This window comes from Rhinoderma darwinii, chromosome 2 (genome assembly GCF_050947455.1).
Source record: "Rhinoderma darwinii isolate aRhiDar2 chromosome 2, aRhiDar2.hap1, whole genome shotgun sequence".
Classification (NCBI taxonomy): domain Eukaryota; kingdom Metazoa; phylum Chordata; class Amphibia; order Anura; family Rhinodermatidae; genus Rhinoderma; species Rhinoderma darwinii.
Window position 1 is genome coordinate 78,279,953 of NC_134688.1, and position 130,971 is coordinate 78,410,923.

At 44.8% G+C, this 130,971-nt stretch overlaps 1 long non-coding RNA gene across 1 annotated transcript; it reads left to right on the top strand.

Moving 5' to 3' along the window:
• The first annotated feature begins 19,320 nt into the window (after positions 1–19,320).
• On the top strand, positions 19,321–113,331 carry LOC142740653 (uncharacterized). Its single transcript, XR_012880842.1, has 3 exons — positions 19,321–19,419; positions 20,728–20,847; positions 113,244–113,331. It is a non-coding gene; the product is annotated as an uncharacterized LOC142740653 (long non-coding RNA).
• The last annotated feature ends 17,640 nt before the right edge of the window (positions 113,332–130,971 follow it).

Sequence of the window (130,971 nt, forward strand, 5' to 3'; positions counted from 1 at the left end):
AAACATCCAAACGGAGTGTCAAATTCGAGATGAGCGCACCGAACTTCACCGGGTTCGGCCAAACTCGTTTTGACCGAAACCGGTAAAAAATGTTCGGGTACGCGACGTCAGGAGACAGTCACTGTCCACGGTGCTGAAAGCGTTAAACTGGTTCAGCACCATGGACAGTGACTTCCGCTCCGAAAATCCATGAACCTGTAAAAAAAAAAAGACGTTCTGACTTACCGATAACTCCGGTCCGACCTCCCGTGATGTCAGTTCAGTCAAAGTGACAGCTGCAGCCAATCACAGGCCAAGCACAGGCTGCAGCCAATCACAGGCCAAGCACAGGCTGCAGCCAATCACAGGCTGCAGCGGTCTCATGGACTGCGGCGTCATCCTGGGAGGTGGGGCCGGATGACAAGAGAGGGACGCGTCACCAAGGCAACGGCCGGGAGCCCGGACTGGGGGAAGCAGGAAGTTCTTGGTAAGTATGAAAGTCTTTTTTTATTCACAGGATGGTGTATATTGTGTTCGGCATTCACTGTCGCGGGTGCTGAAAGAGTTACTGCCGATCAGTTAGCTCTTTCAGCACCTTGGACAGTGACGGGCGTCGACTAGCCTCATCAATATGATGGCGGCTGCGCGAAAATCACGCAGCCGCGCATCATACACGGATGACACACGGAGCTGCCAAGTGCCTTTTGCGCGCGCAAAACGCAGCGTTTTTTGCGCGCGCAAAACGCACACGCTCGTGTAAATGAGGCCTTAACGCATTAATCAAAGGCTATAATGGCATCTGTTTAACAGATAAGTCATGAGCTTCTCATGACATATAGTTTAATGGATGTCTGTGACGAATGCCATACGGTGGCACCTGGCAGCCGTAGACTGCCATGTTAAAAAATAAAAGTTTACGTTTAATGTATACTTTCTTTTCTTTTTATACTGGACTCCACAAGAAGTCCATTACGCTATTACATACACTTTTTTTTAAAATTCATCCCTGAATTTTACTGAGATATAAAGATAGACAATCATAGCGTATCAGTAAAATACAGTCCTGGCCAAAAGTTTTGAGACTGATTTTGTTTTTCACAAAGTTTGCTGCTTCAGTTTTTATAGTAGCAATTTCCATTACCTCTAAATTGTTATGAAGATTGATCAGATTAATTGCAAAGTGATTCCTTTCCATGAAAATTAGCATAATCACAAAAAACATTTCCACTGCATTTCAGCCCGGCCATGAAATAATCTACTAACATTTCAGTAATCTTCTCGCTAGCTCAGGAGAAAGTGTTAGCAGGGACAAGTCAGCTGATATCACTCTGTCATGCTGATTAAATTCTAATAGCCGACTGGTTGCTTTAAAAGGGGGCTGCTGCTTGAAATCATTGTCTTCTTCTGTTAACCATGGTTACCTCCAAGAAAACACGTGTAGTTGTCATTGCTTTGCATCAAAAGGGCTTTTAATGCAAGGACATTGCTGCTTGACCATTTATTGGATCATCAAGAACTTCAAGGAGAAAGGTTTACTTGCTGTGAAGAAGGCTTTTGGGCACCTAAGAAAGTTCAGCAGGGGCCAGGAATGTCTCCTAAAGTGGATTTGGCTATGGGGATAAGTTCAACACCAGTGCAGAGCTTGCTCAGTAATGGCAGCACGCACATGGCAATGCAACTGCACGCACAGAGAGGCAAAGGCTTTTGGAGGCGGGCCTGGTGTCAAGAAGGGCAGCAAAGAAGCCACTCCTCTCCAAAAAAAACATCAAGGACAGACTGACGTTCTGCAGGAAGTACAGGGATTGGAATGCTGAGGACTGGGGTAAAGTTAATTTTTCTGATGAAATCCCATTCAGACCGGGATATCTGGAAGAATGATCGTCCGGGCAAGAAAAGGTGAGTGCTACCATGTGTCCTGTGTCATGCCAACAGTAAAGCATCCTGAGACCATTCATGTGTGGGTTGCTTTTCATCCAAGGGTGTGGGCTCACTCACAATTTTACCTAAGAACATTTCCATGAATAAAGAATGATATCTAAATATCCTCCAAGAGCAACTTCTCCCAACGATCCAGGAGCAATGTGGTGATGAATAATGCTTTTTCCAGCGTCATGGAGAACCATATCACAAGGCAAAAGTGATAACTAAGTGGCTCGGTGACCCACACATTGAAATTTTGGGTCCATAGCCAGGAAGCTCCCCAGATCTCAATCCTATTGAGAACCTGTGGTCAATCCTCAAAAAACAGGTGGACCAACAAAAACACAGAAATTGTGATAAACTCCAAACACACATTAGGCAAGAATGGGTTGCCATCAGTCAAGATTTGGCTCAGAAGCGGATATCCAGCATGCCAGGGCGAATTGCAGAAGTCTTGAAAAAGAAGGGTCTACACTGTATATATTGAGTCTTTGCATGAACTTGATGTATTTGTCAAAAAAAGTTTAAAACTTATGAAATGCTTATAATTGTACTTCAGTATACCATAGAAACATCTGACTAAAAGAGCTAAAAACATGGAAGCAGCAATTAAAATAAAAAGTGCCCACTGCTCAAAATGCCATTCTTTAGTTGCTAGAGTTGTCAATCTCCTGCCTACCTAAAAATGAATGGGATCTCCTAGGCCAGAAGATTTAACCTTGCTCTGGCCAGCGGTCCAATATATTACAGTATCAAGATGCTAGCAGGTAAGGCGGCAAACTAAGATAGGCATTTGTGACTGGGTTGAAAATTGTTCCCACTGTTAGGGCCTGTTCACATCGGCGTTGTCTTTCTGTTGAGGGGTTCCGTCTGAGGTTTCTATCAGGGGAACCCCTCAACGGAAAAGGCAAACTGAAATCTTAGCTTCCGTTTGAATCACCATTGATCTCAATGGTGATGGAAACTTTGCTAATGGTTTCCGTTTGTCACCGTTGTGAAAGGGTTCCGTTGTTTTGACAGAATCAAAAGCGCAGTCGACTATTAGCAAAGTTTCCATCACCATTGAGATCAATGGTGATGCAAACGGAAGCTAACGTTTCAGTTTGCCTTTCCGTTCAGGGGTTCCCCCGACCAGTGGCAGATCCTCATATGGGCGGTTTGGGCGCCCAAACCGCACATAAGTTAAAAAAAACAATCCAGGTCTGCTGCCTGTCGCGGTCATCGGTTCCACCTGCTGATGAGGAGGAGGTGGGGGGCATGTGCAGGGGGAATCAATTTCGGCCAGGGAACAGGGGGCGGGCTGCACAGCACATCAGCGGTACAGAGCAGACTGTCAGAGAGAGTGATGGGCAGGTGCTGGAGTATCTCTCCCTGACAGTTAGCTCCTCTGTGCTGCTGTGCACTGTCCCGTCTGTCTACACCTCCAGCAGCTGTCTGATAACGGCAAGACTGCAAGTAGGAGGTGAAGGACCTGTGGTGACATCACAGTCACATGATTAAGGTCCTGGAGGCTGTACACAAGCACAGCACAAGCACCGCAGAGGAAGAGACTCTGGTAAGTGTGGTATGTGTATATAGGGAACATAGTGTAAGTCTATATAGTGTGTGTGTGTGTGTGTGTGTGTGTGTGTGTGTGTGTATAGTGTAAGTCTATATAGTGTGTCCTGTGTATATAGCGTGTGTATAGTGTAAGTCTATATATTGTGTGTATAGTGTTAGTCTATATAGTGTGTGTGTGTATAGTGTAAGTCTATATAGTGTGTCCTGTGTATATAGCGTGTGTATAGTGTAAGTCTATATATTGTGTGTATAGTGTTAGTCTATATAGTGTGTGTGTGTGTGTATATAGGGAACATAGTGTAAGTCTATATAGTGTGTCCTGTGTGTGTGTGTGTGTGTGTTTGTATAGTGTAAGTCTATATAGTGTGTCCTGTGTATATAGTGTGTGTATAGTGTAAGTCTATATATTGTGTGTATAGTGTTAGTCTATATAGTGTGTGTGTGTGTGTGTATAATGTAAATCTATATAGTGTGTGCTGTGTATATAATGTAAGTCTATATAGTGTGTATAGGGTTTATAGTGCATTAAATGTAAGTCTATATAGTGTATATAATGTATATAATGTAAGTGTGTGTGTATATTGCATATAATATGTGTATAGTGTGTATATATTGTATAATGTATAAATAGTGTGTGCTGTGTAAGTCTATATAGTGTGTTTGTATAGTATATATAGTGTAAGTCTATATAGTGTCTGTGTATATAGTGTAAGTCTATATAGTGTGTGTAGTCTATATAGTGTGTATATAGTGTAAGTCTATATGGTGTGTGAGTGTATATAGTGTAAGTCTATATGGTGTGTGAGTGTATATAATGTAAGTCTATATAGTGTGTGTAGTGTATATAGTGTAAGTCTATATAGTGTGTGCTGTGTGTATAGAGTTTATAGTGTGTGTATAATGTAAGTCTATATAGTGTAAGTGTGTGTGTGGTGTGTGTATATAGTGTGTGGTTTGAATATATAGTGTGTGGTGTTAGTGTGATTTGTATATAGGGTGTTTAGTTTCAAAAATTTTGTGTGTGAAATTATTTCCCACCCATAGAGCGCTCTGCAATCAGTCAGATGCTCAGAACCCCCCCTGCAGTATAATCTCCCCCATAGATCCCTCAGTAGTTATTATACTGCAAGGGGGGGGGTCATCGCGTCTGACTGACTGCTAAGAGTCCTATGGGGGGATAACGCCTTCCCCCCCAGAGCCATAAGAGTCAGACGTTCAGACGCTCCCATAGAGCACTCAGCAGTCAGTCAGACGCACTGGGGAGGGGTGTCTGACTGCTTAAAGGGTAACTAAACTTTTTTTTTTAAATTGACATGTCATAGTGACATGTCAAAAGTTCTGATCGGTGAGGGTCCGGGCACTGAAACCCCACAAAATCGCTAAAACAAAGTGGCAGAAGCACTCAGTAAACCAAAGGTTGACTCTTGTAAAAATTAACATTAAGATGAAGAAATCCAGTCTGGCAGACAGGTTATCCTGGCATTAACATGGTTGCCACATTGCCAGTATTCGAGGCCACCTTCACACGGCAGGATTTTGCATCAGTGTTTTCAAGCCAAAACCAGCAGGGGATCCAAAACATGGAAGAGGTGTAGATGTTTCCTTTTTATGTTTTGTCTGTGTAGGATTCACTCCTAGTTTTGGCCTCCAAATACTGATGCAAATTACTGCCGTGTGAAAGCAGCGCCAAATGAATTGTGATGTGACCAGAGCACGATAAGCTGCTTATCTTCATTCTACCGGCCTGATCTGAATTAAAGAGAAACCTTAGTGCCTTTATATAGTTATAAGGGGTCTGTTTTCATGTGATCTAGAATCAGTAGTACAACTAGCCCAAAAATAAAATCTGCATATTTGTAGGTATCATAGTGTAATTCTATAGTCGTTGTATTCTTCTCCTAATGAAACACTGCCACCTTGTGGCCAAATAATGAACATATTCATTACAGATTAATTAAAAAGAGGCTCTGTCACCAGATTATCAAATAGCTATCTCCTATTGAACGTGGTCAGCGCTGCAATGTAGATAACAGCAACGTTTTTTGTTTTTTTAAAAACGATCTTTTTTGCCCAAGTTATGAGCAATTTTATATTTATGCAAATTAGCTTTCCAATGGACAACTGGGCGTGTTTTCTCGTTTTACCAACTGGGCGTGTATTGTGTTTTTACCAACTGGGCTTGTATTGTGTTTTTACCAACTGGGCGTGTATTGTGTTTTTACCAACTGGGCATTGTGAATAGAAGTGTATGACTCTGACGAATCAGCGTCATGCACTTCTCATCGTTCCCACCCAGCTTCTTTCACTGCAGACACACAGCATGACGTCACCCACAGGTCCTTCAACCTTGGCGTTGGACAGAGAAGATACATGGGCTCCAGCCGTCCGAGGGGGTAATATGCTCGTCTCTAGGGAGCTTACTATGCCTACCTGACATGGTGATGCTGCTGCAGATTCAAATGTACCCTCTGACGCCTGGAGCTGATGTGTCTTCTCTCTTCCGACGCCAAGGTTGATGGACCTGTGGGTGACGTCATCATTCCCAGCCAGCTTCTTTCACTGCAGACACACAGCGTGACGTCACCCACAGGTGATTCGTCAGCATCATACACTTCTATTCACAACGCCCAGTTGGTAAAAACACAATACAAGCCCAGTTGGTAAAACGAGAAAACACGCCCAGTTGTCCATTGGAAAGCTCATTTGCATAAATAAAAATTGCTCATAACTTGGGCAAAAATGATCGTTTTTAAAAAAACAACAACTTTGCTGTTATCTACATTGCAGCGCCGACCACATTCATTAGGAGATAGGGATTTGATAATCTGGTGACAGAACCTCTTTAAAGTGTAAGGCCCTGTTCACATCAGCGTTGGCTTTCCGTTCAGGGGTTCCGTCGGAGGTTCCGTCGGGTGAACCCCTCAACGGAAAGCCAAACGGAAACCTTAGCTTCCGTTTGCATCACCATTGATCTCAATGGTGATGGAAACATTGCTAATGGTTTCCGTTTGTTACCATTCCGGAAGGTTTACGTTTTTTAGACGGAATCAATAGCACAGTCGACTACGCTATTGCTTCTGGCAAAACGACAGGTCCGGTGCACAACAGAGACAAACAGAAATCATGGCACCGAATCCGTCACCATTGAAATCAATGGTGATGGAAACGGAAACTCAGCTTGTGTCTGTTCAGGGTCCCGTTCTGACGGAAAGCAACGACGGAACGTCAGAACGGGACCCCAACGCAGATGTGAACAGAGCCTAGCTAAACCTTCAACAAACTTCTGAAGTTTTGAGCGGTTGGGGTCTGAGCACTGAGACCCCCACTGATCGCTAGAACGATCACTATGACATGTCAGAAGTTTGTTGAAGGTTTAGTTACACTTTAATTAATCTGTGATGAATATGTTTATTATGTGCAAAACGATATTAATAAACTGTTAACATGGTGAGGAGAGGAAAGTGTTTACTTGTCTATTGTTGAGTGCTACATGTACTATTACAGCACACCATTAGCTTCCGTACTTTATTTCCTTTGAATAATTTATTGTTTACACTTTTATTGCTACACAATTTTTGGTACTTAAGGTTGTAATTTCCGTTTACTAATTACTTTATATGGACAGGATACAACCGGGTTTGGAACACTAGTTTGAGGGAGAAACATATTAAAAAAAAATGTTTCAAGAACACAATGAAATTGTTAATTGGAATGTGAAAAAATATATAGCAACAGTAGCGCAGCAGTCTAAGGGTATGTTCACACAACCTATTTTCGGCCGTTTTACGGGCCATAAACGCCTTAAAAATTGGAATGCCTCCAAATATCTGCCCATTGATTTCAATGGGAAAAACGCAGTTCTGTTCCGATGGGCCGTTTTTTTTACATGGCCATTTTGAAAAACGCCCGCGTAAAAAAACGGCCGCGAAAAAGCAGTGCAGGTCACTTCTTGGGACGTTTTTGGAGCCGTTTTTCATCGAGGGTATGTTCACACGCAAACTCAAAAACGTCTGAAAATATGGAGCTGTTTTCAAGGGAAAACAGCTCCTGATTTTCAGACGTTTTTTAAGCCACTCGTGTTTTTTACGGTCGTTTTTGGAGCTGTTTTCAAGAGTCTAAGAAAAATGGCTCCAAAAACGTCCCAAGAAGTGACCTGCACTTCTTTTTCGCGGCCATTTTTTTACGCGCCCGTTTTTCAAAACGGGCTCGTAAAAAAATGGCCCGTCGGAGCAGAATGCCGTTTTCCCATTGAAATCAATGGGCAGATGTTTGGAGGCGTTCTGCTTCCGATTTTTCAGCCGTTTTTCTGGGATTTACGGCCCAAAAACGGACGAAAATAGGCCGTGTGAACATACCCTAAGGGTATGTGCACACGTTGACTAAAAAACGTCTGAAATTACGGAGCTGTTTTTGAAGCTGAAAATGAAGCTTCTTTTATTAGGCTATGTTCACACGGAGTATTTTGCCGAGTTTTTTTACGCGGAAACCGCGTCGCAAAACTCGGCAAAAACGGCCCGAGAACGCCTCCCATTGATTTCAATGGGAGGCGTCGGCGTCTTTTTCCCGCGAGTAGTAAAACTGCCTCGCGGGAAAACGAAGCGACATGCCCTATCTTCGGGCGCTTCCGCCTCTGACCTCCCATTGACTTCAATGGGAGGCAGAGAAAGCGTATTTCGCGCTGTTTTATGCCCGCGGCGCTCAATGGCCGCAGGCGAAAAACGCCGCGAAAATCGCCGCGAAAATCGGCGTGCAGGGAGAGGAAAATCTGCCTCAAAGTTCCAAATTTTTTTGGCAGATATTTCTCCCCCAAAATACTCTGTGTGAACATAGCCTTAATTTGGAGCTTCTTTTGAGGCTTCTTTTCAGGCTGCTTTTGAGGCGTTTCTTGAGGTGTGTTTCATAGTGTTCAATGGAAAATCAGCTCCAAAAAACGCCTCAAGAAGTGACATGCTAAGGCTGGGTTCACACGACCTATTTTCAGACGTAAACGAGGCGTATTATGCCTCGTTTTACGTCTGAAAATAGGGCTACAATACGTCGGCAAACATCTGCCCATTCATTTGAATGGGTTTGCCGACGTACTGTGCCGACGACCTGTCATTTACGCGTCGTCGTTTGACAGCTGTCAAACGACGACGCGTAAATTGACTGCCTCGGCAAAGAAGTGCAGGACACTTCTTTGCAACGTAATTTGAGCCGTTCTTCATTGCATTCAATGAAGAGCAGCTCAAGATTTACGAGCGTCAAAGACGCCTCGCATAATGCGAGGAGCTTTTACATCTGAAACGACGCAGCTGTTTTCTCCTGAAAACAGTCTGTCTTTTCAGACGTAAAAGCAAGCTAGCGTGTGCACATACCCTACTTCTTTTTACGGAGCGTCTTTTTACGCTCCGTTTTTTTAAAACAGCGGCGTAAAAAGACACCCTGTATGAACTAAATGCTGTTTTTCCCATTGATTTCAATGGGCAGATGTTTGTAGGCGTTCAGCTTCCGTTTTTCAGGCATTTTTCGAGGTGTAAACGCCCCAAAATACGCTTGAAAACACTGCGTGTGAACATACCCTTAGGCCGGATTCACACGAGTGTGTGCGTTTTGCGCGCGCAAATAACGCAGTGTTTTGCGCACGCAAAAGGCACTTGACAGCTCCGTGTGTCATCACCATATGATGCGCGGCTGCGTGATTTTCACGCAGCCGCCATCATTATGACACTCTGTTTGTATGTTTGTAAACAGAAAAGCCTTTAGAGTGCTTTTATCTGGGCCAAATCCTCGTTTTTAATCATTGCCTTGTGTAAACCCTAATTAGCTGACAAAAAATCAAGCTTGTTCGTTGGCCGATTGCATCTTTTATGTGGGCCGAAAAATTTTAGCTGGTCGGCAGCACATCTTCCTATGTAAACAGGGATGTGCTGCTGACCAGATGCAAAAATGGATGGGGACAAACAATAGCATTAGCAATCGCTCGTTTAACCGACAGAGAATATCTGCCCGTCTAAGAGGACGAAGGCTTTATGCATATGAGTGCAAGTATTTTGGGCCCATCATGGTGCACAATGACAGAACCGTATTATGGGCCAGTAAGTTCTGTGTGAAGTGCCATTTCATTGATTGAGTTTTTTCCTCTAGAAGCACTAAAATTATTCCCATATCTGACATCCATTGGAGCGTGCCGCGATAAAGGAAATCTACATATACCACCTATTTTGATACGGTAGTATACAGTGAAGGAAATAAGTATTTGATCCCTTTCTGATTTTGTAAGTTTGCCCACTGTCAAAGTCATGAACAGTCTAGAATTTTTAGGCTAGGTTAATTTTACCAGTGAGAGATAGATTATATATAAAAAAAAAAAACCTGAAAATCACATTGTCAAAATTATATATATTTATTTGCATTGTGCACAGAGAAATAAGTATTTGATCCCCTACCAACCATTAAGAGTTCAGCCTCCTCCAGACCAGTTACACGCTCCAAATCAACTTGGTGCCTGCATTAAAGACAGCTGTCTTACATGGTCACCTGTATAAAAGACTCCTGTCCACAGACTCAATTAATCAGTCTGACTCTAACCTCTACAACATGGGCAAGACCAAAGAGCTTTCTAAGGATGTCAGGGACAAGATCATAGACCTGCACAAGGCTGGAATGGGCTACAAAACCATAAGTAAGACGCTGGGTGAGAAGGAGACAACTGTTGGTGCAATAGTAAGAAAATGGAAGACATACAAAATGACTGTCAATCGACATCAATCTGGGGCTCCATGCAAAATCTCACCTCGTGGGGTATCCTTGATCCTGAGGAAGGTGAGAGCTCAGCCGAAAACTACACGGGGGGAACTTGTTAATGATCTCAAGGCAGCTGGGACCACAGTCACCAAGAAAACCATTGGTAACACATTACGCCGTAATGGATTAAAATCCTGCAGTGCCCGCAAGGTCCCCCTGCTCAAGAAGGCACATGTACAGGCCCGTCTGAAGTTTGCAAATTAACATCTGGATGATTCTGAGAGTGATTGAAAGAAGGTGCTGTGGTCAGATGAGACTAAAATTGAGCTCTTTGGCATTAACTCAACTCGCCGTGTTTGGAGGAAGAGAAATGCTGCCTATGACCCAAAGAACACCGTCCCCACTGTCAAGCATGGAGGTGGAAACATTATGTTTTGGGGGTGTTTCTCTGCTAAGGGCACAGGACTACTTCACCGCATCAATGGGAGAATGGATGGAGCCATGTACCGTCAAATCCTGAGTGACAACCTCCTTCCCTCCACCAGGACATTAACAATGGCTCATGGCTGGGTCTTCCAGCACGACAATGACCCGAAACATACAGCCAAGGCAACAAAGGAGTGGCTCAAAAAGAAGCAGATTAAGGTCATGGAGTGGCCTAGCCAGTCTCCAGACCTTAATCCCATCAAAAACTTATGGAGGGAGCTGAAGATCCGAGTTGCCAAGCGACAGCCTTGAAATCTTAATGATTTACAGATGATCTGCAAAGATGAGTGGGCCAAAATTCCATCTAACGTGTGCAACCCTCATCATCAACTACAAAAAACATCTGACTGCTGTGCTTGCCAACAAGGGTTTTGCCACCAAGTATTAAGTCTTGTTTGCCAAAGGGATCAAATACTTATTTCTCTGTGCACAATGCAAATAAATATATATAATTTTGACTATGTGATTTTCTGTTTTGTTTTTTTAGATAATCTATCTCTCACTGGTAAAATTAACCTAGCCTAAAAATTCTAGGCTGTTCATGTCTTTGACAGTGGGCAAACTTACAAAATCAGCAAGGGATCAAATACTTATTTCCTTCACTGTACATGGCCGCATTCAAATACATTAACATCTTATTCAGGCTCCATGTGCTATGGACCCCAAAGACGGTTGTGTGTGTCAGGCCTAATAGTTATAGCATAGGGCTGAGGCTGGCTTAGCGTGCAATATAGTAGGTGGAGTAGCAGCTCTCTGATGAGCCAGAAGTTCACAGTTTAGGGATCGATACCTTGGTGTAATGATATACGAGAATTGACCAAAGTGGAGAATCGATGGGTTCTAAACATGACAAAATGGTAATATCAGGGTGAAGTATGGCCTCGTGCACACTTCCATCACCGTTTTCACGGCCGTTTTTGACAGATCCGTGTGCTTGTTTTAGCGGCCGTGTGATTTCCGTGTGCACTCCGTGTTTCCGTTTCCAAGCGCCGAGCATGGTACTGTCCAGGGTGCTGAAAGAGCAGGGTTGTTCAGCGCTAGTCACTGTACAGGGTGCTGAAAGTGTTAATGGGCTACAATGATCGGCGGTAACTCTTTAAGCACCCTGGACAGTGCTGAAGAATGACCATGCTCGGCTCTCGCAAAATACAATTTTAATGAAATAAAAAAATCAGTTCATACTTACCCAGAACTCCCTGCACTTTCCTCCTGTCTGGCCTCCTGGGATGACGTTTCATCCCATGTCACCGCTGCAGCCAATCACAGGCTGTAGTGGTGGTCACGCAAGTCTGGATGACGTCAGAAGGCCGGACTCCAGGGATGATGCTTCATCCCATGTGACCGCCTCTGCAGCCAATCACAGGCTGCAGCTGCCACATGGACTGCCGCGTCATACAGAAAGGTCGGACTGGAGGAAGAAGAGGGACTCGTCACCAAGACAACGACCAGGGTACGTATGAACTGCTTTTTATTTTATTTTTATCAGCAGCCTCTTCTCTCTATCAGTGATGGATAGAGAGAAGTGGCTGCCGATTAGTATAATATATCTGTAATGTACTTCTGCCCACCCGGCCGATGATAGGCAATGGCTCCGTCACACACGGACGGCACACGGATGCCTTCCGTGTGCCTTCAGTTTTTTTGACGGCCCCATTGACTTACATGGGCCTCACGGTCACGGAATCTCGGACCAAAGTAGGACATGCTCTACTTTTGATCGGAACGGAGCAACGGGACCATCAAAAAAACTGAAGTGTGCATGGCCCCATTGAAATGAATGGGTCAGGGTGCTAGCCGTCTGAAAAACGGCTAGCACCCTGAAGAAAAACACTGAAGTGGGCATGAAGCCTAAGGCTATGTTCACACGGGGTCTCTTGCCGAGTTTTTTGACGCGGAAACCGCGTCGCAAAACTCGGTAGAAACGGCCCGAGAACGCCTCCCATTGATTTCAATGGGAGGCGTCGGCGTCTTTTTCCCGCGAGCAGTAAAACTGCCTCGCGGGAAAAAGAAGCGACATGCCCTATCTTCGGGCGCTTCCGCGTCCGACCTCCCATTGACTTCAATGGGAGGCAGGAGAAAGCGTGTTTTATGCCCGCGGCGCTCAATGGCCGCGGGCGAAAAACGGCGCGATAATTGCTATTCACACGGAGTATTTTGGGGGAGGAATATCTGCCTCAAAATTCCGTTTGGAGCTCCCCCAAAATACTCCGTGTGAACATAGCCTTACTGAGCACTGTGTCTGTGAATGCGCCTGATCTAATTTAGCTACTGATCTTGTGCTCTTCCCAATATCTATGAATAGAAAATCCAAAGTGAATGATTGTTCCTTGTGACTAGGAGTTGGTCTACTTGGCACATTGGTTATGATAGCTCATTCTTTTTTTGTTTTTTTGTTATTTTTTGTTTTTTGGAAATGCACATCTAGAATTGCAGAATTGTTAAAGGGGGACTATATTTTTTATACTCCTTTGTCCTTTCATCAAGGGATTGCATAAATTTAAATGAATAAACCTTGTACGAGTTGCTTTTACGAGCTGTTAACTGGTCAATCGCATGTAAAATTGTTTTGACAGGGCTGTTTTATGAAGCTTTACGTCAAGTATATATCTATTTCAGATTTGTTTTTTTTTATATGTATTTTCTTATAGCAGTGCTGTATCAAGCTTCAATACACACTAAAAGCGCTTTTTGGGGGGGGGATAGAGACTTAGTTAGAAATGGGTATTTCCTAATCAAGCAATTTTTGGATCGTCTACTCTAGTGGTTGACAGCTGGAGTATTTCCTAGGCAAACTCTTGGGTGGCTGGTGACAGTGCCGCTCAGATGTCATGGCCAGCTGAGGCTTTAGCTGCATCTAAGTTGAGACCAGCTATGAATCTCCAGAACCGTGTTGTACAGGTCAGTCAAATTTTAACCCCTTTCCGACATTTGTCATATGGATACGTCATGGAAAGCTAGTGCTTCCCACATTTTGCCGTTTCCATACGACAAATGCATGGCACTGGCTCAGAAGCTGAGTCGGTGCCATCATCATCGGATGTCAGCGGTGTATTACATTAAATTAGCTTTGATCCCTGCCATTAACCCCTTAAATGCAACGGTCAAAATCGATCATTGAATTTAAGTTGTTTGCAGCTCATCGTCACCCCAGCAATGAAATTTCAGGGGTTACGGTGGCTGCAATGGCAACCGGAGGCCTAATACTGGCCTCCCGATCTGCCTAGCATGGAACCCTTCCAGGCCCCGAAAGGCTTCCGTAGCTGACGGCAAGATGGTGCCGGCTCAGGAGCTGAGCCGGCGTCATCAGTGGTGGATGTCAGCCCTCATTTATGGAAAAGACCTGTGGGTGAAAATGCTCACTACACCCCTTAATAAATGCCTTGAGGGGTGCAGTTTCCAAAATGGGGTCACTTCTCAAGGGTTTCTTTTATTATTTCACATCAGAGCCTCTGCAATGGTGAACCAATACTTTGTAAATCACCAAATTAGGCCTCAGTTTCTCATGGTACTCTGTCACTCCTGAGCCCTGTCAAATGTCCAGGCAAAAGATTAGGGCCACATATAGGGTCTTTCTAAAACCGGGAAACACAGCATAATAATTAGAGAGCTGAAAAGGGAATGTTTTTATTTTCACTGCACAATTCTAATAAAATCTATGAAACACCTGTGGGGGTCAAAATGCTCACTACACCCCTAGATGAATTCCTCAAGGGGTGTAGTTTCCTAAATGGAGTCACTTTTTGGGCGTTGTCATTGTTTTGTCCCCTTAGGGGCTTTGCAAATGCGACATGGCCTCCGCAAACCATAAATGTGATCTCCAAAAGCCAAATGGTGCTCTTTCCCTTCTAAACCCTGCCGTGTGTCCAAATAGCCGTTTATGACCACACGTGGGAAATTGTTTTACTCGGGAGAAATTGCTTTACAAATTTTGTGGTGCTTTTTCCCGTTTAGTCCTTGTGGAAATGAAAAAAAATTTGCTAAACCTATATTTTCTTTGAAAAAAATGTAGATTTTTATTTTCACGGCCTACTTCCAATAATTTCTGCAAAAAACCTGTGCGGTCAAAATGCTCGCTATGCCTCTAGATAATTTCCTCAATGGGTGTAGTTTCCAAAATGGGGTCACTTGTGGTGGTTTCCACTGTTTTGTCCCGTCAGGGGGTTTGCAAATGCGACATGGCCTCCGCAAACCATTCCTGCTAAATTTGAGCACCAAAAGCCAAATAGCGCTTTCCCTTCTAAGCCCTGCCGTGTCTCCAAACAGCCATTTCTGACCACATGTGGGATATTGTTTTACTCGGGAGAAATTGCTTTACAAATGTTCTGGTGCTTTCTCCCCTTTAGTCCTTGTGGAAATGAAAAAAAAATTGCTAAACTTACATTTTTTCAAAAAAATTTAGATTTTAATGTGGGGTCAATATGCTCACTATACCCCTAGATAATTTCCTTGAGGTCTGTAGTTTCTCAAATGGGTTCACTTTTGTGGGATTTCCACTGTTTTGGTGCCGCGAGAGCCCTTCAAACCTGACATGGTGCCTAAAATATATTCTAATAAAAAGAAGGCCCCAAAATCTTCAAAGTGCTCCTTTGCTCCTCTGGTAAACTTTCTGTGTTCCAAAAATAATGGATTAAGAATGAATTTCTGCAAAAATAAATGAAATTTGTACATTTCACTTCTACTTTGCTTTAATTCCTGTGAAATGTCTAAAGGGTTAAGAAACTTTCTAAATGCTGTTTTGAATACTTTGAGGGGTGAAGTTTTTAAAATGGGGTGACTTATTGGGGGTTTCTAATATATAAGGCCCTCAAAGCCACTTCACAACTGAACTGGTCCCTGTAAAAATAGCCTTTTGACATTTTCTTGAAAATGTGAGAAATTGCTGCTAAATTTCTAAGCCTTGTAACATCCTAGAAAAATAAAAGAATGTCTACAAAAATGATGTCAACATAAAGTAGACGTAAGGGGGATGTTAATTAGCAACAATTTTGTGTGGTATAACTGCCTGTTTTACAAGCAAATACATTTAAATTTAGAAAAATGCTAACTTTTAAATTTTTTCGCTACATTTAGTTGTTTTTTTTATACTTAAATACTGAATGTATCGAGAAAATTTTGCCAGTAACATAAAGTCCAATGTGTCACGAGAAAACAATCTCAGAATCGCTTGGATAGGTAAAAGCATTCCGAAGTTATTAACACATAAAGTCAAAACATGTCAGATTTTAAAAATGAGGCTCTGTCAGGAAGGTCAAAAGTGGCCAAAGGGCGAAGGGGCTAAGGGAGACGGCTATGTTGACAGTGGCCCCAACAGAGTCCTCTGGGACTATAAGGCTGGGTTCCCACGAGCATGTTCGGTCCGTAAAGGACGGAACATATTTCGGCCGCAAGTCCCGAACCGAACACACTGCAGGTAGCTGGGCTCCTAGCATCATAGTTATGTACGACGTTAGGAGTCCCTGCCTCGCTGCGGGGTAACTGTCCCGTACTGTAATCATGTTTTCAGTACGTGACAGTAGTTCCACGGAGAGACAGGGACTCCTAGTGTCGTACATAAGTATGATGCTAGGAGCCCGGCTCCCTGAAGTGGGTTCAGTCCGGGACTTGCGGCCGAAATACGTTCCGTCCTTTACGGAACGAAATTGCTCGTGTGAATCCATCCTAAGGGTGGATGGAACTGATTTTAAGTCACAAAAATTTCTGCAACAAAATCTGCTGCGTGTGACTGCACCCTAAGGGTAGAAACACACACAGCGTATACACTGCGGTGTTTCCGCAACAGATTTCATTGCGGAAAATCCACAGCGTAGTACAGTAGCATCAGTGTGTATGAGATCTGAACAAATCTCCTCCGCACACAGCGGAAAAAAATCTGCCAAAAAACTGTTCATAAATTGACCTGCGGTGCGTTTTTTTTAATCTGCTGCATGTCAATTTACGCTGCAGAATCGCTTCCTCTTCAGAGCCAAAGAGCCAAATGTTGTTAACACTGCAACTCCGCCGCAAAAGAGAAAAAAATATATATTTTCTTTAGTTAAAATTAATTTAAAAAAAGCTGATACTTACCCCCGGCCATAGTCCTAGCGACGCGATCATCTGTTCTGAGCACAATCCAGCCTCCTGGGATGATGTTTCATCCCATGTGACAGCTGCAGCCAATCAAAGACTGCAGCAGTCACATGGACTACAGCGTCATCCCAGGAGGTCGGGCTGCGCACAGAAGAGAGGGCCATGACAACAATTTGGTGCGTTTTTTTCCCCAGCAGTTTCCAGCTCGGATACACTGTGTACTTTTATGCAGCGTATCCGCCCTGTGTCTTCCTACCCTAACATTAATGGCTTATCCTTAGGATAATCCACCCAAACACTTTACATAGGCAGAGCAGCTCGCCACATTCATGTGAACTAGAAAAGCTGTAGTGGAAGGCACAGCCACTCATTCAGACGAGCCGCTGTGTGAGTAAAAACAATGAAGGGAATGTGGCGCTCGCAGAGCCGCTGCGGCCCTTCATTGTGCTGATTGGCGGCCTACCAAAGATTGAGCCCCTACCGATTAAACACCATCAATGCTATAGTCCTGGAGAATCCCTTTTAAACCACATTCACATGCATTGTAATATATTTCTGGATTTCACATTAAAAATCCACAGTTAATCAGCTGAATATCCATATATGAATATGCATGTAGCCAAATAAAGCTACGTAAGGGTAAGTTCACACTGTTTTTTTTACACGTTTTTTGACACGGAAACCGCGTCGGAAAACGCGCCAAAAGACGACCGAAAATGCCTCCCATTGATTTCAATGGGAGGCGGAGGTGTTTTTTTCCCGCGAGTGGAACAACCGTCTCGCGGGAAAAAGAAGCGACATGCCCTATCTTCGGGCGTTTACGTCTCTGACCTCCCATTGACAGAAATGGGAGACAGAGATAGCTCAATGGCGAAAATCGGCGTGCAGGCAGAGCAAAATCCAAACGGAATTTTGAGGCAGATTTTCTGCTTGCAAAAAACTCTGTGTGAACCCAGCCTTACTGTGTCAACCATAGAATTTCCAGAGTTAAAATTTAAGTCTATGATTATTTCACGTCAATTGGTTGGGGCCTCATTTATCCCAAAAATTAAAAAGCTGGTCTTTATGCACGTTGCAACCAATGACAGTGCACCTTAATTTTTTCCCAAAATGAAAGCTACATTTTGGTTGTTATGGGCAAAGGGGGCAGTTTTTCTATTAAACAGCTTTGGTAAAGAGGTCGCAATGCGTAGTCCCCAATGTTCAGTCATTGGTGCACACTAAACTGGATCCGGGTTCCTACCCATTTGGCAACCATCCACAAGTAAGAAATGACACTCACCAAATGTATCGTCATTTTAAAACTAGTCTTAGGGTAAGTGCACACAGGGCAAATACGCTGCGTAAAAGGACACAGCGTATCCATCCTGGAAACTGCCGGGTATTCTACTTGAAAAACTGCACCGAACCCAAAATGTTTATACTTACCACTTTGGCGATGTCATAGTGACGTGTCTCTCTGCTCTGACTATAGCCTCGCCCCTTGGGAGGAGGCTGTAGCCCATGTGACCGTTGTAGCCTTTGATTGGCTGCAGCAGTCACATGGGATGAAACGTCATCCCTGGAGGCCGGGCTGCACTCAGAGCAGATGATTATGTCGCTATGACAATGGCCGATGGTAAGTATGAACCTTTTTATTTTCAACCCAAAAAAACTTTTTTCCTGATTTGTGATGGAATCGCAGGTTTTCCGCTGCAAAAATCGCAATATTTGCCTATTTGTTGCAGGTTCTACCTCCACATTGAAAGAAACGCACTGAAGGTCAATTTATTACAGTTTCTCAGCAGTTTTTCAGTTTCAAATGACATGTCCTATTTCTTTTTTCCAGTCCGGGTTCCGGCTAACGCACGGACCGTGGAAACCACAGTCGTGTGTATTGGCCCATAGAATATAATGTGCCTTATACTACCCTCAATTGCAGCTCAGCAATTGCGGATAGAATGGGGCCTAAGGATGATTCTTCTATACAACATCCACCCAAATACAGAAGAGCAACCAGTGTACAATAAATCCATTCAGGCCGCAGATAGCAGAAATATAATAAAAATGGGTTATGTTACAGAACATGTGACTTGTGCTATAAATACCCTGGTCCATTTTGCTGTAAGGGTTTGATAAAGATCGTTTCGGTTTATGGGTGGAATTGCTGTGAACAAAAGGTCTTGAAATCTTCTGCCTTCTGCAAATTATCCCGTAAAAATAGATTAGGATTAAAGTTCAGGATTAGCGGCATGATAAGGACCTGAAATAGCATATGGCTGTGAGAAGAAATACTGTAGATGCGTGCCTGGGAGGAAGATTCACAGACAGTTGTGGCTTTTAGAAAAACAATCCGTATATATGATCATGATCGCTCATTTTCTGCATGTTCTACATTCCTGTAGAAATGTCCCCGCTAGTAACTGCCTGTAGAAGGAGAATGCTTACAATCTGGTTGTAAGAGGAAGAAAAACACCGCAGTCTGGAAAACTATTTTTCTTATCCTTTATATAGCGCCGGCATATTACGTAACATTTTCAGTATATCCTGTTTACATTTGCTGTGTATTTCAATATTTTCTATTGTTCCCTGTTATTAGTCATTTCAGGCTGGGGAGAATCTGACTAATGTTATTCTATGGGATTACTGACAGGAAGTCCAGAAAAATCCTTGCCAGTTCTCAGAACCTCCCGAAAAATATATGTACGTTTATGCAAATCATATTAAAAATGAATGTCTTCTTTATTAGATTTTTTTTTTTCACTAGTTAGATTTAAGTACCGTATATAGAACAGAAATAATAGGGCAGATTTATTAAAACTAGTGCAATGGAAAAGTACAGTAGTTGCCCACGGCAACCAATTAGTTTGCTGCTTTCAAGGTCCTCTGAAAAATGAAGGGTGACACCTGATTGGTTGCTAAGGGTAACTACACCACTTTTACTTGCGCTAGTTTTAATAAAACTCCCCATTGTGTATGTTCTGTTTTTTAATTGGTGTAGCTATTACTTTTTTTTTAAAGAAAAACTTCCCTGGGAGCGGCCATACTGGTGAGAGACACTTCCTTCCTGTATTGTCTGTATAGAACAGGGTGTGCGCGCTTTATTGGCAGCTGAAATGAATTAGAGTCAATTAACATAGAAATGACATACATTATTGTTATATATATTGTGTTATAATATAAATGTTACTCGATAGAACTAAAGATACATTATGCTGACGATGACAGTCAAGCAAAACATATTTTAGTATCCAAGGAATGTGAGCTAAGTAAAACTGGGCAGAGGGCGGTCATGATGGGTCTGGGCCTGCAAGGGGTCAACTAGAGGGGTATTGTGATTATAGATTGGTGGGTGGGTTTAAGTTAGGAATGTTGCTAGGGGGCTGGGAGTATTGGAGGTGGAGTTAGGGGATATATAGGGTGGTAGGTAGGGAAGACATTTTATGGCTTTAAAAATTTTTTGTGGAGAAGGTGTGTGTAGCCAGTATCAGTGTAGCTATCAGTTTCATGTCGGTTGCCGAGTGCGGAGGTCGGTGGCACCGCGTCGGGAGAGGCTTCCTTCAGTGGCGGTTCAGCGGCCTGGAAGCATCATCTTTTATCCCCATCGTGGAGGGCTCACCTAGAAAGCCGTCCCGGAGCTCATCCAAGGGACCAGAGGCAGGCCAATAGGATGCGTCTGCTGGGGTGAGTGTTACCTGCGCTCCTGCATTGCTATCTGCTGGACAGGAGGCGGGAGACAGTATTACACCCTGTGGTGTGGGTGATCGAGCGCCACCGTCTGAAAAAAGTCAGTACTGCAGCAGTGGTGACAGGCCAGCGCCAGCTGCTGGTCAGGATATGTATTACAGCAGTGGTGGCAGACCAGCGCCAATTGCTGTTTAGAATTTGAATTACAATAGTGCGCCCCCTCGGGGTTTCCTGATGAATGCTGGTGATTTTTCTCTGCCAACGCCACCTGGAGGTGACGCTGACCCAATTGCTGCCGTTTCGGCTGTTCATTTGCCGTTACAGGTGTCGGCAGGCACGGATGGCGGATCGGAGGCGACCGATGCAGGATCATCGGTCAGGAGACGGCGTCGGTGGATTCGGAATGGACGGCCCCGTTTGTGTCCAGCGGCAGGCAGCCTCTTGGTGAGTCACAGCAATTTTTGCACCACACACGTAGATTATATGTCTCATGGGGTTTTTAGTCAGTCGGATCATGCTAATTTAGGTAGTGGTTCCGTGGGGGTCCCTCACTTACACGTGGGGTCCTGGGTACATTTTTGGACAGGTTATATCAGCTTTTAGTGTCAGTAGACAGTTCTCAAGGGTCACAGCTGGGGGGTCCCGTGGGGGTGTGGTCATCACAGAGACAGTTAGCGGCAGGATTTCAAAATGAGAGCGCTGGGGGGGTCATTGCTTGTCTCCCTCTTTTTCTAATACGTTAGAGTGCAGACTGAAAATGTGGATGGGGTTAGCCAGCCGTTGCCGGTGTCCGATGATACTAAATGTAGTATGTATATTTGTTTTGAAGGACCTTTAGGGGCACATTTGAAACCTGAGGCGAGAGAGAAAATTTGGAAGCGCGGGAACTTAGACATCTTTACGTTGTTACCGTTGAAACGTTTTCGCGTGGAGCATTGGGAAAAAGGAAAGGAGCGTCGTAAGGAAGAGAATGAGGAGAGGCGAAGATATCGATTAATTCTGTGTACTTTTGAGAATTGGCTTCAAGCTTTTTCCATTATGGCGAGCGTAGTGGGTGAAAAATATCCGGACCATTGCTCCGGTTTATTTTGTTATTTGGATTCCATTTGGGAGACTTACAGGACTTATGGGGAACTGCTTGGAAATATGATGAGCAGTTTAGAAAGCGGATGGCGGTACGGGCATCGTTGCTTTGGGATCATAAGGACATAGGCCTATGGATGTGCCCTATAACTACTCCCAAGGGAGCTGGCAAGGGGGGCAGGGTGGAAGTGTCTGGTTTGAGTGATCCATTTCAGGCATCACCCGGCGGATCTAGATCAGCGGTTTTGTCCGGGGCTAATAAAAAGGGGTCTGTTGGCTCTATAACGAGAGCACCTGTACGTGGGGAACAAATTGTATCAATTGACACGAGTGTGCTGGTTGTGGGGGCAATAATCCCCCCGTTTTCCAGTGTTTGAAACGTGCGCGAGCTTGTACAGCAGGGTCTGGGCCATAATGCCTTGGCTAAAGAGGTAACTCGACAGTGACAATGCTACACTGGTAGCGCAGGTTTTCGGGGACGGTTTTCATTTTCGGTTTTCCTCGGTTGTAGGGAGGTTTATGGTGAGCAACTTGCGTTCAGTGCGGGAAGATCCCGCAGTGGTGAAAGAAAAGTTGGGGAAGGCGGTTCAGCTGTTGAAAGGCGTTTTTGTCAATTGGATTGGGTATGCCATTCTGATTATGAGCGGATTTTATTTAGACTTTCGTTTCCTTGGGCCTTGGGGCCTTGGGCTGCTGTTTTTCCAGTGGGGCAGTTAGTCAGTCCCTCCAGACGAGTACAGGGTGGTATTCAGTTGAGAGATGTAGTTGTCTGTGAAGGAGTTTCTAGGAATTATGCTATACCATTCAAAGTCAGATAAAAAGGTAAGGGATTTGAAATTTGTTTGAGAAATATTGGACTGGGTTCACACGACCTATTTTCAGGCATAAACGAGGCGTATTATGCCTAGTTTTACGTCTGAAAATACGGCTACAATACGTCGGCAAACATCTACCCATTCATGTGAATGGGTTTGCCGACGTACTGTGCCGACGACCTGTCATTTACGCGTCGTCGTTTGACAGCTGTCAAACGACGATGCGTAAATTGACTGCCTCGGCAAAGAAGTGCAGGACACTTCTTTGCAACGTAATTTGAGCCGTTCTTCATTGCATTCAATGAAGAGCAGCTCAAGATTACCGGCGTCAAAGACGCCTCGCATAATGCGAGGAGGAGCTTTTACGTCTGAAACGACGCAGCTGTTTTCTCCTGAAAACAGTCTGTCTTTTCAGACGTAAAAGACCGTTCTCGTGTGCACATACCCTTAGGGATGGGATGTCGTGTCCAGTGGTTTGTTTCTTGAATTCTATGGAGGTGCGTCCTCACGGTTTTCCTCTTTTCTGGTGCATTCAGATGGTCCAGCCTTGTCCAGATTTCAATTTATTGCTGCTTTGAAGAAATGTTTTCCGGGGTTAGGCCTTTCACATCTGGACTACAGCTCCCATTCTTTTCGCATTGGAGCTGCTAACAAAACTGCTTGTTTCGGTCTGGGCGTTGCATCAGTTAAGAGGATGGGTCGTTGGGATTCAGGTAGTTTCCGGTCATATGTTCGGCCGCACTTCTTGGAGTGTTAATGGATTAGTCAGAGGGGGGTGTATGTCTCGGGCAGTTGTTTAATGGTTTTTCTCTTGCTTCCTTTCTCTTTATTTACAAGTTCAGCTAAATGTCTGATCTGGATTATTGCCCATTCTTATATTTATTGGGAAAAGATGCGGGCCCTCGTGCGTCCAGATGGCAGGTATTGGTTTTGAACAGGGATGCAGTGGATTTGCTTTGGTTGGGTGTGCGTGGGCTGATATTGGATCAGGTAAGGCCTTTGTTCCAGGTTGCAGTTCAGTCTTGGGGTCCCCATTTGGTATTTTAGTTGTGCACGCTGGGGGGCATGATATTGGGAGTTATCCTATGTGGAACAACATTGGAAATATTATTTATTATGTTTTTTGGATGCCCATTCTGATTTATCAATCATTTGGTCTGGAATCATTCAGAGAGTAAAATGGATGGCTGCGCTGTCTGCATCGGCACTGAATAGGACCAGGAAAAGAAAATTAACGAAATGGTGGTTAAGTTTGTCCGGTTAGTTGTTCTTGGAGACTAATGGGTCCTATATTGGTAAGCATGGTAAGGATGTGGTTCACTTGACGGAAGTGGGACTTGATGTATTCCATTTTGGCTCAAGGAGGGCCTGGAGCTTGTTTTTCAGGTGTGGCGGCATATGAAAACTTAAGGAGTCAAGTTTTCAAGTTTATTGTACTTACTTGTTTTTATTGTTTACTTATGTTATGTAGTTAAACTGCTCTGTATTTCATATGTATAGTGCCCTGGAAGATTTATAAAATAAAATCCCCACCCTACAGTGCCCATTGAACTGAGCAATGCTTGTAAACATTGCAGTGGCGCCCAAGTACAAGGCCAGGCTCCACGAGCGGATTGGGATCTTAAAGAGGCGCTGGAAAAAAAATGTAAAAGTGGCCCCGTGTTGAGGGCGGGTCCAAGTTGGCAGCAGGCGGGGTAACCCCAGTTCTCGCAATCAATGGTGGTCCCAGTGGTGGGACCCCATCGATCAGACAATTATCAACTATGCTGTTGATAGATGATTATCGATGATTGTGGGATACCCCTTTGATAATAGGATTTACCTAAAATAGCCAGGTGGGACTCCTCTGAGGAATTACTGAGCCAGTTGGCAGCAGCCAGCCAGTATGGTGCTCGGCAGAGGGAGGCACAGACAAGGTCGGAGCGCACCACTGTATTAGGTGGTCCTTGCTTACTACAGTGGTGCATTCCTGCTCTGCCTCTCTTGTTTTCAAGAATTAAAATGTATTTATTATATTCATTCTCCTCAGTTCCATGTCTCAGTAGTCTTTACTATTGGGAACTTTCCTGCAAATGAGAGGTGCAATCTAACCGTGTCCCATTTAGGAGTACCGTTCTGCAGCGGCTTCAGTGACTGTGAAATATATGGGACGAAAATCAGTAATAATCGGTTTGATCAGATTTTATTCCGTTTTTTCGTAGGCAAGATGAAAAAAACCGCATACACGGTAATACAAATTATGTGTAATTCTTTTTTTTTTTCCATAAAAAAGGCATTTAGTTAGGGACTTGAAGATGCCATTGTTTGATCGTGGTGTTTTGTGCCAGTGTAAAACTGACAGGCATCTTATTAGGGCATTTATAGAAAAAAGATGTGGTTATTCAAAACCATACCTAAACATACCCAAAATTGCAATATAATATAGCACGGTGCCATTCCTGATAAAGAATATTGAAAAAGAAAAAGAAAAAAATGATCCAGGAATATAACTAGGCACTCTTGGGTTGGATAAAATTTAACAAAATATTTTATTTATGAATCCAGATAATACCGGCAGTATAAATTTATACAACAACAATTTAAAACATTTTTCTCCTGGCCAGGAAAAGAGACATATAATAGCACCTCTATGCTTCTATAATATCACCTCATAAGTATGTATGTAAACATCATATATGCACGGAACAAATTTGAAAAGATAACAATTTTCAAAGCAAAAACGCTGGGTTATGTTCACACTTGCGATTTTCAACCATATATGCTGTTTTTGTCACAAAGTGGCCAGAGTTCCTATGTAGAGTGATTGGTAATGATGTTTTGAAGACATTCTTTTTATAAGAAGTATAAATCTCAAAATAGGAAGACAGTCCCATATGTTAAGGGGATATAATTTGCAGCATATCTTTTTCCCTCCTAGGCGGATCCTGATTTTTATAAATCTTATGGTGATAGAGAGTCCTTTCACAGACCTGTTAAGGTCAATATGTAGCATATAAATCTTATGGTGATAGGTGGTCTTTTCACAGACCTTTAGGGTCAATATGTAGCCCTTAATCTTGAGCCTTAGAGGTTTTTACCTTGAATAGCCAGCGAATGCCAGGAATCCTTGCATGAAAGCAGTCGGTCCAATAGATGGAAGGTCAAGATCTTCACAAAAGGCAAAATTCACCTGTATGGCCATACATTTCATTCAAGCCTCCAAATCTCCATCATCATATCAGTTGAGAATTTTCTCCTCGGTCTCCACGGGCATTCGCCACTGCACTCCGAGAGACACGGGCCCGGCAAGGCCGGATCACACGCTGGCAGCCAGGTAAGTTTAAAATTCTATCGTATGTCTCCTTCCACGTGGTATCTCCAACACTGGACAGGAATTCACAGTGCAGAGTGTAGACGTCACTACCCGCCCTGTCTGATTGAGACAGCTGACGCGTTTCATCCAATACAGGATTTCTTCAGAGCCGTTTGACAGATACTGCCAAACCTGATACCTTTATAGTATCCCAAAGTTCATTCATTGGTTCCATGGTTGTACAGATAATATTCCATGGGAATAATCCAAAAAGCATTATAGGAATCATATGTAGATCTTTCATAAAGTGCCATGATCAATTTCAATAGAAAATAGAGGTATTTTTTTGGTCAAGTAAACAGTACATTTGTCCATTAGTTTATATATATATATAGAGAATGTATTTAGTGCTCTCATAGGGAAGGCAATTAATATTGCATCCCCATACAGTTTTAACAATAATATCAATTGAGTATGAATCCTCCATAAAAATATCGATATTACCTAGGTCTAATTATCAATATTAATTTATCCAAGAACATAATTAGCCAAAATTGCTATTATTTAAACCTTGTGGCGGAATTATGGAGAAATAAGTTTTTTAAGATAAAATCCCTTGCTACGCAGTTTATGTAATTATGCTATATCATAAGTTATATACAAAAAGAAAAGTGATCAGCTAAATTGATCAGTATTTCAAAACTGAACAAATAATTTGTTCATTTTGCAGCTATCTTTATATATATATATATGGAATTCATAATGTATTTCAGGGGAAGCAGGGAGAGAGGGCCCATACCCGTTAAGGCATCAGGACCTGAGTCCCCACTTAAACCCAGAAAATGTTCAAAAACAATGATCCATCAAATATAGTGGCAGGATCCTATAGGGACACTTTTACCACTAGATCTCGTGATCGTTTTGTTAGATATATATAGCTGTTACTCATGAGAGGAGCCACCAAGGAACCCTAGGGGGGGCAGGGAGAGGGATCATATGCCCAAGGGATGCCCGGAGGGCACTAGGTCCCTAGTCCCCACCACCCACAGCGGACCTATAAGCAACCCCTCCCACTGCAAAGGATTGCAAGGGGTGGATAGTATATTATTTTATTACATTCACCCAATTGATTAAATATTTTATATTGAGAGAACACCATTCACATTCATTCTACAAAGAACAGATCCCATTATGTAAACGAAATGGGACATCCAGACCAGAGGCACACTGTTGACATTAATGTCCGATTCCAAGGAAGAGTTTTTTATATATAAAGTCACCTACGAGCTTCAAATTCGATTTTAATATGGAGCTCTCAGAAGAATACATATATATATATTTATATTGTTTGCTAATGCTATGTAGCTCGGAAAATACAGAAAATCGAAGGGGGAGCACCGTACCACAAAGATAAGACCGCTCAACATACTTGTACCAAGATCCAAAAGGAGCAACTGGAGACCACTGCGGACGCTGGTAAAGCAGCCATCCCAGTGGAAGTCCATTCGCTCCCAATAGATAGAGTCTCAGAGGAACATATTAAATTTTATTTCATTATTAAGTCCCCTAGGATTCAAAGTTCCCAATGTATAAATCCACATGGTTTCTTTTTGAAGAAGTATTCTGTTAAGATCACCTCCCCTTCTATCTTGAAATAGTTGGTAGATCCCCATGAATTTTAGGCCAGTCGGTGATTGAGCATGATATGTTTTAAAATGTGCAGCTAGGGGATTTGTTATTTCACCTTTAATAATGTCCCGGACATGTTCATTGATACGAATGTGTAACTCTCGCTTCGTTTTACCAATGTATTGTTTCCCACATGGGCAGACAATGGAGTAGACGACCATAGTCGAACGACAGTTAATGAAATTAAGGACTTTAAATTCCCTTCTGTGTTCACTATCGAAAAAGGTGTCTGATTTTGACACATACTTACAACATTTGCAAGAGCCGCACATGAACATTCCTTTTGGACGTTTTTGTAGCCAGTTCTCATTTCCTGGGGTCCTTCTCTTAAACTCCGAGCTCACCAACATATCCCTCAATGTGGGGGCCTTTTTTGGGACCATACTCGGTACATTCCCTACTATTGACTTGATTTTTTTATCCAAAGTCAAGTATGGCCAATTTTTTATCATCAAGTTTCGAAGTATATCCCAATGGGACCCATATCTCGAAATGAATCTAACTCTGTTGTCACTGTCGTCTTTTTTACCTCTCTTGAGGATTTCCTCTCTATTTTGTCTGGATGCCCTATTATATCCTTTCTTAATCAATTTTTTGGAGTATCCCCTATTTTCAAAACGAGAAGACAGATCTTGTGCTTCACTTTTGAAATCCCCAAAATCAGTACAATTGCGACGAATTCGAAGAAATTCACTTATCGGGATCCCCTTAATTTGAGATGGAAAATGATGGCTACTTGCTGCCAATAGGGTATTACCTGATGTTGGTTTTCGATATGTGGTCGTTTTTAGTCTATTTCCCTCCCTGTGGATATTAAGATCAAGGAAACTTATTCCATCAAGCGCGGCCGCCGGAGGAAGAGGGTGCTCGAGGAGTAAGATCACCTCCCGTGTTGGTGCACACGATTCTACTGGTAGCTTTGAGATGCCTCCTGAGTCACTGGTTAGAGGCAGACACGCCGGGGTTAGAAATGATTGTGTCACGGCTGAAACAGTTATTGGTTCTTGAGAGGGTGGAGGTGGAAAGGCGGAAGGAAACGGGAACCAAGAAGCTATTTGATAAGTGGCAAGTATTTATAGAAACGCAATGTACAACAGCCGAAATAGCGGAAATTGTTAGGCCTTTCCAGTACACAAAGTGGTACTGCACGCAGCTCTTGGCAGGCGGTTTAGGGAGGATGCAACTGTGAGCCAGCTGGGGGAGAAAGGATGAGTGGAAACTCATTGATGATCTAGGTGGTGTTGGAGTTGGGGGAGTCATGTTTGTTTGGTCCATCTGAAGATCGACAATTATGCCATGTTTCTATGTTGGTGTGTTTATATGTTATGTTGAATCTAAATCAAAAGTTAATCCCATGACAGTTGAGTGCTGCGCACTCATGATGTAACTCTTACGTGAAATGTTTGTAAGAAAATGTGAAAACTGACAATAAAAAGGATATTTAAAAAAAAAAAAAGATCAAGGAAACTAATATGGTCTTCACTATAAGTGAAGGTCAGGAGAATATTTAGCTTATTGACATTTAGATCTCTAATAAAACTTTCCAACAAATCCAATGATCCCCTCCAACATAAGAGAACATCATCCATTATCTAAGCCAAGCGGAAGCACATTTTCTAAAGAGGGGGTATTAGGGCACTTAGACTAGAGCGCCGTAAAAATTAAGTGCTGTAGCGTAAGGCACTTCAACCCTTTAGTAACCAGCCGGTTTTGGCCTTAAAAATGTCCCTCCAAAGTTAAGGGCCTTTTACACTTGCCAATATTCAACCGATGCAGCGAGTGCCGATCAACGAGACATCGTTGATTGTCGCTCGTTTGCGCCTGTCACACGGAGCTATGCATGGGGACAAGCGGTCGTTACTCCGATCGCTCGTCCCCATACATTATTATCATGTCAGCAGTGCGTCTCCCAGGGAGATGTGCTGCCGACAGCGATAATATTTTACTTTTTTGAAATACGATCAGCAGATGATCGAGTGTTTGCTCATTCATCTGCTGACAGCTGCCCTGTTTACACAGGACAATTATCGGCAATGAGCGTTCTATGAACGCTTGTCTGCCCGATAATCGGCCAGTGTAAAAGAGCCTTTACTCTCCTGCCCGATCTGACATAGAGCGTGGAGAGTCAGTAACTGCATGCTGGGCGATACGGTTGCCAAAGCAACCGTACGATGCCCTGTAAGTTAAAATAGGACCCGTGCACGATACTCGCGGGGCGTTGTAAGGTTGCCTCAGTAACTGCTCTGCCCAGCGTGCATTTACGGCTCTCCACGCCAGATGTCGGCAATTTAACCCCTTCCCTCTTTGGCCACTTTTGACCTTCCTGACAGAGCTTCATTTTTTAAATCTGACATGTTTCACTTTATGTGGTAATAACTTCGGAATGCTTTTACCTATCCAAGTGATTCTGAGATTGTTTTCTCGTGACACATTGGACTTTATGTTACTGGCAAAATTTGCTCGATACATTCAGTATTTCTTTTTGGAAAACACCAAAATTTTGCGAAAAATTGCATTTTTCTAAATTTAAATGTATCTGCTTGTAAGACAGGCAGTTATACCACACAAAATTGTTGCTAATTAACATCCCCCATATATCTACTTTAGATTGGCATCGTTTTCTTGAACATCCTTTTAATTTTCTAGAACGTTACAAGGTTTAGAACTTTAGCAGCAATTTCTCACATTTTCAAGAAAATTTCAAAAGGTTATTTTTACAGGGGCCTGTTCAGTTGTGAAGTGGCTTTGAGAGCCTTATATAGTAGGAACCACCAATAAGTCACCCCATTTTAAAAACTTCACCCCTCAAAGTATTCAAAACAGCATTTAGAACGTGTTTTTTTAACCCTTTGGAGGTTTCACTGGAATTAAAGCAAATTAGAGGTGACATTTTTACCAGATTTACCAGAGAAATGCAACTCAATATTTATTGCCCTAATTCTGCAGTTTTAGGAAATATCCCACATATGGCCCTAGTGGACTGAAGTACCGGGCTCAGAAACAAAGGAGCACCTAGTGGATTTTGGGGCCTTCTTTTTATTAGAATATATTTTAGGCACCATGTCAGGTTTGAAGGGCTCTTGCGGTGCCAAAACAGTGGAAATTCCCCAAAAGTGACCCCATTTGCCCATTTGAGAAACTACACCCCTCAAGGAAATTATCTAAAAGGTATAGTGGGCATTCTGACCCCACAGGTTTATTGCAGAAATTATTGGAAGTAGGCCGTGAAAATTAAATTCAAAATTTTTTCAAAGAAAATGTTGGTTTAGCAAATTTTTTCTCATTTCCACAAGGACTAAAGGGGAAAAAGCAATTGTTCCCGAGTAAAACAATACCCCACATGTGGTAATAAACGGCTGTTTGGACACACGGCAGGGCTTAGAAGGGAAAGTGCGCCATTTGGCTTTTGGAGCTCAAATTTAGCAGGAATGGTTTGCGGAGGCCATGTCATAATTGTAATGCCCCTGAGGGACCAAAACAGTGAAAACGCTCAGAAAGTGATGCCAATTAGGAAACTACACCCCTTGAGGAATTCCACCAGTGTTGTAGTGAGCATTTTGACCCCACAGGTGTTTCATACAATTTATTAGAATTGGGCAGTGAAAATAAAAACAATCCCTTTTCTTCAATAAGACGTAGCTTTAGCTCAAAAATTTTCATTTTCTCAACAAGTAAAAAAAGAACCCTCACATTTGTAAAGCTATTTCTCCTGAATACGGCAATACCCCATTTGTGGTCATAAACTGCTGTTTGGGCAAAAAAGTAGGGCTCAGAAGGGAATGAGAGGCATTTGGCTTTTGCAAAGCCCCTGTGGGAACAAAACAGTGAATAACACCGAGAAGTGTAACCCATTTTGGAAACTACACCCTCAAGGTATTCACCTAGGGGTGTAGTGAGCATGTTAGCGCCGCAAGTGTTTTGCAGAAATTAGTGTGCACTCGATGTTGCAGAGTGAAAATGTTTTTTTTTTCCATGGATTTTTCTATGTGGTACGAAACTTGTGCCACCATAACAAGACAGCTCTCTAATTATTATGCTGGGTTTCCCGGTTTTACCCTACATGTAGCCCTAATCTTTTGCCTAGACATTTCACAGGGCTCAGAAGTGAAAGAGTACCATGCGAAATTGAGGCCTAATTTGGCAATTTACAAAGTATTGGTTCACAATAGCAGAGGCTCTGATGTGAAATAACAAAAGAAACCCCTGAGAAGTGACCCCATTTTTGGAAACGACACCCCTCAAGGCATTTATTAAGAGGTGTAGTGAGCATTTTCACCCCACAGGTCTTTTCCATAAATGATTGCGCTGCGTATGGTGCAAAGTAAAAATTTGAATTTTTTCCTACATATGCCATTTTAGTGGCAAATATGTTGTGCCCAGCTTGTGCCACTGGAGACACACACCCCAAAAATTGTTAAAAGGGTTCTCCCGGGTCTAGTCAGGTGGTATAATAATGGGGTAAAAAAAAACATTAAAATAATCCATAGATGTGTGTTACGCTGTGAAGCAATCCTTCATGTAAAGGCCGGTGTCGCACTGATAAATGTCCTTCCTTATCCCCCTTTTGATCCACACTCCGCACCTTTGCAGTTTAGGGAATTTTGCTGGGAAGTTTTGTCCTTGTATAATACGTACACCGTCGCTTCCAGCAGATATGATTGGGCCCTAACCTTCCTGGTTCCCTACTTTTATGGCCGTGATAATTCGCCTCTTGAAACGAATTAGCAAGAATTATGAAGAAATGTTTCCCTCGGACCAGTTTCATATTCTTTCTTTCCTGGCTTATTGGAGACTTAACTAATTTTATTTTTTCGAAGACGTAGTGGTATAAGGGCTGTTTTTTTTGCGGGACGAGCTGTAATTTTTATTGGTACCATTTTGGGGTACATGCGAAATTTTGATCACTTTTTATCCTATTTTTTGGGAGGCCAGGTGATCAAAAAACTGCAATTCTGGTATAGGTTTTTTTTATACAGCGATCACCATGCGTTATAAATTACATGTTAAGTTTATTCTGCGGGTCTGTCCGATTCCAGCGATACCAAATTTATAGCACTTTTTTACAACTTTTTGAACAATAAAATTACTTTTGTAAAAAGAATGTATTTTTTCTGTCGCCAAGTTGAACCATACCGTTTTAATTTTATCGTTGACGGAGCTGTATGAGGGCTTGTTTTTTGCGAGACGAGCTATAGTTTTTATAGGTACCATTTTTGGATACGTGCGACTTTTTGATCTCTTTTTATTCCAATATTTGTAGGGCAAAGTGACCAAAAAGCAGAAATTCTGGTGTAGTTTTTTACAGGTTTTTTTTACGCCGTTTACCGAGTGGAATAAATAACAAAACATTTTTTATAGCTCAGGCCGTTATGGTCGCGGCAATACCAAATATGTATGGTTTATTTATTTTTTCAATAATAAAGGACTTGATAAGGGAAAAGGGCGATTGTATTTTATTTTATTACTTGAAACTTTTATTATATGTTTTTTAAAAAAAAAATAACTTTTTTGTAGACTTTTTTAGACTTTTTTTTTAATACTTTTATTGCATTTTTTTTAAGTCCCACTAGGGGACTTGAAGGTCCAGCTGTCTGATTTTTTTTTTCTAATACATTGCACTACCTATGTAGTGCAATGTATTAGATCTGTCAGTCATTCACTGACAGCAAGCCGATTAGGCTACGTCTCCCGGCGGGGCCTAATCGGCTTTCGTAATGGCAGAGCAGGAGGCCATTGTTAGGCCTCCTGTTGCCATAGCAGCAGTCGGCAGCCCTGATTGCATGGCAGGGCTACCGATCTGTTGGCAACCTCTATAAGATGCAGCGATCGCTGCATCTAAGGGGTTAGTGGCAGGTTTCGGAGCTAGCTCCGGTTCCTGCCGTTACAGCTGGATGTCAGCTTTAGTAACATAGTGGGGTAAATGGGACTTATTAATTTCATTGCTGGGGTGCCGATGATCTGCAAACACCTTAAATGCAGCGATTGATTTTGACCGCTGCATTTAAGGGGTTAATGGCGGGGATCTAAGCTAATTTCGGTCCCCGCCATTACAACAGGGTGTCAGCTGTAACACACTGCTGACATCTGGCTATGATGGCACCGACTCAGCTTCTGAGCCGATGCCATCCATTTGTCGGCTTTCCATGACTTATCCATACCACAAATGTCGGGAGGGGGTTAAAGAGGCTCTGTCACCACACTATCTCCTAGATAATGTGATCGGCGCTGTAATGTAGATAACAGCAGTGGTTTTTATTTTGTAAAACGATCATTTTTGACCAAGTTATGAGCAATTTTAGATTTATGCTAATTCGTTTCTTAATAGACAACTGGGTGTGTTTTTACTTTTTACCAACTGGGTGTTGTACAGAGAAGTGTATGACGCTGACCAATCAGTGACGAATCAGCGTCATACACTTCTCATTGTTCCAGCCCATTGTTAGTGTGATTGTGCAGTGAAAGAAGCTGGGCTGGAACAATGGGAAGTGTATGATTCTGATTGGTCACTGATTGGTCAGAGTCATACACTCCTCTGTACAACGGCACTTATAATCTGGTGACAGAGCCTCTTTAATGACAAAGCAATTTTTTTCATTGTCGCATTCAAAGCGCCATAACATTTTTATATTGCCGTTAACATAGCTGTATGAGAGCTTATTTTTTCGGGATGAGTTGTATTTTTTAATGGAACCATTTTGACTTACATATAGTTTATTGATTACCTTGTATTAACTTTTGGGATAGGAGAGAAAAAAAAGCATTTACACAATAATTTTTTGCATTTTAAAACTACAACGTTCACAGTACGGCGCAAATAAAATGTTACCTTTATTTTATTGTTTGATACGATTACGGCGATATCAAATATGCATTGTGTTTTTTCATGATTTACTACTTTTGCACAATAAAAACACTTAGGCCTCATGCACACGACCGTAGTGTTTTTCTGGTCCGCAAATTCCAGGACCGTGTTCCGTGAAATGTCCTCCGCAGTTCATCCATATGTAATCCGCAGTTCATCCGTATGTAATCCGCAAAATGCGGATAAAAAAAAAAAGCCTAGGTAAAACAGGATGACGACAGAACTCATTCCCGGTCGTCGCCTAGCAACACTTCCGCAAATCCGCACACTGCGGTTGACACACGGAGGTGTACCCGCATTTTCCATGGGCACATTGACTTCTATGGGCATGTCCGCATCGAATTTGCGGCCCGTAATAAGACATGTCCTGAGTTTGTGCGGCACGGATTTGCGGACATGCGGGGACCCGTGAAAACACGGATAGTGTGTATGGGCCCATAGAAATGAATGGGTCCGCAATTCTCCCGTGGATTTTCGGGGGAATTGCGGACGCAAAAACACGTTCGTGTGCATGGGGCCTTAATGAAAAATAATTTGTTTTTGCATTGTGTTCAAAGAGCCATAACTTTAATTTTTTTGCCGATGTAACCGTATGCAGTCTTGATAATTGCGGGATGGGATGTGATTTGATTAGTATCATTTTGGGGTAAATTGGACTTATTTATTAACTTTTATCACATTTTTTTCTGGAAGGGGGATGGAAAAAAAGCTATTTTAACGGACACATGTGTAATCGTTGGTGTCCGACTGTTGGGACACCCAGCGACAAGGAGAATCGGGGAACAAAATTCCCCTGAAGTGCTCGATCAGAATGCAGCGCTGGTGCGCATGAATGACATGTTCTCTATTCATTTCTATAGAGCTGCCGGAGACAGCTGTCTCAGAAGTCCCAAAGAAATCAATGGAGTGCTGGTCCATTCTCATGGAGCAGTTAGGGGGAATTTCGGTCCCCCCGTTCTACTCATCGCTGGGTGTCCCAACGGTCAGACCTCCAGTGATCACACATGTATCCCCTATCCCAGGCTGACATGATTCCTGTACTAGGGTCCGATAATCAGCCCCTAGGCTACATAAGTTATATCAGCCACTGGTACGGAAATCATGTTAGGCCATACATAAGTACTCAGCCTCTAGTCCAGGGACTGATTACTTCTGTGTTGGCTGACATGATTTCTGTACTAGGGAGACTCGTCACTTATGTAACCTTAGGGGTGGGGCTGATTGATATCAGCCCCTACTACAGAGATCATGTCAGCCAAAAAAAAGGCATATGGACAGATACACTCACAAATTGTCAAACTCACACACAGGGGCGTAGCTAAAGGCTCATGGGCCCGGGTGCAAGAATTCAGCTTGGGCTCCCCAACACCACCAACATCAGACCCCTGCACGCGCCTATGCCCAGACGCCTTGCCCAACAGCCCCCATAGTATAATGCCCCACACAGTATAATGCTCCCATAGCTGCCCCCACACAGTATAACGCCCCATAACGTATAATGCCCCCCATAACAGCCCCATACCGTATAATGCTCCCTATATCAGCCCCCACAGTATAATGCCCCACATAGCTGCCCCCATACATTATAGTGCCCCCATATCAGCCCCCATACAGTATAATGCCCCAATATCAGCTCCCCATACAGTATAATGCCCCCATATCAGCTCCCCATACAGTATAATCCCCCCATACAGTATAATTCCCCCATATCAGCCCCCATGCAGTATAATGCCCCCCATATCAGCCCCCCATACAGTATAATTTTCCCATTTCAGCCCCCATGCAGTATAATGCCCCCCATCTTATCAGCCCCATGCCATATCCGCCCCCCCCCCCCCCGCAATATCAGCCCCCCCATAGAATATAATGCCCCCATATGTGCATAATAGAAAAATAACATAATTACTTACCTATAATCGTTCCCACACCGGGTGGACGATCCTTCGCCTCCTCTGGTGTGTGCTATGAGTGACTCGGCGCAGACAATGTCGCTACATCCCGCCTGCCTGCGTCGAGCCGCTCAGGGCACAGTGAATGCTGGAGCAAGGAGAAGTCAGCTCCTTGCTCCAGCATTGAATGGGACCGGGACCTCGGTGAGTGACTCGTGATCCCCCGGAGGTCTTCACACGAATCCCCAGGGGGTCGCGACCCACAGTGTGTAATGTATTGTGTTGTATTGTGCAGTTTGCGGTGGAGAGAGGAGGGGGGGCTGTAATTTAACGCCCCCCCCTCTCCACCGCAAACAGCACAATACATTACAAGGCAACACAATACATTACAAGCCAACACAATACATTACAACACAACACAATACATTACAAGCCAAGATAATACAACACAATACATTACAACACAGACTCTGCAGCTCACCTGGAATCCTCCGCACCGGCTCTTCCACTGCACTGGCTGAAAGACGTGTCACGTGACAACACGGTCACATGGTACACTAAGTGTACCATGTGACCGTAACCAGGAAGTGCCGGCTTCACGGCACAGAAGATTTATTTAACAAGCATGTGGTATGGCAACGGGGACCCGTGAGCCCCCCAGGCTTAGGGGCCTGGTCGCAACTGCGACCCCTATAGCTACGCCACTGCTCACACAAGTTACATTTCTGAATGTGACTGGCTGATGGCTGCTCTCTTTAAATGTACGTCGGCTCAGCTCAGGATCAGGAAGACAATGACAGCGCCACCACCGCGCGCCAACAGATGCTCGGAGAGGGGGAGACGGAGACAAGTACTGAGTGTGACGGCAGCGCAAGCTCCGCACAGAACGTCCTGACGCTGGCCTGACGAGAAATCATATACTTAAAATAAATGTAACTGCAAAGGAGGAGGCGGGATGGGCAGCCAGGCAGCCCACTATATATTATAAACGAGCGGCCCACCGGGAATCTTTTCTCTGTAATTACAATGGCCAATCCGCCCCTGCCACTCTCCCTTATAGTGTGTGCAATGTATGCACAACCCGCACTTTGCACAGAGCTGCTTTTTGCTGTAGCCGTCTCACATATGTCTATGGGTGTCTCTGACATTGCAATGTTTACATGCAGGACTCACTTCAGTGGGCAGAGCATGGAGGGAAGGCAATTTTTTTTAAAAAACAACATGTAATTGAAAAGCCCTTTTGTTCTTCATGGATAAGCCAAAGCCAGAAGTGGATCCAAATGGTAGGAAAGCTATAAAGAAAAGACTCCCTAAAACCAAAAACTGCATCAAAACTCTGTGTGTGATCCAGGCGTGTTGTTGTTGATGATTTTTTTTTTTTTAGATCTCCTCTGTTTGGTATTGGGTAATAAAATGACCTCTTTCAATCTGTTGGGAAGACTTGGTGGAATAATTTGATTAAAATTTTGATAATACCGCACATTTAATATTTCCATTGAAATGACATCACTAAATGATATGAACCATTTCCAAGAGTTTCCGTATTTGGGTCCAAAGAAAAATGCACACACTGTAATTGTTGTTACAATCTGCTTGATTTTCCTACTGCAAATTTTTTTTTGTCCAATTATCAGTACATTTTTATCTCTGTACCTGCAGCACTGTAAATACTGAGTGAATGTATGAAATGTACCTTGGTTTACACTTATAAATGTGTGGGGGAATTTTTTTATGATTCAGATAAATGGAATAGAAAAAAACAGCAGGTAAAGCAGAATAAAAAAAAAAAAGCAAAAAGACCAGGCTTTATAAGGCTTATAACAGTATAACACTGCAAGGGAGCCCTCTATAGGCCAGACAAAAAAACTTCACTTCTCTCATACTGTACTACGGTAGCACAGTCTTTCTATTTCTAAGGGCCTCATGCACACATCCTTGTTCTTTTATACAGCCACAAAAAAAACGATACGCAAAAAACGGACTGCATACGGATAGCTTCCGTGTCCGGTCCATTTTTCTAGCGGACCATTGACTAGAATGGGCGAGACAGATCTGCATAAACTGACAGGGATAGGACCTGTCCTGAGTTTTGCGGATCGGACACACGAATCCGTAAAAAAAAAACGGATGTGTGTCTGACCCTATAGAAATGAATGGGTGCTATCCGTTAAAAAACAACAACAGATAGTACACTGAAAAAATTAACTGATGTGTGCATGAGCCCTAAAACTCGGTTCACTCTGTGAACTGGGCCTTATTGTTAGGGCTTATTCAGACGAACGTGTAATACGTCCGTGCAACGCACGTGATTTTCACGCGCCTCGCACGGACCTATGTTACTCTATGGGGCCGTGCAGACTGTCAGTGAGTTTCATGCAGCGTGTGTCCGTGTGTTCGCTGCGTAAAACTCACCACATGTCCTATATTTGTGCATTGTTCGCGCATCACGCACCCATTGAAGTCAATGGGTGCGTGAAAATCACGCCCAGCACTTCCGCAGCAGTATAAACTATGAATGAAAACAGAAAAGCACCACGTGCTACAAACATACAAACAGAGTGTCATAATGATGGCGGCTGCAGGAAAATCACGCAGCCACGCATCATACGCTGCTGACACACGGAGCTGTTATGGACCTTTTGCATGCGCAAAATGGCACGTTTTTTGCGCGCGCAAAAAGCACACGCTTGTGTAAATCCGGCCTTAGGGTAGGAACACACTAGGCATGAACGCTGCGGATTTTATGCAACACATTTTATTGTGGAAAATCCGCAGCGTATTACAGTCGCAGCAGAGTGGATGAGATTTGAACAAATTTTATCCACACGCTGCAAAAAAAATTGACCTGCAGTGTGGCTTTTTAAGCCGCAGCATGTCAATGTATTCTGTGGGATCGCTGCTCCTCTGTTGCGGAAATGCTGCGGTTCTGCCGAAAAAATCACAAGTGAGAAAAAAAAAGGTACTTTTTTAAATTGATAAAAAAGTTTAGACTTACCCCGGCCGTAGTCCTGGTGACGCGATCCTCTATTCTTAGCGCAGCTCGGCCTCCTGTCATGACGTTTCATCTCATGTGACTGCTGCAGTGGTCACATGGTCTACAGCATCATCCCAGGAGGCGGGGCTACGTTCAGAAGAGAGAGACGCGTCACCTAAACTACAGCCGGGGCAAGTCTAAACTTTTTTTTCCCTGCAGGATTCCCGCAGCGGACATGCCTTACGAAACCTGCGCCACTATTTGGTACGGTTTTGCTGGCAGAATTCCCTGCGGCTGCCGGGGCGGGTAAGCTGTGTAGTTTTACTCAGCATATCCGCCTAGTGTGTCCCTTATGATGTCGCTCCTGGAGCTGCTGCCGCTCTCTAAATAGGCAATTGGTCCAGTAGAATTTGGAATTATTTTTTTTTGTTAACCAGCTTAAAAAAATACAAAACTTTTGTGTTAGGGCCTGTTCACATCACCGTTCGCTTCCGTTCCGGGGTTCCGTCTGAGGTTTCCGTCGGGTGAACCCCGCAACGGAAAGTGAAAGTGACAGCACAGCTTCCGTTTCCGTCACCATTAGCGCAGTCGACTACGCTATTGATTCCGTCCGAAAACCAGCCGGAATGGTGACGAACGGAAACCATTAGCGATGTTTCCGTCACCATTAGCGGGAGTTTCCTTGTGTGCGCGATCGGTCGCGCGGGCGGGCGGTTCGACGGCCCCCATGACGAGAGGGGGGGCCCGCAGCTCACGACATTCTGTGGTGAAAAAAACGGGCCCCATTGCAGGGGCCCATTTTTTTCTAGCAAAGGCAAGTCGCGGCAGTTGCCGGGCCCCCCTTTCAATTAGATTTGGCCGGGCCCCTCACACCAGTACCCCTAATACCCCCCTGATGGCGGCCCTGTTTGTAGTGATCGGCATCGACACGATTTGATCATGAAGCTGCCGATCGTTACTATGGCAACTGGTGGCCTATTAATGGCATCCTGGTCTGCAGCGTGCGATAGCCTATTGGGCCCCGCCCAGAGATGGGACCTGATAGGCTTGCTGTCAGTGAATGACTGACAGATCTAATGCATTACACTATGTGGGTAGTGCAATGCATTAGAGTAAAGATCAGAAGTGCAGGCCCAAAAGTCCCCTAGTGGGACAAAAAAAAGTTGAATAAAAGTGTAAGAGTAAAAGTTTCAAGTTAATAAAAACAAACACTGCCTTTTTTCCTATAATAAGTATTGTATTATAGGAAAAAAATGAACACTTTAAAAAAGGTACACATATTTGGTATCGCCGCATCTGTTACAACCCAAACTTTAAAACTATAAGATTATTTTTCCCGCACGGTGAACACCGCAAAAAAAAAAAAAAGCCAGAATTGCTATTTTTTTATCACCACCCCTCACTAAAAACTGGTCCCGCAAAAAACAAGCCCTTACACAGCTTTTTTTTTAATGAAAAATAAAAAAGTTATGGCTCTCAGAATATGGTGACACAAAAAATAAATAAAAGTTTTAAAAAAAGTGATTTTATTGTGCAAACGCTGCAAAATTTAAAAAAACGATATACTTTTTGTATTACCATAATCGCATCGACCCACAGAATAAAGTAAAATGGTAATTTATAGCCCGTGGTGAACGCCGTAAAAAAAAAGAATAAAAAACATTGTCAGAATTGATGGTTTTTGGTCACCATGCTTGCCAAAAAAATTGAATAAAAAGTGATCAAAAAATCACGTATACCCCAAAATGGTACCAATGAAAACTACAGATTGTCCCGCAACAAATAAGCCCTCACACATTCTGGCTCTCAGAATATAGCGACACAAAATTTGCAGAGCGTTCCATAAGTGGATAAGATTGGGCGCTATTTATCAGTGCGACACTGGCCACATATCTGTGGATTATTATTTATTTACCCCATTATTATACCCTCTTATTATGCCCTGATGTACTCATATGCCGCATCAGCAATACCCCAAACAGAACTACTACCAAGCTAAATCTGTGCTCCAAAAGCCAAATTGCGCTCCGTCCTTTCTGAACCCTACAGCATGCCCAAACTGCAGTTTACGTCCACATATATGGCATCACGATATCCGGGAGAATCCGCTTAAAATTTTATGAGGTATTTGTCTTCGGTGGCACAAACTGGGCACAACATTTTGTGCACTAAAATGGCACATCAGCGGGCAATTGCAATTTTCACTTTGCAGCACCTGCTGCACATTAATTTCTCATGAAAAAACACCTGTGGGATCCAAATGCTCACTACACCCCTTAAAATACCTTAAGGGGTGTAGTTTCCAAAATAGGGGTCACTAATTGGGGGTTTGTTTTACTATTTAACATCAGAGTGCTTCAATTGTGGGCCAATGGTGTGAAAATCACCCAAATAGACCTCAAATGTACATGCTGCTCTTCACTTCTAAGCCCTGTCATATGTCCTGGCAAATGATAAATGCCTTGAGGGGTGTAGTTTCTAAAATGGGGTCACTTCTTGGGGGCTAACCCTTTACTCTGGTACCATAGTGTTTTGCAAATGCAACATGGCACACAAAAACCAAGCCAGCAAAATCTGCCTAATAGCGCTCCTGCCTTTCTGAGCCCTGCCGTGTGTCCAAACTGCAGTTTATAACCCCATATGGGGTATTGCCGTAATCGGGAGAAATTAATTTTCAAATTTTGGGGTGCTTTTTCTCCTTTATTCCTTTTAAAAATTGAAAATTTCCACGTTTTATCAGAAGAAAAGTAATTTTCAATTTCACAGCATAATTCCACTAAATTCAGCAAAAAAATGTGGGGTCGAAATGCTCACTATACACCTCGATAAATTCCTTCAGGGGTGTAGATTCCCAAATGGGGTCACTTTTGGATGGTTTTTACTGATTGGTCCCACCGTCCCACAGGGGCTTTGCAAATGTGACATGGCGCCGCAAACCATTCCAGCAAATTTTGAGCTCCTAAAGCCAAATGGTGCTTCCCTTCTAAGCCATGCAGTGGGTCCAAACAGCAGTTTATCACCACATATGGGGCATTTGCCGTGCTCAGAAGAGTTTTGTTTATAAATGTTGGGGTACTTTTTTCTCCTTTATTTATTGTGAAAATGGAAAAATCTAAACTAAAACTACATTTTATTAGAAAAAACATAGATTTCCATTTTCATAGCCTAATTCCACTAAATTCAGCAAAAATCCTGTGGGCTCAAAATGTTCACTATACCCCTCAATAAGTTCCTTCAGCGGTGTAGTTTCCCAAATGGGATCATTTTTGGGAGGTTTCTACTGGTTTGGCCCCGCAGGGGCTTTGCAAATGCAACATGGCACTCGAAAACCATTCCAGAAAAGCTTGAGCTCCAAAAGCCAAATAGTGCTTCTTCCCTTCTGCCCTGCCGTGTGTCCAAACAACAGTTTATTACCACATATGGAGTATTGCCGTAATCGGGAGAAATTGATTTTCAAATGTTTGGGTGTTTTTTGTCCTTTATGCCTTGTAAATATTGAAGATTTCAATTTCAAGATTTTAATTTTTACATCCTAATTCCACTAAATTCAGCAAAAAAAACCCAGCTGGGTTAAAATGCGCACTATATCCGTTGATTAATTCCTTAAGGAGTGTAGATTGCCAAATGGTGTCTTTTTTTTTGCGAGGGGGGGTTCCACTGTTTTGACACCACTAGACCTCTTCAAACCTGACATGGTGTCTAAAATATATTCTAATAAAATGATGGCCCCAAAATCCACGAGGTGCTCCTTTGCTTCTGAGGCCGGTGCTTCAGTCCATTATCACTCTAGGGCCACAGGTGGGATATTTCTAAAAACTGCAGAATCTGGGCAATAAATATGGAGTTGCGTTTCTCTGGTAAAACCTTCTGTGTTACAGAAAAAAAATAATTAATACAGATTTTCTTCAAAAAAAAATAAATTTGTAAATGACACCTCCACTTTGCTTTAAGTCCTGTGGAACACCAAAAGGGTTAAGAAACTTTCTAAGTAATTCGAGGGGTAAAGTCTTTAAAATGTGGTGTTTTATAGGGGGTTTCTAATATATAAGGCCCTCAAAGCCACTTCAGAACTAAACTGATCCCTGAAAAAATAGCCTTTTGAAATTTTCTTGAAAATGTGAGAAATTGCTGCTAAAGTTCTAATCCTTGTAATGTCCTGGAAAAATAAAAGAATGTTCAGAAAACAATGCCAACATAATGTTATTTAGTAACTATTTTGTGTGGTATTACTATCTGTTTTACAAGTAGATACATTTAAATCTAGAAAAATGCTAATTTTTGTACACATTCTCAAAATTTTTGTATTTTTCCACAAATAAACACTGAATGTATCGACCAAATTTTAACACTAACTTAAAGAGGCTCTGTCACCAGATTTTGCAACCCCTATCTGCTATTGCAGCAGATAGGCGCTGCAATGTAGATTACAGTAACGTTTTTATTTTTAAAAAACGAGCATTTTTGGCCAAGTTATGACCATTTTTGTAGTTATGCAAATGAGGCTTGCAAAAGTCCAAGTGGGTGTGTTTAAAAGTAAAAGTCCAAGTGGGCGTGTATTAGGTGCGTACATCAGGGCGTTTTTAATACTTTTACTAGCTGGGCGCTCTGAAGAGAAGTAACATCCTCTTCTCTTCAGAACGCCCAGCTTCTGACAGTGCAGATCTGTGACGTCACTCACAGGTCCTGCATCGTGACGGCCACATTGGCACCAGAGGCTACAGTTGATTCTGCAGCAGCATCAGCGTTTGCAGGTAAGTCGATCTTACCTGCAAACGCTGATGCTGCTGCAGAATCAACTGTAGCCTCTGGTGCCGATGTGGCCGTCACGATGCAGGACCTGTGAGTGACGTCACAGATCTGCACTGTCAGAAGCTGGGCGTTCTGAAGAGAAGAGGATGTTACTTCTCTTCAGAGCGCCCAGCTAGTAAAAGTATTAAAAACGCCCCGATGTACGCACCTAATACACGCCCACTTGGACTTTTACTTTTAAACACACCCACTTGGACTTTTGCAAGCCTCATTTGCATAACTACAAAAATGGTCATAACTTGGCCAAAAATGCTCGTTTTTTAAAAATAAAAACGTTACTGTAATCTACATTGCAGCGCCTATCTGCTGCAATAGCAGATAGGGGTTGCAAAATCTGGTGACAGAGCCTCTTTAAAGTACAATGTGTCACGAGAAAACAATCAGAATCGCTTGAAAAAATAAAAGCATTCCAAAGTTATTATCACATAAAGTGACATGTCAGATTTGAAAAAAATTACCTGCTCCATTAGGTGAAAACAGGCTATGTTCTTAAGGGGGTTAATCCCTACTGTATCAGAGGACCCAGGGTGTGCCAAGAAAACATTCCCCACACCATTACTCCCCCTCAATCAGTCTGAACTGTTAACACCTGACAGGAAGGGTTCATAGATTTGTGCTGCTTGTGCCAAACTCTGACCCTCCAAGCAGCATGGTGCAACAGAAACCTGGATTTATCTGACCAAGCGATGTTTTTCCACTGCTCAGTGATGCAATTTTTGCACTCTTTTTCCCACTGGAGTCTTGTCTTTCTGTTTCCCTTAGACAGCAATGGCACTTGAACTGGTCATCAGCTGTTATAGCTTATCAGTGTTAAGGAATGAGAAGTTGTGGCTTCGGACACTTTAGTTGGAGCACCTGCTTAACTATTCATCACCTATTTGTCAGAACGATTCTTGACATCCTCTTCCGACTCAGTTTACAGGATCCCTTTCGCTGGTTGTTTCCTCGATCTCTCCATCAGGGCCGGCCTTAGGAGTGTGCGACCTGTGCCTTCGCACAAGGCGCATCACTAAAGCAGGTGGAAGAGGGCACTGCGCTGGCTCCCTTCCCCTGCTTGTTTCAGAAGCTCAGCAGTCGCCTCTCCGCCCGGGTGCTTTTTCACTTAGTGGTTGTCGCTACCGCTGTAGCAGCCATAGCGGCTGCTAGCGGCGACACCGAGCATGAGGGCGATGGCGCCGCTAGCAGCCGCCGCGGCTGCTACAGCGGTAGCGACGGCACTATAGCAGATCAGCGAGGTATCTCCCTGCTCTGCTATCTACTAGCGCCATTGTAGCTCCCTTCAGGGAGCTACAGTGGCACTATCTACAGGAAGTTGCGGGGGGGGTTGCTATCTACAAGTGGGCTGTGTGGCACTACCTACAAGGGGGCTGTGGGCTGTGTGGCACTACCAACAAGGGGGCTGTGGGCTGTGTGGCACTCCCTACCAGGGGGCTGTGTGGCGCTCCCTACCAGGGGGCTGTGTGGTGCTCCCTACCAGGGGGCTGTGTGTCGCTCCCTACCAGGGGGCTGTGTGGCGCTACCTACAAGGGGCTGTGTGGTGCTACCTACTGCGGGCATCTGTGAGTGGTGGGCTGATGGTCATTTTACTGTGAGTGGTGGGCTGATGGTCATTTTACTGTGAGTGGGGGGCTGATGGTCATTTTACTGTGAGTAAGGGGCTGATGGTCTTCAAGTGGTTTCCGCCTCTGACCTCCAATTGAAATTAATAGGAGGCAAAAAATACTTGCGGCGCTCGTTTGGTGCTTTTTTGCCTGCGTCTTTTGCATTAGCTTCAACGGCTTAAGAAAAAACACACAAAAAAAGGTCAAATAACGTTGTCAGTTCCTGAAGGAATTTTGAGGCAGATTTTTTATGCCTTACAAAAAACGTGTCTAAATATACCCTACGAGTGTAGTGCTTTTTTTTTTTTTTTTAGCAGTTTTCTGTCTTTCTTGAAAAATTTTTGGTAGGGGTGCCCTGAGAAAATTTTATTTTTCCAGTGCTGCCTCGTGGCCGAAAAGGTTGGGAAACTCTGTACTAGGCTACAGGATCACGCCGGCCTACGCAAGGATCCCGTCGAGGAGCAGCTCAGTTTGTCGTGGGAACGGGGCCTAGGTGAGTAAAATTTTTGTTTTTGTTTGGGGGCACTGTCTACAAGGGGGAGGTGGGGGGGCTGTATGGCACGATCTATAAGGAGGAGGTGGTGGGTTATGGCACTGTCTACAGGGAGGCTGTATGGCAAAATCTATACTGTTTGGGGGCCACTAAGCGGACATTATACTGTGTAGGGGTACTACAGGTGGCATAATACTGTGGGCACAATTAGAGGACAAAATACTGTGTCCTTGAAGGGGTTGTAATATATTATATTACTAAATATGTCACAAAGCGGGTTAGTGGACCCACTAGGTCGTACTGCCATAGCGGGGAGGCAGCTGGCCAAACAACAGGAAACCCCAGCAATACAATGTCCGGCACAAGGGTACCTGGATAGTCCAGACGGTGGCCGCAGCTCTGGCACTGATGGAGATGGTTGAAGCAGATAATGCCAAACGTGGCGGATGACACAGGTGCCGCAGGTTGCGCCAGACGTGGCGGATTCCTCCGGACGTGGCAGATGACACAGGACGTGGCAAATTCCTCTGGACGTGGCAGATGACACAGGACGTGGCGGATTCCTCAGGACGTGGCGGAATGCTCTGGACATGGCAGATGACACAGGACGTGGCACAACTCGATACTAAAGGCACAGCACGGGAAACAGGAACAGGGAACAAGGCACGGGTAACAACCTGAGTGGGAAACACTAAAGGACCATTTACAAGACAGACTGGGAAAACTAACAACGCTCAGGCAAGGATCGGAACGCCTGGGGCCTTCTTATAGACCAGGAAATCGTGGCAGTTGATGATGATTATGATTTCCTTTGTGCGTGCGCTGGCCCTTTAAGGCCGGGCACGAGCGTGCGCGCGCACCCTACGGGACACAGCAGACCGAAGCGGAGGTGAGCGCTGGCGTCTCCTAGGAAGGAGATAGGGACCAGCGCTCACGGATCTATGTCTGCGGTCGTCGGGAGGTGAGTAAACCCGACGGCCCGCGGCCATGGACGCTACAGTATCCCCCCTCTTACGCCCCCTCTTCTTGGGGCCAGAGCGAGAGAGGAATTTCTTAATAAGCGCAGGGGCACTGAGGTTCTCTTCTGGCTCCCAGGACCTCTCCTCAGGACCAAACCCTCTCCAGTCCACCAAATAGAAAGTTCTTCCTCCTACCCTCTTGCAATCCAGGATCTCCCTCACCTCGAATATATCAGAAGAACCGCTGGGAGCAACTGTAGAACTAGAAGTCTTGCTGTAGCGGTTCAGGACCACTGGCTTCAGGAGGGACACATGAAAGGAGTTGGGGATTCTGAGGGTAGGAGGCAGCCGCAGCTTATGGGAGACAGGGTTTATCTGTTGCAGAATCTCGAAAGGACCAAGGAACCTGGGAGCAAACTTGTATGTGGGTACCTTGAAGCGAATGTTCCGAGAGGACAGCCAGACTTTAGTCCATGAAAGATACTGAGGCGGCTCTCTTCTCCTAGTATCTGCTTTTCGCTTCATGCGATCGACTGCCAGTAAAATAGAGGATCGGGTCTGTTGCCAGATTTGCAAAAAGTCCCCATAAGCAGAGTCAGCAGCGGGTACTTGAGATGTGGTCGACACTGGGAGAGGGACTCTACGATGTTGACTGTACACAATGTGAAATGGAGTGGAAGTGGTGGATTCACTTGTGTGGTTGTTGTATGAGAACTCGGCCCATGGAAGAAGCTGTACCCAGTTATCGTGCTGTGAAGAGATGAAGTGGCGGAGATAATTCTCCATGATCCGGTTGATCCTCTCAACTTGCCCATTGGACTGGGGGTGATAAGCTGAGGAAAAGTCCAATCTCACATCCAGGAGTTTACAGAGGGCTCTACAGAACTTTGAAGTAAACTGAACCCCCCGGTCGGACACAATGTGTAGAGGCAAGCAATGCAAGCGAAAGATGTGTAGAATGAAGGGACTTGTCAGTCGAGGAGCAGAAGGTAGGCCGGTCAGCGGGATAAAATGTGCCATCTTAGAGAACCGGTCCACCACCACCCAGACGGTGTTGCATCCTGTGAGTGGGGAAGGTCTGTGACAAAGTCCATCGCAATGTGCTGTCAGGGGGCATTGGGTACAGGCAGAGGTTGAAGCAGGCCGGCAGGCTTGGAGTGAGTAACTTTGAAAGGAGGCACACACCGTCCAAGAAGAGACAAAGTCCAGAACATCTTTAAGTAGCGTGGGCCACCAGAAGTGACGAGCAACCAGGTCTCTGGTTTTACGGACACCGGCGTGCCCAGCCAGTTTAGAACTGTGTCCCCAGCAGAGAATTCTTATCCTGTCTGCCAACCGAACAAAAGTCCTCCCAGGAGGGATGTCTTTAACCTGCAGAGGATTAGCAGTGACAATGCAGGATGGGCCTATGGAAGTCTGAAGGGACTCCACCGTGTCTTCCGTCTCAAACGATCTGGACAGGGCATCGGCCCTCACATTCTTGTCTGCAGGACGGTAGTGGAGCCCCAACTGAAAACGGTTGAAGAACAGCGACCACCTGGCTTGACGGGGATTCAGTCGTTGTGCAGACTGAAGGTAGGTAAGGTTTTTGTGGTCGGTGAAGATCAGGATGGGGTGAGCTGCGCCCTCTAGAAGATGTCTCCACTCCTCCAGAGCCAATTTGATGGCCAGCAGCTCCCGATCTCCAATAGAGTAATTGCGCTCAGCAGAAGAAAAAAGTCTTGAGTAGTAGCCACATACCACTGCCTTTCATTTGGAGCTCCTCTGGAACAGAAGTGCACCTTGTCAGGATGATGGAGGAACGAAGCTGAAGTGAAGGCTTTCTTGAGGCTAATAAATGCGGACTCTGCCTCTGGAGTCCACACCTTGGCATTCACACCCTTCTTGGTAAGGGTAGAGAGGGGAGCCGTCAGAGAAGAGAAGTTAGGAATAAACTGCCGGTAGAAATTGGCGAATCCCAGGAACCGCTGTATGGCCCTTAAGCCTTGAGGACGTGGCCACTCCAGGACAGCTTTCACTTTCTCAGGATCCATCTTGAGGCCTTGATCCGAAATTATGTAGCCCAGGAAGGGCAGAGAACTCTTCTCAAAGACGCACTTCTCCAGCTTAGCATATAAATGATTCTCCCTTAATCGTAGTAGAACCTGACGGACATGTCTCCGATGAGTCGTCGGATCTGGAGAGAAAATCAAAATGTCAGAGATAAACAACAACACAGACATAGAGGAGATCTCAGAAGATATCATTAACCCCTTAAGGACGCAGCCTAGTTTTGGCCTTAAGGCTCAGAGCCCATTTTTCAAATCTGACATATTTCACTTTATGTAGTAATAACGTCGGAATGCTTAAACCTACCCAAGCGATTCTGAGATTGTTTTCTCGTGACACATTGGGCTTCATGTTCGTGGTAAAATTTGGTCGATATATTCAGTGTTTATTGGTGAAAAATTGCAAAATTTAGAGAAAATTTTGAAAAAAATTGCATTTTTCAGAATTTAAATGCATCTGCTTGTAAAACAGACGGTTATACCACCCCAAATAGTTACTAGTTCACATTTCCCATATGTCTACTTTAGATTGGCATCATATTTTTGAACATTCTTTTATTTTTCTTGGACGTTACAAGGCGTAGAACATAAACAGCAATTTCTCATATTTTTAAGAAAATTTCAAAAGCCTTTTTTTTAAGGTACCTCTTGAGTTCTGAAGTGGCTTTGTGGGGCCTATGTATTAGAAACCCTGATAAAACACCCCATTTTAAAAACTAGACCCCTCAAAGTATTCAAAACAGCATTTAGAAAGTTTTTTAACCCTTCAGGCATTTCACAGGAAATAAAGCAAAGTGGAGGTGAAATTTGCAAATTTCATTTTTCTTGCTGAATTTCAATTTTATTAATTTTTTTATCTGTAACACAGAAGGTTTTACCAGAGAAACACTACTAAATATGTATTGTCCAGATACTAAACCCCTCAAGGAATTCATTTAGGATTGTTGTTACCATTTTGACCGCACAGTTTTTTCACAGCACGTATTTGAATTGGGCTCTGAAATGAAAAAAATTTCATTTTTTCCAATAAAATGTCATTTGTGATCAAAATTTCTTATTTTCACAGGGAACAAAATACCCCATTTTGTTGCCCAATTTGTCCTTAGTGTGGCAAAACCCCATTTGTGGTGATAAACTGCCGTTTGGGCCCATGGGAGGGCTCAGAAGGAAAGGAGCGCTATATGTTTGTTGGAGTCCAGATTTTGTTGGATTGGTTTTCGGGTGCCATGTCGCATTTGCAGAGCCTCAGAGGTATCAAAGCAATGGAAACCCACCAAAAGTGACCCCATTTTGGAAACTACACCCCTCAAGGAATTCATTTATGGTTGTTGTTAGCATTTTGACCACACAGTTTTTTCACAGCACCTATTTCAATTGGGCTGTGACATTAAAAAAATGACATTTTTTCCAATAAGATATAATTTTTTACCAAAATTTCTTATTTTCACAGGGAACAAAATACTCAATTTTGTTGCCCAATTTCTCCTGAGTGCATCAATACCCCATTTGTGGCAATAAACTGCCGTTTGGGCCCATGGGAGGCCTCAGAAGGGAAGGAGCGCTGTGTGTTCTTTGGAGTACAGATTTTGCTGGTTTGGTTTTCGGGTGCCATGTCGCATTTGCAGAGCCCCAGAGGTATCAAAGCAATGGAAACCCACCAGAAGTGACCCCATTTTGGAAACTACACCCCTCAAGGAATTCATTTATGGGTAATGTGACCATTTAGACTCCATAGTTTCTTCACAGAACTTATTTGAATTGGGCTGGGAATTAAAAAAATATATATTTTTTCCAATAATATTTCATTTTAGCTCAAAAATTCTTATTTTCACAAGAAATAAAATACTCCATTTTGTTGCCCAATTTGTCCTGAGTGCGGCAATACCCCATTTGTGGTGATAAACTGCCGTTTGGGCCCATGGGAGGGCTCAGAAGGAAAGGAGCGCTGTGTGTTCTTTGGAGTACAGATTTTGCTGGATTGATTTTCGGGTGCCATGTCGCATTTGCAGAGCCCCAGAGGTATCAAAGCAATAGAAACCCACCACAAATGACCCCATTTTGGAAACTACACCCCTCAAGGAATTCATTTATGGGTGTTGTGACCATTTTGACCCCATAGTTTTTTCACAGAACTTATTTGAATTGGGCTGGGAATGAAAACAAAATTATTTTTTTCAAATAATATGTAGTTTTGGCTGAAAATTTCTTATTTTCACAAGAAACAAAATACCCCATTCTGTTGCGCAATTTGTTCTGAGTGCCGCAATACCCCATTTGTTGTGATAAACTGCCGTTTGGGCCCATGGGAGGGCTCAGAAGGAAAGGACCACCATTTGGCCTACTGGGGATTTTCTAGTGCGAAGTCATGTATGCAGAAGCCCCTGAGGTACCAGTACAGTTGAAACCCGCAAGAAGTGACCCCGTTTTAAAAACTACACCCTTAAGGCATTCATCTAGAGGTGTAGTGAGCATTTTGACCGGAGACCTACACCCCATAAACTGTAATGTGGGTTCTCCCGGGTATGGCAATACCCTACATGTGGATGTTATCAGCTGCCTGGGCACACAGCAGGGCCCAGAGGGGAAAGACGAGGGGGGATAAGCTTTGTGGAGTGCATCAGGGTAAGTAAAATTGGGGTAAATTATAAACCAAGGGATGTATGAGAAATTTTAAAACACTTTCATACAGAGCTCTGGTTATTCGGGACACGTGTCACATTGATATATTGTGTCATCCATTATCGCCCTCTTATAGCAGACTTTGCACCTCTTTTGACTTTTTCCCCTCTTGCCAGTTTGGGGAACTTCTCCAGGAAAGTGTTGCCCTGGTACGATGCGTGTGGGCTCGCTTCCAGAAGTACTGGGTGCCCCTCCCCCTTCTTGGTCCTAAAGATTAGGTTCTTGATAATCACCTCTTGAAATTCCAGGAAAGTTCCCGTCTGGCCTGCACATCGACGTAGCATGTACGCATTGTACAATGCCATCTGTATGATGTGCCCGGCCAGCTTCTTATACCACACCGCATGGCGCTGTAGGGCTTCAGGGCTTGATCTTACAAGTCCATCCCTCCCATGTACCTATTGTAGTCCAGGATGCAGTCTGGTTTGGGGGTGGCCTTTCCTTCATATATCCTAAACCTGTAGGTATACCCGGATGCACTCTCACAGCTTATACATCTTCACGCCATACCTTGCCCTCTTACCCGGCAGGTACTCGCGGAATTGAACCCTCCCTTTAAAATGCACCAGGGACTCATCAATAGAAATACACTTCTCGGGGGTGTATGCTTGGGAAAACCGGGCACTGGAACGGTCTAATAGGGGTCTCCGTTTATACCAACGGTCAAAACTGGGGTCATCTCGGGGTGGGCACGGCTCATTATCAGTATAATGTAAGAAGCGAAGTATTGCCTCATTTATTTATTTTTTTAGGTTCCAGTTCAGTTCTGAAGTTTCTTTGAGGGGCCCATATATTAGAAACCCCTATCAAATACCCCATTTTAGAAACTAGACCCCTCAAAGTATTCACAACAGCATGTAGAAAGTTTATGAACCCTTTAGGTGTTTCACAAAAATTTAGAGCAAAGTAGAGGTGAAATTTACATTTTTTTTTTGTCAGAAAATCCTCTTTATACCATTTTTTTTATAACACAAAAGGTTTTATCAGAGAAACGCAACTTAATACTTATTACCCAGATTCTGCAGCTTTGAGAAATATCCCACATGTGGCCCTAGTGCGGTAATGGACTGAAGCACCGGCCTCCGAAGCAAAGGAGCACCTAGTGGATTTTGAAGCCTCTTTTTTATTAGGCACCATGTCCGGTTTGAAGAGGTCTTGTGGTGCCAAAACATTGGGAACCCCCCAAAAGTGACCCCAATTTGGAAACTAGACCCCTTGAGGAATTCATTGTAGTTTTCTTGGGGTGCATGCGGCTTTTTGATCAGTTTTTATTCTATTTTTAGGTGGCGTGGTGACTAAAAAACAGCAATTGTACTATTTATTTTTTTTTCGTTTTTTTTTACGGCGTTCACCGTGCGCTATAAATGACATATTCACTTTATTCTGCGGGGCGATACGATTACGGCGATACCAGATGTTTATAGGTTTTTTTTTATGTCTTATGGCGTTTGCACAATAAAATACGTTTTGTAAACAATCATTCACTTTTTGTGTTACCTTATTCTAAGAGCCAGAACTTTTTTATTTTTCAATCAATAAAGCCGTGCGAGGACTTATTTTTTGCGTAACGAACTGTAGTTTCGATCAGTACCATTTTTAGGTACATGCGACTTTTTGATCTCTTTTTATTCCATTTTTTGGGAGGTGAAGTGACCAAAGAATTGTGATTGTGGTTCGGTTTATTATTATTTTATTTTACGGCGTTCACCGTGCGGGATAAATAATGAAATAATTTTGTAGTTCAGGCCGTTACGGACGCGGCGATACCAATTATGTATAGTTTATTTATTTGTTTATATATTTTTTTATTAATAATAAAGGACTGATAAGGGAAAAGGGGGGATTTTTACTTTTATTACTTATAAATCTTTTATTTTCTTATTTTTACACATCTTTTTTTAACTTTTTTTTTACTTTATTACTTTGTCCCACTAGGGGACTTGAGGGCAGGAGGCCCTGATCGCTATTCTAATACACTGCACTGCATGCGTAGTGCAGTGTATTAGAACTGTCAGCTACTCACTGACAGCAAGCATAGTGGGTCCTGACGTTGTCAGGACCCACTAGGCTTCCGTCTATGGCATAGCCGGACGCCATTGTTTGGTGTCCGGTTGCCATAGTCACCATCGCCAGCCGCTATCGTGTAGCAGGCCGGCGATGGCAGCTTAACCCCTAAAAAGCCGCGATCTCTATAGAACGCGGCTTTTAAGGGGTTAATCAGCGGGGACACAGCGATCGGTCCCCGCTGTAGGAGCTGTGACAGCTGCTGTACGAGACAGCAGCGTCACAGCTCCTGTATGTGTCGGGAGGACGGCCGAAACGGCCGTTACTCCCGAGACGTACTATTACGGCATGGAGCGCGAACGATACAGCTGCCATGACGTAATAGTACGTCAAGGAGCGGGAAGGGGTTAACAAACTCCTGAAACACTGCGGGAGTGTTACACAGTCCGAAGGGCATCACTAGGTATTCGTAGTGCCCGTCCCGGGTGTTAAATGCCGTCTTCCATTCATCACCCTGGCGAATCCAGACTAGATTATAAGCCCCCCGCAGGTCTAGCTTAGAAATTTTTTGGGCTCCTCGTATGCGATCAAACAGCTCAGATATTAGTGGCAACAGGTATTTGTTCTTGACCGTGATCTGGTTGAGACCACGGTAGTCAATGCAGGCTCAAAGGGATCCGTCCTTCTTAACGAAGAAGAATCCAGCCCCAGCCGGGGAGGAAGACTCTCGTATGAAACCCCTCTCCAGATTCTCCTTGATATAGGCTGACACGGATAGAGACTCAGGCAAGGAGAGAGGATATGGTCGGCCACGGGGGAGAGAGGCATTAGGAACCAGTTCAATGGGGCAGTCATAAGTCTGATGTGGAGGCAGCGTCTCAGACTCCCTTTTGCTGAAAACATCTGCATGCTGAGCAAACTGGGGAGACAGAAACTTGATGCGTCCTCTCGCCGGATACTAGGGTCACAGGAATGGTCAACTTGGAACAGAAGGCTTTATTAGCTACCGTTCTATCTAGGGTAGTCTCTCCAATCAATCCCAGGCAATGGGGTCTCTCTGGCCTCGGGCCATTCTAATGTGGATTCACACTTAAACTTGCTCACCTAATTTTTTGCTGCACTCCGGGGTCTTGTGTTTAATTTCCATACGGGGAAGCTCCAATCTTGAAAGGGCAGGTGTCTCTGATAAAATGGGCATTAGTGTAGATCTATGTTAACTGTAACAGTCAGTGGCATAACTACCGCTGTAGCAGCCATAGCGGCTGCTACGGGGACCGCAACATGGGGCCTGGAGGCTCTGATAGCAGCTGCTATGGCTGCTACAGCGGTAGCGACACCACACTCAATATTGTCTGCGTGCTTCGGACGCAGAAACTATTTAGCTCTATGACAGATCAGGGAGGTAACACATACTTCCCAACCGCCCGGATTTAGCAGGACAGACCAGGAATCCGGGCGGTGTCCCGCTGTCCCGGGCGGCCGGGAGTATGTCCCACTGTCAACTGTATCTGTCAACAGATACAGTTGAACCGAATTCTGAAGCAGGGAACCATCAGTTCCCTGCTTCAGAATTAGTTCGGAGCAGAGGGGGCTCTGTGCTCAGGGAAGCCCTTGACTTCACTGTCCATATATGGACAGTGATGTCAGTGGCTACTCCTTGACTGGAATCCCCATTGCCGATGATCTGGCTGGGAATTCCTCTTGTAGAGGAAACCCCTGAGGTCACTGTCCATATGTGGACATTGACATCAGGGGCTCCTCCTGGAGCGGAATCCCCGGCCATAGTCGGCAACGGGGATTCCACCAGGGAGTAGCCACTGATGTCACCTTCCATATATAGACAGTGACATCAGGGCTTCCCTCTAGGATCGGAAACCCTGGCCTATGCTCTGGCTGGGGACTCCGCTCCTAGAGGGAGTCCCAATCAGTGGCACTAGCTACAGGAGGGGGGGCGCTATATTCAAGGGTGTATGACACTATCTACATAGACACTGTGGCACTATATTGGGGAACTATCTACATGGGCACTTTCTACATGGGCACTGTGTCACTATCTACAAACGCATTGGCACTAGGGGCATCTAAGGGGGCATTATACTGTATAAGGGCAGCTAGGGGACATTATACCCTATGGGGGCATTATGCTGTATGGGGGCAGCTATGGGAGCATTATGCTGTATGGGGCAGCTTTGAGGGCATTAAGCTCTATGGGGCATTATACTATATTGGGCAGCTATGGGGGCATTATGCTGTATGGGGGAATTTATTTAGGCATTGCACTGCATGGGGGCATCTGTGTGGCCATTATACTGTATGGGGGTATCTGTGTGGGCATTATGCTGTATGGGGGTATCTATGGGTAGTATACTGTATGGTGGCAGCTATCAGGGCATTATACTGTATGGTGGCTGCTATGGGGACATTATACTGTATGATAGCAGCTAGTGGGCATTATACTGTGTGGGAAGGCACTATGGGAACATGATACTGTGTGGGCTGAACCGGGTGTGTATGGGCGGGGATTGGGTGGGATTTGAGGCATGGCTTAAAAGAAAAAATGTCCACTGCGCACCGCATTGGTTGTCCCTTTTTGTGATACTTGAAAGTATAGCACTGTCCGCAGGGAGGGCTGTAGCACTGTATGGGGAGGCTGTATAGCCCTGTCTACTGGGGGCGCTGTATAGCACTCTATAGTGGGGGCTGTATGGTACTGTCTACGTGGGGGCTGTATAGCACTGTCTAGAGGAGGCTGTATAGCACTGTCTACAGGGGGGGCTGTATAGCACTGTCTACAGGGGGCTGGATGGCACTGTCTACAGGGGGGCTGTATAGCACTGTCTAGAGGAGGCTGTATAGCACTGTCTACAGGGCGGGCTGTATATCACTGTCTACAGGGGGCTGGATGGCACTGTCTACAGGGGGGCTGCATGGCACTGTCTACAGGGGGGGCTGTATGGTACTGTCTACAGGGAGGGCTGTATGGCACTGTCTACAGGGGGGCTGTATGGCACTGTCTACAGGGGGGGCTGTATGGCACTGTCTACAGGAGGGGCTGTATGGCACTGTCTATACGAGGGCTGTATGGCACTGTCTATGGGGGGGCTGTATGGCGCAGTCCACAGAGGGGGCTGTATGGAACTGTCTACATGGGGGCTGTGTGTGTCACCCATAGGGAGGGGGGCCCAGTCAAAAGTTTCCTATGGGGCCCGGTGTTTCCTAGTTACGCCCCTGGAACAATTCTCAACTTTAAAAAGAACTTCTCAAATAGGTCATATATTGTATATTACGATCTTGTAAGTCAATGATACGATATAGCATGTGTATGGAATAAACGGTATCTGTGCAATGGAAGGTATCAACTTCGTCACTGTATCCTGGCTTTTTCCATAGGGTCTGTTGCTATTGAACTTTAGCGGTCTCCTGGAATATTACTATAAGGCTTTGTTCACATTGGTGTCGTGGCTTTGATTTATAATGGAAGTCACGTTGCAGTGCCGAATTTGTACGACAGATACTACCCACACCCGAGAGACCCTTTTGATTTATAATGGGGTCTGTCGGGTTCCGTCATGGTTTCCGTAATTTTGATAAGAAGAATAGTTGTTGCATGCATGGAGCCCCCAAATAAATTTGAATAGAGCCTTAGTATGTGGCGTTCCTGCTCATTAGGTTGTCTAAGATGGAAAAGATGGTTGATGTTCCTGCTTCTGCAAAGTCCACAGACTGGGATACCCTTGCACTTTCTTGTTGTGCCAACTAGGACACCGGGTTTTTCTGGCATTCCTGTGCCTGCGTACTGTCCCATAAGGTAGACTGCTTCTGGAGACCATTTGATATAATAAACTTGTTCAATAATTTGTGTTGGTAGTAGCTAAAGGCGTTTGATAGCTTTCTGACTCCTTCTTCAGTAGGAAGATGTGGGTTTATTTTTTATTTTTTATATGCACTTGATGTTAGCATATATAAAAAAAACTAATGCTGTCATGTTATGTTACTCTTTTGGCATACTTTGGACATGTTTGGTGTAAACAATGGGCACGTTTTCTGACATTTCCCAAACATAGGAAAAAATGATAAGTTAACATAGCCTCACATGGATTTAGGTTAATTAAAAAAAAAATTATCTTCCTTGTTTCTTCTGACAACCATTTTCATATGGAGCCATTGTCCAGAGTTAGGGCAAGGGCATAAGTACTATAGAGGCAAAAAAATAGATAAAACCCGGCGCTCAAATTTGCTATCAAAGAATTTTTATAATTAGTTTATTCAGTTTTGACAATGCACAAATATAAAGTTTCAATTAATAGATGACCTTTGTCAAACATTCGTATTTCGTATTTCAAATTGGGATAATATTGCGCTGTTGTCTGCCACCAGCCGCGGACGTTGCAGACAATAGCGTGAGATTGTCCCAATTTGAAATAAGCAATCCAAATGTTTGACAAATGTTGATCGAAACGTTATATTTGTGGATTCTCAAAATGGAATAAACTAATTATAAAAATTATTTGATCGCAAATTTGAGTGCCGGGTTTTATCTATTTTTATGTATACGGGGTTGAGTACTACCCGAGCACCATTAGTCCGAGTGCCGTGTCTCCATTATAAAAAAATTAAATAAAAATACTATAGAGGCAAACCATGCAACTACTTAGGCCCCTGGAGAGTGGGGGCCCAGCCCATATTGGCTGCATTGCTTATTTTAATGGGTGGGCAAGAGTCCCCTCTTCCCAGGTCCTACAAGGTTAGTTAACAAGAGTATGGAAAGGAGATGGGCAGACAAGCACCATGCCCATCTGACCCACAAGGTGGTGTGGTACTGTTAACCAGCACCAGAAGATGGCTTCATTTTTTATCTTTGCTATAGGACCCCCTCACCTCGATGTATACTAAGATGGAATTTGTCAACCTCTAAGACAGTTTTCTGAAAAGGCCCCATAATGAACATTTGCGTAAAAAGTTGACGTTTGGTTATTTTATGTCGCCACTTTTGCTAAACGGGACATGGCTTACCAAAAGGGGCCACAGACCAACAAATTTATTATAATTTACTGTCGCTAGATTATAGCGAAAATCTTTGCTAGCTCCTAGCTGGTGTAAATTTCACAATGTGAAGCATAGCAAAGTAGAGGCCAGTGCCAGGGCTTTTACCTTGCTTCCCCATCATACTACCTCCAATCATTTCCCATTGGACAATATTATATAAAAAAAACAATATATATATACTCATCTCACCAGTCCGCTTCTCCCCGTGGGTCCCTTCAGCATGCAGCGGCTCATACAATGTACTGAGCCGGGCAGTGTCAGGACATTGTATGTGATGCAGCACTTAGGATGAAAAGTTCTACATCACATATAAGGCCCTGAGGCATCTGTATGAGATGGGCCATGCTAGGGAAGCCTGAGGGAACCCAGAGGTGAGAAGAGGAGCTGTGAGGTGAGCATAGATATTTTTTATTTTATGTCCGATTGGAAAGGGATGGCGCACAGCCAGCCGAAAAATGTGACACATTTATAAAAATGTTCGCCTCTTAATCTTAAGACTGGCTAACTGGTATAAAACGCCTGTCTTAATCTTCCCCTAAGCACCTGAAATGCCCTTACATTGCCAAATATAGAATTCGGTCCTTAGAGTAAATCTCAGAGACTGCGACTGTGTTATCTTATATAGACCTAGCTCATAGAAGCGCCTCGGAACTGCATACACTGATACACCTTTGCAAATAAATACAGCCACGTCTTGAGCCGCAGTTGAGTATAATACAATGCAAATTAATAGGATTTTATAAAACTCCAATTTAATACAGTGGACAAAAGCAACAACAACATATCCTATGTGGTGCAGACATTTTCAGCAGATTATAACCCATGGCATTGCAAAGGACGAAATCTGCAGCCAAAGCCTTGTGTAACACATATTTCATAAGGAGGCATATGGAATCCAAGAGGAAAGAAAATCATGGCACGCCAAAATACAACGGTATTCTCCCTTACAAGAGGAAAAGTGGGGACTCTGTATGCATGAGGTCTTAGTGAACTAGGAAAATCAATAAGCTTTTATGGTCTCTGATCTATGAATTGAAATAAGTACCTGACTTGTGTGTTTCAAAGGTTCTAGGAAAGAAGTGGATTGTGTTAAAAAAAAAAAACATGGTCCCCAGGAGATTATAAGGAACCAAACATTAAGTAATTAGTCAGCGTTAGCCGGAAGAAAGGACCTGTATCTGCACAGTTGTTCTAGAATGCAGTAGAATCCTGTGAGATACAAAGTCGTGGATGACCAGATTCAGAAGTAAAGTTTCAGTGCGATCTACTAGGACATTGCCCAAACTTTATATTATAACTGTACCTTTTTTTGTTTTTTTTTGCCTTGGAATAACTCATAGAAATGTTTAGTCACAGTTACACGCCATATGTCTACATCTTTCTAATTTACTGCAATTATGGAAACATTTGAGTAAAAATGTTATTAAAGAGGTTTACCTTGGCAGTAGAAAATTTATTAAAATAGAAAATAACCAATACTCGCCCAATAAAATTCCCCGAAGCTCCAGTGCCGACGCTCTGGTTGTCCCCGCTTTATTTATTTACTCTTCCTGCAGTGATGACATCATGTACATCCACGTGATCGCTGCAGCCAATCACTGGCCTCAGCTGTCTTGTGCCATACATGCATGCATCCCCGCTGAGGCCAGTGATAGGCTGCAGCGGTCACGTGGTTGTGCGGCAACGTCATTGCTGTAGCGAAGTAAACAATGATCTGCGGGGATCACTGGAGCATCAGCGCTGGAGCAGCAGGGGACTTAACTAGTGAGTACTGGTTATTTCTTTTATTTTATCAGATTTCCTACTGTCAGGGTAATTTTAACCTCCCTAAAAATCCCTTTTATTTCCCTGAGGCAAGTGGAGAATTCTGAAGTCCTGACCAATTTCAGCTAAGACTGCAGCATTTGATATAACATGGCAGTCTTAAATAACCCACGTCCTAACAGAAAAGAGAGTACAAAGGATAAATAGAGACGCGTACAATTAATAATGCAACAGTTTCTCAGGGTAACATTGTTTCCTTTTTCATCCAATACTGTAAGTGCGAATTGATCCACTGGGTGCGACCCCTTTCCAGGAAACTGAAGGCCACATACCAGGAATTCCAGCAGAAAAGGCCGACCACCTCAAAATGTTTGGAGCCTGGTTTAACAATTTCTCAAGAAAGATAAACTCTTACTGAAAACCAGGATACAATGATAGTAGCTCCATAGAAAAAGAGAAAAAAATAGTGTAAACTAATCCTGTAAAACAAACAGATTATCGACTGTAGTAAACGCCCAATAATAATGGGGCTCTGTCAGACAGACATGATTTTCCTGACGTTCCACTTTTTTTTCAAGCCTGCAGCAAATTTGTGTGCAACTTTTTCAATAGCAAAAAGTCCGTTTTTTGTTTTTTTTTAATCATCAAAGACTAACCTCCCGACAGAGCTGGTGGGGTAGATTATAGCTATCTGAGCTGTGTGCGACTGGCTTGTGATGATGGGCATGGGTGGCAGAGGCTGTCCGACGGCCGAGCGAGCATGAAGAAACTGTAAACTCTTCTTAATCTTGCAATTATCTTGCTGGAGACTCTCGATCCTCTTGCTCATCTCCCCGATGCAGGCTTGGAGGGCATTAATCTGATTCGCTATTGTCCCAACAAGGCTTTTGAGCTCGATGACCGCCGTGTTGAGTGATCCCATGCCGTTGTTGAGATCATCCAGTGTGGTCTCAAGTCCCTCGAACCTATTGCCTAAGTCCGCCTGACTCAGAGAGTCCATACGTTGCTTCATCAACTCCTCCTTGACAACGCTTCCATCTCTACTTGTCGCGGGCTTGTCTGCTCTTTGAGGATTCCAGTTAGACCTGACTTAAGTAAGGCTTGGGCCATCATGCCCTGCATCAGCTGGGTCTTCGGGAGAGCATTCTTCAGCTTCCTCTCTTGCCTCCTTGCCACCCTCTGTGCCGCCCTGGTTTCTTCTCTGCTCTGTGGATAGCTTGGTCGAGTCCCCGGCTGGCTTTCAATCTCCATCTCTGCTAATTTGGCCTTCCTCATCGACATAAAGGCGTCGTATTATTCTAGAAGCAACTCCTCAGGGATAAACTGAGAGGAAGAGGACATCGTTATGGTTTTCTAAAGGAAGGTGGCCTGCTTAGTTCCCAAAAAGTCAGTTTTATTTGTTTTCTATTGCTTGCATAGCACCCAGGGGCGTAGCTAAAGCATACCTCCCAACTTTTGAATCTTGAAAAGAGGGACATTTTTAAACCACGCCCCCTAACCATGCCCGATATCTCGCATAAGCACATCAAATCGCGCCCAGCTCATCCTTCAAATAACAAGAGCATATTCTCACTGCGGATCTCTAGACTTACAAAAAAAACTATATGGATATTATAAATATTATGGATCCGGTTACATCTTCTTTGTTTTAGTTTTTGTAACTTGGGTATAACATTTGTTTTTGCTTTATTTGCATCTATTGAGTATGATATGTGATAGATAGATAGATAGATAGATAGATAGATAGATAGATAGATAGATAGATAGATATCCCCCAGGAACCCTTCCCTCACACTAAATAACGCCACACTTACAGCGACCGACAGGTACACCTACCTGGGCCTAGAAATCAACCAATCAGGAAGCTTTAAACAAGCCATAGAGATGCTGAAAGACAAGGTGTGCAAAACCTTCTATGCCATCAGAAGAAAACTCTATTACCTCAAACCACCAGTGACGGTCTAGCTTAAAATCTTTGACTCCATCATCTCCCCAATCCTCCTGTATGCCAGTGAAGTCTGGGGTCCGGACCAGTGGCGTAACTACCACAGTAGCAGCCGTAGCAGCTGCCACGGGGCCCGCGGCATGGGGGGGCCCGTGTCGCCCTGTCAGGCACATTACATTATGTGCCAGGCCTGGAGGCACGGGCCCCCTCATGCCTAGTAGTAGCATCACTAACGTTACACTAGGCATCCGGGGGGGGGGAGAGGGCTGGTGGCCCGGTGATAGCCGCTGCATTGCTCCCTGTGCACTGATAGTCTGCCACACAGTTGCATAGGACGGCGATAGGTGGTAGGAGGAGCGCTCAGGCAGGGGAGAGGACAGGGGGCTGAGCTAAAGGGCGACGCGAGACTTCGGGCGGAGGACTAGTATCTCATAGGACGGGTGGAGGACGTGCAGACTGCAGATGCAGAGGACAGGTACATGAAGTTCATGGGAGAAGGGAAAAGTTTTTAGGTAGAAAAATCTGCCTCATAATTCCTTCCGGAATTTTGAGGCATATTTTTAACACTTCCCGCGTTTTTCGTTGTGTTTTTTGTGACGTTTTTCGGCCATCGGGCCGTGGGCAGAAAAACGCAGCAAAAAACGCATTTTCTGCCTGCCATTGTCAATGGGAAGTCGGAGACAGAAACGCCTGAAGAAAGGGCATTAGGCTATGTTCACACGGAGTATTTTGACAAGTTTTTTGACGCAAACCGCATCGCAAAGCTCGTCAAAAACGGCCCGAAAATGCCTCCCATTTATTTCAATGGGAGGCGTCGGCGTCTTTTTCCCGCGAGCAGTAAAACTGCCTCGCGGGAAAAAGAAGGGACATGCCCTATCTTCGGGCGTTTACACCTCTGACCTCCCATTGACTTCAATGGGAGGCAGAGAAAGCGCATTTCGCTGTGTTTTATGCCCGCGGCGCTCAATGGCCGCGGGTGAAAAACGCAGCGAATATCGGCGTGCAGGGATAGGAAAATCTGCCTCAAACTTCCAAACGGAATTTTGAGGCAGATATTCCTCCTGCAAAAAACTCAGTGTGAACATAGCCATACGCTTCTTTTTCCCGCAGCCGTTTTTTACTGCTCGCAGGAAAAATGTCATGGATTTCGGACGTTTTTTGCCACGGTTTCCGCGTCAAAAAACTCAGTGTGAACTCCCCCTAACACCTATACTGAAGCCTTAAGGTCCTGTTCACACAGAGTTTTTTGCAGGCAGAAAAATATGCCTCAAAATTCCTTCTTTCATTTTGAGGCAGATTTTCACATGCCTGCCCGCTGTTTTCCGTGTTTTTTGCTGCGTTTTTTGGCTGCGGACATTGAGCGCCGCGGGCAAATTTCTCTGCCTTTTATTGTCAATGGGAGGTCAGAGACGTAAACGCACGAAGATAGGGGCAAGTCGCTTGTTCCCGTGAGCGGTTTTAGCGCTCGCTGGAAAAAACGCATCCATTTTCGTCTGTTTTTTTACACGTTTTTCCGTGTCAAAAAGCATGCTGAAAAACTCAGTGCGAATTTCCCCTAACACATATACTGATGCCTGCCCTCTGCCACGTTATATAACTTCAAACTTCACACACATTACATTAAAGAAAGGGGTCCTCTGGGCATTTTATATTGATGGCCCATCCTTAGGATAGACCATCAATATCAGATCAGTGGGGGTCCGTGATTGATGGGACCATAGCGTTCGTCTGACTTTTCCCAGTTAACAAGCACAACACCATACACACACAGGGCGACTGTGCCTGGGATTGCATTCAAGTCAACGGGACTGAGCTGCAATCCCAGGCGCAGCTGCTACCGATGTGTACGGCATTGTGCCTGGTAAACACTGAAGAGGCCAAGGCGACGAGTTCTACGGCCCCTTCGAAATAGCTGATCGGCGGGTGTTCCGGTAGTTGGACCCCTGCCGATCTAATATTGATGACCTATGATAAAGATAGACCATCAATAAGAAATGTCCAGAGGACCCCTTTAACACCCTAACGACATGCCACGTACATGTACGTAGCAGCCAGTGGCGTAACTACCGCTGTAGCAGCCGTAGAGGCTGCTACGGGGCCCGCGGCATGAGGGGGCCGGTGTCGCCCGCCGGCACGAGCCCCCACCATGGCCGGAGGCTCCGCTAGCAGCCGCTATGGCTGCTACAGCGCGACGCCACTGAACACCACGGCAGAGCTGGGAGGTATCTCCCCGCTCTGCCATTAAACAAAAGACATGTAGATACTGTGGATAGGGGATACATGTCTTTTGTAGGACACACTGTAGGTGGGATTTTTTTGGGGGGTTGGGGCTGCATGGCGTTACCTACAGGGGGGGCTGTATGGCGTTACCTACAGGGGGACTGTATGGCATTACCTACAGGGGGGGCTGTATGGCGTTACCTACAGGGGGGGCTGTATGGCGTTACCTACAGGGGGGGCTGTATGGCGTTACCTACAGGGGGCCTGTATGGCGTTACCTACAGGGGGGCTGTATGGCGTTACCTACAGGGGGGCTGTATGGCGTTACCTACAGGGGGGGCTGTATGGCGTTACCTACAGGGGGGGCTGTATGGCGTTACCTACAGGGGGGGCTGTATGGCGTTACCTACAGGGGGGGCTGTATGGCGTTACCTACAGGGGGGGCTGTATGGCGTTACCTACAGGGGGGGCTGTATGGCGTTACCTACAGGGGGGACTGTATGGTGTTATCTACAGGGGGGGCTGTATGTCGTTACCTACAGGGGGGACTGTATGGCGTTACCTACAGGGGGGGCTGTATGGCGTTACCTACAGGGGGGGCTGTATGCGTTATCTACAGGGGGGCTGTATGGCGTTATCTACAGGGGGGCTGTAAGAGGTTATCTACAGGGGGGCTGTATGGCGTTATCTACAGGGGGATGTATGGCGCTATCTACAGAGGGGGCTGTATGGCATTATCTACAGGGGGGGCTGTAAAGAAGGCACTATCTACAAGGGGGGTTGTGTGACACCCAGGGGAGGGGGGGCCCCAGTCAAAAGTTTGCTATGGGGCCCAGTCTTTCCTAGTTACGCCCCTGGTCCGGACACATACCCAGACTGGTCAAGGTGGGATTCCAGCCCAACAGAAATTTTCCACCTAGAATTCTGCAAACACCTTCTCCAAGTCCATCGGAGTGCCACAAATAGCGCATGTCGAGTCGAACAGGGCAGATTCCCACTACACCTCACAATCCAGAAGAGGGTGCTATCACTCTGGGCCCATCTACATTTCAGCAAGCAAAGTTTCTATCACCATAAAGCCTAGCTACACCAAGGAGTCCCAGGTAAACCAGGCCCCCCAGAACATCTCACCCTGACCCGGCCTGAAGGAAATGTCACTCAGCGCGGCCTCACAAAAGCCGAAATCAAGAAGACAATAAACGAGGGCCAAGAGGAGTATATCAATGACTGTAGGAATGACAAAAAGACATCCCAGAAACTGACAATATACCTGAGTCTACAGCGAGAATATAAACTGGCGCCATATCTGGAGAAACTGCCAAACCCCAGAGACAGACAGATCCTGAGCCGCTACAGACTGCGCGCCCACAACCTGCTCATCGAATCCGGGCGCCACAGATAAACCTATAAGCCCAGGGAGAGCCGACTGTGCCAACAGTGCGACCAGGAGGCTGTGGAGGATGAGGCCCACTTCCTGCTACACTGCTCCAAATACTCAGCAGTGAGGGACACTCACTTCAGGAGACTCTCTGATCTCTTACCGGACTTCAGCTCCATGGAAGAGGAAGAGAAACTATACATCCTGCTAGGTGAAGAGGAAAACACAGTGGGCATAGCGGCACAATATGTCACTGCATGCCATAGACTGAGAGAGACATGATATGCCATGGACTTGTATAACCCCGACCCTAGATGTGTCCCTATCCCCCTACCCTCAGTCCCTATCCCTCATTCCCTTACTTCTTACTTGCTTTGGCAATGCTAATGTGTATTTGGACCTGCCAATAAAGCTTCTTTGAATTGAATTGAATTGAATAGATAGATAGATAGATAGATAGATAGATAGATAGATAGATAGATAGATAGATAGATAGATAGATAGATAGATAGATAGATAGATAGATATGAGATAGATAGATAGATAGATAGATAGATAGATAGATAGATAGATAGATAGATAGATAGATAGATAGATAGATAGATAGATAGATAGATAGATAGAGATAGATGTTTAATGGAGAAGGGTGTTTTTTCTTTTATTACCACTATTATTACTAAGGGAGAAGTTACAGCAGTCCAGCGAGGGGTGCGTGAGAAGGAGGGTGGGGGCACCGGGGCGGGGGGGTGCGGGAGCCGCAAAAAGTATGTGCCTGGAGACACAAGATTTTCTAAAAACCATAAAATAATGTAATTTATTTTATGATTTTAGAAATGCTAGTGTTCCCAGGCACTAAATTGCTTAAACTGTGTACTCACCAGTCACCACTGTCCTGTGGCTTCGTTCTTCTCCTCTCCAGTGTTCCGCTTCGGTGTGTCTGCTGCACTCTGCTCCCTTGCTCCAGGCAGACTGCTGCGCAGGCAGCGTCGTTGCAGGGGGGGGCGTGGCTGGCAACAGGGAGGGTCCGGGGCAGGGTGGGACATTGCTCAGACCGCCGGGACGGCGGTGAAAAAACGGGACTGTCCCACTGGATTAGGGACGGTTGGGAGGTATGGCTAAAAGTATAGGCTCCCTGATGCAAAGGTTCTTCTTGGGCCCCCCCAAAACTTCTCATGGCCGATGGCCCGCAGCTTTCAGCTGCATCACTGGGTCTCCTAAATGATCGAACGATGCAGCACTAGCAGCCAGGGGCGTCACTAAGGTCTTAAAACATCAGGGGAAAAAGCCCCAATACATATGTGTCCGCCCCAAAAAAAATTATATGTGTATATAGGAGACAGCATATCTATAGCACTACAACCCTATAGCTATGGATATGATTAGATACAGTGGCTCAGCAGACAGTATCACACATGATAGGCTTAGATATAGGGCCTAGCTTGCTGGCATTGCGGGTCCAGCGCTGGACCCAAGAAAGGTAAGTATAAAAATTGTTTTACTTTTTTACGTGTTACTAATTATTTTTGTGTGTTTGTGTTTTTTTACACGTTCGGTTGTTGGACTACGTCGGATTCGAGGACTACTTCGATAACGGCGTTTTTTTTTATTCTTAATAAAATGGTTAATGAGGATTGTGTGTGGGATTTTTATTTCAATAAAATATTTTTTCTTTGTCTTTGTATTTTTTTAAACTTTATTACTACCACCTTAGTAATGGCTGCTGGCTGATTGACAACCTCCATTACTAAGGTGGGCTTAGTGTTAGACATGAAGAGGCTAACACTAACCCCCATTATTACCCCGGTACCCACCGCCACCAGGTGTACGATCCAGTACAGACCATCTGTAGTGACGGAGGGGAGCTGGCGCGGCCGCAGGTTGTTATTATTATGCTGGGAAAGCCCCAAAACAGTGGCCTTTCCGACCCTGGTAATGCTAGGCTGCTGCTGTGTTGTATCTGGCTAGTTATAAAAATGGGGGGGGGGGGCCACATTGTTCTTTCCAATTATTTATTTACTTATTTTTTAAAAATGACGTGGGGTTCCCCCCATTTTTCAAAACCAGACAGATACAACACAGCAGCAGCAGGCTAGCATTACCAGGGTGGAAAGGGCCACTGCTTTGGGCCTTTCCCAGCCTAATAATACCAGCCTGCGGCTGCCCCAGTGCCCGAGCTTCACTACAGATGGATGGGTACTGGATCATACCCGACCATCACTACAGATGGACGGGTACTGGATCGTACCCGGCTCTTCCTGGCACCCCTAGTGGCGATGGGTACCAAGGTAATAATAGGGGTTTGTGTATGCGTTTTCACCGGCTAACACTAAGCCCCATCTTAGTAATGGACACTGTCAATCAGTAGTCGGCCATTACTAAGGTGATAGCAATAAAGTTTAAAAAAAATACAGACATAGAAAAAATAGGTTTACTGAAATAAAATAAAAAACACACATCCCTCATTAACCCCTTAGTGACCAACAATACGCCTTTTTACGTTCGTCACTAAGGGACCTTAGGCTAGGCTGACGCCTTTTCACGTGAGCCTAGTCTAAGTCCTGCACGGGTCTCCGGTGCAGGCTGGAGCCGGGGCTCAGCTGTCTGACGACAGCTGAGCTCCTGCTCCAACGCCCGCGATCGAAGTTTACTTCGATCGCGGCCGTTTAACCCGTTAAATGCCGCCGTCAATAGCGACAGCGGCATTTAACTTTGTTTACAGAGAGAGTGCGCTCCCTCTGTCACCTATCGGCGGCCCGCGAATGCAATCGCGGGTCTCCGATTGGGTGTCATGGCAGACGGGGGCTTGATAAAAGCCCCAAGGTCTGCCCTGGACATATGCCTGTTAGGACGCGCCGGAGGCACGTCCTAACAGATTGCCTGTCAGATTTACACTGACAGGCAATAATGCTCTGGTATACGAAGTATACCAGAGCATTATAGCAGCGATCTGAAGATCGCACAGTAAAGTCCCCTAGTGGGACTAATAAAAGAAGTAATCAATGTGAAATAAAGATTATTAATAAAAAGTACAGTAAAAAAATAAATAAAACCATTTTCCATAAAAAGTGGTTTTATTTAGTAAAAGTGTAAAAAATAAATAAAAGTACACATATATGGTATCGTCGCGACCGTAATGGCTCCATTAATAAAGTTAATATGCAATTTAAACCGCAAGGTGAAAACCGTAAAAAAAAAACGCAAAAAGCAATGGCGAAATTGCAATTTTTTTCCATTGCCCCCCAAAAAAGTCATAATAAAAATGAATCAATAAGTCCCATGCACCCAAAAACAGTACCAATCAAAACTATGTCTCGTCCCGCAGAAAACAAGCCCAAAAAATCACTACATTGATGGAAAAATAAAAAAATGACGGCTCTTGGAAAGCAACGATGCAAAAACAAATAATTTTAGTTCAAAAGTGTTTTTATTGTGCAAAAGTCGTAAAACATAAGAAACCTCTACATATGTGGTATCGCCGTAATCGTACCGACCCATAGAATAAAGGTAACATGTTATTTACGTCGCACATTGAACGGCGTCAATTTAAAAATGCATAGAACAATGGCGGAATTTCAGTTTTTTTTTATAATCCCCCCAAAAAAAGTTAATAAAAGCTAGTAAAAAAATTATATGTACCCAAAAATGGTGCTATTAAAAGGTACAACTAATCCCGCAAAAAACAAGTCCTCATACAGCTATGTAGACGAAAAAATAAAAAAGTTATAGCTCTTTGAATGCGACTATAGAAAAACAAATAAAATAGCTTGGTAATTAGGGCCTAAAATGGGTTGGTCACTAAGGGGTTAACCATTTTATGAATAAAAAAAAAAAAAGCCGTAATCGAAGTAGTCCTCAAAACCGACATAGTCCAATGACCGAACCTGTAAAAAACCACAAACACAAAAAAAAAACATTAATAAGGGCCTGTTCACATCACCACTGCCCTTCCGTTGAGGGGTTCTGTCTGAGGTTTCCGTGAGGTTAACCCCTCAACGGAAAGGCAAACGGAAACCTTAGCTTCCGTTTTCCTCACCATTGATCTCAATGGTGACGGAAATGTTGTTAATTGTTTCCGTTGGTCACCGCGGTCAATGGTGAGGGAAACGGAAGCTAAGGTTTCAGTTCGCCTTTCCATTGAGGGGTTAACTTGACGGAAACCTCAGACGGAACCCCTCAACAGAAGGGCAATGCTGATGTGAACAGGGCCTTAGATACAGGACCCATGTGCATGTGTGATACTGTTTGTTGGACCCTGTATATAAGTAGGCTTAGATACAGGGTCAAGCAGACAGTAATATTATACATATTATAAACTAGAGAAAAAAGAGTCCATACATATCAAAGTATGAAAAAATTTAACATCTTTATTGATAACATTAAATACAAAAAATAACAAAAACAGAGAATCTAAAATAAATCCTTGTCTGGATCACCAGTATATACATTGATTACAGTATATAAATACATTACGCTTGTAGTATGTAAGATTAATATAGCTCAATGTAACTCCAACACGGGGTGCATCTATATTAGTAGTTTAAAGTACAAGTGGTACAAAAAACAGAGTATACAAAACTCAAGAGTCAAAACCTGTAATTAATTAAAGTGACTAGTGCCTTAGAAAAACGGCATTAAGCCAAAATAGGTCTAACAGATGCACTTACCCATGTATGGGAGATTTAATGTGACCCAAGATGTAGAAGAGCGCCCCTATTAATAGTAATATTATACAGTATGGCTTAAAAAGGGTTGTCCAGTCCCTAAACATTGATGGCCTATCCTCAGGATAGGCCATCAATAGCTGATGCGTCGGGTCCGACTCCCGGGACCCCCGCCAATCAGCTATTTTGAAGGGGGTGCAGCGCTCGTATGAGCGCTGCTTCCCCTTCATTCCGGTCACCTTCTCACACTGAATCACTGACACGGACATGTCAGCGATTCACAGTGTGAGCAAGTGAGAGAAATGAAGGGGAAGCAGCGCTCGTACGAGCGCTGCACGCCATTCAAAACAGCTGATTGGCGGGGGTCCCGGGAGTCGGACCCCGACCCACCAGCTTCAGCAGACAGTATTATTAATCTTACCCTACTCTTCGGCCGCAGCAGAGGTCCTCACTCCATTCAGGGTCGGGATGGTGTTCGCAGCGCATAATGTCGTGACGTCATGCGCCGCGCACAGCGCTGTGACGTCAGGACCTCCACTGCACCCTGGAAAGAGGGGGTAAGTACTGTCAGTTATTATAGTAACAGGGGCCCGAGTAGTTTATTACATAGGCCACAGTTACTATAGTAACCTTTCATTGACGTGGTGCAGGGGGCCGCGGGCCCACCTGACTTCGGGGCCCGGTTGCAATTGCGACCGCTGCAACCCCTATAGTTATGCCACTGATAGCACCAACATATTCTGCAGAAATATTATGGAAATTGTCATCACTTATAGTAGTTCCTGTCCTTCATGGGGCTCATAATCTAGTTTTCCTATCTTAATCACACTAGGGCCAACTTCAAAGGTAGCCAATTAAATTAAAGCATTCCAGACATTTTGTTTTTGCTTATATAGTGCAGCGTACACTATTATTAAAGAATACTGTAGAGGTTCTTGTGGATGCCTTGTGTATACCTGTTTTAGTTAACCCGTTGGTGCATAATCACGTACATGCACGGCACAGTATGCAGCCATTAGCGCATTCCGCCGTGCATGTACGTGAAGGAGATCGTTCTGGCACAGAAACTGTGCGCGCACGATCGCCGTGGAAGCCCAGCTGGGACTGACAGCCGGGCTCCCGCTGCAACGGCTAGGATTGGAGAAATAGCGACCGCGACATTTAAGTTGTTTGACAGAGGGAAGAAACTGCGAATGCAATCGCCGACGGATTGCCATGACAACCGGGGGCCTAACAAAGGCCACCAGGCCTGCCCTGGCTGTATGCCTATAAGGCCGTGCCAGTGGCATGGCCTAATAGATTGCCTGCCAGTTTTGCACTGACAGGCAATAATGCTTTGTTAAACTAAGTATACCAAAGCATTATATAAGCGATCTGAAGATCGCATGGTAAAGTCCCCTATTGGGACTAATAGAAAAAAAGTTTATTAGAAAATAAAAAATAAAGATTACAGTAAAAATTAAAATAAGTGCAAAAAAAACAGATGTATGGTATCGCCACAATCGTAACGTCCCCAGTAATAAAGTTAACTCATTAATTAAACTGCCGGGTGGACGCGGTACAAAAAAAACCCCACAAATTCTATTCCAATTCCCCCCCACCAAAAAATTAAATAAAAGTCAATCAATAAGTCCCAAACTAATACCAATGAAAACTACATCATGTCCCGCAAAAGAAAAGTCCTCATATGGCGACATCGACATACAAAATAAAAAGTTACGGCTCTTGAAAAGCGGCAATGCAAAAACAAATAATTTTTCTTTAAAAGTGTTTTAATTGTGCAAATGTAGTAAAACATAAAAAAATCTATACATATTTGGTATCACTGTATTCGTACTGATCCATAGAATAAAGGAAACATGTTATTTACACTGCATTGTAAACAGCATAACTTTAAAACACAAAAAACCATGCTGGAATAGCTGTCTGTTTTTTCAATTCCTTCCCGAAATAATGAATAAAAGATAAGCAGTATAATATATACACCCAAAAATTGTGCAATTGAAAAACACAACTCCTCCCGCAAACACAAGCACTCATATGGCTATATCGACCTAAAAATAAAAAAGTTATGACTCTTGGAAGACGGGGAGGAAAAAAACAAAAAAGAATGCTTGGTCCTTAAGGCCGAAAAAGACCTGGCCCTTAAGGGGTTAATGTGCCATTTATGGGTTGTCTGTCATCTTGGTCCCTCCCCCCCCCCTGATATGGTTCCCCTCATGCAGTCTACATTTCCCATGATGCTTCTGGCTTTACAGAGGCAGAGCCAGGTGGAGTCTCATAACACTGAACTTGCTCTGCTCTGCATCCTATCTAAGTGCAGCAAGTGATACATCAGTGACATAAAACTTATGTTCTCACACTGCAGAATTTCATTGTATTTTTATGTGATGCATCTTCAGCCTGTCTCCACTGGCTTCTGCTTGCAAGTTGCCCTTACAAGCATGAGAAAGTGAGGAGCAGCATTTATTTGAAATACACTAGACTCTCTGCAGACATCACACACAAATAGTATACACAGTTACTGTGAGTCAGGAGAGTTTTAGAGCAGCTAATAATTTTAGACTCTCCTATTATATCACTGCACTCCTCCCTAAAGGAGGTTTTACACTGGGCGATTATCGGGCAGACAAGCGTTCATAGAACGTTCGATCATCTGCTGATCGTACCGTTTTAAAAAAGTAAAATATTATTGTTGTCGGCAACACATCTCCCTGTATAAACAGGAAGACATGCTGCTGACATGATAATAACGTATGGGGAGTAACGACCGCTCGTCCCAACCCATAGCTCCATGTGACAGGAGCAAACGAGCACCGATCAACGATGTCTTGTCGATCGGTGCTCGCCGCACTGGCCAATTGTCGGCTGGTGTAATAAGGGCCTTTAGATAGGGCAGGAATTATCCCCAGCAGTACTTTGCATGGGGATGATGACGACATACAGAAACACAAGGAGGATAGAGCCGAGTGGGGAGAGGTCTGAGAGCTGCCAGGAGGGATTTGATAGGTGATGATGTAATCCTGTAGTTCACAGCAAGTCAGCACACAAGAGAAACAAATGACACTGCTAGAATATTGCTGATGAGCTAGCATGATATGTGCAAAATAAACATTTGCCTCAGTGCTTCTTTAACCCCTTCCTGACATATATATATATATATGCCGCTGTTGGGAAGGTGTTCCCGCAAACAATAGTACAGTTATGTCGCGGTAATGGCGTGGGCTCAGAAGGGGAGCCCACACCATCACCGCGAGGTGACAGCTGTATTATACAGCTGGCACACTCCTGTAACGGCCAGGACCGGATCTATTCTCCGATCCGGCCGATTAACTACTCAGATGCTGCGTCTGAGGGGTTTTTAGCCGACCATCAACCCAGCGACGCAATCGCTGGGTTGCTATGGCAACCGGAGACCAAATAATGGTCTCCGTGTCTGCCTTGTACGGAAGCTGATAGGCGGGTCCTCATAGGCTTGTCGTCAGTGAATAACTGAATAACTGATAGCTCTAATACACTGCACTAAATATGTAGTCCAGTGTATTAGAGTAGCGATCGGAGCATCAGGCCTTCAAGTTCCCTAGTGGGACAAGTATAAAAAGTAAAAAAAAGTTTATAAAAATGTTGTACAAAAATAAAAACACACAAGTGTCAAGTAATAAAAAGCCAAGCTCCTTTTTTTCCCATGATAAGTCTATTATTGGGGGAAAAAAAATATATACACTACCGTTCAAAAGTTTGGGGTCACCCAGACAATTTTGTGTTTTCCATGAAAACTCACTTATATTTATCAAATGAGTTGCAAAATGACTAGAAAATATAGACATTGACAAGATTAGAAATAATGATTTTTATTTGAAATAATAATTTTCTATTCAAACTTTGCTTTCGTCAAAGAATGCTCCATTTGTAGCAATTACAGCATTGCAGACCTTTGGCATTCTAGCTGTTAATTTGCTGAGGTAATCGGGAGAAATTTCACCCCATGCTTCCAGAAGCCCCTCCCACAAGTTGGATTGGCTTGATGGGCACTTCTTGCGTACCATACGGTCAAGCTGCTCCCACAACAGCTCTATGGGGTTGAGATCTGGTGACTGCGCTGGCCACTCCATTACAGATAGAATACCAGCTGCCTGCTTCTTCCCTAAATAGTTCTTGCATAATTTGGAGGTGTGCTTTGGGTCATTGTCCTGGTGTAGGATGAAATTGGCTCCAATCAAACGCTGTCCACAGGGTATGGCATGGCGTTGCAAAATGGTGTGATAGCCTTCCTTATTCAAAATCCCTTTTACCTTGTACAAATCTCCCACTTTACCAGCACCAAAGCAACCCCAGACCATCACATTACCTCCACCATGCTTGACAGATGGCATCAGGCACTCTTCCAGCATCTTTTCAGTTGTTCTGCGTCTCACAAATGTTCTTCTGTGTGATCCAAACACCTCAAACTTCGATTCATCTGTCCATAACAGTTCTTTCAAGTCTTCCTCTGTCCAATGTCTGTGTGCTTTTGCCCATATTAATCTTTTCCTTTTATTAGCCAGTCTCAGATATGGCTTTTTCTTTGCCACTCTGCCCTGAAGGCCAGCATCCCGGAGTCGCCTCTTCACTGTAGACGTTGACACTGAAGTTTTGCGGGTACTATTTAATGAAGCTGCCAGTTGAGGACCTGTGAGGCGTCTATTTCTCAAACTAGAGACTCTAATGTACTTGTCTTGTTGCTCAGTTGTGCAGCGGGGCCTCCCACTTCTCTTTCTACTGTGGTTAGAAAAAACAAATTATTTTAAAAAAAATGTATTGCGCAAAAGCAGCAATACATAAAAAAACTATATAAATGTGGTATCGCTATAATCGTATTGACCCGCAGAATAAAGTTAACATGTAAAAAAAACAATAAAAAACTATTCCAGAATTGCTCGTTTTTGGTCATTTTCTATTCCAAAAAATGAAATAAAAAGTGATCAAAAAATCGTATGTGTCCAGGGGATATGCAATTTAAGGTGTCTGCCTTTGCGGACGATTTATTGTTCTATATTACACAGCCACACTTATCTTTACCGTCTTTAATGCAATCCATAAGAACCTATAGTTATTTTAGTAATTATAAGATGAATATATCTAAGAGTGAGGCCATGAACATCTCTTTACCGGCTTCTGAAGCTGGTCAGTTGCATAGTAATTCCTTCTCATGGAAGGCTGGCTCTCTGAAGTATTTGGAGGTGAAGATACCTGTGGATCTTGTGGATTCCTACTTTCTCAATTTTCTGCCTATTCTCCAAACTCTTAGAGCTGATTTGGCCAAATGGGATGCCAAAGATTTTTCTTGGTTGGGAAGAATAAGTGCTTTAAAGATGAATGTCCTGCCGCGGTTGATGTATCTATTTCAGACGGTTCCGTATACACTCCCTAGACAGTTTTTTTTCTGTTAAATAAAGCCTTGAACAGGTTCCTTTGGCTATGTACATCACCTAGGATTGCGAAAGCGACTCTTATTTTTAAATCTTACATTTTTATTAAAAGATTTTATACATTAGAGAAAAAAACAAAAATACACATAAGCAACAAACACTCAATACTGTTCGTATTAGAATGACACTCCATATAAGTAAAATACATCTCAAAGTGGCCATTGACGTTCATAATTTATATAGTATTTTGAATGAGTCCAAGAATTCCATCTCCTCACATTCCGACCATGAAGATCTAAATCAGAAACTAAATAAGTTTCATGATAACATTGGTTATTAACCCTTCTAATGACCTCCTGTACAGAGGGGGAGATCGGAGATTTCCAAGATTGTGCGATGGCCATTCTAGTGGCTATAAGTATATGGTGGATAAGTAATCTGTCCAGCGGATCTATTTCCTCCAGATTAATACCCAAAATTGCTAAGGCAGGGGATATCGGCACAGGAACCTGTACGAATTCTGAAATAAGTGCAAATACCCGAACCCAAAGGCCAGACACTGATGGACATGACCACCACATATGTAAAGGGGATCCTATTTGTCCACAACCTCTCCAACATAGTTTAGAAGAACCAGTGATGATATGCGTTAGTCTGGAAGGTGTTAAATACCACCTCAGGTGAATTTTCCACATTAATTCAGTATGATTTACACAATTAGAGTGAAAGCGATTCTTATTAATGAGATGTACCGATAGTGTCGATATCCCACAATGTTGATTTTCCCCCTGGGCTGCAGCCCAATTTTCTTGCCTACTCCTCTAGATCTTTGCCCCTGACTTTTCGTCATGTTTTAACGACTCAGGGTCTTAGATCTTTTGAAGTATTAGTCCCGGAAATGCAGAGATCATTGGTTAGACGTTGGGATTTTATGCGGATACAACACTTCGATAATGATAATAAGACGAAGCTGTGTCTGCATAGAGACCTGACACCGCTGGAGCAGTTGTGTGTTGCTTCTACTTCCCCGGTTAAAACTATCCCTATCATTTACAATTTTTTGCAGGACAAGTAATGATATACCTCTATCTTTTGTGAAGGGGTGGGAGAGGGAGTTGGCTTCGCCTCCGTCGATAGCTGACTGGTCGAAAGCATTTTCCTTGTGTCATAAATTCTCTATCTCTTGTAAGGCCCAGGAAACTAACTACAAGATATTATCAAGGTGGTATAGGGTCCCGCCATTACTCCACTCCTTTTATCCAGAGGTGCCGGAGGAATGTTGGCAGTGCAACAGAGCAGGGGGTACTATGTTGCACATTTGGTGGGGGTGCCAATTAATACACACATTCTGGTCTACAGTAGTGGACCTTATTACATAGTTACATAGTTACATAGTTAGTACGGCTGAAAAAAGACACATGTCCATCAAGTTCAACCAAGGGAAGGGAAAAGGGAAGGAAAAATTTCTACACATAGGAGCTAATATTTTTTTGTTCTAGGAAATTATCTAACCCTTTTTTAAAGCCATCTACTGTCCCTGCTGTGACCAGCTCCTGCGGTAGGCTATTCCATAAATTCACAGTTCTCACTGTAAAGAAGCCTTGTCGCCTCTGCAGCTTGAACCTTTTTTTCTCCAGACGGAGGGAGTGCCCCCTTGTTTTTTGAGGGGGTTTTACAAGGAACAGGATTTGACCATATTTTTTGTATGTGCCATTAATATATTTATATAAGTTAATCATGTCCCCCCTTAGTCGTCTTTTTTCAAGGCTAAATAGGTTTAATTCTTTCAATCTTTCCTCATAACTTAAATTCTCCATGCCCCTAATTAGCTTCGTTGCTCTTCTTTGTATTTTTTCCAACTCCAGGGCATCCTTTCTATGAACTGGAGCCCAGAACTGAACTGCATATTCTAGATGAGGCCTCACTAATGCTTTGTAAAGTGGCAATATTACATCCCTGTCCCGCGAGTCCATGCCTCTTTTAATACACGACAATATCCTGCTGGCCTTTGAAGCAGCTGATTGACACTGCATGCTGTTATTGAGTTTATGATTTACAAGTACACCCAGATCCTTCTCAACAAGTGAATCCGCCAGTGTAGCTCCCCCTAGGACATATGATGCATGCAGGTTGTTGGTACCCAGATGCATAACTTTACATTTATCTACATTAAACTTCATCTGCCAAGTGGACGCCCAAACACTTAGTTTGTTTAAATCTGCCTGTAATTCATGAACATCTTCCATAGTCTGAACTATATTGCATAGCTTGGTGTCATCTGCAAAAATAGAAATAGTGCTATTAATCCCATCCTCTATATCATTAATAAATAAGTTGAATAGTAGGGGTCCCAGCACTGAACCCTGGGGTACACCACTTATAACCGGTGACCATTCAGAGTAGGAATCATTGACCACAACTCTCTGGATACGGTCCTTGAGCCAATTCTCAATCCAATTACAAACTATATTTTCTAAACCTATAGTCCGTAATTTACCCATTAGGCGTCTATGGGGGACAGTGTCAAATGCCTTTGCAAAGTCCAAAAACACTAAATCCACAGCGGCCCCTCTGTCTAGACTTCTGCTCACCTCTTCATAAAAACAGATTAGGTTAGTTTGACAACTTCTGTCCTTAGTAAAACCGTGCTGGCTGTCACTTATAATGCTATTTATTGTCACATAATCCTGTATATAGTCCCTCAATAGCCCCTCAAACATTTTCCCCACGATGGATGTTAAGCTTACTGGTCTATAATTACCCGGGGAAGACCTAGAGCCCTTTTTGAAAATAGGCACCACATTTGCCCTGCGCCAGTCCCTTGGCACTATACCAGTCACTAGAGATTCTCTGAATATTATGAAAAGGGGGACAGAAATAACTGGACTAAGCTCTTTAAGAACTCTAGGGTGTAACCCATCTGGTCCCGGGGCCTTGTGCACATTTATTTTATTTAATTTAGCTTGGACCATCTCTACATTCATCCAATTCAGTATATCAGCTGATATATTAACAGCACTGGCACCGGCTACATCAGCTGCTCTTTCTTCTGTTGTATATACAGAGCTAAAGAACCCATTTAGTAACTCTGCCTTCTCTTGATCCCCTGTGATCAACTCCCCATTACCATTATCTAGGGGTCCCACATGTTCAGACCTGGGCTTTTTTGCATTTATATGCTTGAAGAATTTTTTGGGATTTTTTTTACTATCCTTGGCCACCTGCCTTTCATTTTGTATTTTTGCTAATTTTATTAAATTTTTACAGATTTTATTAAGCTCCTTATATTTTACCAAGGCTACAGCTGTACCCTCAGATTTGTATTTTTTAAATGCCCTTTTTTTGTCATGTATTGCCCCTTTCACAGAAGGTGTAAGCCATGTGGGGTTTAATTTGAGTCGTTTATACTTGTTACCTGTAGGAATAAATTTTGCACTATAATAACTCAAAGTAGATTTGAAAATCTCCCATTTATCATTTGTTCCATTATTTGACATTAGTTCTTCCCAGTCTATATCCTGAATTGCAGCCCTCATCCTGGGGAAATTGGCTTTCTTAAAATTAAATGTTTTTGCCCTCCCAGCCTGTGTTTGTTTTTTACAGTATAGGTAAAAGGTAACTATATTGTGATCACTGTTACCGAGGTTTTCACGAACATTGACATTCCCAACAAGATCTGCATTATTAGAAATGACCAGATCCAACAGAGCTTCACCTCTAGTCGGGTCTTCCACAAACTGGCCCATAAAATTTTCCTGCAACAGGTTGAGGAAATGTCTCCCCTTTGCAGTTGAAGCCGAACCATGACACCAATTAATATCCCGGAAATTAAAATCTCCCATTATCACTACAGTACCCGCCTGTGCAGCCCGCTCCATCTGTTTATATAGCTGAACTTCCATCTCCTCAGTTATATTGGGGGGTCTATAGATTACACCAAAAGTAATTTTTTCAGTGTTTACCTCCCTTTCTAGTTCCACCCACAAGGTTTCAACCTCCTCACAGTCTTCACCCACTATTGTCTCTTTCACACTCGCCTTCATATCACTTCTCACATACAGACATACACCACCACCTTTCCTATTTGTCCTGTCTTTCCGAAAAAGTGTAAAACCCTGTAGATTTACAGCCCAGTCATGTGAAGAGTCCAGCCATGTTTCAGCAACACCAACTATATCTATATTTTCTTCCAGTATCAAGGCCTCCAGCTCCCCCATTTTGCTTGCTAGACTTCTGGCATTTGTGAACATACACTTTAACTTGCCTGTCAGTTTTTCACTTTTATTATCAGAAATGTGATTTGACATTAATCGGGCCTTTTTATTTACACTGATGTTTTGTAACGAAAGGATCTCCTTATCCTGTTGTCCAGTCCTCTCCCCACATTCTGTTTCTCCCCCCACCAATATAGTCTGACCCCTCTCTAACCTGGCTACCCCTTTTTTTTCTACATTGACCTCCCTCCTCAGCCCTAGTTTAAATACTCCGCCACCCCAGCTAGAATTCTCTCCCCCAGCACAGCGGACCCCCTTCCATTTAGGTGCAAATCATCTGCAGAATACAGTTTGTACCCCAATGAAAAGTCAGCCCAGTGCTCTAGGAACCCAAATCCTTCTCCTCTACACCAAGACTTCAGCCATGCATTTAACTCCCTGAGCTCCCGCTGTCTTTCCTGTGATGCGCATGGCACAGGCAGTATTCCTGAGAATACTACTTTGGAGGTCCTTCCCTTCAGCTTGTAGCCTAGTTCTTTAAAATTATTCTTAAGGCTCCTCCACCTACCATTTATTCTGTCGTTGGTACCGACATGGACCACGACAGCTGGATCATCACCAGCCCCTCCCAGCAATTTGTCCACCCGTTCCACCACATGCCGAACCCTGGCACCAGGGAGACAGCAAACCATTCGGTTGAGGTGGTCTTGGCGACAAATTATTCTATCCGTCTTCCTGATTATAGAATCCCCTACGACTATCAATTGTCTTGGCTTACCTGCATTACCATCCCGCCGACTACTAGCTGGGCTGTTCTCCCGGCTGTTAGGGAGATCAGTATCCACTAGGGCTGCCATTTCTGAGACTGACACCCCCGCATCATCACCCAACTTGGCAATTTTGCCTGGAATGTCAGAAACCGGATCGGCCTTCCTTGTCTTTGACCCCTTTCTACTGCCCCTAACTACATTAACCCAGCTACTTACCTGATCCTGCTCACCCATGTCTTCACCCTCCAGTTGTAACCCACTAACTGCATGCTCTGTGAGCAGCAAGCTCCGCTCAAAATTGTCTATCCTCCTCAGTGTTGCATTCTGCTCCTCCAGATCTCTAATACGAGATTCCAGGTGAACAACATGCTCACATCTGCCACAGAGATATTCACCCTGGAACTCCGGCTCCAGTCGTGCATACATATGGCAAACTGTGCACTGAAGAAAACCTCCAATCTTGCTATCCATTATCCAAGTTACAAAAAAAAAAAAAAAAAAAAAAAACAGCAAACAGGTGTTAATCAAAAATAAAAAGAAGTAGAAGAGCACTTACTGGGGCTTTAACTCCTCTTTTCAACTCCGGTTTTTGGAACTCCACTTGATATACAAACCACTTGTTTTTTTTCAAACCACAGAGCAGGCTCTACAGAGTACTGAGGCCTGATTTATAGCACCTGGTAGCAGCTAACCCCTCCCCCTTACTCAGCAGGAAGGAAACTGCAAGGGAAAAAAAAAATAGTTTTAAATAATGTCACTTTTGCAAACTTTGTAGCAAGCAAGCAATCAATACATATATCACACCTGATTCATAAGATCACGGGTCAGGTGCTTCCCGATACTCCAGAGGTGTTGCTTCTCTCCATGCTCACTGGGGTGGTCAAAAGATATACGAAAACTCTGATTAGTTTTCTGCTGATCTCAGCTCGCACTGTTATCCCACATCTTTGGAAGACCAGTAGCGTGCCTACGATTACTGACTGGTTTCAGGAGATACTACCTCTGCAGAGAATGGAGGAGGCAACACAGGCCCAGCATATGACTTCACGGAATGTGAGGTTGGTTTGGCAGGAGTGGAGAGAGTTCTGGGAGTCGGATGATTATTTGCTGTATGCATAGGTTCAATAGGGAGGGGAGGGTGGGGGGTTTCCCTGCAGTTTGAGTTCAGAGTCTGTTAGCTGGGAACAGAGGGAGTGTATGCTGTGTGCTGATGGGGTCATTGCTGTGCCTTGGGGGGGGGGGGGTGATCTGTTGGATCCATCAGAAGTGTTCTGGGTTCTCTTGGTCTGCTTCCATTTTTTATCCTCTCTCTGACACAGGCTATATCTATCGGTGTTTTGAGATGTGTAGTGGTTTTGGTTCTCGTCGTCGTGGTGCCCACGGTACTGCTAGTATTGCTCATTCTGTATCGACATGTATTTCTAATATTCATGTTATCTGTTTCCAATATTACTTTCTCTTCTGCTGGATCAGAGGACTGCTGTGCATTGTGTTTTGGAACTTTGTATGCATAATAACTTTTTATTATTTTGTATTGCTATGCATGTATGCTTGCTGATAATGCTTTATGTTTTTGCTGTATAATGATTCAGATGAAAATAAAAATAAAAGAATGTTAAAAAAAACAAAACAAAATCGTATGTGTCCGAAAATTATACCAATAAAATCTACAGCTTGTCTCGCAAAAAACTAGCCCGCACAAAGCTCAGTGCCCTAGTATTTAGGAACTAGGAAGGGAAGGGACTTAGCACATCTGCTTGGAGCGAGGGCGCCCATATTATACCAGCGCAACACTTTCCCAGCAAAATTTCCCAAACTACAAAGGAGAAAAAGTCCCCAAAAGGTTCAGAGTGTTACAAAGGGTATAAGAAAGAATACCTGTCACGATCTGTGGGTATGTGGACCCACTGGGCCGTACCGCCACAGTGGTATAGCAGATGGCCAAACAGGACACAAAGTCAATGTCTATAGTTCGGATAAAGGTACCTGTGGCATCTTAGACAGTACCGATGGTTTAGGCTTGGATGGAACTCTGGCAGCAGGCAGACAACAGGTGCGGAGAAACACAGCGGGTTTAGTAGGCGACACAACACGACTCCAACTCAGTACAGCACAGGAACACGGTAGCACGGGAAACAGGATATAGGTAGCAGGAACGGGAGCACTGGAACTGGAAAACACTCAAGGAACCATTTGCAAGACAGGCACGGGTAGATACAATTACGCTCAGGCAATGCAGGGAGGGGCAGAGCCCTTCTTATAGTCCAGGGTGATCTGGGAGCAATCAGCTCAATCTCACACATGTGTGCACTCTGGCTCCTTAAGGCTGGACTGAGCTCGCGAGCGCACCCTCGTGGTCACTGCGGAACAGGACGGCCGCATGTGCAGACATCTCTGGAGAGAAGGGCGTCGACAGGCTGGGAAGAGTTCATGGCCAGTGACTACAGACGTTACAATACCATTTATCAGTGCAACACTGGCTTGTGCATAACGGATTGCCTCACAGCGTACCACACATCTATGGATAATTGTATTATTTAGCACATTATTATACCCTCTTATTATGCCCTAATATACTCCTCACAGATTACATATGCCCCCACATTATAAACTGAAGTACCAGTAATACTCCAAACAAATCTACTACAAAGCAAAATCCATGCTCCAAATGGCAGTCCTTCCCTTCTAAGCCCTACAGTGTGCCGAAACAGCAGTTTACGTCCACAAGTAAGCAATTACCATACTTGGGAGAACACGCTTAACAATTTATGGGGTAAGATTCTCCAGTGGCACAAGCTGGGCACACCATATTGTGCGGTGAAATGGCAGATCAGTGGAAAAATTGCAATTGTCACTTTGCATCATCCACTGCGTATTAATTTCTGAAAAACACTACACCCCTTAACCCCTTAGTGACCAGCTCATTTTAGGCCCTAATGACCAAGCTATTTTATTCGTTTTTCTATAGTCGCATTCAAAGAGCTATAACGTTTTTATTTTTTCGTCTACATAGCTGTATGAGGACTTGTTTTTTGCGGGATTAGTTGTGCTTTTTAATGGCACCATTTTTGGGTACATATAATTTTTATATTAACTTTTATTAACCTTTTTGGGGGGGATTATAAAAAAAACCTGAAATTCCGCCATTGTTCTATGCGTTTTTAAATAGACGCCGTTCACTATGCGACGTAAATAACATGTTACCTTTATTCTATGGGTCGGTACGATTACGGCGATACCACATATGTAGAGGTTTTTTTTATGTTTTACGACTTTTGCACAATAAAAACACTTTTGAACTAAAATTATTTGCTTTTGCATCGTCGCTTTCCAAGAGCCGTAATTTTTTTATTTTTCCATCAATGTAGTGATTTTTTGGGCTTGTTTTCTGCGGGACGAAACGTAGTTTTGAATGTTACTGTTTTGGGGTACATGGGACTTATTGATTCATTTTTATTATGACTTTTTTGGGGGGCAATGGAAAAAAATTGCAATTTCGCCACGGTTTTTTGCGTTTTTTTTTACGGTGTTCTCTTTGCGGTTTAAATTACATATTAACTTTATTAATGGAGTCATTACGGTGGCGGCGATACCACATGTGTACTTTTTTTTTTTTTTACACTTTTACTAAATAAAACCACTTTTTATGGAAAAAAATGGTTTTATTTCTTTTTTTACTGTACTTTTTATTAATAATCTTTATTTCAAATTGGTGACTTATTTTATTAGTCCCACTAGGGGACTTTACTGTGTGATCTTCCGATCGCTGCTATAATGCTCTGGTATACTTCGTATACCAGAGCATTATTGCCTGTCAGTGTAAATCTGACAGGCAATCTGTTAGGACGTGCCTCCGGCGCGTCCTAACAGGAATATGTCCAGGGCAGACCTGGTGGCTTTTATCAGGCCCCCGGATGCCATGACACCCCATCGGAGACCCGCGATTTCATTCGCGGGCCGCCGATGGGTGACAGAGGGAGCGCACTCCCTCTGTAAACAAAGTTAAATGCCGCGGTCGCTATTGACGGCGGCATTTAACGGGTTAAACGGCCGCGATCGAAGTAAACTTCGATCGCGGGCGTTGGAGCAGGAGCTCAGCTGTCATCAAACAGCAGAGCCCCGGCTCCTGCCTGCACGGGAGACCCGTGCAGGACTTAGACTAGGCTGACGTGAAAAGGCGTCAGCCTAGCCTAAAGCCCATTAGTGACCGACGTAAAAAGGCGTATTAGTGGTCACTAAGGGGTTAATAAATGCCTTTAGGGGTGTAGTTTCAAAAATGGGGTCTCTTGTTTTTTTGTTACATCAGGGGTTTTGCGAATTCACATGGTGTCCGCAAACCATTCTAGCAAAATCTACTCTCCAAAAGTCAAATACCGCTCCTTTTCTTCTGAATGCTCCCATATATGTAAACAGTAGTTCATAACCACATATGAAGTGTTACCATACTCGGAAGAAATTGTTTTACAAATGTTGGGTTGTTTTTTCTTCTTTATTCCTTGTGAAAATGAAAAATGTTGATCTAAATCTACATCTTATTGAAAAAAAAATTACAGTTTTCATTTTCACGGCTGAATTCTAATTAATTCAGCAAAACACCTTTGGGGTCAAAATTCTCACTATACCCCTAGATGATTCCTGAAGGGATGTAGTTACCCAAATGGAGTCACTTCTGGGGTGTTTCCACTAAACTAGTACTACAGATTTGTTTTTATGAAGAGGTGAGCAGAAGCCTAGACAGGGGCCGCTGTGGATATAGTGTTTTTGAACTTTGCAGAGGCATTTGACACTGTCCCTCAGACACCTAATGGGTAAATTAAGGACTATAGGTTTAGAAAGTATAGTTTGTAAGTGGATTGAGAATTGGCCCAAGGACCGTATCCAGAGAGTTGTGGTAAATGATTCCTACGCTGAATGGTCCCCGGTTATAAGTGGTGTACACCAGGGTTCAGTGCTGGGACCACTATTATTCAACTTATTTATTAATGATATAGAGCAGGGGTCTCAAACTCGGCAGGGTAAGTGGGCCGCATATAGAAAAAATGGGACGTTGACGGGCCGCATTACTTTCAAATTTGATACAACACAAAATTATTGTTAATAAATTACTTATTTGAACTACTATAACACTATATTACTATAATAATAATACTACATTACTATAAAATGAATACTACATTACTATAATAATACCGCTAGGTTTAAAATGTGAGATATTTCTCCACGTGCTTATTTCAACAATCCAGTTTTCCAGTTTAAGTGTCGCTAAATGCAGTCCGGCGGCTCAGTTGGCAGCGTTTGGCAGACACACATGTTAAAATTGGGCAGCCCCTTTTTAGATAGTGCCACAGTGCCCTCTGTAGATGCTGCCGCAGTGCCCTCTGTGGATGCTGCCGCAGTGCCCTCTGTGGATGCTGCCGCAGTGCCCTCCGTAGATGATGCCACAGTGCCCTCCGTAGATGCTGTCACAGTGCCCTCCGTAGATGCTGCCACAGTGCCCTCTGTAGATGCTGCCACAGTGCCCTCCGTAGATGCTGCCACAGTGCCTTCCGTAGATGCTGCCACAGTGCCCTCCGCAGATGCTGCCACAGTGATGTCAGGGGCTTGCCCAGAGCTGGAGTCCCGGAGCAGAGCCGCTTCTAGCACTCTGCCTGGGATTCCAGCTCTGCTCCTGACATCACTGTCCATATATGGACAGAGATGTCAGGGGCAACCCCAGAGCTGGAGTCCCGGGCAGAGCGCTAGTAGGCTCTTCCTGGGACTCCAGCTGTGGTCCTGACATCACTGGGACTCCTGCTCTGGGGAATTCCACAGAGTCCTGGAGCAGAGCCTGTACTAGCGCTCTGCTCGGGACTCCTCTCTGGGGAAGACCCTGGCACACTGTCCATATATGGACAGCGATGTCAGGGATTTCCACAGAGTCCCGGAGCAGAGCCTGTACTAGAGCTCTGCACTGGACTCCGGCTCTGGGGAAGCCCCAGACATCGCGTGTCCAAACATGGACACGGATGTCAGGGAATTCGACAGAGTCCCGGAGCAGAGCCGATACTAGCGCTCTGCTCGGGACTCCGCTCGGGGGAAGACCCTGACACACTGTCCATATATGGACAGCGATGTCAGGGAATTCCACAGAATCCCGGAGCAGAGCCTGTACTAGTGCTTTGCTCGGGACTCCGCTCTGGGGAAGACCCTGACACACTGTCCATATATGGGCAGCAATGTCAGGGAATTCCAGAGAGTCCCGGAGCAGAGCCGATACTAGCGCTCTGCACGGGACTCCAGCTCTGGGGAAGCCCCAGACATCGCTGTTCATATGTTGACAGCGATGTCAGGGAATTCCAGAGTCTAGCGGCTCTGTGTCCCGTGGGCCGCAGATGACAGCCCCAGGGGCCGCATGCGGCCCGCGGGCTGCATGCTTGAGACCCCTGATATAGAGGATGGGATTAATAGCACTATTTCTATTTTTGCAGATGACACCAAGCTATGTAATATAGTTCAGACTATGAAAGATGTTCGTGAATTGCAAGCGGATTTAAAAAAACTAAGTGTTTGGGCGTCCACTTGGCAAATCAAGTTTAATGTAGATAACTGTAAAGTTATGCACCTGGGTACGAACAACCTGCATGCATCATATGTCCTAGGGGGAGCTACACTGGGGGAGTCACTTGTTGAGAAGGATCTGGGTGTACTTGTAAATTATAAACTGAATAACAGCATGCAATGTCAACCAGCTGCTTCAAAGGCCAGTAAGATATTGTCGTGTATTAAATGAGGCATGGACTCGCGGGACATGGATGTAATATTACCCCTTTACAAAGCATTAGTGAGGCCTCATCTAGAATATGCAGTTCAGTCCTGGGCTCCAGTTCATAGAAAGGATGCCCTGGAGTTAGAAAAAATACAAAGAAGAGCAACGAAGCTAATAAGGGGCATGGAGAATCTAAGTTATGAGGAAAGATTAAAAGAACTAAACCTATTTAGCCTTGAAAAAAGACGACTAAGGGGGGACATGAGTAAAGAGGCTCTGTCACCACATTATAAGTGTCCTATCTCCTACATAATGAGATAATGTAGGTGACAGCAGTGCTTTTTATTTAGAAAAACGATCTATTTTTACGACTTTATGAGCGATTTTTAGCTTTATGCTATTTAGTTTCTTAATGCCCAAGTGGGGGTGTTTTTACTTTAGACCAAGTGGGCGTTGTACAGAGGAGTGTATGACACTGACCAATCAGCGTCATACACTTCTCTGCCTTCATTACTGTGAGAACGGTGAATTTATGGAATAGTTTACCGCAGGAGCTGGTCACAGCAGGGTCTGTAGATGGCTTTAAAAAAGGCTTAGATAATTTCCTAGAACAAAAAAATATTAGCTCATATGTGTAGAAATTTTTTACTTTCCCTTTCCCATCCCTTGGTTGAACTTGATGGACATGTGTCTTTTTTTCAACCGTACAAACTATGTAACTATGTAAATATGTAAACTATGTAAGAGACTCAGCAAATGTGACATGGCGCCCAGAAACCATTCCAAAATCCAAATGGTGCTCCTTCCCATCTGAGCCCTACCCTGTGTCAAAACAGCCGTTTATGAGCACATGTGGGGTATTGTTTTACTCGGGAGAAATTGCTTTACAAATGTCGTGGGGCTTTTTCTCCTTTAGTACTTGTGGAAATTTAAAAAAAATTGCTAAACCTACATTTAAAAATTTAGATTTTCATTTTCACGGCCTACTTCCAATAATTTCTCCAAAATACCCGTGGGGTCAAAATGCTCAATATACCCCTAGAAAATTTCCTCAAGAGGTGTAGTTTCCAAAATGGGGTCACTTGTAGGGGGTTTCCACTCTTTTGGTCCTTCAGGGGCTATGCAAATGCGACATGGCCTCCGCAAACTATTCCTGCTAAATTTGAGCTCTAAAAGACAAATGGTGATCTGTATTAGAAATCCCCATAAAACACCCCATTTTAAAAACTAGACCCCTCAAAGTATTCAAAACAGCATTTAAAAAGTTAACAAAACCTAAAGATTGGAGTCTGACACACCAAAGTTAAGTTAAAACAATGTAACTTTATTAAATCAATATAAAATAACACAAATTTAAAAGCAGAAATTATTTCCACAGTGCGGAAAGACAACCAGATTGTACAAAGAATGTAACTGTATGCATATGAATATATGAATAACGTTGTGTAGCCACAAAAAAATAAAGCTAAATAAAGCTACAGCACATTACATTTGTATAGTATGTATATGAACATGAAACGGTAAGAAGACCTACTCAGCACTTCATATATGGGCTACATAATAGATAATAATAAATAGTAAGGTATAAATAAACCAATGATAATTTAGTACTTGGTATAAATGGCAGTATATGCACCATGTAAAACCACTACATGGTGCACCCAGGATATTACCTGTGCAACCAGAAAAAGATTGCCTATGTAAATTTGTCAAAAAGAAGGTATATACCCATTATGAGAGGTCTATACTGAAAGGGAACTCTTACCCATCATGGAAGTCACCGTCTCTGGTGTCAGCCCTGACGCGCGTTTTGGCCCGGAAGCCTTCGTCTGGGGGTCTTTTAGAAAGTTGTTTAACCCTTTAGGCATTTCACAGGAATTAAAGCAAAGTGGAGGTGAAATTTGCAAATTTCATTTTTCTTGCTGAATTTCAATTTTATTCCATTTTTTTCTGTAACACAGAAGGTTTTACCAGAGAAACACTACTAAATATGTATTTTTCAAAATTCTGCAGTTTTTAGAAATATCCCACATGTGGCTCTAGTGTGCTCGTGGACTAAAACACAGGCCTCAGAAGCAATGGAACACCTAGTGCATTTTGGGGCCTCTTTTTTATTAGCATATATTTTAGGCAGCATGCCAGGTTTGAAGAGGTGTTGAGGTGCCAAAACAGTAGGAATCCCCCAAAAGTGACTCCATTTTGGAAACTACACCCCTCAATGAATTCATGTATGGTTGATGTTACCATTTTGACCACACAGTTTTTTTCACAGCACGTATTTGCTTTGGGCTGTGAAATTTAGAAAATGACATTTTTTCCAATAAGATGGCATTTTTAATCAAAATTTCTCATTTTCACAACAAATAAAATACCCCATTTTGTTGCCCAATTTGTCCTGAGTGCGGCAATACCCCATTTGTGGTGATAAACTACCGTTTGGGCCCATGGGAAGCCTCCGAAAGAAAGGAGCGCTATGTGTTCTATGGAGTCCAGATTTTGCTGTATTGGTTTTCGGGTGCCATGTCGCATTTGCAGAGCCCCAGAGGTATCCAAGCAATGGAAACCCCCAAAAAGCGACCCCATTTTAAAATCCACATGCCTGAAGTCATTCATCTAGAGGTGTAGTGAGCATTTTGATCCCACAGGTATTGCCTAAAAGGTAATGCGCAGCAGATGGTGCCGTGTGAGATTTGCAATTTTCTATATATCTATGCCATTTCAGTGTCCAATATATTGTGCCCAGCATGCGCCACCGGAGATATACACCCCATAAACTGTAGTGTGGGTTCTCCAGGGTACGGCAATACCCTACATGTGGCTGTTATCAGCTGCCTGAGCACACAGCAGGGCTCAGAAGGGAAAGATGAGGGGGGAGATAAGCTGTTCGGAGTGCATCAGGGTAGAAATCTAAGGGATGTATGATACATTTTAAAACACTTTCATACAGAGCCCTGGTTTTTCGGGACACATGTCACATTGATATATTGTGTCCTTCCATACCCCTCTCTTATAGCAGACTTTGCACCACTTTTGACTTTTTCCCTTCTTGCCAGTTTGGGGAACTTCTCCTGGAAAGTGTTGCCCTGGTACGATGCGTGTGGCCTCGCTTCGAGAAGTACTGGGTGCCCCCCCTTCTTGGTCCCTAAAGATTAGGTTCTTGATAAACTACCTCTTGAAATTCCAGGAAAGTTCCCCTCTGGCCTGTACATCGATGTAGCACGCACGCATTGTTTAATGCCGTCTGTATGATGTGCACGGCCGGCTTCTTATACCACACCGCATGGCGCTGTAGGGCTTCAGGACTTGATCTGACAAGTCCACCCCTCCCATGTACCTATTGTAGTCCAGGATGCAGTCTGGTTTGAGGGTCTCTGTACTGGTACCTCGTACAGGTACATGGGTGCTGGTGTGGCCATGTATTGTTGTCAGTACAAGGACATCTCTCTTGTGCTTGTACTTGACACACAATATGTTGCTGCTAGAATGTGCCCTGCTCTGAGTGTTTGCACAAGCAGAGTCTTAGGGAGGCCTCTCAGATTTCTTCTAGCAGTGCCGCATGCCGCAGTACTTCTGGAGGCGAGGCAGTTGAAGAGTGGGACGCTGGTATAAAAATTATCCAGGTAGAGGTGGTAACCCTGGTCCAGCAGTGGGTGCACCAAATCCCACACAATTTTTGCATTACCTCCCAGTAAGGGGGGGGGGGGCATTATGGGGGCTGAATACAGGTGTCCTTCCCTTCATACTGTATATCCTAAATTTGTAGGTATACCCTGATGCACTCTCGCACAGCTTATACATCTTCACGCCATACCTTGCCCTCTTACTCGTCAGGTGCTGGCGGAATTGAAGCCTCCCCTTAAAATGTACCAAGGACTCATCAATAGAAATACACTACTCGGGGGTGAATGCTTGGGAAAACCGGGCACTGAAATAGTCTAATAGGGGTCTCTGTTTATACAAATGGTCAAAACTGGGGTCATCTCGGGGTGGGCACTGCTCATTATCAGTATAATAAAAAATAAATTAAAAAAAAGCCCCTGTTTCCAACTGGGCGGATCACACACCCTGAGCGGCGTCTCGCATTGGGTATAGCTGACAGTGATGCTGAAAGGGGATTGAGACTCCACCTATATAAGATGGGGAGTTTTGCCACTAGTGGTGGCTGGCATTGTTATTTACTCCACGCCACATTGTTTCAGTACATTGCACTTCTAGAATGCTAGAAGCTATAACATTCTGACTCTGCAAGCCCCTGACGATTTACAGCAGATAAATAACTTAGTAAAAAAACGAGTAGGGCTGGTAGTAGGTGGATAGGGATAACACTGCCTGAAAGCAGGAGTCTTATATTTCCTGAGCTCAGCCACCTCTGAGGATAAGCATCATTAGGGCTGATAGAAGGTAGACAGGGATAACACTTCCTGAATGCAGGAGTGTTCTACTTCCTGATCTCAGTTACTTCTGATTGACAAGCATCTGAAACGGAGTGGAAGGAACAGATAAATCCACTACACTGACATAAATTCACCTAATAATAATAAATGTAAAAACAAAACAATATATATATAAAAAACACAAAAATATCAAGAATATTATTATAATATCAAAATAAAAATATTAAAAGTGTGAAAAAGAAAAATATCAAAAACTGGGAGGAGGAAAAAATAGAAATATTATATAGAGATCATTGCATCCGCATAGGTAGTATCTGTATTCCTTATCTACCGCACTACATCTAATGGTGTTAATGTAAAGTGCACAGGCACTAGTTAAATAAGGCCGGATTCACACGAGCGTGTGTGTTTTGCACATGCAAAAACGCAGCGTTTTGCGCGCACAAAAGGTACATAACAGCTCCGTGTGTCATCAGTGTATGATGCGCGGCTGCGTGATTTTCGCACAGCCGCCATCATTATGACACTCTGTTTGTATGTCTGTAAACAGAAAAGCACGTGGTGCTTTTCTGTTTTCATTCACAGTTTTTACTGCTGTTGCGCGATTCACGCTCGTCACACGGAAGTGCTTCCATGTGCTGAGCGTGATTTTCACGCACCCATTGACTTCAATGGGTGCGTGTCTTGCGCGAAAAACGCACAAATATAGGACATGTCGTGAGTTTTACGCAGAAATATCTCTGTGAGAAATATCCCACATGTGGCCCTAGTGCGATAATGGACTGAAACACCGGCCTCCGAATCATAGGAGCACCTAGTGGATTTTGAGGCATCCTTTTCATTAGGCACCATGTCTGGTTTGAAGAGGTCTTGTGGTGCCAAAACAGTGGAAACCCCCCAAAAGTGACCCTATTTTGGAAACTAGACCCCTTGAGGAATTCATTGTAGTTTTCTTGGGGTGCATGCAACTTTTTGATCAGTTTTTATTCTATTTTTAAGTGGCGTGGTGACTAAAAAACAGCAATTCTACTATTGTTTTTTATTCTATTTTTTTTACAGCGTTCACCGTGCGCTATAAATGACATATTCACTTTATTCTGCGGGGCGATACGATTACGGCGATACCAGATGTTTATAGTTTTTTTTATGTCTTATGGCGTTTGCACAATAAAAATACTTGTAAAAAATCATTTACTTTTTGTGTTGCCTTATTCTAAGAGCCATAACTTTTTTATTTTTTCATCAAGAAAGCCGTGCGAGGACTTGTTTTTTGCGAAACGAACTGTAGTTTCGATCATTACCATGTTTAGGTACATGCGACTTTTTGATCTCTTTTTATTCCATTTTTTGGGAGGTGAAGTGACCGAATAATTGTGATTCTGGTATGATTTATTGTTATTTTCTTTTATGGCGTTCACCGCGTGGGATAAATAATGAAATAATTTTGTAGTTCAGGCCGTTACGGACGCGGCGATACCAATTATGTATGGTTTATTTATTTATTTTTATTAATAATAAAGGACTGATAAGGGAAAAAGGGGGATTTTTACTTTTATTACTTTTAAAACTTTTATTTTTACACAACTTTTTTTACTTTTTTTTTACTTTATTACTTTGTCCTACTAGGGTACTTGAGGGCAGGAGGCCCTGATTGCAATTCTAATACACTAACTTTGTCAGGACCCACTAGGCTTCCGTAGATGGCATAGCCGGACACCATTAATAGGCGTCCGGTTGCCATAGCAACCATCGCTACCCGCTATCATGTAGCGGGCCGTTGATAGTGGTTTAACCCCTAAAAAGCCGCGATCGCTATTGAACGCGGCTTTTAAGGGGTTAATCAGCGGGGACACAGCGATTGGTCCCCGCGATAGGAGCTGCGGCAACTGCTGTACGAGACAGCAGCTGTCACAGCTCCTGTATGTGTCGGGAAGACGGCCGAAATGGCCGTTACTCCCGTAACGTACTATTAGGTCATGAAGCGCGAACGATACAGTTACCATGTCCTAATAGTACGTCCAGGAGGGGGAAGGGGTTAAAGGCTATGTTTGATATACAGCTGCTTTGTATCTTGTATACGGAGCAGCTGTATCGTGTGCTGAAAACGGAATTTGTCAGGTTAGCGGCACTGACGGGTTCAGTGTCAGTGGGTCCACCTGTAATCGATCACATCTAAGTTATGAACTTAACAGCTCAGTCAAATGAAGTTCAGCAACATCCATGTGAAAATGTTCCGAATGTGCTGCACAGCCAGTACATTTTGTACTATTAGGCTGGGTTCACACAGAGTTTTTTGTAGGAGGAAAATCTGCCTCAAAATTCCGTTTGGATGGGAGGCATTTTCGGTTTCCGCGTCAAAAAACGTGTCAAACAACTCTGTGTGAACTGGCCCTTAATGAAAAATAAAAAAAATTGAGGGCACAAAGATACTTTTTATTCATATGCCCCACTGCCCTAGTATGTTTTCAACCTCCTTAAAGGAACAGTGTCATCACATTTTTTTTTTTAATATGTTAAAGATGTTAGTGCTTTATTAAAAACGTTTATATTTATTTGTGTGTTTGCGTTTTACTTTTTCTTATTTTTACACTTTTTCTTCCCTATGGGGGCTGCCATTTTTTGTTCCATTTCTGTATGTGTCGATTAACGACACATACAGACATGGAATACGGCAGCCACAGTCCCATAGGGACTGCGAACGGGTCCCGTCCCATCCACTTCTGTGTACGCCGTCTGTGTGGGAACTGCGCATGCGCCGCTCCCACACAGTCCAATTTGAAATGCGCGCCGTCCGGCGCCATTTTCCTGTGGACCGGAAGTCGCGGCCGGACAGTAAGATTACTACTTCCGGTCGCGGCTTCCGGACTTGTGCACTTGGACCAGCGGCAGCAGACGGAGCGGACGGGCCGGAGGGAGCCGCGGCGGCAGGAGCAGGTAAGAGATTTCTATGTATGTTCGTGTTTGTGTACGTTTACTACTGTATGTAAACCTACTACACTGTGTGTTAGCTCAAAAAATGGCGACACACAGTGTAGGAGGTTAGACCGTTCAAACCACTCGTTTATCCCGGCACTAGCCAGGATAAAGGAGGGGGGGGGATGCTGAGAGCTCACTAGAGCGAGGGCTTTTTACCCAACTTTGCAATGCTGCAATTTTGGGAATAGCTCCATCTAGTGACCAGCAATGGGAAATATTATAAATTAGAATCTAATTTATAATATTTCCTGACTCGTGGAAAAAATAAAAAAAATTTGAACAATGTTTAATCACCTACACACTAAATGTTTAATTAAAAAAAACAAAACATGTTTTTCTGGCAACACATTCCCTTTAACCCCTTCCCTCCGCAGCCATTTTTTTTATTTTTATTTTCGTTTTTTCCTCCCCATCTTCCAAAAGCCATAACTTTTTTTTATTTTTCCGTCGATAAAGCCATATGAGGGCTTGATTTTTTCAGGACGAGTTGTAGTTTTTCATGGCACCATTTATTGTAACATATATTGTACTGGGAAACTGGAAAAAAATTCTTTGTGGGGTGGAATGCGGTAAAAACAGCGAATCCTCAAATTTTTGGGGGGTTTAGTTTTTATGTCTTTCACGGTGAAATAACAACGATATGTTAACTTTATTCTATGGATTAATACGATTACGGCAAGACCAAATTTATATAGCTTTTTTATGTTTTACTACTTTTACAAGGAAAAAATGAATTATTAAAAATAAAATTTGTTTTGTGTTGCCATATTCTGAGAGCCATAACTTTTTTTGTTCTTTACGTCGATTGAGCCTTATAAGGGCTTAATTATCGTGGGGCAAGCTGTAGTTTCTATTGGTACCATTTTGGGGTACATGTGACTTTTTCATTCCTTTTTATTTTATTTTATGAGAGATGAGGTGGCAAAAACCAGCGATTTTGTCCGTTTATTTTTTTTTTTTACAGCGTTCACCATGCAGGTTAAATTGTGTTGTATTGTCATAGTTCAGACTTGTACGGATGCGGCGATACCAGTTATGTTAATTTTTACTTCTTTTTTACATTGTCTTTTGGGGGGAAATGGGAAAAGTGTTTTTTTTTTACTTTTAATATTTAAAAAATTTTCTATCTGAAAAAAAATACCTAATTGTTTTTTACTTTTTTTTAGTCCTCTTAGTGTATTATATAAACTCGAGAAAAAAAGAGTCCAAAGTATCCAAATGTTTAAAGAAGTACAAAATCTTTAATGAACAACACATAGGAATCTAAAATACAATATTTAACTGGATCATCAAATGGAAGTACATTTTAATAAAAATTGGATACAGGTAATACATGACATAGATAAAATTTAATACAAGTAGTGTATAGTATAGGAAGATCACTCTTAGAAACCTACTCATGTGAGTAAATATAAGTCAGGACAGAAAGACAAAGAAATAGTGAGAGTGAGATGTAAATAATCACAGTTCCTGTCTAATAAATATGAAGAGAGTCCTAGTTTTCACTACAACCTGACAAAGTCATAGTCAGATGCTTACCCATATTCAGTGGTGTAATGGTATGACCCAGTGGATAAAGTGATGCCCCAACGCGCGTTTCGCGTATCGCTTAATTACTCTTAGTGTATTGCAGTATATAGTGATTCTGATAGGCATCTATGAAGCCCTCACTTCGACAGGGCTTAATAGGTGTTCAAAGACGGCTGCCATAAAGACTATTGGAGCCGATGGCACGTCAGAGGGGGCCATCCCCCACCATTCTAACAGCTTAGATGCCGCTGTCGCTATTGCCAGAGGCATCTAAGGGGTTAAACGAGTGGGATCCCGCTTGTTACACTGAAGTATCGGCTGTAAGATACAGCCGACACTCTCATTCTATGGAGCAGGCTCAGCCCGTTAGCCTACTCCATACTACACTAGACCTCACTAGACCTCTGCCGTATATTAAATGGTTCAGTGGTTAAAAATTTTCTCAGAGTACGGGCGTTTTAGGTTCAAATTTGACTAGGATAACATTTCCATGGAGTTTTATGTGCTGTGCTTGAATAGATTTCCTCCAAGTATTACAGTTTTCTTCCACATCCAAAAACATAATGATAGGCTGATCAGATTGCTATGAAAGTTGGCTAATATAGGGAAATTAGATTGTAAAACCCACTAAGGATAACATAAAGAATATGTTGGCGCTATATAAACGACATAATATCCAAAAATAATTCAGACATTAGATTGGAACTGTACATAAACGTCAAAAACCTGGCATTATAAAACAGAAAAATTCAAATATGCCTACAAGTAAAACTTTGACCACTACTTTAAATTCTGATTTACTAATATATGGTTAATTTTTTTAATTGCCGTCCCTACCTTATTCTTGTACTGAAATCACTTAAGATGTGTACGGACACCCATGTTTTGGATTGGCTCTGATTTTGGCCTGAGGTTTTGGGTTTTGATTTACTGAAGAAAGGTAAAGTCTATTTTTACCTTTGCCAAAAAAATATAATTGTCCCAACCCAATGCATCTAAAATTTTAAAAAAAGCAACTTTGTAATAGGTTTTAATAGACTTTAAGATTTGTGTTTTCCCTAAGGGTATGATCACACTACGTTTTGTGGAGCTGTTTTGGATGCAGAAACCGAAAAAAAAAAACGCTCGCTGGAAAAAGAAGTGTCATGCCCTTTCTTCAGGCGTTTCCATCTCTGATCTCCCATTGACATCGGTGACAGAAAAAGCGGTTTTCGCTGCGTTTTTTACCCGCGGCGCTCAATGACCGAGGCCGATAAATTCTGCAAGAAACGCAGCAAAGGGAGTGCAGGCAGGTCAAAATCTGGCTCAAAATTCCTGAAGGAATTTTGAGGTACATTTTTCCGCCTGCAAAAAAACTCAGTGTGAACAGGTCCTTAAATTAGTATTTTACATAATTTTCTGTCATTTGGATGAGGGAGAGGCAAATATACCACTGTATAGTTGCCAGATATAAACCTGCAATAAAGAGCTCAAATAATATTGCTATACAGATTATAAATGGTACCACAATAGGGATCCAAAATAATAGCACAATACTAAACGACAATTATCATTGACCTTTTCTGTGATTGCTTTGCACATCCAACTGAAGGAAAGAGACGTATGTACACCACTCTTCCAACTTGGTGGGCTCTTTCTAAATTATTTTTCAACCCTGAATGTCATATGTCATTAGATAAACATCTATCCATTTTATTAAGGCTGTCATAGTATCTGCCGTTACTACGTCATGGGACAGGGCATTCCAAAGTTTAACTACTCTAACTAAGAACCCTTTCCTATATTGATGTATTTTCCTCCACACGTAAAGAATGTCCCTGATCCTTTGTACAGTTTTTTGATTGAGTAAATCATGTGCCAGTTCTTTTGTATTCCCCAGACATATATTTAAACACCTATACACCTCTACAGCATCTTTTTTTTTTTTAAGCCAAACAAGTCCGATTATTCCAGCCCCTCATTGTAAGAGACACCTCCCTTCGGATTTACTAATCTAGTCTCTAACTTTTGAACCCTCTCCAACTCTCCTATATCGCTTTTACAATGTGGAGCCTTAATACAATGTGAATCCCATATTTATGATGTGGTCTTACAAGGGATTTAGAGGGGCAATATTAGATTTGGATCACAGGTTTTTATCTCTCATTATACCTTAAAATATGATTTGCTTTTGCAGCAGCAGCTTGACATTGAGCACTGCTGCTTAGATAAATTATAACCAGAAACCCAGGATCTTCTTTCGTTCTATTCCATTTAATGTTTATGCAATAATATCATTAATGTGGCCTAGGTGCATTACTTTACATTTATTAACATTAAATTTCACCTGCCACCTTATAGCCCAGGCTTCCAGATGATCTAAGCCTTTATGTAATATTTTATAATCATGCAGAGTTTTAATTATCGTACAAAGTTTTGTACCATCAGCATAAACTGCCATTTTACTTTCAATCCCATCCACAAGGTAATTAATAAAGATAAAAAGAAACGGGCCCAATGCAGATCCTTGTGGTACCCCACTGCTGGCTTTATCTCATTTTGATTGTGCACTATTTCTAACATGTATTTGTTTTCTGTCTCTTAACCGATTATTTACCCACGTGTATACATTGTCCCCCAGTCCCTGCATCTGTAGATTCGGTACAAGGCTGTTGTGATGTACAGTATCAAATGATTTAGAAAAATCTAGATCTATCACATCTGTCACATTACCAACATCCAGATTTGCACTTACCTACTCATAGAAACTGCACATTTTAGTTGGACATGACCTGTTTTTCATAAATCTATGCTGGTTATCCGTTATTAGATTATTCACCACTATAAACATTTGCAGTTCATCTCTTGGAATAACTTTAACATGGTTTACACACAACAGATGTCAGACTTAGGGCATGCCCACACGTGGCGGATTTCCTCCGCAACTGTCCGCATCAATGCCGCACAGAATCTGCGTTGCAGATTCTGCGGCGGATCTGCCCAAAATGTGCAGTAAATTGATGCGGACTAGCTGCTGCGGACTGCGGGAAAAGTGCTTCCCTTCTCTCTATCAGTGCAGGATAGAGAGAAGGGACAGCACTTTCCCTAGTGAAAGTAAACGAATTTCATACTTACCGGCCGTTGTCTTGGTGACGCGTCCCTCTTTCGGCATCCAGCCCGACCTCCCTGGATGACGCGGCAGTCCATGTGACCGCTGCAGCCTGTGATTGGCTGCAGCCGTCACTTAGACTGAAACGTCATCCTGGGAAGCCGGACTGGAGACAGAAGCAGGGAGTTCTCGGTAAGTATGAACTTCTATTTTTTTGACAGGTTGCTGTATATTGGGATCGGTAGTCACTGTCCAGGGTGCAGAAACAGTTACTGCCGATCGCTTAACTCTTTCAGCACCCTGGACAGTGACTATTTACTGACATCTCCTAGCAACGCTCCCGTAATTACGGGAGCCCCATTGACTTCCTCAGTCTGGCTGTAGACCTAGAAATACATAGGTCCAGCCAGAATGAAGAAATGTCATGTCAAAAAAGCAAGACGCATCCGCAGCACATATAACATTTTCATGACAGCTGCGGACTTTATTGCGGTATTTAGAATCTCCATTGAAGTCAATGGAGAAATTCCGCCATGAGTCCGCAACCAGTCGCCACAACTCCGCAACAGCCATTGCATGCTGCGGACACCAAATTCCGCTCCGCAGCCTATGCTCCGCAGCGGAATTTTCTGCCTCGTCTAAACGAAGCCTACTAAAAAGAAGTGGAAGGCAATGGAGAAACGGCTCCTCTGCGGATTAACGCTGCGGAGTGTCCGCAGCGGAATTCAAGAGCAATTCCGCGACGTGTGGCTTTGCCCTAAGCGGACCGTAGTTACCTGATTCCACCTTTTTACCCTTCCTTAATATTGCTACATCAGCCATCCTCCTATCCTAAGCAGGGCCTAATAGCAGCTGGTTAAAAGTACCATACACTGCAATACATAAGTATTGCAGTGTATGGTACCATCAATAAAACGATCGCTTGTTCAAGTCCCCTAGCCCCAAGTCCCCTTAGTCCCCGTATGGGGTCTAAGAAAAAAATTAAAATAATTTTTATTTTAAAAATAATGTAAATTTACATGTGCGGTATTGCCATACCTGTCCAAGCTGGTCTAATTTAATGTAATTTACCCGTACAGTCGACACCATAAACGAAAAAAAAAACACCCCCAAACGACCCCAGAATTTTTGTCACTTTAGCTCCACAAAAAATTTTAATAAAAAGTGATCAAAAAGTTGCATGTCGCCCAAAATGGTACCGATAAAAACTGCAGCTCATTCCACAAAAACGAGCCCTCACACTGCTCAATTGAATAAAAATAAATAAAGTTATGGCTCTCAGAATATGGAAGAAAAGGCTGAGATAAATACCAGGATAGGTGATAAATATCTAATCGTGGGGGTCTGATCACTGGAACCCCCGCCGATCACGAGCACGGGTTTACCTTTCAGTTCCTGGGAGCCCCGTAGGAATAGAGCGATAGTGCGTATGCTTAACCCCGCTCCATTCATTTCTATGAGGCTGCCGAGCGCTGTGTTCGGCAGCCCCATAGAAATAATTGGAGCGGTGACCATTATATTTTCATCGTCATCTTTAAAAGGGCCGATATTATCAGATTTTTTCTCTTTGTATATATATATATATATATATATATATATATATATATACATTTTTGTGAGATTTATTTCAATGTTGTTAGCTATTTGTTTATCTGTGACTTAGTTTGCTTAGCTTGATTTTATTTGTACAGTTTCTGAGAATTCAGTATCTGAGAATCACATTTCTGGCTGCCTGAAAAAGACACCTGGTCAGGTGCCTAAGAATTTTTTTTATTTATTTTACAGACTGTCTAGGAATTTACGGACGATTTACAACTCTGACATTTCTGCAGTTTTGCTGTTCCTCCTGAAGTAAATTTTTTTGTCCAATTCCCTTTACCAAGCTTTATAGCATTAAGTCAGTCAACAAAAATGTCTAATTCAAAGAAGCTGTATGTACGTCTTAGGCTGGGTTCACGCGAGCATGTTACGTCCGTAATGGATGGAATGTATTTCGGCCGCAAGTCCCGGACCGAACACAGTGCAGAGAGCCGGGCTCCTAGCATCATAGTTATGTACGACACTAGGAGTGCCTGCCTCGCTGCAGGACAACTGTCCCGTACTGTAATCATGTTTTCAGTACGGGACAATAGTTCCACGGAGAGGCAAGGACTCCTAGCATCGTACATAACTATGATGCTAGGAGCCCAGCTCCCTGCAGTGTGTTCAGTCCGGGACTTGCGGCCGAAATACGCTCCGTCCATTACGGACGTAACATGCTCGCGTGAACCCAGCCTAATGATGGAAGTGAAGAGTCAAAATGTGGGTTGTCCTGTCCTAAGAAATCGATGGCCTATCCTCAGGATAGGCTATCAATATCTAATTTTAAAGCGTCCGAATCCCAGCACCCCTGCTCTTTTGATAGAGCCACAGCGCTCATACGAGAAATGCTTTTCCTTCATTTCCTTAACTGCTCACACTGTGAATTGCCTACACATTTGCAGTGGCGGTTCACAGTATTACAGCCTTCTACCATTTACTGATCGACGGGGGTGCCGGGGGTTGGACCCCAACCGATGAGAGATTGATGGCCTATACTGAGGATAGGCCATCAATTTCTTAGGACTGGACAACCCATTAAATGGAACCGTATCAAAATACCTCCAGTAGGTAGAAGGCAACAATGCATATGAACATTCCTGATATTAGCCACTTTATTTAAACTGGTGTAACTTGTAAGGTTGGTGTAACATGACAGTATGTAATTATAAGATGTATTGACTGTTTTTCAGTAGTTTACAGTCAACAATCCTATGCAGTCACTTGTAAGGCCTTTAAGCATAACCATACGCTAAGGCAAATCAAAAGCAAAGCTGTATATTTGAAGACCAACAAAAGCTGTGAGTTTAGTAAAATAATCTGACTATGATCTAGTGATCAATATGTTGACAAAAAAACTAAGCTTCATTTACTGTATGGGAATATTAACAAAGGTAAGTACTAAGGGTTGATAACACCTTAACCCCTTAATGACCGGGCCATTTTGCACGTTAATGACCAAGGATTATTTTTTGTTTTTCCACGGTCGCATTCCAAGAGTCGTAACTTTTTTTTTATTCCGTCGACATAGCCGTATAAGGGCTTGTTTTTTGCGGGACGAGTTGTATTTTGTAATTGCACCATTTTTAGATGCTTATAATATATTGATTAACTTTTATTAACTTTATTTTAGGAGAGAATTGAAAATAAGCAGCCATTCCAGCATTGATTTTCACGTTATAAATTTACGCCATGTACTATGCAGCGGAAATAACATGTTAACTTTATTCTATGGGTCGGCACTATTATGGGGATACCAAATATGTAAGGGTTTTATATGTTTTTCCTACGTTTGCACAATAAAAACCCTCTTAGAAAAAAATTACTTGTTTTTGCATCGCCACGTTCCAAGAGCCGTCATTTTTTAATTTTTCCGTCGATGTGGCCGTATGTGGGCTTGATTTTTGCGGGACAATGTGTAGTTTTCATTAGTACTATTTTGGAGTACATAGGACTTATAGATGAACTTTTATTTTATTTTTTATGGGGGGAATGGGAGAAAAGAGAGAATTTTGCCATTGTTTTTTGCGGTTTTTTTGGACGCCGTTCATCCGGCGGTTTAATTAATGTGTTAATTTTATTGGTCAAGTTGTTTCGATCGCGGGGATACCATATATGTGTATGTGTGATTTGTTTTGACACTTTTACTGAATAAAACCACTTTTTGGGCAAAAAAAGTAGTTTTATTTGATTTTGACTGTAATTATTATTATTTTTTTCTACAAACTTTATTTAACTGATTGACATTTTTTTTTTTAAAGTCCCATCAGGGGACTTCACTATGTGATGTGCCGATCGCATATATAATGCTTTGGTATACTTAGTATACCAAAGCATTATTGCCTGTCAGTGTAAAACTGACAGGCAACCTGTTAGGTCATGCCTCCGGCATCGCCTAACAGGCAGATGCTGAAGGCAGACCTGGGGGTCTTTGTTAGACCCCCGGCTGTCATGGAAATCCGACGGCGACCCGCGATTTGTTTGCGGGGGCGCCGATCGGCTGACAGAGGGAGCTCCCTCGCTCTGTCAAACACATGACTCAAATAAGTCGAGTCGCTTCTCCCCTTATGTAAATCTACCCTCCCAAAGCAGACACTGAAACAGAGTTGGATTTTAATGGCCACAGCAGCCGTTTATTATTTAAATAACAATAACTTTAAATACCATAATTTTTTAATCCCCAAAAAAGGGGATACATCATAACAACAAATAACCCACTGCGACCCTATCAGGGTCATAACATTATAAACCAACCAGAATGACAGGGGCAAGTCCTTGAAGCCACCGATACTTAATTTTGGCCATCTGCCCACAAATACCTTACCCCCAGCCGTAACCCGGCCCAGGAGCACCAAATTACCTTTTTGCAGATGACCACCATATATATATAAATATATATAACCCAGCTTTCAAAAGGGGTAACACCCTAAGAAGCCGACAAATTGGGGGTGCATCCCGTGATGCATTCCCCCCCACCACTTTTTACGACCTACTTCAAGGACTCCCCCCCGCAGCTGCAATGACAAAATTTAACCTCCCCCAAAGACAAATGTCAATAAGCAAATAAACTTTGACGAGAAGAACCACCATCCGCAGCAACCTTTTGCCGCGGTCAACCGATCCACATCAGGGCGGGCGGGCGGGAACATGTTCCTGCTTCTGTGTCCTGGCGAAGAGAGGGAGAGCACAAACAGGAAACAGGTACATCCCCTTCAATCCCCACCCCTTCTCACTCAAGCCCTCCTGCTGTCCCCCCCCCCCTTTCCTCTCATAGGCCAGCCAACTCTGTGTCCCTCCCATCTATTTTAGTCATGGAGGCCTTCCCTTATTCCTTTTTTCTTCTTTCAGTACGGCCTCTTCTTGACTCAAATAAGTCGAGTCGCTTCTCCCCTTATGTAAATCTACCCTCCCAAAGCAGACACTGAAACAGAGTTGGATTTTAATGGCCACAGCAGCCGTTTATTATTTAAATAACAATAACTTTAAATACCATAATTTTTTAATCCCCAAAAAAGGGGATACATCATAACAACAAATAACCCACTGCGACCCTATCAGGGTCATAACATTATAAACCAACCAGAATGACAGGGGCAAGTCCTTGAAGCCACCGATACTTAATTTTGGCCATCTGCCCACAAATACCTTACCCCCAGCCGTAACCCGGCCCAGGAGCACCAAATTACCTTTTTGCAGATGACCACCATATATATATAAATATATATAACCCAGCTTTCAAAAGGGGTAACACCCTAAGAAGCCGACAAATTGGGGGTGCATCCCGTGATGCATTCCCCCCCACCACTTTTTACGACCTACTTCAAGGACTCCCCCCCGCCAAAGCGAAACAGGCCTTGACCACCTCACGCCTGCGAGCTCCTCCACACTCCCACCGCTCGCTCAATTCCATCGGTCAAAGCCAGACTCCACATATCCATCCCCACCTCATTGAGGTGCACACCGTCCTCTACCCAGTAGCTGCCTGTCCCAGCCTCCAGATCCCAGTGGCGCACCGCAACCCCACCATTACGCGTCACGAAGCTCGATATGGCCCTATTAGCCTTAATGCGAGCCTTGTTAATTTTTCCCACAGAACGGGCCATCCGCCAGTTCTTCCTAGGGACCATCTCAGACCACACCGTCACCAATTTAGGATAAGTTGCCCATAAGCAGAGCAAATCATGCTTGACGTCCCGTACCAACTCCCGGAAAGGGCATATACCCAAATCGTTGCCTCTCACATGCAACACCAGTACCTCCGGCGCCCTGTCAAGCAGTACAAAATTGTGAAACTCGGGCAATACCCTGTTCCATGTCATTCCCCGTATACCCATCCACCTCACAACCGCCGCGTCCCGCGGAATCCTGAGCTGTCGACCGTCCGGCCGTACATCCGCGCGAAGGGCACCCCAGTACACAAAAGAATGTCCCATAATCCACACCATGCATGAGTCACGGCCTGCAAAACAAATGAAGAACATACACGCACCACCTCTTGCTGCCGCGTACCATTAATACTCAGGCGGAAACGCACGCACCCGGAACATGCTATACATCAATATATCACAACATGTTCAAGCGCACATAAGAACGGAAACGCGCCGACTCCCAACGCCCTATCCGCTGCACGCCTGCATCATCTAAACCCCATCTCACCGCCTCCGTCGCTGCCCCTATACGGAAAGAATGAGACGAGTATTGCTCTGCCTGCACCCCGCTAGCCACCAGACACTTTCTGAAAACCGAAATAAACTGATACCGCGACAGAAACGAGCCATCCTCGTGCCGCAGCAACGGCCCGTCTGAGAGATCTAAACCCGCCAAGTACTCCTTGACACACAACACTGGACAAACCGGATTCTTTGGGACCGCCAGCAAAACCACTCGACGTCCTGCCCCTCCTTGGTCCGTTTTGGACCTTCGCAACACTATCTCCACCCTGTCTTCATACAAATCGACATTATCCTGCAACAAGCCTCCCGCTCTCACCGAACTGGGGGAAACCAATTCCCCTACCCGAAAAGCTCCAAAAAAGGCTAACGCAAAAGCCAACCGGAAAAGCTTGCTCTCATACTCTGAACGACACACCTGCCGCACCACCACCTCCAGGGAACACAACAATTGAAATGACACGGGACGCCTCTTATCCCTCACCACTACACCCCGTCTCAGCCCTTTCAATGCCTGGCCCACCAAAAACCGCTTCGTGATATCTGCCAACCCCCGTAACTTACAACCGAAAGCAATGGCCGCCACGAAGCGATTAACCTTAGCGACCGTGCAACCCCGGGCGAACGCATCCCCCAACCAAAACAGCAAGGCCACCATCCTATCATCATCCGAGCACACATCTCCCAAAGATCTCACCCACTCCTCCCATTGCCTCCATCCAGCCGCATACGACGACCCCGTCGCACTGGCCAGTGAACGTTTAATCAATGCACCTGCCGCCTGGATACCAGCTCCCACAGATGACTGGGACAGTCCACCCCTGTTAACTCCGCGTCCGGGACCAGCTGCCGGAAACGATCCCACTGCGAGCGAGAAAGCGCGTCAGCAATACAATTCTCCACCCCGGGAACATGCACCGCCACCACCCATGCATTTAAACTCAAACAGGAAAGCACCAACTGACGCAACAAGCGAACCACTGGAGGGGACGACGCCGAAGTATTATTTATAGCCATCACCACCCCCAAATTGTCGCAATGAAAACGCACTTTTTTGTCCCGGAACCTGTCTCCCCAAATGGTGACCGCCACCACGATGGGAAACAGTTCGAGTAGGGCCAAGTTACGCGTCAGTCCCGCCTCCACCCATGCAACCGGCCATTCTCCCGCGCACCATTGACCTTTAAAGAACGCCCCGAACCCCACCGCCCCAGACGCGTCAGTGAACAATTCCAAATCGAAGCTATCTAACGCCCGGGACATCCAAAGAGAGCGCCCATTATACTGTGCCAGAAAATGGAGCCAGACCTGTAAATCTTCCCTGTGCTCTGCAGCCAGACGAATGAAATGATGGGGTTCCCGAACCCCCGCCGTCGCCGCTGCCAACCGCCGACAAAAAACCCTGCCCATCGGCATGATGCGGCAGGCAAAATTCAACTTCCCCAATAAGGACTGCAATTCACGTAGCGTAATTTTCCTAATCCGACACGCTCGCTCCACTACCAACCGCAAATCCCCCAACTTATCCTCCGGCAATCTGCACTCCATTGCTACGGAGTCGATAGTAATTCCCAAAAAACAAATGGTCGTCACCGGACCCTCAGTTTTTTCCACAGCCAAGGGTACACCGAACTCCCTTGACACCCAATTGACCGTCTCCAACAAATTTGCGCAAACCCCCGAACACGACGGGCCAACGCACAAGAAATCGTCGAGATAGTGAATAACTGATTCCACCCCCGCGACCTCCCTGACTACCCATTCCAAAAAAGAACTAAACACCTCAAAGTACGCGCACGACAACGAACAACCCATGGGAAGGCATCGATCAATGTAATAATCCCCTTCCCAATAACATCCCAACAACCTCTGGCTGTCCGGATGAACCGGCAACAAACGAAACGCCGCTTGAATATCAGTTTTTGCCATCAGAGCCCCTCTTCCGTAACCACGTACTAACGCTACCGCCGCATCAAACGACGTGTAGACCACAGAACAGAGATCCTGGTCAATGCCATCGTTAACCGACGCCCCCTTCGGGAAGGACAAATGCTGAATAAGCCGGAATTTGTTACCTTCTCGTTTTGGAACCACCCCTAACGGTGACACCACCAAACCTGGAACTGGGATCGTGCTAAAGGGGCCCGCCATTCTGCCCAGATCAATCTCCTTCCGGATTTTTTCCGAGACTACCCCCGCATGCTGATATGCCGACTTAAGGTTGCGCTGCGTGAAAGGGACCTCATGCAAAGGGGGCGGAATAATGAAACCGTAACCAAAACCTAAACTAATCAACCGCGCCCCCTCCTTATTGGGGTACCTACTTAGAAAGGGGGCCATCTTTATGAGTTTCACGGGAGTCTCCCCCATAACCAGACGCACCGCTGGCTCCCCCTTGTCGTTTACCCTTCTTAAAACATTTAGACGCTCCATGTGACTGCCCGCTGCAATGTGAACACGCATGCTTGAATTTACACGTCGCTCCAAATTTGCACTGCCCCTCATTGAACTGCCAACACGTCCCAAATTTTGAACCTGAGGCCTGACTACCCCCGCCGGAAGTTCCTGCTGCATTCCCGCTCCCGGGAAAGGACTGCCCCTGCTTATAAAGTGCCGTCACTTTCAACCATAAGGCTATGTCCTTATGGTCCCACCGTATATTCGGCCGCACCGCTTTCCTCTGCCGAAACTGCTCATCGTAACGAAGCCAGGCCTGGCCCCCATAAACCCGATGCGCCTCCCCCACCGCATCCAAATAACAAAACAAGCCGGAACAATTATCTGGCGCCTTTTCCCCAATAACGCTCGCCAAAATTGCAAAAGCCTGCATCCAATTAACGAACGTTTTTGGAATCAACCTGTACCGTCTCTTTTCTTCCTCATCCTTTTTTGTTTCATCCCGCTTCACCTTATCTAAATTAAACTTCTCCAGCGGAAGCAAGGAAAAAATCTCCACATACTCGTCCTTCCAAATCCTTTCCTTTACCTCCTGCTTTAAATGCGCCCCTAACGGGCCCTCATAACAAACATAAACCTCCCCGCGCGCACGATCATCAAGACGCACCCTATCAACCTCCTTTGGCGAGTCTGTTTGAACCGCCGCCGCCACTGCCACCGCTGCCCCGGCATTCAACCCCCCACCGTTTTGACGAACCGGAGCGCTTCCAACACTGCCCCCCCACACCGCGGCCGGCGCCACACCTGACGATTCTTGGGAAGGGGAACCACCTAGCCGCCCCACTAACACTTTTAAACATCCCACTAACTCCGCCAAACTATCCCCCGCACCCGCCTGTAGCGACGGGACCCCCGACTCCGCCGCGACGCCCACCGCCTCGACACCCTCTACACCGATACCCGACATCAATAAAGCTGGAAATGGTAACGTAGGTGTCAACTCACCAGGCTGCCCAGGGGCTGTGAACCCGTCAGCCGGACCCCCATGTCCACGTGGAGAGGCCCGCCGCTCACCGTCCTCCAATGCTCCGGACTCCCTCTGGCGCTGTCCGCATTGGCAATGTGTGCACGGGGAATTCCGATTTTCGTCTGAGTAAAGGGGGGGTGACATCGCATCATCCAATTGGCCGAGGTCCAGTTCATGCCTCATCCGTCCCGCTGAACCAGCTCCGAGCTGTTCCGTCCCTGGCACTCCAACCACCGACCTCATCCTGCGACCTCTGGTCGTTTCCACCTCGACGACACCATGAGCCGACCCTCTGGCTGGCACATCACCATGCAGGGTCGCCGTTGCCCTTCCGCCACGTGCTGAAGAAGGAGAGGATGTGACCGGAAGTGAAGGCCGCGTCCTCCTCGCCGCTGCCGCCGGGCGCTGCCGCGTTTTGGGATTCCTCCCAGGACCAGACGAAAGAGCAGCGGCAGGCCGCCCTGGGGTCTGGCCTGCAGGGTCCACTGATGGGCTCCTCTTGCGCCGCCGCGCCCGCGGGATGTCTTCAGGACTCAGGCTTGCGGGCGGGCGCGAGCGCCTCGTGCTGCGCGTCACGCCGGGAGTGCCAGCCCTGGCCTGAGTCATGGGGGAAACGGGCTCTCCTCTTCTCCTGCCCGACCCCCTGGTACGCCGGTCCTGTACCTCGGCCTGCTCCAGCAGCCCCGCGACCACCGGCATGACAGAGCGCTCCCCGCTTGCTCCAGCCGACTCTGCTCGCTCCTGGACCGGAGCGCCCGATTGTCCCTGCAGCAGCGTCGCTACTCGTGCTCCGAGCCATCCAGGACCCTGAGAGGCTGCTGCGGCCCGCAACAGCTCCATAGCCTCCTCATCAGACGCAGCAGGGGTAACAAACATGTTCCTGCTTCTGTGTCCTGGCGAAGAGAGGGAGAGCACAAACAGGAAACAGGTACATCCCCTTCAATCCCCACCCCTTCTCACTCAAGCCCTCCTGCTGTCCCCCCCCCCTTTCCTCTCATAGGCCAGCCAACTCTGTGTCCCTCCCATCTATTTTAGTCATGGAGGCCTTCCCTTATTCCTTTTTTCTTCTTTCAGTACGGCCTCTTCTTTAGATGCCGCTGTCACTATTGACAGCGGCATTTAATGGGTTAAACTGCCAGAATCGAAGCGCGCTTCGATTCCGGCAGTTGCAGCAGGAGCCAGGCTGAGTATAACAGCCGTGCTCCTGCTGCTGATCGCGTGGGTACAGTGACAGTACCCGCGCCATCACAGGACGGATATATCCTTCCTCCTGCGCGAACTAGCAGCTGCTGAGGACGGATATATCCGTCCTTCGGCGTTAAGGAGTTAAACATGAGTTTATGCTTGCAAATGTTGGTGCAGATTTGGGGCAATTACGCAACGAATCTGCACCAACATTTGCATATTTGACAGGTAATTCAGACATTGCAGATATCACAGCGGACTTGCCACAGATTTCAGTCTTTGCATTGCAGTCCGCAGTGGAGTTTTCCGCAACGTCTGCACGAAGATAACTAAAAAGGTGTGGAAACCAATGGACAAACTGTCTGCTAAGGATTTCCACTGCAATTCCGCCACATCTGAATGTGCCCTTAGGGTGTGGTGCTCTCATGGGTGTCACTCTGGCTTCACAACCCTGCTCCCCCTACTGTGGTACCCAATACTAGACTCTCAAGCCCCGTAACAATGTTTGTACTTTATCTTTACATTCTTATGAAGAAACATCTTGTAAATTGTAACTTCTAAGGTTCTTTTCAAGGACGCTGATGACCTTTTATTTGTTTTGTCCATTCCAGTAACATCCAGAACTATAGCAGTAGGAGTCATAGCAGTTGCTATAGAGCTCAGAAGCTGAGAGGGGGGGGGGGGATCAAATACAGAAACGTTCCTTTTTGTGTGGAAAAAACACAATGGTAACTCTCTGCGGTCTACCTTTACTATGTGGGTTCTTTTATGGGCAGAAGATCTGCTATATTGTATGACTTTACTATCGATCCATTGGTTGCTGCTGAAGTAGTTGGGGCTCATGCACACAGCTGTATTATGGCTCCGTTTTGTGTGGAGCTGTAAAAGGGCTTTCATAGAGGTGCATAAATCCTCCATTCTACCTCTGTATTCCTTCTATTTCATAAGGAGGTTATTTTACTGTCAGATTCCGTACGAATCCAACACAAATTATTTTTTTGTGCCTGACTGAAGTAGTCATACCTAGAAGCATTCATACCTAGGGAAAATATCCCCATAGACACGGAGTCCGACAGCGTGTGTACGCCAATAAGCGGAGGCTGTGTACGGCTCCGTACTAAAGGAGCCATATTGGCGCTGTGTACAGGGCTATGCCGCGTGCATACGTCTTTATACTGTTGTTTACATTACTACAGTACTATTTGAGATCAACAAAGTAGCAACTTTGACCTGAATTTCCCAAAATAAGTGTTAGAAATGCTCAAGTCAATCCAACTTTAAGATACACTATGAAAGGTGCAAAGTAACTCTAAGGACCAGTTCACACAGAGTTTTTTTGGTGCTGATTTTCGACGTGGAAACTGCGTCGGAATCAGAATTGTTTTAGAAAAAAAAGCGGCACATGCCGCAGTTCCGCCTCTGACCTCCATTTGAAAACAATGGGAGGCAGATAATGCGTTTTTCTTTGCCCGTGGCACTTAATGGCCGTGGGCGAAAAACGCTGCTACAAACGCCGCAAAAACCACAGCAAGAAAGTGCAGGCAGGTCAAAATCTGCCTCAAAGTTTCTGAAGGAATTTTGAAGCAGATATTTTCTGCCTGCAAATTCCTCCGTGTGAACAGGGCCTAAAATGTTATATTGGAGGACAATGGCGTAGCTATAGGGGTCGCAGCGGTCGCAATTGCGACCGGGCCCCCGAAGCCAGGGGGCCCACAGCCCCCCGCACCACATCAATAAAAAGTTACTATAGTAACTCGGGCCGCGGGCCCCTGTTACTATAGTAACAGACTGTACTTACCTTCCTGGTTCCGGATCGCAGCGGAGGTCCTGACGTCAAGCGCTGTGCGCAGCGCATGACGTCACAGCGCTATGCGCCGCGCACAGCATCGAGATGACAGAACTACCGCCGTGGCTGAAGAGGAAGGTAAGATTAGCCCTGACTGGCGGCGTCCGACTCCCGGGACCCGCCAATCAGCTGTTTTGAAGGGGCCGCAGCACTCGTACGAGAGCTGCTCCCCTTCATTCCGGTCACTTCATTCTGGTCACACTGTGAATCGGTGTCGGCGATTCACAGTGTGAGCGAGTAGTGAAATGAAGGGGAAGCAGCTCTCGTACGAGTGCTGCGGCCCCTTCAAAACAGCTGATTTGCGGGTCCCGGGAGACACATCAGCTATTGATGGCCTATCCTGTGGATAGGCCATCAATGTTTAGGGACTGCACAACCCCTAAGCCTACGATGTAGCAGGCTTAGGGGGCCCATGAGACAGGATCACAGATTGTGTGATGCTGTCTGCTGGGCCCTGTATCTAAGCCAATCACATGGTAGGCTTAGATACATGGCCCATGCGTGATCCTGTCTGCTGGGCCCTGTATCTAAGCCAATCACATGGTAGGCTTAGATACAAGGCCTATGTGTGATAATGTCTGCTGGGCCCTGTATATAAGCCTACCACACTGTAGGTTTAGATACAGGGCCCCAGCACACAGTAATCTTATACTGTATAAGATTACTGTCTGCTGGACTCTGTATCTAAGCCTACCTTGTGGTAGGCTTAGATACAGGGTCCCACAGACTAACACACACGGGCCCTGTATCTAAGCCTAACACATGTGTTACTAATCGTTTTTCTTGTGTGTTTTCTTACAGGTTCGGTCGTTGAACTACGTCGGATTCCAGGACTACTTCGATGACGGCTTTTTTTTTTATTATCAATAAAATGGTTAATGAGGGTTGTGTGGGTTTTTTTTTTTTATTTCAATAAAATATTTTTTCTATGTCTTTGTGGTTTTTTTTAAACTATATTACTACCGCCTTAGTAATGGCCGCCGGCTGATTGACAGTATCCATTGCTAAGGCGGGGCTTAGTGTTAGCCGGTGCAGAGGCGAACACTAACCCCCATTATTACCCCGGTACCCACCACCACCAGGGGTGCTGGGAAGAGCCGGGTACCATCCAATACCTGACCATCTGTAGTGATGGTCGGCCACTGGGGTGGCCACAGGCTGGTATTATCAGGAGGGGAAAGGCCAGATACAGTGGCCCTTCCCACCCTGGTGATGCTAGGCTGCTGCTGCTTTATTGTATCTGGCTGGTTCTGAAAAATGGGGTGGACCCCACGTCATTTAAAAAAAAAAATAAACAAAAAAAATTGGAAAGAACGATGTCGGGTCCCCCCCAATTTTCAGAACCAGCCAGATACAACACAGCAGCAGCAGGAAGCATTACCAGGGTCACTGTTTTTGGCCTTCCCCAGCCTAATACTACCAGCCTGCGGCCACCCCGGTGGCTGCCCCTTACTACAGATGGACGGGTACTGGTTCGTACCCGGATCTTCCCAGTACCCCTGGTGGCGGTGGGTACCGGGGTAATAATGGGGGTTGGTGTCAGCCTCTGCACCTGCTAACATTAAGTCCTGCCTTAGTAATGGAGGTTGTCAATCAAAAGAAAACAGCACCGTAATTTCAGCCGTAATGGCATGTGCAGGCGTCTTTCGCTGCGTCCATTACGGACGTAATTGGAGCTGTTTTTCCATGGAGTCCATGGAAAACGGCTCCATTTACGTCTGAAGAAGTAACATGCACTTCTTTGACGCGGGCGTCTTTTTTACGCGCCGCCTTTTGACAGCGGCGCGAAAAAAAAATGGCACAGAACATCGTAAGACCCATTTAAATGAATGGGCAGATGTTTGCCAATGCTTTTGAGCCGCATTTTCGGACGTAATTCAATTCTAAAACGCCCGAATTACGTCCATAAATAGGGTGTTTGAACCCAGCCTTAATAGCAGGCATAGATTTGCATTTCTGTGACACAGACACCCAAAGATGCGCTAAATTTATAAAGAGATTAGGGGTTATCTGGGTTATTACAATTGATTGCCTATCTCAAGATAAGCCATCAATATTAGATCATGAGGTGTGTCTGTCAGCGCCCCTGCCGATTAGCTGTTTGTACGAGCGCCGCGGCCCCTTTAGGGTATGTGCACACGGTGAGAGGCTTTTACGTCTGAAAAGACAGACTGTTTTCAGGAGAAAACAGCTGCGTCGTTTCAGACGTAAAAGCTCCTCGCATTATGCGAGGCGTCTTTAACACTCGTAAATTTTGAGCTGCTCTTCATTGACTTCAATGAAGAACGGCTCAAATTACGTTGCAAAGAAGTGCCCTGCACTTCTTTGCCGAGGCAATCATTTTACGCGTCGTCGTTTGACAGCTGTCAAACCACGACGCGTAATTGACAGGTCGTTTGCACAGTACGTCGGCAAACCCATTCAAATGAATGGGCAGATGTTTGCCGACGTATTGTAGCCCTATTTTCAGACGTAAAACGAGGCATAATACGCCTCGTTTACATCTGAAAATAGGTTGTGTGAACCCAGCCTCAAACATCTACAGTTGGTCCCCCACCGATCTAATATTGATGGCCTATCCTTAATCAATTTCTTAGGACTGAACAACCCATTAAATGGTAGACCCGGATAATCCATTTAAAATACTACACCCATAATGCCGTAAAAAATTATCTAAAGTATGTCTTATGTTTTTGCATATTTGTTACAAGACAGTGAACACAAAATACAGTTTAGGCTATATTCACACAAAAGTGAAAAAAAAAAGTCTATTAAAAACTGATCAACTGTCAATTTTCCATGGCCATTTTGCATCAGTGTGTCTCCAAACTTTCATTCATTTCAAGTCCATCTGACCGTTTTTAATGGACGTTTGTCATCCATTTCTCGTGGCCGTTAAAAAAAGAATGGATTTCATTTGTCAGGGTTTTTTTGTCTCAATCCCCTCTAGATAGTGCCGCAATACCCCGGTAGATAGCGCCATACCCCCCTGCAGATAGATAGCCGCACACACCGTACCCTGTAGATAGCGCTACACCCCCCCCCCCCCCCATAGATAGCGCCATAGGGGCTCCCCCTAGGAGCGGAATCCCGGGCCAGAGCGTTGCCGACACCCTGGCTGGGGATTCTGCTCCAATAGGAGCCCCTGACGTCACTGGCCAGGGCGTCAGCATTACTCTGGCTGGGGTTTCCTGTCCTAGAGGAGTCACTGTTCATATATAGACAGTGACGTCAAGGGCTTTCCCAAGACAAGAGTCCTTTGCCAGAGAGTTTGCGATGCTCTGGCTGGGGACTGCATAGTTGAAAGCCCTGACATTACTGTCCATATATGGAAAGTGTTGTCAAGGGCTTCCCTGGGCTCAGCGCTTAAAGTAGCACTGTGCCCGGAGAGTCCTCTATTGAGGGCAAGGATCAGTTTTTAACGGATCTCACAAGGATTGATTTCTGAAAAACGGCCGTTAAAAATTAATACAATTGACTTCTATGGGGGCTGTCAGGGCCGTAAAAATGGGCAAAAGTAGAAGTTGTTCTATTTTTGACAGACAGTATTCACGGCCCGTTAAAAAAACCGGCTGTGTGTATACACCCATAGAACTTCATTGTTCTGAAAAAGGCCATGTGACAGCCGTAAAAAAAAGTCCATAACACGGCCAGTTTTCACTGTCATGTGAATGTAGCCTTAAAGGGGTTTTCCCATTAGGGACATTTATGGCATATCCACAGAATATGTCATAAATGTCAGATAGATGCGTTCTACCTCTCTGTGCTCCAGGTGACTCGTGTGATTTCCTACCATGAAGACGGAAACACCGTGTCACACAACCCCCCTTTTAGATAGTGCCTTTTTTACAGCCCACCCTGTAGATAACACCATACAGCCCCCCTGTAGATAGCGCCATACAGCCCCCCCTGTAGATAGCGATATACAGCCCCCCTGTAGGTAACGCCATACAGCCCCCCTGTAGGTAACGCCATACAGCCCCCCTGTAGGTAACGCCATACAGCCCCCTGTAGATATGTAGATAACGCCATACAGCCCCCCTGTAGATAGCGCCATACAGCCCACCCTGTAGATAGCGCCATACAGCCCCCCTGTAGATAGTGCCATACAGCCCCCCCTGTAGATAGCGCCACACAGCCCCCCTGTAGATAGCGCCATACAGCCCCCCCTGTAGGTAACGCCATACAGCCCCCCTGTAGATAACGCCATACAGCCCCCCTGTAGATAGCGCCATACAGCCCTCCCCTGTAGATAGCGCCATACAGCCACCCCTGTAGATAACGCCATACAGCCCCCCTGTAGGTAACGCCATACAGCCCCCCCTGTAGGTAACGCCATACAGCCCCCTGTAGATAACGCCATACAGCCCCCCCTGTAGATAGCGCCATACAGCCCACCCTGTAGATAGCGCCATACAGCCCCCTGTAGATAGCGCCATACAGCCCCCTGTAGATAGCGCCATACAGCCCCCCTGTAGATAGCGCCATACAGCCCCCCCTGTAGATAGCGCCATACAGCCCCCCTGTAGATAGCGCCATACAGCCCCCCCTGTAGGTAACGCCATACAGCCCCCCCTGTAGGCAACGCCATACAGCCCCCTCTGTAGAGAACGCCATACAGCCCCCTCTGTAGATAACGCCATACAGCCCCCCTGTAGATAGTGCCATACAGCCCCCTCTGTAGATAGTGCCATACAGCCCCCTCTGTATATAACGCCATACAGTCCCCCTGTGGATAGCGCCATACAGCCCCCTCTGTAGATAACACCATACAGCCCACTCTGTAGATAGCGCCATACAGCCCCCTCTGTAGATAGCGCCATACAGCCCCCTCTGTAGAGAACGCCATACAGCCCCCTCTGTAGATAACGCCATACAGCCCCCCTGTAGATAGTGCCATACAGCCCCCTCTGTAGATAACGCCATACAGTCCCCCTGTGGATAGCGCATGACAGCCCCCCTGTAGATAACGCCATACAGCCACGCTGTAGATAGCGCCATACAGCCCCCTCTGTAGATAACGCCATACATCCCCCTCTGTAGATAGCGCCATACAGCCCCCTCTGTAGATAGCTCCATACAGCCCCCTCTGTAGATAGCGCCATACAGCCCCCTCTGTAGATAGCGCCATACAGTCCCCTCTGTAGATAGCGCCATACAGCCCCCTCTGTAGATAGCGCCATACAGCCCCCACTGTAGAGAACGGCATACAGCCCCCTGTAGATAGCGCCATACAGCCCCCTCTGTAGATAACGTCATACGGCCCCCTCTGTAGATAGCGCCATACAGCCCCCTCTGTAGATGGCGCCATACAGCCCCCCCTGTAGATAACGCCATACAGTCCCCTTTGTAGATATCTACAGAGGGGGCTGTATGGCGTTATCTACAGGGAGGACTGTATGGCGTTATCTACAGGGGGGGCTGTAAAAAAGGCACTAACTACAAGGGGGGGGGGTTGTGTGACACCCAGGGGAGGGGGGCCCCAGTCAAAAGTTTGCTATGGGGCCCAGTCTTTCCTAGTTACGCCCCTGACTGCAATACTTCTTTATTGCATTGTATTGTGCCTGACTGCATGCCTGGCAGGGCCCAATATGCGTAGTTAGATAGCAGACCTGGGGGCCATTGTTAGACATCTGGCTGTCATAGCAAACCATCGCCATACACCGATCGTCATGAATTATGTTAGAAATATATTGTATGGGTTGTACGAGATGATACCAGCAATGTCTATTATTTTATGTCTTGGGACTTTAATAAACTTTATTAAATTTATTCTAAAAAATACATGTTTGTGTATTATTGTTTTTTGTTTTGTTTCTTTGTATCTTTAATCCTTTCCCGACATTTGTCCTAAACATACGTCATGGAAAGTTAGTGCTTCCCGCAATGCGTCGTATACTTATGACAAATGGATGGCATGGGCTCAGAAGCTGAGCCCGTGCCATCAGCCGTATGTTACAGCTGACATCCTGCTGTAATGGCGGACTGAAGCTAGAACCGATCCCTGCCATTAACCCCTTAGATACAGCGATAAAAAGATACCACTGCATTTAAAGGGTTTGTAGCCAATCGTCATTCCCGCAACGCGATCATGGAAGTGCCGGTGGTGCAATGGCAACGGGGGCCTAACACTGACCTCCCGGTTTGCCAAGTAAGAAAACCTCAGGGTGGTGCATAAAAGGCTTCTGGTGGCGACAGAAAGATGGCGCGGGCTCAGAAGCTAAGCCCGCGTCATCAGTGGCGGGTATCAGCTGTATGTTACAGCTGACACCCTGCTGCAATGGCAGGAACTGGAGATAGCTCTGATCCCCATTAACCCCTTAGATGCAGTGGTCAAAAGCGACCACTGCATTTAGAGGGTTTATAGTTAGTCGGCACCCACGCGACAATATCAAGGGGGGGATGCGCTGTGTAGCACTATATACAAGGGGGGGGAGCGCTTTGTAGCACTATATACAAGTGGGAAGCACTGTGTAGCACTATATACAAGGGGGGTGTAATGATGGGGGTAGGGAAACAGACAAGTGAGACCTAATCTACCCGCCACTCAGTCCCTGCCTACTTGCAACGACCTGCCCTAGGCGACGGGGTACAACTGGGCGACGGTCCCTACGCTCAATAAGTGCACAACAGACAAACAGACAAAGGTACACAGAAGCTAAGGGAAATGGGGCAGTTGCCCACGGCAACACCGTGAGCAACAAGAGTGGTGAACGAGCCGAGTCAAACCAGGAGTGTACGAGGTACCAAACGCAGAGCAGGAGAGTAGTCAATAAGCCAGGGTCAGTATGAAGCAGGGACAAATAGTTCAAGAAGCTGCAGCAGGGCCAGGAAACCACACGAGAAGAATCACAAGCAAAGGAGGAACAGGAAAGGCAGGTATAAATAGACAGAGGGCGGGAGCTAGCTCCGTCTGGCCAGGCTGTGATAGGCTCTCCCACTCCTAAGCCTGCCACCCTGAGTGGTGGAAGATGGAGTCAGTCTCACAGACATAGAAGCAGGTGCAGACTGATTACCTATGGGCGTCGACACAGAAGCTGTGCCTGGCAGATCCTTTACAGGGGGAAGCGCTGTGTAGCACTATATACAAGGGGGTGAAAGCGCTGTGTAGAACTATATACAAGGGGGAAAGCGCTGTGTAGCACTACATACAAGAAAGGGGGGAAGCGCTGTGTATCACTACATACAAGAAGGGGGAAGCACTGTGCAGCACTATGTCCAAGGGGGGACCGCTGTGTGGCACTATATGCAAGAGGGGGGGAGCACTGTGTGGCATTATATATAATAGGAGGGGAAGGGCTTTGTGGCACTATATACAAGAAGGGGAGGAAAGCGCTGTGTAGCACTATATACAAGGGGGAGCGCTGTGTGACACTATATACAAGAGGGGAGCACTGTATAGCTCTATATACAATAAGGGGAGAAAGCGCTGTGTGGTACTATATACAAGAAAAGGGGGAAGCGCTGTGTAGCCCTATATACAAGAAGGAGGAAAGCGCTGTGTAGCACTATATACAAGAAAGGGGGAAAGCACTGTGTAGCACTATATACAAGAAGTGGGGGGAGACTGTGCAGCACTATATACAAGAAGGGGGGGAAGCGCTGTGTAGCACTATATACAAGAAGGGGGAGCGCTGTGTAGCACTATATACAAGAAGGGGGAGGCACTGTGTGACACTATATACAAGAAAGAGGGAAGCACTTTGTAGCACTATATACAAGGGGGGGGAAGTGCTGTGTGGTACTATATACAAGAAGGGGGATGCGCTGTGCGGCACTATATACAAGGGGGAGCGCTGTGTGGCACTATATACAAGAAAGGGGAAGCGCTGTGTGGCACTATTTACAACAAGGGGGAGCGCTGTGTGGCAATTTATACAACCGTGGGAAGTGCTGTGTGACACTATATACAAGGGGGGAGCCGCTGTGTAGCACTATATACAAAGGGGGAGTAAGCGCTGTGTGACACCATATACAAGGGGGGTAAGCGCTGTGTGACACTATATACAAGGGGGGAAGCGCTGTGTGACACTATATACAAGGGAGGGTTGCGTTGTATAGCACTATATGAAAGGGGAGGAGCGCTGTGTGACACTATATACAAGAGGGGAAGCGCTGTGTGACACTATATACAAGAGGGGAGCGCTGTGTAGCAATATATACAAGGGGGAAGCGCTGTGTTAAACTATATACAAGGGGGAAGCGCTTTGTGACACTATACAAGGGGGAGCGCTGCTTGATACTATACACAAGAGGGGAGCGCTGTGTAGCACTATTTACAAGGGGGAGGCGCTGTGTGACACTATATACAAGCGAGGAAGCACTGTGTGACACTATATACAAGGGGGGAAGCGCTGTGAGACACTATATACAAGGGGGGAGCCCTGTGTAGCACAGTACGCTCAGGCCATGGATCCCACTGGTAAATTCAAAGGTCTGTCATCCTCTCAAGCCATGCAGGCGGACCTGCAGGATCTGAGAGGACGACTGGATCAACTTCTTGTGGCAGTAGATTCCATGGCACAGCAGCTTGGGGCACGAGCTGCTTCCTTCTCTATTCCTGTTCAAGTTCCTGGGATTGAACCTCTTGCTACACCTCCTGGCAGCTCCGGTTCTGATCCTCGGTTCTCGCTGCCACTGCCACCTCGTTTCCATCGAGACGCAAGCGCGTGCAGGGGATTTATTAACCAGTGTCATATCCACTTCACCCTGCACGCCCGAGCATTTCCTTCAGACGGAGCCAGAATCGCCTTCATTATCTCCTTACTTGCCAGCATGGCCCTGGCGTGGGCGAAACCAATCTGGGAATGACAGGGACCCAAGACTTCCAGGGGTTTGTGCAGTTATTTCGTATGGTGCTGGAGGAGCCTGGACGAGTCTCGTCGGCAGCCACTGCTATGCTGAACCTTCGCCAGGGAGATGCCTCCGTGGGTGAGTACAGCATCCAGTTCCGGACCCTGGCAGAACTGTCTTGGAACAATGAGGCGTTGGTAGCTTCCTTCTGGCATGGCCTATCACCCGAGATCAAGGACGAACTTGCTGCCCTGGATCTACCAACTACCTTGGACAACCTGATTCTACTAGCCACTCGAGTGGATATAAGGCTCAAGGAAAGATCTCAAGAGCTTCGACAAGAGAGACGGCTTCCTAGACTGGCGCCCAACTTCCAGCAACCCCTCTTGTCTGCTTCTACTGCTCCACCCGAGGTTCCTACGCAGGTGGACCAGATTAAACTGTCAGTCCAGGAGAAGCAGCGCAGGCGCACCTCTGGACTCTGCCTGTATTACGGCCTCGCTGGCCATGTCATGCGTCTGTGTCCCCAGAAGCCAAAAAACCCAGACGCCTAGGATTGGTAGTACAACCCTGAGCGATACAGCATTTAATAGAGAACTCTCCTGCAGGGCCCCACTGGAGAACCTCTCCAGAATTCCAGTCCAGAACTGAGGCATGCAGTCGGAGCCAAGGCAGGCCCAGCAACACAGGGTTAACAGCTTTAGGTAGGACATAGAACGACAGAATTTCGGAGTGAAGGGCTCCCACTTGGAGCCTCAGCGGCTTGGTCACAGCTATAACTGGGTCTGGCAGAGGTAGTCCATTCACTGAGGCAACTGTCAAAGGGGTCTCCAGAGGGGTGGTGGGTAATTGCAGAAGATCCACCAGGTCTCTGCGGATGAAATTAGCAGCGGATCCAGAGTCCAGATACACAGAGACCTGATGCGTTTTCTTGCCGGACACTATGATCACAGGTATGGACAATTTAGACGGAAGGTCGTCACTCCTAGCAACCCTAGGTTTAGGGATCTTTGGGGGCACAGGCGCACAAGATGGCCATCGAGACCGCAATAAAGACAGAGTCCAGATGTGCGTCTGCGTTGCTTCTGCTGGATTTACACTGGTCCATTATTACCGACTCCTTAGGAGGATCGACATCTGAGGACAGCAGGGATTGCTGCAAAGTAGGAAGGGCTCCCTCCCGTTGAACCTCTTGGAGGTGTTCACGGATCCGTATATTAATCTGGGCAAACAGAAGGATGAGGTCATCCAGGGTAGATGGCAGATCCCGGGCGGCAAGTTCGTCTTTAATTCTGGAGGATAGTCCATGCCAGAATGCAGCCACCAGAGCCTCATTGTTCCAACAAAAGTTCTCCCGCCAGGGTGCGGAAGTGGATGGCGTACTCACTCACGGATGTGTCTCCTTGGCGCAGGTTAATCAAAGAGGCCGCTGCAGATGAGACCCGTCCAGGCTCCTCAAACACCATGCGAAAAGTCCGGAGGAAGGCAGGGAAGTCACGGGTCTCTGGTCCTTGTCTCTCCCATACAGGGTTCGCCCATGCAAGAGCCTTGCCAGTGAGGAGAGAGATGATAAAAACGACCCTGGCACCATCAGACGAAAATGTCCTAGCATACAGGAAGAAGTGGATCTGGCATTGATTAAGAAAACAATAACAGGTACTTGCTTCTCCATCACAGCGGTCAGGAAGTGGCAAAGAAACACGTGGGTCAATACTGCCAAGAGGTGTAGTCTGGTCTGAGGATCAACATTGCCAGGAGGTGTAGTAGGAGGAACGACAGCTTGTGCCTCCTGCCGACGTGCAAGAATGTTCAACGCCTGGAGGAGTTGGTCCTGTCGAGACCGGAGGTCCAGCATATCTGCTCGCATCTCCTGTGACATCGTCATAGTCTTGAAACGACCAGCGGGGTCCATGGCCTGAGCGTACTGTCACAAAGGGTCTGTGGACCCACTGGGCCGTACCGCCTTGGCGGTAAGGCAGCTGGCCAATAGGGAGCAGGTGAGAGTCTATAGTTCTATAGGTACCTGTGGCAGCTCAGACAGCAGCAGGGCAGGCTCAGCTGGGACTAGGTAGCAGGTGGACGTCAGGAGAGGTGAAGCAGGTCAGACGTGGATGCAGCATGGCACGACTTTGGCACAGCTCAGTGGTAGACCAGGAATGTATGGAATGCTAGGAACAGGAGCAGGAACTGGAACAGGTAACACACTAGGAGGCCATCACATAGACAAACTAGGGAACACAACAACGCTCAGGCAACGAACTAAGCGGCTGGACCCCTCTTATAGTCCAGGGTACTCACGGGTCAAAGTTCATCCACAATGTCCGGTGCGCACGCTGCCCCTTTAAGAGCGGGCACGAGCGTGCGCGCGCACCCTACGGGATCCGGCTGAGGCGGGTGGACGTGAGCGCTGGCATCTCCTGGGGAGGAGGCTGGGGCCAGCGCTTGCCGACTCGTGGCTGCGGCTGTCAGGGGAAGGTTGGAGCTGGCGGCCTGCAGCCACGAACATTACACCCACGCTGCCCAAAGTTGTCATGGACTTTGTCTCCTCCTGTACGGTATGCGCAGCAAATAAAGTTGCCCACTCCAGACCAGCTGGTCTGCTCCAACCACTGCCTGTGCTAGATGCCCCCTGGCAACATATTGCAATGGACTTCGTCACAGATCTGCCTCTCTCTGCTGGATGCAGTGTGATCTGGGTGGTGGTGGATCGATTTTCCAAAATGGCTAATTTTGTTCCCCTGACTGGCCTGCCTTCTGCTGCTCGACTGGCCGATCTCTTCGTCCAACACATCTTTCGTCTGCACGGCTTGGCCCTGCATATTGTCTCAGATCGAGGCGCCAGTTCACCTTGAAGTTCTGGAGAGCACTCTGCGGTCTCCTCGGCGTAAAGTTGGATTTTTCCTCGGCCTACCATCCCCAGTCCAATGGCCAAGTCGAGAAGGTTAACCAGAATATGGAGAACTATCTGCACTTTGTCTGCAGGCGGCATGATGACTGGTTACAGCTGCTCCCGTGGGCTGAGTTCTCCTATAATAACCATACCACCTCCAGTGCGTTCTTCATCGTCTATGGCAAACATCCTCGAATACCTCTTCCTGTCTCTACTATGTCCCAGGTGCCTGCAGCCGACTCTACCTTCAGGGATTTTCTGCAGATATAGCAACAGACCCTATCTTCTATTCTGCTGTCGGTGGACCGCATGAAGAGAAAGGTAGACACTAGAAGACAAGAGCCTCCCCAGTTTCTTCCAGATACGAAGGTCTGGCTGTCTTCCAGGAATATCCGGCTAAGGGTGCCGTCTTGCAAATTTGCTCCCAGGTTCCTCGGTCCCTTCAAGATTCTGCTACAAATTAACCCTGTGTCTTACAAACTTCGGTTGCCTCCTACCCTCAAGATCCCTAACTCCTTCCATGTCTCCCTGCTGAAGCTGGTGGTTCTGAACTGCTACTCCAGGACTCCTAGTTCCGCAGTGGCTCCTGGCAGCTCGTCAGGGACTTTCGAAGTAAGGGAGATCCTGGCCACCAAGAAAGTGGGAGGAAGGACGTTTTATCTGGTGGATTGGAGGGGATTTGGTCCAGAAGACAGGTCTTGGGAGCCAGAGGAGAACATCGATGCTCCTATCCTCGTGCAGAAGTTTCTCTGTGGCTCTGGCCCCAAGAAGAGGGGGCGTAAGAGGGGGGGATACTGTAACGTCTATGGCCACACTGCCATCGTTCTGACTTACCCTCTGATGGCCGCGGCCATGGACATGTGAGTTCTCGGCGGCATCTCCCTCCTGGGAGACGCCGGCACTCACTTCCTGCTTCAGAGACTGTTTCCTGCAGTGCGCACGCTCCCACTCGTGCACGGCCTTAAAGGGCCAGTGCGTGTACTATTTCAGGTAATCAGCAATCAGTCCAGAATGCTGCTGGACTATAAAAAGGGTTTTGCCCTCTTGATCATTGCCTGAGCGTTGTTGTATACCTAAAGTTTGTCTTGCAAATGGTCTCCCAGTGTTTTCCAGTTCCCAGTGTTACCCGTTCCTGCTGCCTGTACCCTGTATCCTATGCTACCGTGCCTCTGTGCCATCTAGAGTTGAAGTCGAGCTGTGTCTTCCGATGCATCTGCTGTGTTACACCCACCGGGTGTCTGTCTGCTGCCGGAGCCTTATCTTAAGCCGGAATCACCGTTACTGTCTACATTGCCACAGGTACCCTTTCTGGACTGTAGACATTGTATTGTACCTGGTTGGCCAGCTGCCTATCCGCTACGCGGTACAGCCCAGTGGGTCCACACCCCGCATCGTCACAACCACATTCTGTAGAACTTTTTTTTCCAGAGTAATTAGAATATGTGTCACGGAGCGGGTTAGTGGACCCACTAGGCCGTACCGCCGCAGCGGGGAGGCAGCTGGCCAAACAACAGGACACCCCAGAAATACAATGTCCCGCACAAGGGTACCTGAATAGTCCAGATGGTGGCCGCAGCTCTGGCACAGATGAGATGGGTGCAGCAGATGCCGCCAAACGTGGCGGATGACACAGGAGCCGCAAGTTGCGCCAGACGTGGCGGACTCCTCCGGGCGTGGCAGAAGACACAGGACGTGGCAGATTCCTCCGGACGTGGCAGATGACACAGGACGTGGCGGATTCCTCCGGACGTGGCAGATGACACAGGACGTAGCGGATTCCTCCGGACGTGGCAGATGACACAGGACGTGGCGGATTCCTCCGGACGTGGCAGATGACTCGATACTAAGGCACAGCACGGGAAACAGGAACGTGTAACAAGGCACAGGTAACAATTGGAACGGGAAACACTAAGGGACCATTTGCAAGACAGACTGGGAAAACTAACAACGCTCAGGCAAGGATTAGAAGGCCAGGGTCCTTCTTATAGACCAGGAAATCGTGGCAGCCCTTTTTGAAAATAAGCACCACATTTGCCCTGCGCCAGTCCCTTGGCACTATACCAGTCACTAGGGAATCTCTAAATACTATTGTAAAGGATCTGCCAGGCACAGCTTCTGTGTCAACGCCCATAGGTAATCAGTCTGCACCTGCTTCTATGTCTGTGAGACTGACTATCTTCCACCACTCAGGGTGGCAGGCTTAGGAGTGGGAGAGCCTATCACAGCCTGGCCAGACGGAGCTAGCTCCCGCCCTCTGTCTATTTATACCTGCCTTTCCTGTTCCTCCTTGCTTGTGATTCTTCTCGTTTGGTTTCCTGGCCCTGCTGCAGCTTCTTGAACTATTTGTCCCTGCTTCATACTGACCCTGGCTTACTGACTACTCTCCTGCTCTGCGTTTGGTACCTCGCACACTCCTGGTTTGACTCGGCTTGTTCACTACTCTCCTGCTCTGCGTTTGGTACCTCGTACACTCCTGGTTTGACTCAGCTCGTTCACCACTCTTGTTGCTCACGGTGTTGCCGTGGGCAACTGCCCCATTTCCCTTAGCTTCTTTGTACCCTTGTCTGTTTGTCTGTCGTGCACTTATTGAGCATAGGGACCGTCGCCCAGTTGTACCCCGTCGCCTAGGGCGGGTCGTTGCAAGTAGGCAGGGACTGCGTGGCGGGTAGATTAGGGCTCACTTGTCTGTTTCCCTACCCCCATCATTACAACTATGAAGAGGGGGAGAGAAATAACTGAACTAAGCTCTTTAAGAATTCTAGGGTGTAACCCATCTGGTCCTGGCTTCTTGTGCATATTTATTTTATTTATCTTAGCTTGGACCATATCTACATTCATCCAATTCAGTATATCAACTGATATATTAACAGAACTGGCACCGGCTATATCAGCCGCTCTTTCTTCAGCTTTCAAGATCAGTCTTCTACCGAACTGACAAGGGGGCGCGCTCTCCTCTCCACAGCTCTTACACTGTCCTTAGCAGAGACACGCCCCCTTGCCAGTTCGGCAGACAATGTACAAGACTGATCTCTCACAAGAGCTGAAGAGATGAGAGCACGCATGCGCGCTCTCCTCTCCACAGCTCTTACACTGTCCTTAGCAGTGACATGCCGCCTTGCCAGTTCGGCAGAAGACTGATCTTGAAAGCGAAAGAGTGAGAGCGTGTGCGTGCGCTCGGGCACACTCTCTCCTCTATCCTCGCTCTTGCTGTAACACCGTCCATATCTGATTGGACAGTGTCACAGCCGTAGTAACACGCCCCCTTGCCAGTACACGCCTCGTTGACAGTTCAGGGGGTTATTTAAATATTGGGCACCAAATATAACAGCACCGATATCTAAATAACGAAAGGAGGTAGAAAAAAAATGTAAAGTGCCCCAGGGTTTGTGCAGCCCTCCCCATTACATGCTGCACTCAGTTGCACATGCATGGGGTGAAAGGTTCTCTTTAACCCCTTCCCGACATATGACATACAGTTACGTCATTGTCGGGTAGGGGAAGTATGGAGCGGGGTCACGGAGTGAACCCGCTCCATACAATGCGGGTGTCGGCTGTTTGTTACTGCCGACACTTCAGAGTAACGAGCGGCATCGCGCTCAAGCGCGATCCCACTCGTTTAACTTGTTAAATGCTGCGGTCAATAGCGACCGCAGCATTTAAATCGTTAGAAAGAGGGGGGCGACCTCCTCTAACAGCTCATCGCGCCACCCAACGCAGTCGCGGGAGGGCGATGGTTGCTATGGCTGCTTGAGGGCATAATGAAGGCCCCCAGGTCCGCCATCTTTGTGCACTTATTAAGCACTGCCTCCGGCAGGGCTTAATAGATGCCTGTCAGAATCACGATATACTGCAATACATTAGTATTGCAGTATATCGTGCAAGCGATCTAACGATCGCTGGTTGAAGTCCCCTAGGGGGACTAATAAAAAAAGTAAAAATAAAAAGTGATTAAAGTGATTAAACCGTCGCATGTACACCAAAATGGTATTATTAAAAACTACAGCTTCTCCCGCAAAAAATAAGCCCTCATACCACTTAATCAACGGAAAAATAAAAAAGTTATGGCTCTCAGAATTTGTCAACACAAAATACATTTTCTTTTTTACACTTAGGTTTTTACTTGTAAAAGTAGTAAAATATAGAAAAAACTATATATATTTGGTATCGCCGTAATCGTATTGACCCACAGAATAAAGTTAACATGTTGTTTTAATTGCACAGTGAATTCTGTAAAAATGGCGTGCAAAGAACCATGGAGGAATCGCTGTTTTTTTCATTTTCTGCCCCACAAATAATTTTTTTTCCCGTTTCCTAGTACATTATATGGCAAAATAAATGGTGCTACGAAAAACTACAACTCGTCCCGCAAAAATCAAGCCCTCATAGTACTATATCGACGAAAAAATAAAGACGTTATTGTTTTTGGAACGTGGGGACGAAAAAACGAAAATTAAAATCTGAAAGTTGTTTACGACGGGAAGGGGTTAATAGTAGCCTGTCAAAATCACAATATATTGAAATACATTAGTATTGTGGTATATGATGAAAGCGATCCAACAATTGCTAGTTCAAATTCCCTAGTGGGACTTATAAAATAAAAGACTGCTAAATAAAGTTTTTTTTAATGTACAAAAAAAATAATTAACCCATTGGAGACGCAGCCATTTTTCGGATTTTTATTTTTTCCTCCCTGTCTTCCAAAAGCCATGACTTTTATATTTTTCCGTTGACATAGCTGTATGAGGGCTTGTTTTTTGTGGGACGAGTTGTAGTTTTTCCACTGCATTATTTAATGTGCCATATAATGTACTGGGAAACTGAAAAAAAATTATTTGTGGGGTGGAATGGGAAAAAAAACTGCGAATCCACCTTTGTTTTTTAAGTTCCATATTTACGACGTAGATCGTGTGGTAAAAACCTCATGTCAACTATATTCTACGGGTTGATACGATTACGGAGATATCAAATTTATATAGTTTATTTTATGTTTTACCACTTTTATAAAGAAAAACTTTTTGTTAAAAAACAAAATAGTTTTGTGTCGCCACATTCTGAGCACCATAACTTTTTATTTGTCAGTGGATTTAGTGGATTTAGTGGTGTGATGGCTTATTTCTTGCGGGACGAGCTGTAGTTTTTATTGGTACCATTTTTGGGTACATGCGACTTTTTTATCACTTTTTATTCCACTTTTTTGGGGTGCTAAGGTGACCAAAAACCCGCAATTTGGGTGTTTTTATTTTTTTAACATTATATTGTAATAGTTCAGACTTTTACGGACGCGGCGATACCAGTTATGTAAACGTTTTCTTTTCAACATTACTTTTTGGGAAAATATAATATTTCCCAAAAAGTTTTTGTTTTAACTTTTAATATTTTTTTTGTACATTAAAAACCCTTTATTTAATTGTATTTTACTTTTTCTTATTAGTCCCCCTAGGCGACTTGAACCAGCGATCGTGGGATCGCTTGCATTGTATACTGCAATACTACTGTATTGCAGTATTTCGCTATAGTGACAGTCTCCTATAAAAGCCTGCCGGAGAATAGGAGTACAAAAATGGCCGACCTGGAGGCCTTCATTAGGCCCCCAGGCTGCCATAACAACCATCTCCCCCAACCAAACGTGTCGCAGGGGGTCTGATAGCACGTAGGGGGGGCCGTCCCTTTATTCGAACGACTTAAACGTTGCACTGGGGTGTCAGCTGTAACATACAGCTGAGACCCGCTTGGTATGGAGTTCGTTCAACCCGTGAGCGCACACTCCATACTACCCCTTGGCGGCTGTCACATACATGTACGTCACATTTCGCCAAGGGGTTAAGAGTTAAAAAGAAACAAAACCTTTTCCCATTTTTTATTAAGATATTGTTAAAACAATAAAAATTAACTTAATTGGAATTGCCGCGTCCATAAAAGTCTAAACTATTACCATATAACGTTATTTAACCCGCATGGTGAACACTGTAATAAAATGTATAAATAATAATTATCAACCCGTAGAATAAAGTTAACATGTAGTGTTTACTGCATGATGGACGCCGTAAAATCGAAACCCAAACAACAAAGACAGAATCAGTGTTTTTTTCCCATTTCAGTTTCCCAGTACATTATATGGTGCCATGAAAAACTACAACTCGTCCCGCAACTCGTTGTCGATAGAAAAATAAAAAAGTTATGTCTTTTGAAGGCAAAGAGAAAAAAAACTAAAATGTAAAACCGAAAATTTGCTGCAGAGGAAGGGGTTAAAGGGTTTGTACCACAATCCACAATTATCACCTATCGACTGATCGTGAGAATTGGCATCCCGAATCCGCTGTTACTTCTCACTGCTCGACTGCAGCGAGGAGAAGCTTAAAAGGATCCGCGGTCAAGCTGCCGCTCCATTCAAGTTCTATGGGAATGACAGGGCATGCGCGACTGCGGCTCCGTTCAAGCATACCGCGTGCGGGTGCAGTGAGAAGGATCTGGGGGTTCGGGACCCCCGTTCTCGCGATCCTGTGGATAGCCGATAATTGTCGATTCTGGGAATACTCCTCTAATGTTTGCAGTTTTTGCAGGTAAACCGCAGTTTGATACCTCCTGTCAAATATTTTTAAAGTCCTAGCTCCGAAACAATTACCCAAACTTATTTTTACCACAATTTTTATCTTTATTTACCAGAAACTAAAATCCCAACCCCCAAATACTATGAAGCAGATGTATCAAAATTAGGTGCTGCTTTTATTTTCTAAACTGTCTCTGATAAATGAGAGGTGCGATGTGATTAATTGGCAGCTTCCAAATTTTTCCATTTTCTCTATATATGTATAAAAATCATAAAATTATAAAGCCCGTATATGTCAC